The following is a 137,833-nucleotide window of genomic DNA, read 5'->3' on the forward strand; positions in this document are numbered from 1 at the left end:
GTGGGGGAAGGAGGCGGATGTGAGAAGGCAGATCTATGAAAAAGACTTCCAAATTCTTACAAGGAAGTAGATCATTGTGGCCTTTCCCAGAGAGGCAGGATCACATGCTGATGTTTGCAGTGACATTGCCTGAAGTGACACTGGGACATTTGGGCCCTATACCCTATCACAAACTCATCTTACCTGAATTGCCATACATGTCCTTTTCTCTTCTTCATCCATGAGGGATGCTCAGGGTGATCCAGGTCCCATTTTAGAGCTTTAAAATTTAACTGTTTAGCTGCAATAGAATGAACTCCCAAAGCCCCCAACCAATTCTCTCATTCTGTGATTCTTTCTCTTCTGCTTGGTCTTCCATTTTTCTTATTTTACTTTCTTCTAATATTGACCTTGCAATATGAAGGTGTAAATACTGGAAATCCAATCAGAAGAGCCGTCGGAAGAGTATATGCTGTTCAGTAGGGTAATTTGTCTAGTCATTGCTTGTCGGTTCCCATACTGTGACTTCCTGAAGGTCAAAGTCAACCATACAGGAAGTTGGCTATAAGAGCAAGTTACAAGAAGTGTGAGTTCAGAATGGGAAGAAAGGTGTCTCTTTTCTTTGTGATGAGTAATTATTGTTTAAGGCACAATGAAAAACTGGGCATTTAGTTTCTTCTTTCCTCTGAGTTCTCCCAAATATTTCCCTTTTTAAAAAAACTAAACATTTTAGACTATTATTGTCTCATGAAACAAAATGAACTTGTTGGGCTGTATCCAGTATTTTCTTTTTCTTTCTTTCTTTCTTTCTTTCTTTCTTTCTTTTTTTTTTTCTTTCTTTCTTTTGTTGTTGTTGAGAGAAAGAAAGAGTACATGAGTGTGGAGAAGGAGCAGAGGGAGAGAGAGAATCTTAAGCCAGCTTCACCATCAGCATGGGGCCTGACATGAGACTAGATCTCACGACCCTGAGATCATGACCCAAGCAAAAAATCAAGAATTGGACATTTAACTAACTGAGCCACCCAAATGCCCCTGATATTTTGAAAATAATAAAGTATCTCAGGAGTAAGGATACATTCTTTCATATACACACACAGGAAATAAGTATGTACTGGACAGTGCCCTGGAATGCATTTATCTATCTACCATAGATTGAGCTAACTTGCTTTTTTTTTCTTTTTTTTTTTTTTAAAGATTCAAGAGTCTATATCAAAACACATAGTCAGAGAACTGCAGGGGCCAGGCAGATAACATAAATTTTACTCAGGCCATGTACCAATCAGAACAACACAGGAGATATGGTATATAACTAGAAATTAATGCCCTTTGTAAAGGCATGAGCAATTTAGTATTTTTAAAAAAGAAAATCCATTGTACAGGCCTAAGAGAACACATTGGCATAGCATTCCCTTATTTCAAGGGTCTGCTTAGATGCCACCCCCTTAAGGAAACCTTTCACAAATTCGATGAGGATCGCCTGTTATCTGATATTCTAGCACCATATACTTTCCATTGAATCACATATCACAATTTTATCTAATTTTCTCAGTGTCTGTTTGATGATTGACTATCTGTAAAATCAGTGTCTGTGTCTGCTTAGGTCACTTCTGAGGCCACACACAGTTCCTCACATGATGCCTGGCACATAATAGGCATATAATGAATAGGATACATAAATAAACCCTTTTGGAGGGATAGTAAGGACTACAAGTTCAGTAGTGGGTAGTGAAAACATTCTTCTCAGAAATAATGTCACTGCTTATTAATTTATCTGGCAGGTCATACGGAACACCTACTGGGTTTTCAGTCCTGTACTGTATATTGAAGACAGAAAATACACTGCCCTCCTGGCAACTCACAGTCCAATTATTCAGTGTTTTTTATAGTTGATTTTCCACATTTCAGTATTGCTGAATAAGATGATCAAAGTTCATTATAAAAGAAAGAAAAATATTTTCCAAATATTTTGTAGAATGTAGCACCTAGCTTACTCTCACCCTGCTTATCTTCTTTATGCGCACTAATGGTCCTTATGACGTTATTTTTCATTAGGATAACTCTTGGCCAATCTAATGGATTCATGGAGAAAATAAAAGCAACACATTCAGAACCATGCTTCTGGAGTACTTGAAAATTCAAAAGAAAAGAAAGGACTAATATGAAAATATTAGTTTATTTGCATTAAGTGAAATAGGCTCTGAATCCCTTTTACTATTAGTAAATTCACTTGGAAAGGAGGCAGTAAACATCTTGTCCAATTAGAAGATTCAGTTGTCTTCTGGAAGAGGAAAAAGGTAAAAGCAGAAATGGAAAATGGAAGTTTATGACTGCCAAGAATAACCAGAACATGAGTCTGAATGAGTCTTTGGCTATTACAGAAGTAAGGAAAGGTGAGGAAAAAGCATTTTTCAATGGTCCAAGTGATCATTTTTCCTTGCCCTTAGGAAAAGAGTATGATGGTAGAAATAATTTGGGGCCTTAATCCCAATTCTTTCTCATTTTTTCTGTGACTTTGGACAAGTTACTTAAATAATGTTAGCTTTCTGCTTTGCAAGATGGAAATGTTAATAGCTATTTTATAGTGAAGATTATAGTTACTGTATTTTAAATATGTAACACATGCACAGACCATAGTGTTACACAAATTGGAGCTCTAATTATTATTCTGTGGTGTCCACAAGAATACCATAATTTCAACTTATTTTAATGATAAACCAACTCAATTCAGAAAAGGAGTTATAAGAGATATTCTTACTTTGGTTTTTTATAAAACCTTTGGAGATTTTTGAACAATCATATAATGAGAAGTTATGTACTTGATTGGGAGGGCCGTCTGATAATATCAATGAAAAATGTTTCTAAAAACCACATACGAAGCCTCAAAAATTTTTAAAAATTGGTTATACAGTACATGCCCCCCCAACTATAACAGGATAAAATTAGAAATCAAAACACAAAGAGGAACTTGGGAAAGTCATAAAGATGTGGATGTTAAAGAGCATACTCCTAAATAACTAATGAATCAATGAAGAATCACAAAGATTAGTAGAAAATACACTGAGTGAATAAAAATAAAGACATTATAACTTAAAAATTTATGGGATGCAGCTAAAGAAGTAGTTGGAGGGAAATTTTTAGCTGTAAATACCTATATTTAAAGAGAATAAATACCTACATCAATAACCTAAACACCCACCTTAAGACACTGGAAGAAGAAGAGCAAGCTAAACCCAAAACCAGCGTATGGAAGGAAATAAGAATTAGAATGGAAATCAATGACACCAAGAATATACATACAATAGAGAAAATCAACAAACTAAAAAGGTGGTTCTTTGAAAAGATCAATGAAGTTGACATAGCTAGACTGACCAAGGGAAACAGAACACTTTAGGAACTCAGATTACAATCCAAATACCCAACAAATGATGAAAAGATAAGTACACTCAAGTATATCCATACAAAAGAGTAGTATCCAGCCATAAAAAGCAATGAAGTAATAATGCATGCAGCCATGTGGATGGACCTTGAAGACATTATGCCAAGTGAAAGATTCTAGATACAAAAGACCACAAGTTGTATAATTCCATTTATACGAAGTGTCCAGAATAGACAATTTCATAGAAACAGAGGTAGATGAATGGGTCTCTACTTCTGAAAATGATGAGAGGGTTGAGGAGTGAAGGTCAAAGATAGGAGATTTGTATTTAGGGTTTTGAAAGTGTTCTAAAATTGATTGTGGTAATGACTGCACTATGTACTAAAGCCACTGATTTGTGTACTTTAAGTGAGTGAATTTTATAGTAAATGAATTAAATTTCAATGAACATGTTACCAAAAATTTGTGTTTAAACCCTCCTTTATCCTTCTCCTTTAAATTTTTGATGTCTATTCTAGAAAAACACATACATTCTCCATCAGTTAAGTACAGAATATTAATAAAAAATTTTCTAAATCTATCAATGGGAAATTTAAGTAATTTATAACAAATTTATACTATGGAATACCACACTTACATTGAAAAGAAAGAGGTAGATAATTTTCTGTATTAACACAGTTGTATCTTCCACACATTGTTGAGGCCCATTCATGAAAAACTGTTTTCATTTATCATGTATGTAGGTAAATACACAGAGAAAGGATTTATGAGTGTGTGTCAAACAATTAACAGTGTTTTCTTCAGGAATGAGATCAGTAGGTAGATGGGAACTAGAACGGGGAAGTTGGATGGGGGAGCTTGCACATTTTATTGGATAAACTTTTGTCTTGTTTCCATCTTTCCAATGACGAAGTGTTTCTGTAACACCAATATAACATAAAAACAGAAAGCTACATAAAGTAGATGGGACCCAAACCAAATCCCAATGCATTTTATACCATCACATTGTGGCTGAGCGGAATAAACTGAGGTATTGGTGCAGGACTCACATGTTGCAGGCTACTCTTTTTAGAGCAGAGTTTTATTCTATGTGATATTTATTTTGGTAGAACAAGGAAGATGTCATACTTTGACAAGAATTCTATCTGGTGCATGTTCATGCCTGTGTGCTTATTGTTCTCTCTGTCTAGAATCCTCTTCCTGCAAATATCCACATCTAGTCCTCCCCACTCCTTTAGACCTTTGCTCAGATATTTTTTCTCAGCCATTCTTACCTGCCCATCCCACCTGAACTTTCATACTCGCCCTCCCATTAGCCCATTCCACTTCCTGCTCTGTTTTTCTCCTTAGCAGCTTCAACTATCAGGTTGCCTGTAGCATCCACTTACTTGTCTAATGTCCATCTCGTCTCACTACAAATTAAGTTTATGAAGGTAAGAACATTTGTCAAATGTTTCATGGCTGTAACTCAAGATCTAGAATGATATCTGGCATGTAATACGTGTTCACTGAATTTTTCATGATGCAGCAGAAGAACGATTTAATAATGGCATTTGAATCAAGGAGATGGCGATTATGAGTGCTACTGGCACAGCTGGAATGGAAAAGGGTTGCCTTTATGAACACTCAGCAAACCTTGCCCATTGAGTGAAATGATTTAAAAACTAGACCTGGGTGGCAACAAGACAGTTTCCAGATTGTCTGCAGTTGGCCAAGACTCTTGGCTCTCATTCATGCCCTACTCATCACTGAGACTCATAAAGAGGAGAAACATGAGAGCAGAGATGACATTTCCCTATCTCTCCACTTCTAGTCAAGCTGAACCAATCACAGAATCACACAACAAAATCTGTACTTTAATTGGGAAGGAGGTTTCAGGGATTTCTAAGCTTAACTTCCGCTCACCAGGGCATTGTAGTCCCCACCTAAGTTTGGAGTTGCAATTGACATAGCTCTATTTCTTTAGTAATCTGACTTTTCCATCTTATCTGTGAATGTGTCCTTCTTAGTGAGTCCTTATTTAATTACACTATTTCTTTCTCCCTATTTCTGTATATGTATGAACATGAAAATGCTTCCTTCAGTTTACAAACCAACCAACCAAGATAAACAATACAAACAAAACAAGATACGGGTGCAGTGATGGGGTAAGTTCTTCGATCTCTCTCTCTGCATGTGAACATAGGAAGCTCAAAGGCAGAAAGTATTAAGCTGTGTGTATAGTGCAGAGGCAATTTTGCAAGACCACAGAGAAGAAAGAGGAGATTAAAGAGGATTAGCAGCAAAAACACCTAAAGGAAGAGCACCCATAGGTGGGATAGGAGATATTCATAATTGATTTGGAAAAACTAATTTTTTTCTCCATAAATCCACAAGGATTTCATAAGAACAGGAACGACATAAACCGTGAGGCACCATGTATTCTTAGAGGTTTCTTTGAGATCTTTCCAAGTGCACTGAATTTAGATATTCCAAAAAGGGTGAATGATAAATCTATCTTGTCATTGTTTAAAATTCCCCTAGGGGACTCTGAATTCTCTTAGAAAGACAAGCCATTCTTATATTTGAGAGAGCCCTAAATTCTTCACATTTCATTGACATCTCTCTTATTTCCTTTTAGCTGTAATGCCTCTTCTGTAGTGTTTGGAGTAAAGAGAAAGACTGCCTTTCTTGGGGAAATGGAAGCATCATCTTGTGCCTCCGAGCTCTGGGGTGGGTTGGCTCATGGCTTCACTCAGTGTGTTTTATACTGAGGTAGAAAACACGGTGTTCTGTAAGCATTTCTAAGCACTATTATGAAGTACTAAGGCTGTTCTGCCAATCAGATCCCAGATGAGCCGCATACTCCCCACCTTGTCACAACAGAGTGCTTGTGGCTCGCAGGTCTACCATTAAAATGACAGAGCAGTGCTCCTAAAGGGGTTGGGTGAAGGAGCAGGGGCCCTGTGAGTCCCCTTTGTGTTCATTCTAACAGACAGCTTGTGGAAGTGAGGCTGTTCAGGGTCTGGGTGAGTGGGTGGGCTGCTCTGTCCTCTGTCTGAATAGCTCAGAAGGAGTCTGGAGCTGCGCGCATCTGAGTGGGTGTGCAGGTGGGGCCGATCAAGAATCTGGGGTTAGAGTAGGAGCAGTAATTTCAAAAACTCCTCAGTCAGCTGTGTGGAACCCAGTGTCTCATTCAGTGCAAATGGCATGAGCCAAACCGCCAGACCAAGTTTGGGGAGCTTAACTGTTGCTTGGGCTGTTTTTTATCCTTTGGGTTTTGTACAAATTTGAAAACCACAAACAAGAAATCAGTAATTTTTTCTTTCATACCCTGTCTCCGTTCCCAGTTTCAGTAGATTCCACTCTATCAGTCGAATGAAGAAAGTGTGCTGTTCATATCTCGTATTTCCATAAGCACATCTTTTTTACTCGTAGTACAAAGTAGTAATTATTCCAGTGAAACAGTGATGAAATATTAATGATGATGAAATTAGGAGATTGACACTGCTGATGGCAATACAAAGATTTTTTTTTTTTCTATCACGGAAGTGGTTTGTGGCGTACTCCTTGTCCCAGGCCTCAGGGATAATTAAAATTCTTTGACTACACAAGTGTCTCATGAAGTGTGTTAATGAGATTGTTTTCTGATATGCAAAAATGTCCTGACATGGTTTTCAAACGCCTGCTGCACATCCCCAACCAATTATCTTACAAAATGCAACTCTTTCTCTTTGTCTATCCTGCTGAATAGACAGCATTCAACCTGACTGCCTAATTCTGACTTCATTTTCGGGTCTGATCCTATAGTAATGTTGTGAGGCATTTACTTAGCAACGGGGGTCAGTGTTTGTTTTAAATACGATATCCCTTCTTCCGCCTCTTTGGAAACATGTTTCAATTAAGCAGCGTGCCTTCCGTTTCTTCAGAAGAGTGAGCATGCGTTTGCATACACACACTGGCTTGTTTGCTCTTCCTCCCTGTGGTGATTCTGATGAGGTGAGGTTTTGTGCTGGCAGAAATCTGAAGCGTGGACCAACTGTGCTGCACTTTTATTAATGCAGGATGGAAAATATCATTTCTGCCTCCTCAAGCTTTGTATTGATCATTGCTACATACAAATCATTGCTAGGGATGCTCTAAGAAGGTGCCACACACTGGGTGGCTTCAATAGCGGAAGTTTGTATCACAGTTGTGGAGGCTTCCAAGTCCGAGATCAACCTGTTGGCAGGGCTGGTTCTTTCGGAGGGCTGGGGAAGAGAATCTGTTCCATTGCCCTCTCCCAGCTTCTGGGGGTTAGCTGACACTTGCGTTCCTTGGCTTGCGGCAGGTCTGCCTTCCTCATCACATGACATTCTTCCCGTGTGTGTGTGTGTGTGTGTGTGTGTGTGTGTGTTCGCGCACGCGCGCGCGCGCGCGCACATGCCTGTGTCCAGATTTCCCCTTTTCGTAAGGACATCAGTCCTATTGGATTAGGAACCGCCCTCCTCCAGGATGATCTCATTTTAATTTAACTAATTATATCTGTCACGACCCCATTTCCAAATAAGGTGCTATTCTCAGATACCCGGAATGAAGATTTCCGCATATGCCTTTGGGGGAGAGCACAATTCAACCCATAGCAAGCTTTAAGTAACCGACCATTTAATTCCATGAAGATACATTGAATTGTAAGTTCAAAATAACAAAGCAGAGAAGTTGGTGTTTTGAGATTAGCATGACATTTGCTTTTCATCTTCTAGTAACTCCCCGCAAAGGACCCTTGGGTGTCTTCCTTTGCCAAGCATTAGGAAGAAGGGTCACAACCAGCAGCAAAGGGGGTGCTGTCCACAGAAATTTGGTGTATCCTCTTCCAGTATAAGATAAAAAAAGACTTCATTACCATGTTCTTTTCACTCCAGTCACTGCTTCTTTCACTGCTTCTGTTCATTTTGGTAGACATATGAGACTTGCTTCATTAGAGGAGCATAGCCTTCATTGTGGTCTGACCCCGTTCAGTCACAAGATATCTGTTAAACGCGCCTACAAACCTTTCACGGTCTGTGGATTCATGTAGTGCAGTAAGTTAACGGTTTAAAACTCAGTGCTCATAAGCTATCTTCTCAACCCTGAAGAATATTGTCACAGGATACTGAGTTGGAATATTTGTAGCAGGGTCATAGTAAGTGTCCTATATTTTAATGGAAAATAGAAAGATTTTCATGCTTGCTGCCTTTTTTTTTTTTTTCTGTTCATTGGACAAAAACAGATGTATGCTTATAGGTCAGGGCATAATTAAATCAAGTTTCCTCATTTTCTTCAATATTAGATCATGATGAGAAACTATTCTGGGGGCACCTGGGTGGCTCAGTCAGTTAATTGTCAGCCTTCGGCTCAGGTCATGATCTCAGGGTCCTGGGATTGAGTCCCATGTTATGCTCCCTGCTCAGTGGGGAGTCTGCTTCTCTCTCTCCCTCTGACCCTCGCCCCTGCTCATGCTCTCTCTTTCTCCCAAATAAATAAAATCTTTAAAAAAAAAGAAAAGAAAATATTCTGCTATCCGTTCACTTTACAAACAGTGGAGTTCTAGCAGTCTCCTTTAAAGTCCACAGCAGCATATATAAATGATGCCTTTTGATCCTGATCCCAACACACCTACCTCATGAAACATCTTTTTAAGATGAACATGTTAATTTATTTATTTATATTTTTTATATTTTATTTTTAAATTGAGTTTTTAATTCCAGTTAGTTAACATACAACATTATATTAGTTTCAGGTATACAATATAGTGATTCAACAATTCCATATATCACCCAGTGCTCATGATGACAAGTGCCACTTTAATCCCAGCCCTATTTCACTCATTCCCCCCTCCCACCTCCCCTCCAGTACCCATTAGTGCTCTGTTATTGAGAGTGTTTCTTGGTTTCTCTCTCTTTCTTTATGTGTTCATTTACTTTGTTTCTTATATCCCACATGTGAATAAAATCCTGAGGTATTTGTCTTTCTCTCACTTGTTTCTCTTAACATAATACTCTCTAGCGCCATTCATGTTGTTGCAAATGGCAAGATTTCACTTTTTTTTTTTTATCATTGAATAATATCCCACTGTGTGTAGGGGTGTATGTGTGTATGGGGGCATGTGTGTGTGTGTGTGTGTGTGTGTGTGTCTGTCTGTGTCTGTATCTGAACACACACCCCATCTTCCTTACCCATTCATCACTTGATGGACGCTTGGGCTGTTTCCATAATTTGATGGTTGTAGATAATGCTGCTATAAACATTGAGATGCAGCTATCCTTTTGAATTAGTATTTCTATAATTTTGGGGTAAATACCCAGTAGTGCAATTGCTGGGTCATAAGGTTGGTCTATTTTTAGCTTTTTGGAGGAGTGCCCATACTGTTTTCCATAGTAGCTGTTTTCCATAATTTGCTTCCCCACCAACAATGCACAGCGTTGCTTTTTCTCTGCAGCCTCACCAACACCAGTTATTTCTTGGTATTGATTTTAGCCATTCTGACAGGTGTGAGATGATGTCTCATAGTTTTTATTTGCATTTCACTGATGATCAGTGATGTTGAGCATCTTTTTATGTGTCTGATGGACATCTGTATGCCTTCTCTGGGGAAATGTCTGTTCATGTCTTCTGCCCATTTTTAAATTGGATTATTCATTGTTGAGGTGTTGAGTTTTATCAGCTCTTTATATATTTTGGATACTAACCCTTTATCAGATATGTCATTTGCATATACCTTCTATCATTCTGTAGGTTACCATTTAGTTTTATTGATTGTTTCCTTTATTGTGAAGAAGCTTTTCATTTTGATATGGTCCCAACAATTTATTTTTTCCTTTGTTTCCTGTGTCTCTGGAGACATATGTAGAAAAATGTTGCTACAGCCCCTCATGAATCATTTTTAACTATTTGTTAATGCTTTTTAAAATGTCCTCTTTTGATAACATGCCTTTTTAATATTGGCATAATAGTATGTTGATTAGTTTTTCTTCATATATTTTCCATATAAGCTGAGAAATGATTCAGCGATCTTAGCCAAATGTGAAGCAAAATGTTTGCTAGCAACTATAGAAGCTTGTACACATTTTGTGGTATGACATTACTAGTATATTATTATCACTGCTTTAACTTCTAAACTGCAGAACTGACTCTGTTTCCTGGAATCACTAGATTCCAGAGGTTTATGGATCATGCTTCAAGAAACAGTGCTACCTTGATGGGGAACCAATAAAGCTATTTTAAGAATTATGTTAAAAACATTAAAGGAAAGGGCACCTGGGTGGCTCAGTGGGTTAAAGCCTCTGCCTTTGGCTCAGGTCATGATCCAGGGTCCTGGGATCAAGCCCCACATTGGGCTCTCTGCTCAGCAGGGAGCCTGGTTCCTCTTCTCTCTCTCTCTGCCTGCCTCTCTGCCTACTTGTGATCTCTACCTGTCAAATAAATAAATAAAATCTTTAAAAGAAAAAAAAAAAAAAGGAAGTGACATCAAGAGCAACTCAAATCCTGTGACCAAGTGGCCACCCTCATCCCCAAAAGGAATCAAGCGATTGAGAATCAAGTGCACTCAGGTCAGTGACACTAGCCTTTCCTTGCTAGGGGTCCTCTCAGAGCCTTTGTTTATTCTACTGTTACAAGTCACCCGCATTGAACCTCTGGGGCAGGGATTTGCATGTTTGACAGTGCAACAGCCTAAAGGTCTGTGCTCTCCCAAAATGCATATGTTGAAACCCGGTCCTCAGTAACGATGGTGTTTGTAGATGCAGTCTTTGAGGAGTGATTAGATCATGAAGGGGCACAGTGCCCTTATAAAACGAGTTTCCAAAAAGCTTCCTGCCTCCTTTTTGCCACATGAGGACAGGGCATGAAGATGGTGTAGAAAAAGGAAACGGACTCTCACCAATATCAAATCTGCTGGAGCCTTGAGTTTAGACTTCTCAGCCTCCAGAACTATTGGAAATAAATTTTCATTGTTGATAAACCATGAAGTCTGTGGTATTTTGTTTGCCTGGACTAAGATATAGAGTGAACAGTTTGAGTGGAGTAGATTATTACTTTTATACGCCACACAAGTTTCTGCCTATGCTTCTCTCTGTGTCCCATTTCCTAGCACAGAGTGTAATGCTCGCCACATTAATACAGTACTGACTCTATAGGCTACTTGTTTCTCAGCGTGCTTTCACACTTATTATTTCATTTGGATGTGGCTAATGTGTCTTAATGTCCAAGCAAAGAACATTTCCCCCTCAGTTGGAAAGAGGTTTTTGAAACTACTATTCAGTCATAAAACCTCCTCCCCTTTGAAAAGAAGCATTTATATAGTTGATGGTCTCTGCAATAGTAGGGGGGAAAATGAGAGCTTTCTACCATTTTACCTGTTTCTGAAACTTAGTTTTTGCCAAAAGAAAAGATGTGAAAATTTGTAAAAATTTATTGGGATGAAAACAAAGTTTAGGTCATTAAGAAAGGAAGACATAGAACTCTCCAAACAGAGGTGCAGCTCAGAAATCTTTACTCATCCACGTATTCAGATTTGCTGCCATGGCAGCATGTTCCTCAGCACTGTGGAAGCGTTGAAGTATTGTACTCTACTGAAAACACAAATTCCTCTAGTTCAGGCATGTAGCTTAAGAGTCTTACGTCATTGCTGCTGCAAGCAGCTAAATCTTTAATTATATTGATGATCTCTGCAAGACTTGGACTTTAAGAATGTGGAGTCATTCTCAAGGACACCTATATTTATGTTCCAAATACCCAGTTTCTGGAAGTGGGCTAGGTTTTCTTTTTCTCTATGGGTATTATAATGATGGATAGGAGCTGCCTCGTTTTTCCCTTCCTTCCTCCCTTTCCTTCCTTCTTTCTTTATTTTTTCCTTTATTTCTCCCATCTTCACCCTCTCCTTCCTTTATTGTTTCCAAAGTTGTTTAGCACCTGCCATGCAACAAGTTCAATGCTCCCCTGCACAGATGATGAGATAAATATATCACTTTCCCTCTCCTAAAGATGCTTATAAACTAATGAAGAGACAGATACTTCATCCGTGTGTTATCAACTCAGGAAGAGTCTTTTCTTGCCAGTCTCTTCTTTCACGTGTCATTAATATATTCCTGCTTCTTTAAAGGAGGTTTGAACAGCTGTGAAACTCCATCCCATCTCACATCCTCCGGGCAAAAAGCAATGAGTTCTAATTGGCATATGATACAGCTAGTGAACATAAAATATAATTAAGGTATTCCTCATCTTAATTTGAGCCCCAAATTGGGGTGTGGTTTCTCTATATTCATGCAAACTTGAGTTTCAGTGCTTCCTATTCCATAAATAATGTGACTTTAATCACCTGAATCCCTTCCCCAAGCACATAAAATATAACATGGTTCAAAAATGTATGGTTGAAATATCAGGAATAGTAAAAAATATGCCCACATGCCAGGTAATCTGGGAAGCAGGGCATAATCCCAGTAGGCACAGGTGAGGTTCTTCTTGTTGGTTAATCCTGGATGGGTGTGTGTGAGAGAGATCGGGATTAGTATGAAGTACCTAAGTACTTTAATTTTAAGTACCTAAGAGCTTTAATTTTAAGATGCTCAGGAGAACAGAATAAAGTCTGCAAGCCCATGAGGGCAGAGCTGGAAACCTAGAAGGTCTATACCTTAGTAAAATACAGGACTGAGTACTCACTTCGGCAGTACATATACTAAAACTGGAATGATACGGAGAAGATTAGCATGGCCCCGGCGCAAGGATGACAGGCAAATTCGTGAAGTGTTCCATTAACAAAAACGAAAAAACAAGATTGAATGAACTGTGACCAGTGACGCAGGAAGTCAACAGGAAGTTTATCTATCTCTGCCCAAATTCCTGGAGAGTTGTACTTTGGGTCTTCCATGCACAATTGTGGGGTTTAAATTTCTACTACTTCAAAGTCCTCAAGGTTTAGGAGTCCCCAAACTGAGAAATTAACATCATTGTGCTCCTGTACCAATGATAATTCTGGGGTTCTTCTTACACGTGGAGACAACACCACTCCACAGCATATGTGTCCATGACTCCCATAGATGAAGTATCTCTCACACTCAGCTCTTTCACAAGAAAATAATGCAGAGTGTGGGAGGAATGAAAGACACAAACAGGTCACATTAGAAGATAATCATAAAAACATAAAATTTAAAAAAAAAGAAGATAATCTTTTCATATGATAGCACATTTTAAAAGACAATATAAACTAATTGTGTTCAAATAAAGTTATAAAAATAATCAATTATAAAAATACACAATAAACAACAAAAAAAGATTAAAGCAAATGAAATATGACTTTTAAAATTAAGCAATAAACTTGTGAAACATATTAGAAACAGCTGAAGTAAAAAAAATACTGAACCAGAACATAGGTCTGAAGAAATGAAGACAAGATGTAAGTGAGAAAGGTAAAGAAATGAAAACCCCGAAAGGAAGATTCAGTGTCATGAGGGAATTAATGAGAAGATCTAATATATGTCCACTGAGTTTAAGATGATAAAGAAAAAGAATGATGAAGAGTCAAATAGTAAAATAAAGATGGGTGAGAATTTTACAAATGGTGAAAAACGTATCTTTAGGTCCAACAACAAAATGTTTCAAGTAAAATAAATAAAGAAAAAAACTACTGGCAAGATTTGTCATGGCAACAGTAGAGGCCAGGGTACAACTGAATAATATTTTCTTGTTGCCGAGAAAAAATAACTGTCAACCAAGAATTATAAACTGAACTATCAATCAGAGGTGGAAGTATAGTAAGGACAATTTTAGACACACAAGAAGGCACAGAGGCACTACCACCCACATATTCTCACTAAAGCAGTTATTCAAGGATTTACCTCAGAAGAAAATCGAACCCAGAAGGAAGAAGAGGATTTCCAAAAGCAATAGTGGGCAAAACAATTGGCAAACATAGGATAAACCTAAACACATGTTAATAATATGAAAAATGAAAATAATTATGAAGAATGTATTCATAAAAATCAAGTTGGACTAAAATTTTGAGAAAAGTGACATATAAGAAAGGAGTGGGTAATCATAGTTACCATTCTAAACTTTACCAGTTTCTAAACCAGTAACATTTGGAAATGTGGTAAAATTTTTTATACACTTGTACTTTGTTCAGACGGGCATGCATTTTTTTAAATAAATGGAGAGGCCATAAAACCATAAAGATTAAATGTATAATTTCCTAACTGAAAGGAAAAAAAGAATTATGGAAACTAGTCATTCCAATGCTTGTTTTGGAAGAAGAAAAAAAAAGAAAAATATGTGAGAGAGAAGTCATAAAGTGATAAATACGAAAACTGTCAGCAATAGACTAACTTTAAATGAGCTATCTCATCAGTTGAAAGACAAGGATCACTAGTTTGGATTTAAAAAACAAAACCCAGCTATTTGATCTTTACGAAAGTTCCTCATTGTCTTATTCTGGGTATCTTAGTCTGTTTGGGCTGCCATAGCAAAATATCAAGCTGGGTGGCTTAAACAACAGATATTTATTCGCTCACAATTCTGGAAGCTAGAAGACCAAGATTAAGAAGCTGCCAGGGTCAGTTTTTGGTGAGACCTCCTATCCTGGTTCGTAGGTGTTTGCCTTCTTACTATGTCTTCACTTGGCTTTTCCTCAGAGCGTGCACAAATAGAGAAAAAGAGGAAGGCATAGAAACAGAGACACAGACAGAGCTCTCTGTTGTCTCTTCTTATGAAAACACTAATCCTACCAGATTACTGACCCACTCTTGTGACCTCACTCAACTCTAGTTACTTCCCGAGAGGCCCTGTCTCCAAATACATCTATACTGGGGGTTGGGGCTTCAACATATGAATTTAGGGGCATGGAGCATAAATTCATTTTTATGCTCTTTCAGAAAGCAAAACATGAGGCAAAAACTCCAGTGCCAACCCTTTATTTGGTGAGTGCTAACACATAACAGGAAAACGAGAGGGGAAAAAAGGACATAAAAAACTGTTTAAAAACAACAACAACAAAGTTGGAGAACCCATGATACCTGATGTTGAAATTTGCTATAATGTTATAGTAATCAAGGCAACGAGGTGTTGGTGAAAGAAAAGAGAAACAGATGAGTAATACAGAGTAAAGACACACACACAAATACAGCCAGCTGATCTTTGACCCAGGAGAGAAGGCAATCCGGTGGAGAAAGGGTAGTCTTCTCAAGCAGTGATGCTGGATGGCAACAACTGGATGTCCATTTGCACGAGAAGGGACCTAGATACAGATCTTAAACATTCCCCAAAATTTAACTCTAAATGGGTCATGTAGCTCAATGTAACATGAAAAACTATAAAGACTGTAGAAGACATTATGAGAGAACAATCTGTGAACTTAGGATTGCAGATGAGCTTTTAGCTACAAGGCTAGAAACAAGACCCAGGAAAGAAACAAAAACTGATTAAGTAGAACTTTACTGTTATTTAAAAGCTGCTATGTGAAAGACACTGTTGAAAAATGCAAAGACAAGTCATAGACTAGAAGAAGTATTTGCAAGACACATACCTGGTGAAGGATTTATATTGCTCTGTGTTCTCCAGAAAAATAGAACCAAGAGGATATGTGTGTGTATATATGTTTATATATGCTATTAGTATATATAGGATATTTATTTTTATTCTATTATGTATAATATTAAATCTTTTAATAGTGATATATATTAGGAACAATGTAAAATAGAACCATTTATAAAATAGAATCAATAGGAAGCGTGCATGTATATATATACACACACACACACATTATAAGGACTTGACTCATAGGATGATAAAGCCTGAGAAGTTGAGAGAAGTCCCAGGATCTTCAGTCAGCAAGTTGGAGACCCACGATTGCTGATGATTTGTTTCCAGTCTGAGTCTGAATGCTGGAAGATCAGGAAAGTCAGTGGTGTAAGTTCCAGTCCAAGTTTGAATCTGAAGGTGGAAGACTGATGTCCTTCCTGGAAGACAGGTTGAGAGTCTTCCTCTCCTGGTGGGATGGCCTTTTGTTTTAGCAAGCTTTCACCTGAAAGGATGCAGCCCACCCACATTAGCATGAGCAATCTGCTTTACTGGATCTCCCAGTTCAAATGGTAACCTCATGCAAAAACAGTCTCACAGATGCATTCAAATATATGTTTGGCCAAATATCTTGGCATCCCATAGCTCAATCAAAGTGACATAAAATTAACTATTACAGACTTGTGTCCAAAACATACAAGGAATTCTTAAAGCTCAACAATAAGAAAATAGATCGTCCATATTAAAAATCTAAATCTCCAATTAAAGATCTGAACAGACACCTCATTAAAGGAGATATACAGATACGCACATATAAAGAGACATGTTATTACCTGTCATTAAAGAATTGTAAATTAAAACAATAATAGATACTAATACACACCTATAAGAATAACTAAAATAATACTTTTCTAAAAAACACCGGCAATACTAATTGCTAGAGAGGATACAGAACAGCAAGAACTCTCATTCATTGCTAGTAGAATTGCAAAATGGGCAGCCACTTTGGAAGACTGGCTGGCAGATTCTTGCAAAACTAAAAATAGTTTTACCGTACAATCCAGCTCTTGTGCTCCTCAGTATTTATCCAACAGATTTGAAACTTAAGTCCACACAAAACCTTCTCATGAATGTTTATAGTAACTTTATTCATAACCCCCAAGACTAGAAGTAACAAATACATCCTTTAAATGGTGAATACATAACTGTGGTATATCCATATAATGGGATATTATTGAAACCATGAAAAGAACTGCGAAGAGCAGCCTTAAAAGCATACTGCCAAGTGAAGGAAGCCAGTGTGAAAAGTCTACATACTGTAGGATTCCAATTATATGCTGAAATAGGCAAAAGTAAACAGTAAATGATCAATGATGCTGCTTCTGGAACAGAAAAAGGTATTAGAAATCTCAATAAACTATGAATTTCAGTCAGCAATAGTGTCTTGGTATTGGCTCATTAATTGTAACAGATTTACTGTAGTAATATAAGGTATTAACTAGAAGGGAAACTGGCATGGGATATATGGGAATTCTCTGCACTACATAATTTTTCCATAAACCTAAATCATTCTAACACAAAATGTGTATTTATTTATTGTTAAGGAGGGTGGCAAAAAAGTAATAGAAAGAAAAGCAATGCCGTGTGTTACTGCACTGGCCACCTCTTACCAGCAAACTCAGAGAAATAACAAATTAAGTTGCCATATTCACTTAGAAGACGGGTTTCCTCTAGAACGGTGTAAGGGATAACTTGCACCTTTGAATAGTTAATGGGAAAGGAAAATAGGGAGAATTTATCAATTGATAAGGAATATATAACTATTCCGAATCTATATTTACATAATAACACAGCCTCCAGATAGGTAAAGTTAAAACTTAAGAATTATAAGAAAAGGGGCGCCTGGGTGGCTCAGTGGGTTAAGCCGCTGCCTTCGGCTCAGGTCATGATCTCAGGGTCCTGGGATCAAGTCCCACACAAGCCTGCTTCCTCCTCTCTCTCTCTGCCTGCCTCTCTGCCTACTTGTGATCTCTGTCTGTCAAATAAATAAATAAAATCTTTAAAAAAAAAGAATTATAAGAAAAAAACTTACAAATCTCCATTATATTTTAATTAAAATATATCTCACTAAAGAACTGATCTCATGTTGAAATAGAATTCTGTATCTCAACCACAAAATAAATCTCTATCCAATAAAAACTTAACAGATATCTGCAGCAGTAATTAAGGAATAAATATTTTATGCTTGCATAGAGGATTTATTAAAATTTTCTTATGTGTTAGGACATAAAACAATTGTTCAGAAATATTGAAAAGTTGATATTATATAGCATACCTTTTCTAACTGCAATACTATGGGCTTAGTTCAAGTTTCCTAGCAGCACAGCTTAAGACCAGAATTGGTTAGAGATAGTTTATTTTTCTTTAGGCCATGAGTACTAGCAAGGGGGTGAGGAAGGAGAGTGGATAGTTAGAGATTAATCCCAAAGAGCAACTCTGGTAAGTGATGTAAGCATGTCTCAAAATTATTCCATCTAAAAGGAGAGGGCCCTGAGGTGTATAGGTACAAACTCTTATTAATCATTAACTAGTGGTTGTTGCTGGTAATTCCCCAGCACTTTCAACCTGCCTGTATGTGGACAGAACAGTCTTCTGTGATTTCAGAATAGCTCTCTGGTTCAAAGCAGCTAATGGCATTCAAAATTTACTTGGAGCACAATGGAATAATAGTGTCTAAGGAAGGGACACCTGGGTGGCTTTGTTGGTTAAAACCATCTGACTTCGGCTCAGGTTATGATCCTAGGGCCCTGGGATCGAGCTGGCTGAGGGCTCTCTGCTCAGTGGGGAGTCTACTTCTCCCCCTGCCTGCCACTCCCCCCAACTTGTGCTCTCTTTCACACACACTTTCTCTCTCTCAAATAAATAAAATCTTTAAAAAACCTTTTTTTTGTTGTTGTTGTTTAAAAACAATCTGCAGCCCCAGCATACCCCTAACTGACAATAGCTGAAGTGAATGTCGATCCCAACAAAAAAGGTAAGATGACACAAATTTCAATGATGGAAATAAAAGAAAGTCTGGAAGTCAAATATAAGAGAGACTAAAAAATTCATAGGTAGTCACCCTTAATTCTGTATAATGGAGCAATGAGCATCACACTCACCTTCCCACTGTAAATACCTATCAAACAAAATATATAAATAAGCTCTTCTCTTGGGCAACAGGCAGCACAGAGCTCTGACTCTCAGGTGAAGGGCTGAATATGAGGGGACAAGGTGAGCTTCACATTTGCCCAGTTCTCTGCCTGAGGACCCTTTCCAAAGTGTGGTATCAGGAAGCAGGGACCTATCAGACAACAATGCTAGGTAGGCTTGCAAAAATTCAGATGTTGGAATTTGGGCATAGAGAGGCAGTTGGGATTTGTGTAAACATGGCCCCAGGAGGAGAGAGTTGTGCAGAGAAAGAACCGCAGAAATCTTCAGAAGCATTAACTGGACTGTTTCGCAAGCATTCAGCTGTGCATGCACAAAGCAAAACTCTGGGATGACAGTCAACAAGACAGGCTTCCAAGAGTGACACAGTACTGGGCAAGGAGAAGTGGAGAGACCTCAAGAACAACTCAGCCACTCAAATGAAACAAACTCCAGAAATACCATGCCTGAGGAGCAGAGCTACTCTGCCTCCATAGTGAGGGTCATTTTAGACTCATCCTTAACATCTAAAATCAAGCTTCTACAGGATAAAGCTCATGTAGTATAATATTCTACCCTCCTTAATGAAGACAATATAAGCCAAACTCTCAACAGTTTAGTATCCGTAAAGTTGTGCATACAATAAAAATTACTAGACATGTAAAGAAGCGGGAAAACATGACCCAAAGTAGGAAAGGAAACAGTCAGTGAAAACAGTTGAAGATGAGACAGATGTTGGAATTAACACAGAAAGATGTTAAAACAGTGAAAAAAATAAGTCTATTCAAAGGCTTAAAAGAAAGGCTGGCCAGAATGAGAACGTGGGTGGGCATGCTCAGTAGGAAAACAGAAACTACATAAAAAGAGCCACACACGAATTCTAAAACTAAAATAATACAATATTAAAAAAAATTTTTTTTAAGCCCCTACATGGGCTTAAAAGTAGATTGGGTTTTTAGAGTACAGATCCTGTATCTCTTTGGTTAGGTTTATTCCTAGGTATTAATGGGTTTTGGTGCAATTAAAAATTAGGATCGGTTCCTTCATTTCTCTTTATTCTGTTTCATTGTTAGTGTATAGAAATGCAACTGATTTCTGTGCGATGATTTTGTATCCTGCCATGTTGCTGAATTCCTCTGAGTTCTAGCAATTTGGGGGTTTCCACATAAAATATCATGTCATCTGTGAAGAGTGAGAGTTTGACTTCTTCTTTTCCAATCTGAATGCCTTTTATTTCTTTCTGTTGTCTATTGCTGAGGCTAGGACTTCTAATACTGTGTTGAACAAGAGTGGTGAGAGTGGACATCTCTGTCATGTTCCTGACTTTGTGGGAAAAGCTCTGTTTTCCCCATTGAGAATGATACTCACTTTGGGCTTTTCATATATGGCTTTTATGATATTGAGGTTTGTTTCCTCAATCCCTACACTGTGGAGAGTTTTAATCAAGAAAGGAGGCTGTATTTTATCAAATGCTTTTTCTGCATCAATTGAGAGGATCATATGATTGTTGTCCTTTCTTTTGTTAATGTAATATATCACATTGATTGATTGATTTGCAGATAATGAACCACCCTTGTAGCCCAGGAATAAATCCTACCAGGTCATGGTAAATAATCCTTTTAATGTACTATTGGATCCTATTAACTAGTATCTTGGTGAGAGTTCTTGCATCCATGTTCATCAGGGATATTGGTCTGTAATACTTTTTGGTGGGGTCTTTGTCTGGTTTGAGGATCAAGAGAATGCAGTATGGAGTTCCCTCAAGAAGCTAAAAATAGAGCTATCTTATGACCCAGGAGTTACACTACTGGGTATTTACCCCAAAGATAAAAATGTAGTGATCTGAAAGGGCACCTGCATCCCAATATTTATAGCAGGAATATGCACTGTAGCCAGACTATGGAAAGAGCCAATATGTCCATCAACAGATGAATGGATGAAGAAGATGGTGTGTGTGTATATACACACACACACACAATGAAATATTATTCAGCCATCAGAAAAGATAAAATCTTACCATTTACATCAACATACATGGAACTAGAGGGTATTATGCCGAGTGAAATAAGTCAATCAGGGAAAGAAGATTATACAGTTTCACTCATCTGAGGTATATAAGAAACCTCTCAGAGGATCATAGCGGAAAGGACGGAAAACAGAATGGGAAGAAATCAGAGAGTGAGATAAATCATGAGAGACTCTTAACTAGGGTAAAGAAACTGAGAGTTACTAGAGGGGAGGTGGGTGGGCATGGGTAACTGGGTGACAGGCATTAAGGAAGGCACGTGATATGGTGAGCACTGGGTGTTATATGCAACTGAAGAATTACTGAACTCTACCTCTGGAACTAATGATGTTCTATATGTTACCTAACTGAGCTTAAATAAAAATAAATAGATGAGGAACTGCAGAAGAATATTAGTGAATCTGAAAATAGGTCAATAGAAACTATCCAAATTTAGACACATAAAGAAAAAAAAAGTGAAAATAACAAATATGGTCTTAGTGTCCTATGGTACAGGAAGTAAACATATGTATCAAGGAAAGGAGAGAGAGATTGGGGCAGGAAAAAAAAAGAAGAAGAAATAATGACTAAAAATTTTCCAAATTTGGTGATAATCATAACCTGCATTTTTTTAAGTTTTTTTTTTTAATATTTTATTTATTTATTTGACAGAGAGATCACAAGTAGGCAGAGAGGCAGGCAGAGAGAGAAGATAAGCAGGCCCGCTGCAGAGCAGAGAGCCCGATGCGGGGCGCGATCCCAGGACCCTGGGATCATGACCTGAGCCGAAAGCAGAGGCTTTAACCCACTGAGCCATCCAGGTGCCCCATAACCTGCATTTTTAAAAGATTTTAAAAACCCAGAGACTTCTGGGTGGCTTAGTCAGTTAAGCATCTGCCATTGGCTCAGGTCATGATTCCAAGGTTTTGGAATCAAGCCCTGCATGGGGCTCCCTGCTCAGTGCTTCTCTCTCTGCCACTTCACCCGCTCTCCCTCTCGCAAATAAATAAATAAAATTGTAAAACGAACTAACAACAACAAAACAAAAACTTTTAAAAAAAGGTTAGAAATTGCCAGCAGAATGAACACAAAGACAACCACACCTAGGCACATCATGATCAAATGGCTAAAAATAAATAGAAAAATCTTAAAGGCAGCCAGAGAAAAGCATTTAGGGATAAATGCTCTTTAAAAACCTACTAGTATCTTATTAGAAACAATGTAGCCGGAAGGTGACAGAAGGACATTTTAAAGTGCTAAAATGGGGAAAAAACCCAAAGTGCTTTACCTTGCAGCTTTCTCCCTCTCTTAAAACACAGCTCCAGCATTTTCACTGGTGGTTTTCTCTATGATATCTTCAAACATTCAAAATATTTTTCCAACTTTTCTAGTTCTTCTTTCAAATTACCAAGTGTACCCCACCCCTGTCAAGCCCATCCCCATCCTTGAATAAAATAAACCTTCTTTCACACACACGTGCTCAAATAGCAAATCCAAAAACTGAAGACTCTTAAGGTCAATTTAGACTCTGAATTTAGTAGAACTTGAGTATTATTATAATTGTGATAATAAGGAAAAATGAAATAATGTCCCAGGTATCCATCTATCCAGGAGCAACTGACAAGCATGAGCAAGTAACAGCCTAAGTAGAAAGTACTTCCTGGTGATGACTAATAAATAGATGGGAAGCACCCTCAACTCTTAGGAAGGTACCTGGAAGTACCTTTTGTCCCTAAAATACTAAGAGTCCTGAAAGCCAGGTGAAATGCTGAAGGACCATAAGTGGAAAATAAGAGACCCATGAAGTTCTACCAGATGTACATTGCTTCCAGTTCCAAAACCTCCCTTCCAGCCTGTACTAGCTGGGTGTAGTCACGTGACTGAACTCTAGCCACATGACCGTGAACCAAAATGATATGTAAAGAGTTTGAAACCTGCCCTTAAACAAATGAATAGGACCTTTCTTTGATGAAGGCAGTAAAGTGGAGTAGCTGTTTTAAAGGACACAGTGGAAGCTAGAGGTTGAGATTGGCAGAGGAAAACATCAGCAGTATGGTCCCTGACAACCATCACAGCTACAGAGACTATTCTAGGAAAGGGAAATTCACTCTATCCTATGTAAGCCATTGGTATCTTGGGGGCTTTGTTCCAGAAGCTAAGCTGGTTAACTAACTCATATACAATCCAAATCGCCCACACTTCTCTACTATGACCACACATGCACTGGTGAAAGAAATAGATAAGAATGAGTATAAAACAAAAACAGAGATAAGGAACAAGACACCATTACAAAGTATCTTTTAGAGTCAGTACCCATTAGACTTTTTTTTTTTTTTTTTAGAAAAGGTGGGAGCGGGGCAAAGGAAGAGAGAGAATCTTAAGCAACCTCCATGCCCAGTTAGAGTCTGGTGTGAGACTCCTCACAGCCCTCAAATCATGACCTGAGCTGAAATCAAGAGTTGGACGCTTAACCAACTGAAGCACCCAGGCTCCCCTAGACCTATTTCTTACTGAATGTCACTTCACACTAACGCTGTCAGCGTCTTAACCCTGTGGCCTGCCTCTGTTCAGTGCTTATTTTCATTGTTAGTATAATTACTTCCGGTTTAATGGCTAAGAACACTGGAAACCTTTTAAGTGTTTTTTCTTTTTTTTTTTTTTTTTTGTACTTTTTTTTCAGTCTATGGTAAAATGAAGGGACTAGAATCTCTTTTTTCCCAAGAAACTGGGTATTATGACTTTGTTTTGGATCAGTATAATGGTATTTTTTTTCCTCTTTTTTACCCTTCAGCTATTTTTTACTATTAATCAGAAAAATCATTGCAGTGATTTTTTTCCCCCTTGGCGGGGGTGAGGGGGAAACAAGGAATCCTTTCTGCAGCACATTATCTGTAATTTTCTGTGTGATCCTGAGTCTGAATAAGGGTTTCTGCAACCACAGTATGTAAAGCCTCTAGTCTGTCATTGGCTCTTGTCTCTCATTTTTCATTTTATCCAGATTGCCCAAAAGATAATGATTTTTTTTTTTTTTTTTTTTTTTTTTGTTTTCTGTGGCCCCGGGTTATTTCTGTTAGTTGGCTGATGAGTGGAGGATATAAAAAATACTCTCCAATTAAAATCTGGCTGAAGTCCCCAATAGGCAAAAGAATCAAAAGGTCAGCCTCAATGTGAAGAGCATATTGTCACGAACGATGCTTTCTTTCTAGTCTCATGCACTCTCCTCCAGTGTTAGTCACCCAGAAATTGTCCAAATCTCAGGAGAATTGAAATACTTGTAAAATTCATCTCACTTGAGGTAACATGTCCACCAAATGTATGAAGTTTTCCAGCCTAGAACATTCCTACAAAATGATCCTTCCCTGTAAACTATTTTTAAGCCAAGAACTATATTATTCTTGTAAAAATTTTTAAAAGAAACTCTCAGAAAATTGCAAAAATACTCATGCTTAAAAGCTACTGCTTTTAATGTCCATGAGTCCTTTTTTAATCTTTGCTGAAGGACATCTAAACATCCTCAATTAAAATACTGTTCCGTTACTCAAATGGCTTTATAATTGTAGAGAAACCACTCAAAAATGTACATGTATTTGCTTTTCCAGGGAAGAACATGAGCGTTTGAGAATATAAAATGCTAAGTTAAGGGACTTGTGGTGAAGGGAAGCTGCACTCGGGCTTCGTGTCTTACTAATAATTCTCATTTCATTCCCAGCCAGCACCACTGGATCTCGGATTAAAGAATCGAGGCCTTGTTCTGTCATAAGTACAGGCTTCAATGTTTAAGGATGCTCTCTTCTATTTTTCACATTATCTTTTGCTTCTTTTCATTCAATGATGCTACAGTTTATTGGAGTTTAGTATAAAATCCCAACAGTGTTTCATCTTTTCCTGATGAAAGACTAGTTGTGAGAAAAATCACCTCCTCAGGTTGGAGCTGCGCTGTCAGTGCCTTTAGAACATTCATGTTTTCATTGCTGAAATGGAGACAAATGTTGTGGCAAAAAATACCCTTTTTCCTTCACTTGCTGGCAGAAAATTACAAAGGCAGCTTTGAATGGAGACAAAGCTTGGAAAAGGAAAAAGAACATTAATTCTTAGTCAAAAGTAACACTTCACAAGAAATAAACACACCCCCTTAAGGTTTAATTAATCATTTTTGTGGACTTTAATTATCATCTCTGTCCTAATAGAGAATGGGAGAGCACATGTGTTTATAGTCCTATACATTTTCTTTTATTGTCCACAAAATATTGAAAACACAACCAAGACCAGAAGGGCCCTCTTGTGAATTAGGAAGGACACATTTGCCACAGAGCTGTCCATGGAAAGAACATTAGAGTCTCTGAAATAACCCTAGTGTCTTTAAAATCAATCAAGTAATCAGTGGGAATTTACTACGTGCCTTGAGCCACGCTCATCTCTGTAGAGGAAAACACATAATCCTTTGTTCATGAAGGAAACGAGGAGGAAATATGGCACACATTAAAAATAAGAGAATAATGACAAGTCAAAGAGTCAAAGAATTGTGTACCCAGAGAGCATTGTTTTGACCCAACTTACTTTTCTTGAATTAGACTTTGGAGTGTTACCATCAGTCTGCTTTGAAGGTTTTCTAAGAACTTGAAAGACGTTCACTACAGTATTAGTTGTAAAGTGGTTGAAAACATCATTTGTCTTAAACAAATAAGCTGCCAATTATTGAAATAACAAACAAGGAGATGTTGTAAGATTCAGATGAAAATGCCACAGGAGTGAGAGCAAAGCAAGGATACTCAGAAGAGTATCTTCTTGGAGGAGGGGGGACTTGAGCTGTCCCTTGAGAAATTAGGGAAGTTGTGAATATCAAAATGGCACCTGAGAAGTCAGGACTGGAAATGTGGTCATTCATGCATTAATTCCACAAAGATGTATTAACACAGGTGTCCCATACACCAAGCACTGAAATGATCACTACAAAAAACAAACAAACAAACAAACAACAAAAAAGACCCAAAACAGGCAGAGTTTTTATTCTCAGGGAGCTTACATTCTAGTAGAGAAAGAGCAAGATAAGACCATGAAATCGATAATTGGCCAAATAAATTGTCTATTTCTGCTTCTCCTGCATTTCCTGATGATAACATCAGGTAGAGCCAGGTACATTTATAGCTCAGAAAAGCTATAATTATTAGGGCAGGAAGAGAAAAAAATAAACAGTAAAATTTGTTATTTTCTTTTTCATTCCTTGCATGTCAGGAAAATCAGAAGAAAGGCCGTGAGGGCAGGAGAGGATATAGGAGCTCATGACACATATAACACACATACACACACACACACACACACACACAGAGTCAGAGAGAAGGAAAACAAAACAATATAGATGAGGTGTATCTCTGCTGAAAAGACAAGTTGAGATCATAAGGTTGTACCTTGGACGAGGTCAGTCAGGGAATCAGTGGGTCGGGTGGAGGTGGGGGAGTCAAGTAGACAGGAAACTGTTAAGAAAAAGAGAATGCCAGTAACTAGTAGTGGTCAGAAACAGGGACCACATGGAAGGTGATCCGGTTGTCCATACACTTTTGGCCTTTGGGCTGGGAACACATGTTGGTTCTGCAGGGGAGGTGGCTATTCTTGGCATGGTGACCAAAGGGCATTCCATGGGCTGCTTCTAGTGTGTGTCCTGCCATGATCATTCAACTGAAGGATGTCTGCCTCTCGTTTGAGAATTTACAGAGCCTCTGTGAACTGCTCAGTATGCTTTTAATTTCCTGCCACATTCAAAAGGTGTGAGCTCTGTAACCCTGGGAGAGGTGTGGTGATACAGAAGGGAAGATCCCATCTCTGCTTCTTGGGTTAACTGAATAGTAGAAAAACCCATCCTTGTCACATACATGTGCATCTGCACCCACATGTGTGAACAGACGTGTATGCATGTACATAGGACTATAAAAGGGGCTGGTCAATTCAGATAAAGTTTAACCATGAGAATTTTAAAAATTTAATCCATAAATCCTGGAAATGTAGACAGGATAGAGAATGCCGATCCCAGTGTTTCCCAGACTTACCTGGGAAACTTACTCTTCTGGGGCAGTTGTTAAAAATGCCATTTCCAAGGTACCTGTCCTGCAGATGCTGAGGATTTGTCCCAGACCTGACAATCTGGGTTTTTTAGCAAGTCCTCTATGATTCTTGTATTAGGAAGGCTTGGGAAACACTGCTTCCTCCAGTGCGGCCATGATGTTGCCCATCCCTCCCCAACCCTGTCTAACATCAGCCATCAGCAGGAACCGTACCAGTTAACCTTGGAGGTCCTTCCCACAGAGCCTGCAATACAGCTCCAGGTTTCTGTGCAACAGTGTTTCAGGAAGTCACTACCAATCTCTCAGAGTCACCGTATGAGAGAGGACAGAACCAATTCATCATCCCAGTGTAATGCATGGGTGATAGACACTTGATGTGAAATCTCATAAGCCATGCCTTGTGCTATGGGAAAAGACACTCTCTTGCTGTGGTGACTCTAGTTGTCAAGGTCTGGCGGCCCTCTGAAGCCTACTTTTGGACACCGATTCCCTGATGCAAATGTTGGTACTAATCAAGCCTAAGCTATGATGTAATTGAGGCTACAGAGAGTTTTGCATTATGCTTGACTACAGGCAGTAATAGGGAGCATGTTGATAAAAGGGGGTGGGGGGCTCCACCTAACTGCTGTGTGTAAACCACATTGTCTGGGAAAGGGGCTAATTAACTAGCTTGGGAGTCCTCTGATTCAAGTGGATAATTAGCTAGTACCCTTCTGCATTTAAGCTGCTGTGGTTTTTACTTCTCTTTCCAGAGTGTTTCCATACAAGAAGGCGCTGCTTTTCCAGCTAGTTAACAAACTGATACGGCTCAGCTTGAAGTCAAACAGTCCTACCTTGCAGTCCCTCCCATTCAACTGCTTTGCATCTGTGAGTCCTGGGCACATGTCTTAACCTTTCTCATCTCTGTTTCCTTTCTGCAAAGTGGGGATAAAGATACTACCCAACTCATTGGCCATTTGTTAGGAGAGAACCAGATAATGAATATAGAGCACCTCGCCTTGTGCCTGGCAGGTCATATTGTCTCTGTGGAAATTTCTATCATTATTCCCAGTCAGAAAATTCGTCCTTGCTGTCAAAAGCTGCCCAATGATCCAGTGATTATATGTGCATGCGAGTGTGTGTGTGTGTGTGTGTGTGTGTGTCCCTCCCCAGGCTTCTGTGTGCTTTTGTTCCTAATACCAGCTTTGTTACTTTTTTTGAGGGACTCCCTGGGATATCTGGAGTCTCTTCTTTGGGATTTTCAGAGATCTGGACGTGCTTGGGGTTTTCTATCTTCCTAAACCATCCTTAACCAGTGGTCCAGCCCCCGTGCCCCCATAGGAGAAAAACTTGGAGGTTTAAGACATATCATACTCTCAAGTGACCCCTTACAGGATGAACTTGAAGCAACCAGGAGACTTTGCCTAGAGTCACACTCCTGCTGGGCTCTTTCCCCTTCCCTACTCTGCTTCCTGCATTCCCTTACAAGTTTCTCTCGCATATCTTTCATAAATCACCTGCACACAAATCCTCAACTCAGGGTCTGCCTCTGGGGAATCCAACCTAAGACATTACATAAAGTGTTTTTAGGAACAAACTGTCCCTGCAAAGTAGGAAATCTTTATTAATTTAGTATGCCCCTCCACAGCTTATAAAGACTAAGGCTATGGGGGTAAGTTATAGGTTGTGTGTGTTCTATCAGACACCCGATAGGAGCCAGAGATGCAGTAGTAAAATAAGAATACGGGAATAGCTCTTTTTGTGGTTAATAAATGACTGCGTGCAACACAGGCAGAAGAAAATGGGAAGATGATAGGGGCCTTTTTGAAGTAGAAAAATAAATCTCTATCAAGTGCAACTTCAATTTGCTGATACAAAGCACACTTGAGAGCACTGTTTTCTTGGTAAATGGGGATTAAAAAAACTTGGCCTTTACCCAGGTAATGAAAAGAAATGCATATTTTTCTTAGGTGTGCCTAAAGAATTTTTTAAAACCCTTTGAAAAGCTGAGCTATATAAACATGAGAGGAAAGGCCAAAGAAATTTCGGCTTTGTAATTGTGAAGACTGCATGCAAAGGAGAACAAGGATATTTGCAAGCTGTCAGAAAAGACCTGGGTGTGTGTGGGTGTGATTGTAAATCTGAATGTTTACAGGGGATTATGGCCATGTTAAAGGACTTTATTTTTGATAGCAAAAGAGAAACAGGGAATTTCTTCAGTGTGAAGACATTTCACAAAAGACCACAGAAGATTTCAGAGGGAAAAGTCATGAACTACATCAGAATCATCCTTATTCCCACTACATGTGTTGATACATAGAAAGGTATATATACAATTGTTTAAATGAAGTTTCCAAATGTAACCACTCTCTTAGGCATAGCTGAAATTACTCATGTTAACCCTTGCATTAGAAAATAAATTCTTCTGGATTAAAATACTTCTTTATATGTCCTAAAGACTTGGACACTGTCCAAATTTTAGCTAGCCTGTAAATTATTCTATGGGAATAAAACTTTCTGGATGGCCATTTCTGCTCCTAAAACCATGTCAAGTTTGATTTGATTCTAGCCACCTTGTGAAATGAAGAAATCTTGACTATACAGCTGGCATCCTATGACCTTGAAGATTTATATTCTTCTGTAGATTTTGTCCCATACAAGTGTTCTTGGGGTTAGACAGACTAAAGAACAGATAAACTTGTTTTCTTATATAATTTTGTTTCCTAATGCTGTAAGATATAGAAATAATCTTGAAACTTGGAAGAGGGGGAAAAAACATGGAGGAGAAAAAAACAAATATCCACAAAACTTGTGGGTACAGATCTCTATTGGAGTTGCCAAACAAAACAAAACAGAACAACCCTAGAGAATTAGATTCTGGGTTTACACTTTGGGTTCTGTAGTTCAGAGGTCAGGAATAAGCAGTGGGGTCCTTATTCCTTGTAGAGTAAAAGTCCTTTTCCAGTCAGATCTGATTACTTTTATTTCATAGCAGGAAGATTCTCTGGAATAGCTAATGGAACAGTAACAGAATTGAACAGACTCCATTATCCTTTTTATAATATCTCTGTCTTATTCTCTTTAATCTTTTTTTTTTTTTTTTGAGTGAGGGAATGAGAAACTCTTTAGAGTAAAAATAAATGCTTTTGCTTTATTGAACAGACAAAGAAACTGAGATCCAGAAAAGTGAAGTTGTTTATCTGAGTTACAACTCAAGACTCCTGGTTCTCAGACCTATCTCTTCCTCCCAACCAACACAACTACTTTCCAGGACTTTGATATCATGTCTCTCCCCACACCCCCCTCCCCGCCCCCGGTCAATATGTCACCAGTGGTTTTGATGCATATTTGATTTGTTTCCAGTTTGGGGCTATGAATACATCTGTGTAAGCCTTTATATGACATATGCTTTCATTTATCTTCTAACTACTTAGGGGTGGAATGATACATGTTTAACTTTTTAAGAAATGTTCATATATTCCCTTCCCAACTGGCTGCACATTTACGTTCCCAAGAGCACTGCATGAGAGCTCCCAACTTCTCCCATTTCTCACCAACACTTGGTCTGGTGTTTTAAGCATCTTAATAGGTGTGTCATAGTATCTCGTTGTGGTTTAAATTTGCATTTCTCTTATAACTAATGATGCTAAACACTTTTTTGTGTGCTTATCTGCCATGTATATATCTTCTCTGTAGTATCTGTTCAGATTTTTTGGTCAATTTTTACAAAACCAGACAACTTGTTCTCTTATTATTGAGTTTTGAGAATTCTTTATATAATCTAGATATGAATCCCTTATCAAATATATGATTTGAAAGATTTTTCTTCCAATCTCTTATTTTTATTTTCCTGAGAGTATCTATCAAAAAGCTCAAATTTGTACATTTCCTAAAGTTTTATTTATCAGTATGATGGGTCACACTTTTGGTGTCACAGCTAAGCAATCTTCGACCAACTGAAGGTCACGAGTATTTCCTCCTTGCTTTCTTCTATAAGAGGTCTTTTTTATTATTTAGTTTTACATTTAGCCTATGATTGATTCTGAGTTTTTTATATAAAACAAAATATTCAAATTTTATTCATAACATACGGATATGCAGTTTTCCCATCACCACTTGTTGAAAAGATATCCTTTCTCCATTGAATTACCTTTGTACCTTTGAGGAGAAGTATTTTTCGTGGGAGGCCACGATAAGGCTTGAGACGAGGACCAAACCAGGCCTCCTTTCAAGGCAGAATAGCCGAACAAAAGGCTTAGGTCGAGTAGCATTAAGAAAGGGTCTGTGCTACGTGTTGTGCGCTCGCCTAAGTGACTTCCCACACGTTTGCTAGTCAGATAGAGACGATTTGGCGGGGGTCAGAGAGAAGTATAATTGCTGTCCTTGCACGGGCCATAGACTACACCACTGTAAGACTGTGCTGTGCTTACACAAATTATGTCTTGAGCGGCCTTGAAGTCAGTACATCTGGCTCTAGAAGGTCTGCTATTGGTGCTTGGGAAATAGATAATGGGAAAGCTTGAAGGGTTTTCTGTGCATGTTACAAACTCTTTAGTAATCAGCTAGAAATAGATACTTTCTAATGATTGTTTCTCTTAGCTGTATAATGCCTCACAGCCTTGAATAAATTTGGCACTATTGGACATCCTCCTTGGTGCTCCTCCTGCCCCCATCTCGTTGTCTCTTAATTTCTTTTCACCATCCTCTTACCCTCTCAACCCTGGTCAGTTTGTCACTCCAGCCGCGACACTCAGTCAGACAGACTCTGGATTTTGGCTCAGGTCAGGATCTCAGAGTTCTGGGATCGAGCCCTGCTTCTGGCTCTGTGCTGGGTGTGACCTCCCCCAACCCTGTGTACTCTCTCTATATATACATAAAAAAGCACACAGTTATCCATGTATGTGTGGGTCTATTTCTGGATTCTATGCTGTTACATTGATATATTTGTCTTTCTCTGTGCCACCCAGTCTTGTTTAATGAAGTTTGTATTTTTTTTTTTAAGATCTACTTATATGAGATAGAGACCACATGTGAGGGGGTAAGGGTAGACAGAGAGGTAAAGGGAGAGAGAATCTGAAGCAGACTCCCTGCTGAGCATGGAGCCTGACATGGGGCTCAGTCTCATGAGCCTGAGATCATGACCTGAGTCGAAACCAAGAGTCAGTCCCTCAACTGACCAAGCCACCTAGGCTTCACTTGATTAATGAAGTTTTATGATGAATCTGAAAATAAGTGGTGTTATTCTCCAACTTTGTTTTGTTTTGTTTTGTTTTGTTTTTAGAATTGTTTTGACAATTGTAGTAGGTCTCTTATATATCCATAAGAATTTTAAAAGCAGCTTGCCAATCTAGGAAAAAAAAAAAAAAAGCCTGAAAATATTTGGGTCTTACTTTTTTGTCCAGTCTGACACTTACTGCCTCAATATAATTAGAATATTAAGAACATCTCCATTAAATGTGATTACTGATGTAGCTAGGTATAATTCTGTCATCAGAATTTGAATTTATACCTTTCATTCTTTGTTCTCTTTTTTCTCTTTTCTCTTTCACCCTCCCTTTTTTTCTGCTCAACTGAGTATTTTTTTATGATTCCATTTTATTTACTTTTTTTATTTATTAGCCCCACCTCTTCGTTTTGTTAATTTAGTGGTTGCTTTGAGGTTTGGAGTGTGCATTGTTAACTTACCATGGTCTATCTTTAAGGGATATTGTGCAGCTTCATACATATTTTAAGAAGGCTACAATACTATACTTCAAACTCCCCCTACTTAGCCTTGGTAGTATTGGTGAGTTTTAATATCTTTTTTCTGTTATAAACCCAGTTCTACATTACTATTTTTTGTCTCAAAAGTCAGTTAGCTATTGAAGTTATTTAAATCACAAATAAATAATCTTATATACTCACTCATGTTGCTCCCACTTTGGCACTCTTCAGTCCTTTGTGTAGGTGCATATTTCCATTGTGTTGTCATTTTCCTTCTGCCTAGAGAACTTCTTTTCATGTAATTTTGCTGCTGATGAAATCTCTCAGCTTTTTATGTCTGAAAAAACTTTTCTGCCTTTATGTTAGTTTGAAAGATATTTTTCCGAAGCATAAAGTTTTAGCTTAACACTTTTTTTTCTTTGACATGTTGGTCACTATATTTTTGCATTGTTTCTTACTTTAAAAAAAATCTGCTATATTTCTTGTCTTTATTCCTTTATATGTAGCACATCCATTTCCTCTGGTTACTTTTAAGATTTTCTCTTCATCACTGTTTTTGAGCAATTTTATTACGGTGTGCCCTAGTGTAGTCTTTTTTTTTTTCTTTTCATTTTGTGTGTGTGTACTGGGTTTTGTGTAACTTCTTATATATATGGGTTTATAGTTTTTATTAAATTTGGAGGGAAATTCTGCCATTATATTGTTAAATATTTATCTATCATCCCCTCTTTTGGAATTTTACTTATACACGAATTAGGCCAATTGGAGTTGTTCCACAGGTCACTGGTATTCTTTTCACTTTTTTGGATTATTTTATCTTTGTATTGAGTTTTGAACAGTATCCATTACTATGTCTTTAATCCACTCTTCTTTTCTTCTGCCATGTCTAATCTGAAGTTTATGCCATTCAGTTTATTTTTTTCATTTTGAACATTTTAGTTTGATCTTCAAAAATTTTATCTGGGTATTTTTTATATTTCTGTTCTCAACTTAATCTTTTGAACATGTGGAATATAATTCTAGTAAGCATTTGAAAGTGCTTGTCTGCTATTTCTTTTTTCTTTAATTTTTTATTTCTTTTCAGCGTAACAGTATTCATTGTTTTTGCACCACACCCAGTGTTCCATGCAATCCGTGCCCTCTCTAATACCCACCACCTGGTTCCCCCAACTTCTCACCCCCCGCCCCTTCAAAACCCTCAGATTGTTTTTCAGAGTGCATAGTCTCTCATGGTTCACCTCCCCTTCCATTTTCCCTCAACTCCCTTCTCCTTTCCTTGTCTGCTAATTCTAACATTTCTGTCAGTTATGGGTCAGTTTTTTTTTAATTTTTTTATTTTTTTATTTTTTATAAACATATATTTTTATCCCCAGGGGTACAGGTCTGTGAATCGCCAGGTTTACACACTTCACAGCACTCACCAAAGCACATACCCTCCCCAATGTCCATAACCCCACCCCCCTTCTCCCAACCCCCCTCCCCCAGCAACCCTCAGTTTGTTTTGTGAGATTAAGGTCACTTATGGTTTGTCTCTCTTCCAATCCCATCTTGTTTCACTGATTCTTCTCCTACCCACTTAAGCCCCCATGTTGCATCACCACTTCCTCATATCAGGGAGATCATATGATAGTTGTCTTTCTCTGAATGACTGATTTCACTAAGCATGATACACTCTAGTTCCATCCATGTTGTCGCAAATGGCAAGATTTCATTTCTTTTGATGGCTGCATAGTATTCCATTGTGTATATACACCACATCTTCTTGATCCATTCATCTGTTGATGGACATCTAGATTCTTTCTATAATTTGGCTATTGTGGACATTGCTGCTATAAACATTCGGGTGCACGTGCCCCTTTGGATCACATTGTTTGTATCTTTAGGGTAAATACCCAGTAGTGCAATTGCCGGGTCATAGGGCAGTTCTATTTTCAACATTTTGAGGAACCTCCATGCTGTTTTCCAGAGTGGCTGCACCAGCTTGCAATCCCACCAACAGTGTAGGAGGGTTCCCCTTTCTCCCCATCTGCGCCAGCATCTGTCATTTCCTGACTTGTTGATTTTAGCCATTCTGACTGGTGTGAGGTGATATCGCATTGTGGTTTTGATTTGTATTTCCCTGATGCCAAGTTATATGGAGCACTTTTTCATGTGTCTGTTGGCCATCTGGATGTCTTCTTTGCAGAAATGTCTGTTCATGTCCTCTGCCCATTTCTTGATTGGATTATTTGTTCTTTGGGTGTTGAGTTTGCTAAGTTCTTTATAGATTTTTGGACACTAGTCCTTTATCTGATATGTCGTTTGCAAATATCTTCTCCCATTCTGTCAGTTGTCTTTGATTTTGTTAACTGTTTCCTTTGCTGTGCAAAAGCTTTTGATCTTGATGAAATCCCAATAGTTCATTTTTGTCCTTGCTTCCCTTGCCTTTGGCGATGTTCCTAGGTTGATATTGCTGCGGCTGAGGTCCAAGAGGTTGCTGCCCGTGTTCTCAAGGATTTTGATGGATTCCTTTCGCACATTGAGGTCCTTCATCCACTTTGAGTCTATTTTTGTGTGTGGTGTAAGGAAATGGTCCAATTTCATTTTTCTGCATGTGGCTGTCCATTTTTCCCAACACCATTTATTGAAGAGGCTGTCTTTTTTCCATTGGACATTCTTTCCTGCTTTGTCGAAGATTAGTTGACCATAGAGTTGAGGGTCTATTTCTGGGCTCTCTATTCTGTTCCATTGATCTATGGGTCTGTTTTTGTGCCAGTACCATGCTGTCTTGAAGATGACAGCTTTGTAATAGAGCTTGAAGTCCGGAATTGTGATGCCACCAACTTTGGCTTTCTTTTTCAATATCCCTTTGGCTATTAGAGGTCTTTTCTGGTTCCATATAAATTTTAGAATTATTTGTTCCATTTCTTTGAAAAAGATGGATGGTACTTTGATAGGAATTGCATTAAGTGTGTAGATTGCTTTAGGTAGTATAGTCATTGTCACAATATTTATTCTTCCAATCCAGGAGCATGGAACATTTTTCCATTTTTTTTGTGTCTTCCTCAATTTCTTTCATTACTACTTTATAGTTTTCTGAGTATAGATTCTGTGCCTCTTTGGTTAGGTTTATTCCTAGGTATCTTATGGTTTTGGGTGCAATTGTAAATGGGATTGACTCCTTAATTTCTCTTTCTTCTGTCTTGCTGTTGGTGTAGAGAAATGCAACTGATTTCTGTGCATTGATTTTATATCCTGACACTTTAATGAATTCCTGTACAAGTTCTAGCAGTTTTGGAGTGGAGTCTTTTGGGTTTTCCACATATAGTATCATATCATCTGCGAAGAGTGATAATTTGACTTCTTCTTTGCCGATTTGGCTGCCTTTAATTTCCTTTTGTTGTCTGATTGCTGAGGCTAGGACTTCTAGTCCTATGTTGAATAGCAGTGGTGATAATGGACATCCCTGCCGTGTTCCTGACCTTAGCAGAAAAGCTTTCAGTTTTTCTCCATTGAGAATGATATTGCAGTGGGTTTCTCATAGATGGCTTTGATGATATTGAGGTATGTGCTCTCTATCCCTACACTTCGAAGAGTTTTGATCAGGAAGGGATGCTGTACTTTGTCAAATGCTTTTTCAGCATCTATTGAGAGTATCATATGGTTCTTGTTCTTTCTTTTATTGATGTGTTGTATCACATTGACTGATTTGCAGATGTTGAACCAACCTTGCAGCCCTGGAATAAATCCCACTTGGTCGTGGTGAATAATCCTTTTAATGTACTGTTGAATCCTTTGGCTAGTATTTTGGTGAGAATTTTCGCATCTGTGTTCATCAAGGATATTGGTCTATAGCTCTCTTTTTTGATGGGATCTTTGTCTGGTTTTGGGATCAAGGTGATGCTGGCCTCATAAAATGAGTTTAGAAGTTTTCCTTCCATTTCTATTTTTTGGAACAGTTTTAGGAGAATAGGAATTAGTTCTTCTTTAAATGTTTGGTAGAATTCCCCCGGGAAGCCGTCTGGCCCTGGGCTTTTGTTTGTTTGGAGAGTTTTAATGACTGTTTCAATCTCCTTACTGGTTATGGGTCTGTTCAGGCTTTCTATTTCTTCCTGGTTCAGTTGTGGTAGTTTATATGTTTCTAGGAATGCATCCATTTCTTCCAGATTGTCAAATTTGTTGGCGTAGAGTTGCTCATAGTATGTTCTTATAATAGTTTGTATTTCTTTGGTGTTCGTTGTGATCTCTCCTCTTTCATTCATGATTTTATTTATTTGGGTCATTTCTCTTTTCTTTTTGATAAGTCTGGCCAGGGGTTTATCAATTTTATTAATTCTTTCAAAGAACCAGCTCCTAGTTTCGTTGATTTGTTCTATTGTTTTTTTGGTTTCTATTTCATTGATTTCTGCTCTGATCTTTATGATTTCTCTTCTCCTACTGGGCTTAGGGTTTCCTTCTTGTTCTTTCTCCAGCTCCTTTAGGTGTAGGGTTAGGTTGTGTACCTGAGACCTTTTTTATTTCTTGAGAAAGGCTTGTACCGCTATATATTTTCCTCTCAGGACTGCCTTTGTTGTGTCCCACAGATTTTGAGCCGTTGTATTTTCATTATCATTTGTTTCCATGATTTTTTTCAATTCTTCTTTAATTTCCCGGTTGACCCATTCATTCTTTAGAAGGATGTTGTTTAGTCTCCATGTATTTGGGTTCTTTCCAAACTTCCTCTTGTGGTTGAGTTCTAGCTTCAGAGCATTGTGGTCTGATAATATGCAGGGAATGATCCCAATCTTTTGATACCGGTTGAGTCCTGATTTAGGACCGAGGATGTTATCTATTCTGGAGAATGTTCCATGTGCACTAGAGAAGAATGTATATTCTGTTGCTTTGGGATGAAATGTTCTGAATATATCTGTGATGTCCATCTGTTCCAGTGTGTCGTTTAAGGCCTTTATTTCCTTGTTGATCTTTTGCTTGGATGATCTGTCCATTTCAGTGAGGGGAGTGTTAAAGTCCCCTACTATTATTGTATTATTGTTGATGTGTTTCTTTGATTTTGTTATTAATTCGTTTATAAAGTTGGCTGCTCCCACATTGGGGGCATAGATATTTAAAATTGTTAGATCTTCTTATTGGACAGACCCTTTGAGTATGATATAGTGTCCTTCCTCATCTCTTATTATAGTCCTTGGCTTAAAATCTAATTGATCTGATATAAGGATTGCCACTCCTGCTTTCTTGTGATGTCCATTAGCATGGTAAATTCTTTTCCACCCCCTCACTTTAAATCTGGAGGTTTCTTCGGGCTTAAAATGAGTTTCTTGGAGTCAACATAAAGATGGGTTTTGTTTTTTTATCCATTCTGATACCCTGTGTCTTTTGACTGGGGCATTTAGCCCATTAACATTCAGGGTAACTATTGAGAGATATGAATTTAGTGCCATTGTATTGCCTGTAAGGTGACTGTTACTGTATATTGTCTCTATTCCTTTCTGATCTACCACTTGTAGGCTTTATCTTTGCTTAGAGGACCCCTTTCAATATTTTCTGTAGAGGTGGTTTGGTGTTTGCAAATTCTTTCAGTTTTTGTTTGTCCTGGAAGCTTTTAATATCTCCTTCTATTTTCAATGATAGCCTAGCTGGATATAGTATTCTTGGCTGCATGTTTTTCTCGTTTAGTGCTCTGAAAATATCATGCCAGCTCTTTCTGGCCTGCCAGGTCTCTGTGGATAAGTCAGCTGCCAATCTAATATTTTTACCATTGTAGGTTATAGACTTCTTTTCCCGGGCTGCTTTCAGGATTTTCTCTTTGTCACTAAGACTTGTAAATTTTACTATTAGGTGATGGGGTATGGGCCTATTCTTATTGATTTTGAGGGGCATTCTCTGAACCTCCTGAATTTTGATGCTCGTTTCCTTTGCCATATTGGGGAAATTCTCCCCAATAATTCTCTCCAGTATTCCTTCTTCTCCCCTCTCTCTTTCTTCTTCTTCTGGAATCCCAATTATTCTAATATTGTTTCACCTATCTCTTGAATTCTCCCCTCATGGTCCAGTAGCTTTTTGTCCCTCTTTTGCTCAGCTTCTTTATTCTCTGTCATTTGGTCTTCTATATCGCTAATTCTTTCTTCTGCCTCATTTATCCTAGCAGTGAGAGCCTCCATTTTTTATTGTACCTCATTAATAGCTTTTTTGATTTCAACTTGGTTAGATTATAGTTCTTTTATTTCTCCAGAAAGGGCTTTTATCTCTCCCGAGAGGGTTTCTCTAATATCTTCCATGCCTTTTTCGAGCCTGGCTAGAACCTTGAGAATTGTCATTCTGAACTCTAGATCTGACATATTACCAATGTCTGTATTGATTAGGTCCCTAGCCTTCGGTACTGCCTCTTGTTCTTTTTTTTGTGGTGAATTTTTCCGCCTTGTCATTTTGTCCAGATAAGAGTATATGAAGGAGCAAGTAAAATACTAAAAGGGTGGCAACAACCCCAGGAAAATATGCTTTAACCAAATCAGAAGAGATCCCAAATCGTGAGGTCAGGGGGAGAAAGGGGATAAAAAGAGGTTCAAAAAGAAAGAAAGGAAAAAAAAAGAATTAAAAAAAGAAAACGAATAAAGAAAAGTTAAAAAAAGAAAAATATATATCTATATATATTAGATAAACTAGTTTAAAAAACGTTAAAAAGGAAAAGGGTAAAAGTTAAATAAAATTTTAGCAAAAGAAGAGAAAAAAAATGAAAAAGACAAAAATTACCTTAACTGGAAGTCTAAAAACTCACAGGGAGAAAGCCATGAGTTCCATGCTTTGCTTTCTCCTCCTCTGGAATTCTGCTGCTCTCCTTGGTATTGAACCTGCACTCCTTGGTAGGTGAACTTGGTCTTGGCTGGATTTCTTGTTGATCTTCTGGGGGAGGGGTCTGGTGTAGTGATCCTCAATTGTCTTTGCCCCAGGCGGAATTGCACCGCCCTTACCAGGGGCCCCGGGCTGAGTAATCCGCTCAGGATTGCTTTCAGGAGCTTTTGTTCCCTGAGTGCTTTCTGTAGAGTTCCAGAGGATGGGAATACAAATGGCGGCCTCCTGGTCTCCGGCCCGGAGGAGCCGAGAGCCCGGGGTCCCACTGCTCAGTGAGCCCTCAGAGAACAGCACCCAGTAACTCCTGTCTGCCTGACCTCCGGCCGTGCTCCGAGCTCACCAAGCCTGTGGCCTGTTCAAGGTAACCCCGAGCTGCGAGCTCACTGTCGGCTCTGTCTCTGTAGCCAGCTTTCTCGTTCCAATACCCGCAAGCTCTGTGACACTCAGACACCCCCAATCCTTCTGTGACCCTGCGGGACCTGAGGCCACGGTGACCCCACGTGGGCTTCACCCCGGTTTAGCCTCTGGAGCGATGACCCTCAGCGGAACAGACTTTTAAAAGTCCCGGTTTTGTACTCCGTTGCTCCGCCGCTTGCCGGGAGCCGGCCCCTCCCCCCAGGGTCTATCTTCCTGTCGCTTTGGATTCACTTCTCCACCAGTCCTACCTATCAGAAAGTGGTTGTTTTTCTGTTTCTAGAATTGCTGTTGTTCTTCTCTTCAATCTGCCGATGGATTTGCAGGTGTTTGCAATCTTTAGATAAGCTATCTAGCTGATCTCCTGCTAGCTGAAGTATTCTCAGCCTGCTACTTCTCTGCCATCTTTACTCCTCCCTAGTTATGGGTCAGTTTTGATTGAGCTCTTTCTTCTCATATTTACCTTCCTATTTTGTACCTGGTAATTTCTTATTGAATGTTAAGGATTGTGAGCTTTACCTTTACCTTTGTGTAGGTGTTGGATATTTTAGTATTTTTATAAATATTCTTGCATTTTACTCTGGGATACAGTAAGCTATTTGGAAACCTTTTGATCTGTTCAGGTCTGTCTTTTAAGATTTGTCATGTAGTACCAAGCCATGTTTAGTTTAGAGGTAATTATTCTCTACTACTGAGACAAGACCTTTGTTACTACTTTCCTAGTACCATGGGGACTTGCAAAGATTTCCCCTCTAGCTGTTGAGAATAGCAGTTCCCGACTCTATGTGAGCCATGAGTACCATTCTCTCTAATCCTTGTGGGTGATTCTTTTCCTAGTCTCCATTACTTTTATCACACAGGTGCGCTGATTAATGTTCTGCTGAACTTGAAGGTAGAGACTGTGCCATTCTCTGGAGTTTGCTTTCTGTGTGACTCTTTCTTCTCCCTAGTCTGTTTTACGAACTCCAGCTGCATTGGTATCCCTAGGCATTCAGCTCTGTCTCTTCAACTCAGGGATTCTGCTGGACCATCTGTGGTTTTTCCTCTCTGCTTTGTTATCAGGAAACTTTCTCAAGGTAGTAAACTGAAGCAACCAGAAGTCTCACTTCTTTGTTTCCCATATCCTGGGGTTCCTGTCCTTGGTTATCTAATATACTGTAGCTTGGAAACCAATGCTTCTTCATATATATTGTCTACTTTATTTGTGTGAGGCCAGAGGGAAAACCTTGTCCCCAAAAGGACATTTTTAAGTGGAAAAATGGAAGTCTTAACATAGTATTTAATCAAGACTTAGCTCCATTTTCCAGATACAAAAATTAAGGCTCAGAGGGAGTAGATAACTTAATATCACAAATCTGGTAAGAGTTGTAGCCAGGATTTAGAGTCAGCTTATCTGAACTCAGAGGCTTTGGGTTTCTTTTCTGATTTACATTATCTTAATGCTTGGATATTTAAAATCTAGGCATGATATAGAAATCGTAATGAAGACTTAACTGCAACATATTTTTAACCAGAGAACCTCATACTGTAACCACAGCAGCTAACAGAGCATTTACTGTAGACCTTTGGGTGACTTTTCAATACTGAATCCCCTGCAGAGGTTCACGACTTTAATTTTCATATGTATTACTCTACAATGCATGATACCCTTTCCTAACTGACCTTTTAAAAATAAATAATCCACTATGCCTGTATAAAGATCATTGTTCTGTCATATCATTTCACACTTCTCTTTGCCTTCCAAATGTACAAAGAGTGAATGTGACCAGAGGAAATTGACCATCTGCAACATAACACACGGCTCCTTTTTCTACAGTGACTGGGAGATCATAGCTCTTACTCCAGATTTCAGAGAAAACAATGCTTCCATGCAGACCTCCAGAATCATGTGCACAAGCATATTTGTTGCAAATAATCTTGGCCCCTTAGCCTCTGCCAGCAAAGGCAAAAGTGAAGTTTCACCAAAGAAGTCACCTCTTTCTAACCCTCGGGTTTTATTGTTTTACAGAAATTTATGAAAGTTCATATTTTCCCTGAAAATCCTAGCATTGTTTTTAACTCACGTTTTTATAAGTTTGGACACCATTAGACGTCTTTCTCATAGATATGTTATATAACATATATAACCTGTTAATTACATAGCTGAATTAAAAGAAGTGAGTTCACTCACTCACTGATTGAGTGAACCAGTGGCCTTTCTCCTTTTGATTGTTCTACTCAGTAGGCTTTAGTATCTTTGAGCAATGAGCAAGACTTAGGAGAAGTACAAGTAGGGAACATGCGAGTGTAGAGATGGTATAGAACTAACAGAGCTATGAACTGTCAACATATTTATGAGGTTACTGGAGATGTTGCCTCTTCTTAAAAGGCAGCTTTGAAGGTATTCCTTATTTATACGAAAATAACTGAATATGTATTGTGAGCTACTTAGAGGAGAAATTGAAACTCAGTTCGGAAAATAACTGAATTAGTCTTCTTTCTTGCTATGTGACTTCTCAAACATCTTAATTTTTATATAAAAGGGTTTTGGAGGCTTGCTGTTTGGGGAACCTGCCTTTAAATCTATTTAATCTCATTGACAAGCTGAGAAATTTCTTCTTAGTTCGATTTCTTTGTGTGTTCTTTTATTTTATACATTGTCATCAGTTTGAAAGACACTGTGCTGTTCTTGGATGCACTGATCAGAAAGATTCATTTAAATAGTTTCCTAGAAAAGAAATACATGTACCTATTAGACTTGCAGGCACAGAGGTGATAAATAACTCAGCTGGAATTCACTGGAGTAGATCCAATGGCTCCCATGAACACTAGGATTCGTCTGTTAGAGCAATGGCCTGCTGCATATGACTTGGGATAGTTCTGTGTGCTGAATTAATTCCAGGGACTTGAATACATAGGTCAACAAACCACAGAAGCTCTTCTGGGTCTAAAAATAATCATCATATCTTTCATTTGCATATGGTATTATAAATTTGGAAAGCAAGCCCACATTCCTAAAGGAGTTTAGAATCCAGCCAGGGAAACAAAAGGCAAATATATAGAGCATTTAAGTGTAAACTGTATGATGTGGATTATATTAGCAAGGAGATATTAGAAGAAACATCTGTTTTGCCTAGAGTAGTTGAAGAAAGCTTTATGTAGGAGACAAAAGTTGCTAGGTAAACAGAGAGGTAGGGAGAGAAGTTCTTACAAATGATGAAAAACAGCACAGGCAAAAACAGTTGGAAATACAAGTAGAATACATGAAAGAAAGAGAGCCCTGGAAAATAAAGGTGCTATCAGATGATGAATAGTCTGGAAGTCCAAATAGAAGAATTTATAACTTAATGCCAAAGATAACAGGATGTCATTGCAGATTTTTGAGTATATGACAACTATAAGTACACCTTCCTGAAGATTAGCCTGGCCTGATGTGCAAGGTAGGTGAGGGAGAAGATGGAACAAGAGAGACCAGCTTGAGCCTAATGGGGTTGCTCAAGTTAGGAGGACTCTATTGGGTATCTGAGAAAGGACAGAAGAGATGGAAAAGAATAGTCAGTGTTCTGAAGGAAGAAATAAGGAAGCTTGAAGGTCTCACCTTTCTGTGCTCTCTGTCACTGCAATGGGAGATTTCAGACAGAGAGTGGAGGACAGAAGTGTGGACCTCCCCAGTTCTCACACTGCCTTACAGTGATGTTCGGCTACTCTACCTCTTTGAATGTCAGCTCTGTGATGAACTGAACTTTCTTTAAGAGGGGATAGAGTATTGTATGGTCTTTAAACACTTGAGGCTTAGAACAGTGTCCCCCCCCCCATTCTGAGAATAGAATGAATGTGTTAAAAGGTAAGAATCTAGAAACAATAATGGCAAAATGAAAGAAAAAGAAATTTACAGGAAGGAAAGGAAGGGAATTGGGAGTCAGGAACTATAAAGGAAAAGAGAAAAAAAGAGAGGACAACAAGTAGACTGCCCAGCTCCTGAGGGTTTGAATTGCCTTGGCTAAGATCCCATCCCCAAGTAACATCTCTGGTCTACCAGAAGAATGATAGATTTCTAAAGCTTAGAAACCTCCCCTCTCCTTTTGATTCTTGAGAAAACTAATGCTGAAAGAAGTCAAGTAGCTTACTCAAAATGAGATGGCTAATGAAACAGACAGGATGAGAACACTGGTCTATAACTCCTGCTTCATGTCTGCATTCCAGCCTCACACTTCCTTTCCTGGAAAGGATTTAAAGATTTATCCCACTGTGTTAAGGCTTTCCCACTTTACACAACTACTTCTGGGTCACCCAATTAGGCTGTCTTGTTCCATCTGTCTTCCAGCTGTGAAGGATCCAGGACATATCAACTATGTAAGAAAAAGTGCATAATGAGAGAAAAATATTTTTAAGGAATGAAGAAAAAAGAATGAGAAATAAGAAAGTAAAAAGAAAAGCATTTGTTGTTAAAAAACAACAACATTGACACTCTCATATTTTCTGGTTTTGAAACTTATTACAAAGCTACAGGAATCAAAACAGTGTGGTACTGGTACAAAGACAGACATATAGATCAATGGACTAGAACAGAGAGACCAGAAATAAACCCCCCTCTACCTGGTCACATGATGTTGGTTTGACAAGAGTGTTAAGACCATTGAATAGGGTAAGTATAGTCTCTTCTTCAACAAAGCTTTAGGGAAATTGGATATCCACATGCAAAAGAGTGAAGTTGTACCTTATCTTATACCATATAGAAAAATCAACTCAAAATGGATCAAAGACCTACATGTAAGACCAAAATAAAAAACTCTTAGAAGAAAACATAAGGTAAAGCTTAATAATATTGGATTTGGCAAGGATTTCTTGGATATGACATCAAAAGCACAAGCAACAAAAGAAAAAAAGGACAAATTGGACTACATTAAAATTAAAACCTTCTGTGCATCAAAGGACATAATTAACAGCAAAAAAGCAACCTAGAGACTGCGAAATATTTGCAAATCATGAAAATGATAAAAAGTTAATACCCAGATTATAGAAAGAACTCCTTAACAACAACAACAACAACAACACCTGATTAGAAAATGATCAAAGGAGTTGAATAGGCGTTTCTGTGAGGACTTATGTCTAGTAAACACATGCAAAGATATTTATGACTAATCGTAAGAGAAATGCAAGTCAAAACAACCATGAGATACCACCTCATACTTACTGGCTTTTATATATAAAAACAAAAACAAATTAAAAAAAAAAAAAGAAAGAAAATAACATGCATTGTTGAGGATGTGGAGAAATTAGAACTCTGTGCAGCACTAGTAGGACTGTAAAGTGGGGCAGCTGCTATGATAAATAAATTAATTAAAAATTGAATTACCACATGATACAGCAATTCTGCTTCCGGTATATATCCAAAATAATTAAAAGCAGGGTCTTGAAGATAAATGTGTCCACCTATGTTCTTAGTAGTACTATTCACTACAGGCAAGAGGCAGAAGCACCTGAAGTGCCCATTGACAGATAAGTGGATAAACAAAATGTGGCATATATTAACAATGGAGTATTATTCAGCATTAAAAAGTAAGAAAATTTGGCACCTGCTACAACATGGGTAAACCTTGAGGACATTGTGCTAAGTGAACAATAAGCCAATTACAGAAAGAGAAATACTGCCTCATTCCACTTGTACAAAGTACCTAGTGTAGTCAGAGTCATAGAAAGAGAACATAGAATAGTAGTTTCCAGGGGCTGGAAAGTGGGGAAATTGTGAAGTTGTTATTTAATGGGTATATTTTAGTTTTGCAAGATAAAGAAATTCTGGAAATTGGTTGTACAAAGATGTGAATATACTTACCACTTCTGAACTGTTCAATTAGAAATGCTAAGATGGTAAACTCTGTTATGAGTTTTATGACAATTAAAAGTAAAAATAAGAAAAAAACATTGAATTCTATCATCTATTCATATCTTTTGCACCCTACTCCAGAGATGTTTATATAATTAATGTACTTGAGAAAATTTAAATTAACACATTTATTTGATACAAACATAGATTTAACCTATTCACAAGTAGACAAACATATGGCTCATTTGCATACAGATATAAACAACTACCTCATTTTTATATTATTTTCCAAATTATTTTTAATTAAAATATTTAAATTGGTTTTAAGGTAAAAAGTTTAAATATGTATGCAGGAATAATGGGATTTCAATAATCATTACTAACTCACATATATTATTATTTAAATATAAATATACTTTTAAATTATTTATAATTTATAATTATAATATAAAATATTCTATAATCATTTAAATATAAATATCAAAAAGTACATAAGCACAAGAGTTTAAACAATATGAATATTTTATGAAGTAATGAACTAAAAATAGGATTAAGATTATTTATAGGCAGGAATAGTTACTGAAGAGTTGAAGTAATTTTCTAGATAATTTAGTTAAGAACCACTGCTGTTGAAAATGATTCTTTGGACTGAATAGTCCATATTCTACAGTGATAAAATCCAGTGGATAATTATCTAATTTTCTCTTCTTCTTAACTCTGTAGCTAAATATAGAGTTTAAACTTCTCATGTTAAGCAAATGGATTTGAGTATTGCAGTTTTTTAATTATTCTTATTACAATAAGCAACTTCCTCACCAAAGTTAGAAGATTTATTTCTCTTTCTCTTTCTTTCTCTTTTTTTTTTTTTTTTGTTTTTTTTTTGTTTTTTTTTGTTTTTAAGGGAATATCTTTTCCCCTTTGAATCAGGATTCTTGACTTTTTTTGTCAAATACAATTTGATGGTATATTCTTTTTTATTTTTATTTTATTTTAATTCTAGTACAGTTAACATACAGTGGTATATTCATTTCAGGTGTACAAGAGAGTGATTCTCCAATTCCATATATTACTCAGTGCTCATCATGGTAAGTATACCCTTTAATCTTCTTTACCTATTTTACCCATCCCCCCACCTATCTTCCCTCTGATAACTATCTGTTCTCTATAGTAAGTCTGTTTTTTTGGTTTGTCTTTTTTATTTCCTTTGTTCATTTTTTTATTTCTTAAATTTCACATATGGGTGAAATCATTTATTTGTCTTTCTCTGTCTTACTTGTTTTGCCTAGCATTATACTCTCTAGAGCCATCCATATTATTGCAAATGGCAATATTTTATTCTTTTAATGGCTGAATTATATATATATATATATAGAAAGAAATTGTCATGTATATACATGACAATTTCTTTGTCCATTCATCTATCACTCCATACTTAGGCTGCTTCCATGATTTGGCTATTGTAAATAAACCTGGCAAACGTTTCTTTATAGTCCTTCCTGGTGAATAAGGATTCTGTCATGTGCCAAGGGAAAGGTCACTTTTCTCAAGAGGCTGGGATATAATTCAGCTACTCTATTACCATTGTGTGCATGAAACAGAAGCTGCCCCATAAGATTTCCCCCGTGATCTAGCCGCACCTCATCAGTGGTGTCCTTTCAACTCAAGATATAAAGAAGAAAAGAAAATTTACATTTTCAGGGGTGGTTATTCTCTAGTGCCTCTTGGAAAGAGTATGGAAGGCACTGTATAACATGGTGCTAGCCTTTGCCTATGTGAAAAGTGAACCTGGATTCATTTGCCCAAAATATAGAAGGCATTTGCCAGAGTCACAGTATCACAAAAGGAATAAGGTTTTCATTTTCAAAGAACTTACAGTCTATAGATAAAGGAAGCACAAAAAGATTACACACACACACACTGTCATATATACATATTCTTTAACATATATGATCTCTATATATTTATTTATCATTTCCATATAGACAAACATTACAAATAAAAATTAATATGTATATTCACACACATGTACACACCCACTTTCAAGATGGATATTGTATTATTGTCAACCTTCACAAGTTAATAATTTCATTTAAAATTTGAACAGTGTTCTTTTTTTAAAATATGATAAGATGTGTCTAAATTTATCTGAAAATAAAAAGAAACATTCAAGAAAATTTAAAACTTTTTCAAAAGCATTGAAATTTAAGTGGAGACATGATTGTATTAGGTGCTTAGAATTAAATTTGCATTTTATTTTTTCATTTTATGAAATGAAATGCTTCCCATATTAATGTCAGACACCAAGCCATGGGTCCAGGAAGCTCATAAAACACCGACAGGATAAATGCCAAAGAGCTCCATCTAGGCAGCTCATATTCAAACTGTAGAAAATCAAAGATAGATAGGAAAAATCTCTGAAGAAACACCTTACCTGGGACACCTGGGTGGCTCAGTTGGTTAGGCAGCTGCCTTCGGCTCAGGTCATGATCCCATCATCCTGGGATCGAGTCCCACATCGTGCTCCTTGCTGGGCTGGGAGCCAGCTTCTTCCTCTGCCTCTGCTTGCCATTCTGTCTGCCTGTGCTCGCTCGCTCTCCCTCTCTCTCTCTCTGATAAAAAAAAGAAAAGAAAAGAAAAGAAAAGAAACACCTTACCTATAAAGGAACAAAGAATCTTATCTGATTTCTACTCAGAATCCCTTTAAGCAAGAGTGGAATAAAAATACTTTGTGTTGGGAGGGAAAAAAATCACCAACTTAGAATTCTGTATCCTGAGAAATTACCTTCCAAAGTGAAAAAGAAGTATTTTCTTAGACAAATAAAAATTAAGCCATGTAATGGGAGCTCCTACTCCACACAGCAGGGACTGAAGCTTCCTGTGATAGCTTCTCTTCCTTTTTAAAAAAAAATTTAAAAATTTAATTTAATTAACATTTAGTGTATTACTAGTATCAGGAGTAGAATTTAGTGATTCATCAGTTACGTATAACACCCAGTGCTCATTATATCAAGTGTCCCCCTTAATGCCCCTCACCCTATTACCCCCATCTCCCCACCCATTTCCCCTTCGGCAACTCTCAGTTTGCTCCGTAGAGTTAAGAGTCTCTTATGGTCTGCCTCCATCACTGGCTGTTTTCATCTTTTTTTTTTTTTTTCCTTTCCTTCCCCTATGATCCTGTGTTTTGTTTCAAATTCCACATAGGAGTGAAATCATATGGTATTTTTCTATCTCTGATATTTTTACTTAGCATAACATCCTCTAGTTCCATTCACATTGTTGCAAATAGTAAGATTTCTTTTTTTTTTTTTCCGATGGCTGAGAAATATTCCATTCTACATGTATACTGCATCTCCTTCATTCATCAGTCGATGGACATTTTAGCTCTTTGCATAGTTTGGTTATTGTTGATAATGATGCTGCAATTATTCGGGTGGATGTGCCCCTTCAAATCACTATGTTTGTATCCTTTGGTTAAATACCTGGTAGTGCAGTTGCTTGGTCCTAGGCTTCTCTTCTGCTTATGTCTTCACTAACTCAAGGATAATACAAGTGTACCTAGAATACCTTCCCTGGAAGGGGAAGCAACCCATTTGACTAAAAGTCTCATGAAAGGGAAATGAAATGTTAAATTATGGCAGTATTCAAAGGTTATGGCCACTGAATTTGTTTTATTGTTTAGAGTTGTGTAGTAGAAAGCACACACACAAAATCTCTTTGATATGATGGCTTTTGTCACATTATGATGGAAAGCCCTTATACAGAACCAGGAAATTGTTTGGGGGATCAAATACAACTGCCCTAAGCAGGGCCATGCTTTCTTGCTATTCCCTGTTTACTGATAACCTTAACTGATCTCCTTCCTCCATCTTCTTTAAGTATACAGTGAATAGCACTGTTAGTCTTCCTACTTTCAGCCAAAATCTTCAATCAGCCATGTGCATTTCACTTTGAACAATCAGACAAGGTGTACATTCATTCACAGCAAAAACTAACTGAGCGATCCTCCAGTGCTTATATTGAACCGTAGGACATCATGATTTGTTTCCACTTTACAGGCGAACTCTTGGGGAAAGGACAGAAGTCTTCCCACGGGCCCTTGAAATCACAGCTCAGCGGGGCCTGGTCTTGACAATCAATGCTTAGGTGCCTGTAAGGCAATGAATGCTCTCTCTATGTCAGAACAAATTTCTCTCAAGAAGTTCCGTTTCTGAAAAGGACAAGTGTTGTGGCCCATCAGCACTATTCGCCCTCTGTAGAACTGAATCACTCACAAGAGTTTTCCTGACCAACAGGTCAAGAACCTGACCTTAAGTTTACACTGGAGGGGAAGACAGCATCCCCAAGCACCTTATCTCTGTCTCTAAAGAACTGCAAGGTGAATGTCAGCTGTCTCAAAGCTGTCTCTTTGATAGCTGTGGGCAAAGGGAAAAACTTGCATTCCCCAGTGACCCTCACACTGGTGTTTATAGTCATGGAATCTGGGCTTGCACCCCAGAGGGAGTTTGTTGGAGTTTGCTGGAGTGGTGTTGTTTTATTTGTGTTATTTTGCTTTGCTGTAAATCATGTTCTTTAAGAGAAAAATGTAATCAGTAAGGAAAGGATGGGATTCATCATCATGAGGCTCTAATGAGGATAACGGTAAGAAGGAAGGTGTTGATGACAGCTAACCCTGCCTTGCATTCACAGGATAGCAGGTGTTTGTTCTCTGTGCTTTACATGTTACAGTCAGAAGGGTTCTCAACACACTCATGGGGTAGATGATATTAGCATCTCTAATTCACCAATGAGGAAACTGAAGTAGATAAGTTCACAATACTGAACCGTGGTACTTAGCTAGATGTTATCTATATAAAAATTCGTTTCTCACCCGTATCACATACCAAAATCAAGTCTAAGTCATTTAAGCAGTTAAATGTACAACATGAAAGACATGCGTACAGGTAGAAGAAATTACAAACATATCCAAAGAACTATATTTAAATTCCAAGTGTCTAAAAGCATATATAATAGGAAACAAAATATTTCTCTGAAAACCAAAAATATTCTTAATGATTAATGCCCTCAATACGTATTTTTCTTAAACTTCAATAAGAAAAAAAGCAGTACCCTGAAAGATAAATGGTCAAAGAATAGGAACAGACAATTCACAAAAGAAAAAAAATCAGTGGTACTAGTACTATATGAGAAAGAATAATAATGCTATTATTTAGTTATTACTTTGGGTCAAGAACTGTGCTCAGTACTTTCATTATCTTATTAAGTCTTTAAAGATATTTATTTATTTATTTATTTGGCAGAGAGAGAGAGAGAGAGAGATCACAGGTAGGCAGAGAGGCAGGCAGAGAGAGAGAGAGAGAGAGGAGGAAGCAGGCTCGCCGCCTAGCAGAGAGCCCAATGTGGGGCTCGATCCCAGGATCCCAGGATCATGACTTGAGCTGAAGGCAGAGGCTTTAGCCCATTGAGTCACCCAGGCACCCCATATCTTATTAAATCTTAATACGACTGTGTATCATGCATGTCCAAGATCCCAAAGCCAGTAAATAGTGAGACTGGCTGGGAATTCAAGTCTGACCAACTCCAAACTCATTATTTAGCCATAAAGCTATACTTCCTTCAGTGATGCATGGCAGCAGCTCAGGCCCGTCCACTGGAGTCCACTGATATGTCTCTTCCAGCTGCCTGTTTAGTCATGTCATGTTGATAGCTTGAATATTTGTACTATAGCCACAAATATGCTACAAAAGCAACCCCCCCATAAAATATTTCCCAGCACATGACTTACTGTCTCCCTAAAACAACAAGAACATAGAAACTTTATGAATCATGTTCCAAGACCCGAACATAGGAAGTTTATCAAGGCAAAAGTCATACTGCCAAACTGTTTTCCCAAATGTCAAACTTATTACTCAAAGATGGGAACTAAAATAAGAGTTAGAATACCATTTTTGTCTACAAATTAACAAATATTAAGAGAGAACAATGGTAAATCAAATTGAGATGCCAAAGGCATGTACATTAGTTCAACCTGTCTGGAAAACCATGTGGTACTACGTATCAAGATTCTTTAAGAACTTCCCCTGTTTTAATTTCATAATCTCACTACTGGAAACCTGGAGGAAATGCTCAGTGCTATATACAGTGACCTGTGTGTAAGGGTGTTCATTTCACCACTGCTTAGAGTAAAAACTTGAAAACTATTTAAATAACCAACCAACTACTTACATAACCAAAACGACTTAAATAATCAAGCAGCAGTTCAGCACTGTATGAAACAATCATGTGATGAAATGTAATACAGCTTTAAAAAATGATTTTTAGGGTGCCTGGGCTCAGTGGGTTAAGCCTCTGCCTTCGGCTCAGATCATGGTCTCAGGGTCCTGGGATTGAGGCCCGCTTCGGGCTCTCTGCTTAGCAGGGAGCCTGCTTCCCCCCCTGCCCGCCTGCCTCTCTGCCTACTTGTGATCTTTCTCTCTGTCAAACAAATAAATAAAATCTTTTAAAAAAATGATCTTTAAGTTCCAAAACATTATAAACTATGTACCAAATGATCCATATACTACTCAAAATACATGTTTTCTCTCTATAAACAACATAAACATTATTCACATCATAGGGGTTTTTTTTTTGTACATCAGTAAAGTTTTGCATGTTTCTTCATGGAAGTCCTACATATATTTGATATATGTCTGTGTCTGTATATGTATTGGGTGTACATATTGTGCATATATTACATCTAATGTGACAGTGAGATATTTTTGCATATATATACTGAAATATATTTTCAAAACAATGAACAAATGGAAATATATATCATGCTTACAGAATTGAAAACTGAATGTTATAAAACTATTATTTCTTCACAAGTCAATGTATAAGTTTAATGAAATATAAAAAGAAATCTAAAATGCAATTCCAGTAGGATTTTTAATTTTTGTACTTGATTAAATGATTCTACAGTTTTCATCTGTAAAATTATGTGAGATGATGAATAATTTTCTTATTTAATAGGAGTTTTATTTTCTGGTTTTTATGTAATGAGTGTATATCACTACTACATCAGCAAAATACTTAATAATAACATAATTATAATATAAATGCTTAAGGCATATTAATAAGCACATAATGAAGTTTTTAGAATAGGTATAGTCTTTCCTATATGTGGACCTTGAAATGAAGAACATATAAGAAGAATAAAGCAAGTGCCACAGATCTCAAAGGGAGAGATCTTTTCTATCGGGGACCTGGGGAGTTAGGAAAGTCACTATTATCCGTATCTGAGGTGACCATTTGAAAAACACACTATACTCAGGACTTAAATCTGTTCACTTGAAGTTGAGATGGTGAGTCTTCTGCCCTCTGGGGGTCCCCTGTTATCACTCATTATTTGAAATCATTGGAAACACCCTAAATTCATTGAGGCTTAGCAGCTCCCTCTCTTCCACAAATTATTTTCTAGGTGTCTAGCTTTGTACTTTCTGAGAGAAAGTGCTGCTTTTAGCTTTGAGAGGGTTAAAAATAAAATGCCTAATAATAAATCATGAAAGTGGTTCCAGATCATGACAGCAGTGACAGTGACCTTAGGATTCCTGTCTAGATTAGTTTATTTTCCTCTAGAATAAACACTGAAACCAAATGCAAGTTTTGCAATAAAGGCAACCTTGTGTACAGGAAATAGCATGGAATTTGAAGCCCAAAGACCTGGTTTGAGTCACATCTCCCCCTGAACCTAATGGAATGATGTGAAGTAAGCCAGCAAACTCTACATTTTTTTTTCACATCATTCACTGATTCATTCAATCAACCAGTAAATATTGCTGCCCTACCGTGTACCAAGCACTGTCTTAGCACTAGAAATCAGGAGAGAGAAAAAGCCCATGACTATGTAGATCCTACATTTTAGCTGCAGACACAGGCAACACCAATCAAAATCACCAAATCAAGATTCATAGAACTATAAGATAATTAAAATTCCTTGCAGAAAATTTAGGGTAGGGTGATAGAATGTGTAAGGATGGAAGGGAGTGGATGAGAAGAATTGCTTGATGAGATTGTCAGAGAAAGCCTTTCTAAGGTGGTAATATTCAAGCAAAAACTGTACCCAGGGAGTTGGCCCTGAAGAGTACCTTGAGATAGAAGTACAGTTGCAAAGGTGCAGGGCTGAGGAAGGAACATCAAGAACACTGGTGTAGCTAGAGTGGTCAGCAAAGAGAGAAGGTGGTAGGAGAGGAGGTCAAAGTGACTGACCACCAGAGCAGTCATGAGTATGAACCAGTGTGTGAGGGTGGCCACAGGGCACAATGACCTGCATTATAACGGTTAGGGGATAGCAAGGAAATGGAGTCCTGGTGTCTTTGTCTTTGTCTGTCCTACCTGCTTTGACCAAGGCGTAGAAGTTCTTTGTTGGGACAGAAGGAAATTTGGCAGCTGAGATTTTTCTTTAGAGGCCTTGCCAGCACCAGGCCTTTGGGGCATCAGTAGAGGCTACGGTGTATTTCATACAAGGTGTTCGTTTTCTGTGCAGACCTCATCCGGGTCAGCAGCTGGCCAGGACCAACAGCTGGTCTCTTCATGCAGGAGGCACTACTACCCTTCAGACATGAGATGTCATGTAGAGGAACAAATATCTGAATGCATTAGACTTTGCTAGGAAAGCTTTCATCATGCATGGAATGGTATAAAGAAAATGTCCGTGAGGACAGCTTCATTTCATTTCTAAATTTATGTGATTGTATATGGGCAATGCTTATCATTTAACCTTTATCACGCCCTTTTGATCTGGGCTCAATTACACATCACATATCCGATGTAATCTCCCATCTGCTTAACATTTAGAGAGGTATGATCACTAGAGAATGATGTGGGAAACCAGTTTCAATCATAATCACCCTTTCCCACAGTCTAAAAGGGAGTCAGAGTCACTTGATTTAGCATTTGACAGCATAATGCAGGGCTGTCAGACTTGCCTCTCTTCCCAGACTATCACCTCCTTTCTGCTACTCTGCTATTAGTCTTGACCTTGTTGCTCTTTCTTTTGTCATTGCTACTCTGCCTACCTCTTCCTGCTGTCCCAGCTCACGCTGTACTTTTCTGGGGCCAATTCTCTGCCCAGAAGTGTGGGAAGGGGAGGGAGAGGCTGCTATGCTCAGCCCGCAGGGTACAGCTGTCTCAGTGTCTTGAGGTGGAAATACCTGCCTGTCCACAGGATCCCCAGGCACCGTGGTCTAAGAGCATAGAGTCTTTCCGAAGTCTTGGGCTCGAGAGTGCGTGTGAAGCCTACGCAAGTTCAAGTGGACTTGAAAGCTTTTCAACTATGCTTTCCTGTTGTTAATCTGCACATTCATCTGCACATCTGGCTTGGAAAATCTCAAGCCACAAGATCAGCTCTGTTTAGGGTGACTGGTTTGCCACTGCAATAAAGCCAAGTACAAACATGGAAGAAGAGGCTCTGAGAGGCAGCTCCCTTTTCTACTCGCTTCTCTCTGGACAGTTCTTCATTACGGGGATATGCTGATTTTCAGTCACATAGCTAATGTTCAAAGTGGTACCTCATTAAAGTGGGAGATGAAATGTTAGTCACAATCCCTAGACACTCTGAACGCACACCCTGACTACTAACTGTAACCGAACGTCTGAACGTAAAAGAAAGGCAGCGTCGCCATTAGCCCCTCATCCAGGCAAAACCTTTGGTGAGGAACCAGCAATTAAGACTGCCGATTCATCTTCCAGGTCCCACTAATCTTCCCAGGAAAGAAATGGACAGCTCTCATACTCTGGGCCACTAGGCATTGGTTGCCAATTGGGAACATCATCAGAAAACTTTCTTAAAATGGTCATTGGGTAAGTAATTTGGATATTGCTTTCAGCTACATCTGTTCTTCATACTGAGAGTCAATGTGTTGGTTTCCAAAGGGCTGGCCCTTCAACCTACCATATCTTGTTTTAATCATGAACATAATCAGATTTGTTTGGACTTTGGAAAATTACACTTGCTGAACCCAAAATGTTTTTATGCAGGTAGAATCTGATAAAACAATTTTTAGAGGTAGAATAAAAGTCCCAGAGAAGGGCAGTTTTATAATAAGGCCACATGCTTCCTGGAGGATAGGAGTAGAAGTATAAGAGTCCAGCTTCTAGGCTGTCCGTGTAGACCTCCCCGTGTGCTCACTGATTGATTATGTAAATCCTCCCTCAAGGATTTTGTTTTTTTAATAGCAACAGCTTGTGGCTACTTTCTTCTCTCACTCTTATTCTGCCACCTTGTTATTGTTTTTGTTTTTGTTTTTTTATTTGACAGAGAGAGATCACAAGTAGGCAGAGAGGCAGGCAGAGAGAGAGGAGGAAGCAGGCTCCCTGCTGAGCAGAGAGCCCGATGCGGGGCTCGATCCCAGAACCCTGGGATCATGACCCGAGCCGAAGGCAGAGGCTTAACCCACTGAGCCACCCAGGCGCCCCTTGTTATTGTTTTCCTGCAGTTTCAGTCCCCAGCCCTCCAGTGAGGCCACCAAGAGGCTAAGCTTTGACTTTACAGGAGTAGAGACCTCCAACCCTCATCCTTTTAGCCATTTTCCCTTGTTCCATTCATCCCAACAAATATTTACCAATAGCCAGCTGATTGTAGCAGTGGGACTAACAAAGGTAAATTAGTTTGCCCCTGCTTTAGTGGATCTTAGAGTCTAGCAGGAGAGACAAACGCTTAGGTAATTTTAATAATTTTAGTGTAGCAGGTGAAGTGCTGTGCTAGAAATCCACCGTTTTTGACATGGGAGCACAGAGAATAGATGTCCATAGGTCAGCCCGGAAGTTTAGAGAAGACTTCCTGTGAGAGATTATGACAAAATCAGATCTTGAGGGATAAGCAATACTGAAAGAAGTGGGAAAGGTATAGATAGAGGGATGAGTATAAGCCATGACAGAAAGTCATAAAACAGCATAGGGCCTGCAGGGAATCTCAAATAGTTAATATTAAGTCAAGAAGCAACAAGTAATGAAGTTAGAGAGGTTGATAGGCAGGTGTCAGACACCTGCAGAGCCTTACAGGCCAGGCAGAACCTGAATTCTGTAGGTGATGTATAGTCCTTGAATGTAGTTAAGTGGTGAACCATATGATCAGATTTAAATGTTAGATAATTTTTAAATGCCTTGAGATATGGCTTCCAAGGGGGTAATACTGAGGACTGGGAGATGAGTTATGAGGTTCAGTAATAGAGATGATGTCTAGGCAGGGAGACAGAGGATGAAACTGAGGAATTGTGGACATGGTGATTGATTAATTGATTCGGTGTTGGGGAGTTAAGAAGGAAGGATAACTTGAAAGCAACTTGGGTTTCTATCCCTAGCAGGATAGATAATAGAGCTCTCAATTGGATTAGGCCCTATAAATGAATGAGCGTGTTTGGAGGTACATTTGCCCTATAAGAGGCAATGGAATGCAAAGCACCCAAGCTACCAATTCATGGAGACTATATCCAATCGTGATTTGCAAGTCCGGTGTTAGAGATTTCAAGGGTAGGATTTTTAAGGCACAGAAGCAGTTCTCCCTAGGAGTTTGCTAAGCTTTCTAAAAAGAAAAAAGCAAAGTGAAAATATGCAGAGACAAATCTCTGATTTGGAGACGTTGTGTGTGCTGTTCTCCCCATGGCTCCCCACTCGCCCCCCTCTACCCCTTGACCTCCTTTAGTCACCATGTCATCAGAGATGGGTTTCCTGTATGTTCCAAGTTCCATTGACAGTACTATGAGAATTTATTCTTAAAACACCCCTCTACCAGGTTGTCAGGGTGGCTCAGTCGGTTTAAGTGCCCAGCTCCTGGTTTCAGCTCAGGTTGTGATCTCAGGGTCATGAGATTGAGTCCCAAGTCAGGTTCCACCCTCAACGGGGAGTCAGCTTGAGGATTCTCTCTCCCTCTTCCTTTACCCCTACCACCGCTCATGCTCTCTGTCTGTCTCTCTCTCTCTAAAATAAATATATCTCTAAGGGAAAAAAAACCACCCCTCTCCCATTTCGAATTTTCCCCATATGGTGTCATGGAAAACTGGTCAGAATGTAATTTCCTTTCCACCTTGTTGTAACATCCATTATTTTAAATCTTTCTGTGGTTCTGTCATTAACAATATATATAGTTATATACATATATATATATATATATATATAGAGAGAGAGAGAGAGAACTAGAGAGAGAGTGAGAACTAGAACTCACAAAATTTTGATGCTACAGTGAAAAGCAGTTGCATTTGCTTGTTTACAAAGAAAGCTCACTAGCGATAACCTTCTGTCCCTTTTGGCTTCTCTTTCTTCATAACTTCAGTTTTTCTTTGAAGATTAGGTAATTCTGTTTGAAACACCAGAAAAGCATGCTTGACTAAGAAGTGTTAAGGTTTATTGCCAAAGGTGTGATTAGGCAGGTGGATGAACTACAGTAGTTTGATTTAAATCAAACTGCCCTTTGGACAAGCACTAGGGAATGAAAATACAATATGAGCCATAAGACATAATCCTCAATTTCCAGTAGTCACTATAAAAAGTAAAAAGAAAGAGGAATTAATTTTAAGAGTATGTTTTATTTAACCCAATATATCCTAAATGTCATCATTTCTACATTTAATCAGTACATATATATTAATAAGGCTGTTTTTTCATGCAAAATGTTCAGAATCTGGTGTGTGTTTTCCACTTCCAGTAAATCTCAATTCAGATACTAAGTTTTCATCAGAAATCTGTGATCTGTACTTAGACTTCATAAAATTAAATTTGAAAAAGCATATTCATGTACCCACATGATTCCAAACATACTTACAATCTCCTAATTGTACTCTGTGTTTTAAGTGTTCATGGCCACCTGTGGCTGCTGTGTGGGAGAGAGCACACAGTAGACCTTTTACCCTTCTTCTCATCCCAGCATTCAGGGTGCTGTACATGAACTTAAGGTAACTGAATATTTCTGGAAGATATTTATGTAAGTTTGCAAATCACTTAAGCCTTTGAGATCTCACCTGGTAGCTCTGGATAACAGAGCTCTCAGAATGGCACTGTTAGGCTCCTGAGGATCTTTACAGGAAGGAGTAAAGGTCAGGAGCTGGTGAAATAGAATATAAAAGCATTGGATCAAGACAGGATCTGGTAAGTGTTCTGTAAAATAAATTTGTGTCCATTTTAAAACATTAATTGTATTAGGAAATTTTTTTTGTAATTTGAAAGTTGCCTTGAAAGGAAGTTTCAGACTTTAGAGTAGGTTTTCTGTTACTGCTTGTCTGGTGGGTTGGTCAGTTGCTTGTTTTGCCTTGGGTCCAAATATATGATATTAGAAATTTCACCATTTACTCTTTGTACTAAAAAAAAAAAAGAAAAAAGAAAAAGAAAAATTGCTCCAGTGTGAGCCTAGTTACCCCCCAGAAAGTAAGAATTCTTAGTGTGGTGAATCCAGCCTAAGATTCAAGCTCATTACCTCCCTACCAATGCAACACACACACACACACACACACACACACACGTATATTCACATATACACTTAAGGACATGTGTGGCTTCAGAGTAGAAAGCTTCCCTAACAAAGGACAGTAGAAGTGTTGGAACCACATGGAAAGCTACATCAAACCTTAGCAGTCAGAAGGCTTGTTTCTTTGCTATCAGATATTTTTTCGTTCTGGCAGGGGTGGAGGAGTGAGAGGTAGAGAAGCACAGAGTCCTTCCTTCCTTCTCCCTCTTACTCCATGGACTTCAGTGGGATGAGCATGGCAAGAGTCTGGCCTGGACAACCTCTCTGCAGTGTGATCCCACTTGTGGGGTCTGCAGTGGAAAGGAAGGAAGAGGGAGATGATGGGCGGGATAATTCCAGGCTCCTCCAGGAACCTCCTGGTCCAACCTTCTTCCTCTTCCATCTTTTCTGCTCCAGGTTCTCCTTTTGGTGATTATGTAGCAGACCTCTTGCCTTAGGAGTCTTCTGACACATTCCAGGAAACACAGGCCATTCATTTGTTTGATTTTTTGAGATGTTTTAGACTTACTCCAGTCTGCTGTCTTCTGTCTTATACCTGCTCCTCTAACTCATCATTTTCTATTTATTTATCTTTTTAAGTTTGAGCTCGCATTTCATTTAACCTTAATGTTTAGACAGAAAACTCTCACAACATTTCATCTTTTTGTCTGAGGTTTTCCCGGCTTTCAACATCAGTCAATTAAACTTAGTAACATTTATGAAACACCTGCTCTGTGCTAGGGACCTTGTTGGGTGCTTTGGTGTCAAACATACAATCAAACAACAGTCAGATGGAGGGGAAGCAAACTAGAAAATGCTAGACTTTCTTTCATGCACAAAAAATCAGGGTGGTGTGAACACTTAAACCAGATATTCCTAGGGGACAAATTGGTAACAGAATATGCATAAATTTTTCTTTGCTCTCAAAGGTTGCTCTGGTGATCTGGTTATTTGCATTCTGATCCTGTGACATACTAACTGAATATTTTATGAGGCCAAAGCAAAAAATGAACAGAAATCACAAAAATACCTTACCAGCTCTTTGCCGTAGATCTCTGACCACTTTATCCTATAGTAACAACTTGGATCAAGGCTTCATTTTTTAGCGTTTTATTAAATAAATTCACTAAGTTATCTTTACCCCATTAGAAACATGGCCCCTAAGATTTACTATATCTTACTCATAGAGAATTGTTTTTCCTTTAAATACCTACAAACATGGGGCGCCTGGGTGGCTCAGTGGGTTAAGCCGCTGCCTTCGGCTCAGGTCACCATCTCAGGGTCCTGGGATGGAGTCCCGCATTGGGCTCTCTGCTCAGCAGGGAGCCTGCTTCCTCCTCTCTCTCTCTCTGCCTGCCTCTCTGCCTACTTGTGATCTCTCTCTGTCAAATAAATAAATAAAATCTTTTAAAAAATAATAAAATAAATAAATACCTACAAACAACCAGGGTGGGGGGAAAACAAAACCCACTGAAAATGTAATAATAAACAGGATTTCACATTAAATTGGAGATTGTTTGGGATGTGTAGGCTGGGAAGGGGTAGTGGCAGGCTGGAGGTGGAGGAGGGATAGGAGAGAAGATGAAAGAGGTGAGGCGCTTTCCTGGCTGCAGAACCAAACCTGAGAGAAGAAACAAGAGTCCAAGAGGGGTCTCCATCCATTTAACCAAACCTCATGCCATCATCCCTGCCACTTGTCTCTAAATTTCCCTCTCTAAAATATCCCTGTCTTCTTCTGGTGTGAGACTTCAGTGAGAAGGTTATTTTTACCCTCTTCATTTTATCCTCCGTGAGTGACTCAAAGAAGAGTTGTCAGTGATTTGAAAGGGACACACGCTCCATGACCATGTAAGTGGCTTCTGGGCACCTAACCCACAATGCTTTCCTGATAAGAAGTTATCAGTGGTAGCTAGCAAGGCAATCAAAAAAGTCAAATAAAAGGAAGAAAGTGTTGGAGGCAGTTTGGGGACTGGAAATGACTTCTGAGAAGTAAAGGTATGAAAAAGAAGGGAAGTTTTGGTGATGGGGAACAGACATAGATCGGATTTTACCAGGACATGGTTTGCCACTGAGTGAAACGTAAAGCCAATGAGAAATAAAGGATGTACTAGAGAACCGTGATGGTCTGTGGTGCCCTTAAAGGTGACATCCATTCCAAAATAGGGAGCCCAGGTCCTAGCGAGGGTTTTCCCGAGCTGTGTCCTCCTGGAAAATTACTTAGCCCTCTGAACGTCAGTCTCTCCATCCATAAAATAAGAACATCAGCTGATCATCTTTTAGGTTTCCTCAACTCTAGATATCTCTTCTTACTTTTTACGTTGCTAAAAACCTTAAGAGGAATGGTTAGAAAACTGTTTGCTAAAATTTAAAGGCTTGCATTTTCACCAATGATCCTGTCTATGGTAGAGGAGGGCAAAAGGGAGGGGAATCTGTATTGCATTTGCTTGCTGATACAAGAAACATGATGGGAAATATTGGCCATTTACCTCTCGCAGTCTTTAAAAAGAGTAACAGTATTGCCCTATGTTTCTAGTCCTATGTTAACTCCAAAAATTCTTTGTCTTATTTGATATATATAATAATTAGGAGAAATGGGCAGGAAATTGCAAATCAGTTACTTCGTTTGATATTTATGGCAATTAGGAGGAATGGGCAGAAAAGTTCCTATATTTACCAGTGACATTGAACTCAGAGAGTTCAAATAATTTTTTCAGGGCTGGCTATTGACAAGGGCTGGAATTAGATTTCAGGTCTCCAGAACCCTGGAGCTGGGTACTTGCCTGGACTTTTTGCATAATCTTTTCAGAAGTGACCAGAAACACGGGGGTGCTACCTGAGTTGCCACAACCCTAAATGATGTCGAAAGAAGGACTCAGCTTCTCAGATCAAACTACACTTTTCTTTGGTCAATTTGTAACTGTTTCTTAGCCAGGAGCCTCCCAACTAGGGTGCAGACAACCTAGGCACCCATAAATGATAATTAGGGTGCAGATGGGGAAATAGTAAGAAGAATTCTATTACATTTATTTTGTGTCATTCTTATAATTAATTTTAGTATGTTTCATAAGGTATTTATTAGCACAAAGCATCCTCCTAAATAGCACCTAATAGGACTGATAAATGGGGCTCTATGTTTTACTGATTAAATCCATGATCAAAATGTTTGGAAACTAGGTTTTAAAAAATGGAAGGAAGGATGTAGAAAAGGAAGGAAGCCATATGGCCTTTCTTAGGGGTCGCTGTTTTTCTCATTCCTTATGATGCCCCGGGGCAGAGAGTAGAAAGGGGTATGGAAAGGAGCAGGTTCAATCAGAACCTTGAAGAAAATCCAGAAAAGTAGACTAACAAATGGAACTGCTCTGGCCGAACTGGGGCAGCTGGTCACATGCTCCCCACCAGCACAAAGGTCTCTGTTTCTCTCTCACACACTGCAGCCCTTTGTCCATCAGAATCCACAATTCCGTTCAGCTGTTCTTACTGCACTTCCCTCCTGTCTTTCTAGTCTATTAGGCAGTAACTGTAAAGCATAACTTCACCAGCCTTTAAAAGAAAAAGTTGAAAGGGAGAAAAATATGTCCAGATCAATGAACCTACAGGTCCTTTCTCATGAGAAAATAAAGTCTAACCTACCCAGAGAAGATGACTTGGGAATTTTTATATTATTCATCACTTACAAAGTAGCTGCCAACTGATTTTTTTTGTTTTCTCCAAAACTCCTCACACTATGCTGGGAAGTGTAGAAAATAAGAAAGGACTCCTCTGAGGAGGAAGAAGATTGTTGACTTTCACCTTTGGGCTCCAGGAAGTCAGTGTACCCAGGATTATTGAATTATTATTAATATTATTATTCAAAGATTTATTTATTTGAGAGAGAGAGAGAGTGTGAGAGGAAGAGCACAAGCAGGGGTAGCTGCAGAGGGGTAGGTAGAAGCAGAATCCCTGCTGAGCAGAAAGCCCAACATGGGGCTTGATCCCAGGTACCGAGATCATGACCTGAGCCAAAGGGAGCTGAGCCACCTAGGTACCCCAAATTATTATTAACCTGGGAGATAAAAGGAATGGTGCATTATGTTAAATAAATAAATGAGCTTTTTTACTATAATGCGAAGCAAGAGATCATCTCTTAGGGCCCATATTTGAGACCGTTTCAAGGAAAAAGAGCCATAGAAGAAATAAATGGTGCCTTTACATGTTAAAAAAAAAAAAAAAATAGAGCAGCAAAGGAGCCCACCTGAGGATTAAGATCACAAGTGTGCCCATGTCACAAAGCTGCTTTCTGTTCCCTTAATTGTCTGTAGACACTTAAGATACCAGATCGTTGTTACCGTATTTTCTCGCCAGCAGGGACCACAGACATTGCCTCACGACAGCTTAGCAGGTATGACAGGCTTGCAGGGAAGGAATCTGGAGGTTTCTGAGTATGAGCTTTCTGTGTTTAAAGTGTGTAGCCCTTACTCTGAGGGGCTGGGGGAGGCAGAGTCTTTCATTTCTTGTTCTGTTTCTGTCCCTCAATTCCTTGGGCAGACTCAATTTCATTTTATAGAGAAAATCCACTAATGAGAGAATTGTGAGGACATTCACTCCTCATCCGCCGTGTTCTTTATGCTGCACATAGTACTGTAGTCACTGTGTGCCTGCGGTAGTCTAAGTGCTGCCGAGATTAAAATGAAGAAAACATGACCCCTCAGATGGGATGCAGTCTGATTAAAGAGATAACACAGCTACTCAAATTAGCAATATAAAACCACATATGAACCAAGACACAAATAAGCGGTAATTTCAATAAGTACTATTACGTTCCTTGAGGACAAGAGAAGGCGCCCTCATCTTGCAAATAAATAAAGGAACAAATGGAGTCCTCACAGCTGCGCTCTGATATCCTCTCCTGCTGTCCTTTGTTCTGGCCGCCATCTTTGGCTCCAGGGCCTGGACCCCACTGGCACAGAAATGAGAAGAGTGGGCTAGAGTTCGCAGCTTAAGAGTGTGAAGCAGTGGCTTCTGTGTCTCTCTTCCCAGCTTACAGCATGCAACAGAGCATTCATTAGTGCACCCTACCGAATCACAGAGGGAGGGACTGAGGGCTCAGGGAACAGTGACAAACACAGAAGCTGGTGAAATGCATTGGCAAAGGGAACCAAATACTGACTGTCACAAAGGATCATTAGTTTAGTGTCTGTTATTTAAATAAAAATAAGGTCAGTTAGCAAACAACCTGTGCCTAAGCTGAGTACGACTAATGCTGTTTTTCTTCCGTAGTGAAATCAACTGTCTTAATTAGAGTGGTGTAGAATTAACTATTTAGAATCATTCTCTTCCAAGTTCTTCCGGTAGGGACATTTGAAAGAACTAACTCAAACAGTCCCTGTGGTGGCCATACATTCCAACTAAAATATCAAATGCATAGTGTAAAAAAAACCCATTTTTTCCTATTCTTAGAATTCATATGTATATGATCTTTCAGAAGTGTAAAGGTTTTATACAGAAAAAACTAAAAACGCCAAAGCTTTTTAAACTCTACACTATCTGAAAATCTGAGACACGGGAGGATTATTCCTACCATGCCGTGGATTTTTAAATTACTGTTGCGTAAATCAACAAGAATTCTGAGAACTTGAAAAATAGTGAGAAGTAGTCAAGGGATTGTTGTTATGTTATATTGTTTGGCTCTGATTGTATTCATTCCTGAGAGTTCATTATTACCTCCCCCACTTTTTTCTTTTTGCTGGATTCAACTATAGATTGCTTTTTTGTTCTTTTTAAATGTTTATCTTCAAATTCTTAGTTCAAAAACTTAACTATAAAATGTCATCAGAGGGCACCTGGGTAGCTCAGTTGGTGAAGTGACTGCCTTTGGTTCAGGTCATGTTCCTAGAGTCCCAGGATCTAGTCCTGTATTGGGAATCCCTGCTCAGCAGGGAGTCTGCTTCTCCCCCTGATCCTCCCCCCTCGTGTGCTCTCTCATTCTCTCTCTCTTAAATAAAATCTTTAAAAAACAAATAAAATAAGAAAATAAAATATCATCAGTCTGAATTTATTAAATATCTTTACCCTTCTCCAAAATCAAGCAAGAAACTTGTCTACTAAACAACTTCTATTTTCTCAATTTTCCTTACTGTTTTATCATTAGTAGCAGTTACCAAAATCTTTTTAACAGTCAACAGTTAACTATATTAACTGTTCCAGTCCATATAGCTCTGTGACAAATTTCTCTAAAACTTAGTGGCATAAAGAACCAAATGTGAGTATTATGCTCACAGATGTTCTGGATCAGGAATTGGAGCAGGGCAAATTAGAGACAGTGTGTCATTGTTTCACACTTTTTAAGGCCTCCTTTGGAATCTGGCTGTTGGATGGGGGCCTCAGTTTCTCTCTGTTTTCCTTTCCATGTGGCTTCTTGGTATAGGCTATTTTGGGCTTCCCCATATCATGGTAGCTGGATTCCCAGGGCAAGTCCCCAAGAAAGAAACAACCCTGCAGAAGCCCTATCATACCTCAGAAGTCACACAGTGCCCCTTCTCTTTTTCCCTCCTCATTAAGGTGGCCACAAGATCTCCTCAGGTTCAAGGGCAGGAACATAGACTCAGTCTCTTGGTGGAGGCATGGCAAGGTTCTCCAACAGCAAGGACGGTTGCAGCAGGCAACTAAGTGTTGCCGTGACCATGCTTGTCAGATGCAATCTGTCACACTAACATATTGTGAGAATTTACACAGGTGTCCTTATTCTTTACATTTCATGTCTTTATTTTGGGCTTCTTTTTGTGTGTATGATGCACATCGATTAGTGGTTTATCAGAACACCTATGATATTTGCTCAAATGTTTTATACTTTATATCTTACTCTTGAAGCAGAGATTCACTGATTATAAAATTTACATCGGCAGTTATTTTTATTAGTGCTTTGAAAATATCCTATTGCTTTTTTTCCCCTTTATAGTATTTTTTATTGTGGTAAAATACACTTAACGTAAAATATAATGTGTTCACTGTGTTTAAGTGTACAGTTCACTGGTATTAAGTACATTCATATTGTTGTGTGACCATCACCACCATCCAGCTCCAGAATACGAAACTGTACCCATTAAATAATAACTTCCTATTACCTCTCTGGCAGCCCCTGACAATCACCATTCTACTTTCTGTCTTTATGATTTTAACTACTAGAGGTATTTGTTCTTTTTTCACTGGCTTATTTCACTTAGCGTAATGTCCTCAAGATTCATCCATGTTGTAGCATGTATCAGAATTTCCTTCCTTTTTAAGACTAATATTCCATTGTATGTGTTTAGCGCATTGTGTTTATCCATTGATGGATGCTTGGATTATATCCACATTTTCAATATTGTAAATAATGCTGCTATGAACATAGATGTAGAAATATCTCTTTGAGACCCTGCTTTCAATATTTTTAAAATTATATTTATTTTTAATTTTGGGGTTTTTTTTTAGACAGAGAAAGAGAGAGCACTGTGAGCGTATGGGGGCAGGAAGGAGCAGAAGAAGAGGCAGAGAATCTCAAGGAGACGCCCTGTTCTGTGTGGAGCCCAGTATAGGACAGGCCTCTATCCCACAACCCTGAGATCATGACCTGAGCCAAAATCAAGAGTCGGTCACTTAACTGACCGAGCCACCCAAACGCCCCATCAATTTTCTGAATATAACTTAGAAGTAGAATTGCTAGACCATATGGCACATTTTTTTCAGGAACTGACATACTCTTTTCTACAGAGGCTATACCAGTTACATCCCCACACAGTGGGAACACTCCCCCTGGAAATTGGCAAGCCTTTCACAGACTCCAGGTTTCCAAAATAGTTGAATATATGTATTCTGCCAGCACTGTTGGTCTCTATATGGAAAGAAAGACTTATCCTGCTTCTGAATCCACAGTCTTCCTGGAATCCATATATCCCATTGCTTTTTAACATCTATTGTTGCTGATAGAAATCCACTTTTATTCTGATTGTCATCTATCTTCTTGATCTGGTAATTTATACTTTTTTTCCTTTTTATACTTGACATTAAATATCAAGTCAATTTCTGGGTCTGGATTTTTGTGGCTCATTTATTTATTTATCTCAGTTCTGTGTGTACACTTTAAATCTGAAAAAGCAAGTATTCCTTTAATTCTGGATAATATCTTCTGCCATTTCCCCTTGGAATGTTGTTCCTCTCTCATCTTCTCTCTACTCCCTTTTCCTGGGGCCTCTGATAGATACACTGCAGCTTCCATGTCTCTCAGCCACTTTTACATTTTTCAGTCTGTTTCTTCTCTCTGTACTATGCTATGGATCAATTCCTTAGGACTGTGCTTTAATTTACTAATTCTCTGTTTGACTGTTTCTGTTTAGTATTTTAGGGAATAGGTGTTCTCCCTTTCTTTGAGCTCCTTCGTACACTAAATTTAAGCTAATATTCAGATGGGCATACTGTCTTTGTCCTTAGATAAACCGATCTCCAAATGGCTGACTTTGTTGGCATCTGGAGTCCTCTTATGTGTGGAATAACTCTTTAGAAGCTCATCTCAAGCAACAGTATTTTTTTTTTCTTCTTCCCTTTTGGCAACCCTCCAGCATTGATTACTGGCTTCATGGTTGCCACCACTCTTTTCCTCAGGACCCAGAATTCTGATTCAGGCTGCTCTTGGATATTCAGGGCATCTTATGCTGGAAAATACTGAAAATAATTACACCTGCATTCCCCAAGCTGGTAAACAGCTGAGTGCCATTGCTGGCATGGAGGCTGTCTTTCTCCATCCTGTCTACCCACACACATGGCATATTAGAAGCTGTAGCCAAAGATAATGGTAGCAAATAGTTTTATTTTGGCCTCCTTTACGGGGAGGCCAATTCATCCCAGCATCTGATTTTAGAAAGTAGGCTGGGCTTCAGTTTTGTTTCCCTTAACCTTACATGAGATGGTTTTAATTCCCATTGTTCCACAAGTTTCAAAATGCCAGCTTCCAGACTTAGAGCCTGCAAGATCCACAGACCAAGCCTCTCAACTTCAGCTCACGTTTTTCTCTATTTAATGGATGCCCCTCTTCTGTACTGTGAAAAGGTCTAGCATATTTTTCTAGTTTAAAATCATACCTATGTGTTTTGAATTTTTTTCTCTTTTGTAAAAATCCAACCTTGTTACATGTATGAAAGATCCGGGGTGTTTAAAATTGTAAATTTACAATACTATCCTAACTGGAAATACGAATTTCTCTGTGATGCCCTGTTTTATCTCATTAAGTAATACCAAAGATAATACAAGTAAGTATTGGAGCAGAGGAGAAAGGATGAAGGTCATGCAAGTTGTGTAAAGCCCAACATCTCATTTATTTATTCTGTTATAATAGCTCAAGGAGAGAAGAATTGCATGGCATTCTTTACATTAATTGGGGTATTATATAATTTGTTTTGCGTACATGTACAAATGCCCTGGAGGGCCCAATGATATGATGAGAGTCCGTGTCTAGCTGGTTCTTCCTCTGGGAACACACACTTTGGTATTAGGCACTTGCCTATATTGCAAATGGTTTTCATCTTTATACTGTACTTGGGATTTCTATTTCTAAGCCCTTCCTATTATAAACTATATGAACAGAATAGGAAAAATGGCAGAGAATGAGTATATTCTTTAGGTACTGACAGGCTAATTTTTCTCAGTGTAAGAAATACTGAATATTCCGATTTTTCTCTCTCTTTCTTTTAAACTCAGTGGAAAGCCAGTACTATTCTTTCTTTCTTTTTTTTTTTTTTTCTTTTTTGCTCAGTATGAAAATCAGGTCCTCTTTTTTTTTCTATTTCTAAGCAATATATGAATGGGGTTTTAATAAATCAAATAATGAAAAAGCTTGTAGATTAAAAGTAAGTGTCTCTCCCACCCCAACCAGCTTTTTCTCTCTTAAAAAGCCACATTTTTTTTCCACATAAATAACTGTACGGCATCCTCATTTCTACGCCTTGCTTTTCCACTTCTTCATCATATATTTGGAGATTTTTTTCAGTATCAATATACATAGATTCACTTTTTTTTATAGCTGCAGAGTATTCTGTTTTAGGAATGTACGATAATTTATTTAATCTGTCCCTTATTTATAAGATTATAGGCTAAAAAAAAAGATTATAGGCTATTTCTAGACTTTTGCTACTATAAATCATTATGCAGTGAATATTCTTGTAGATACAGTTTTGCTCACATATACTAATTTATTGAGAAATGCTGTGCCAAACTGCTCTCCACTGAGGTTACATTGAAATAAATCTTTAAAAACAAATGCACTATTTTCCTAAACTGAAAACACTTAAAATTTAGCACTGTTGTTTCAGTCTGCAAACAATTCTATATCCATTCTCTTCAAGTTTGCAGCTGACCATATTTTTATGTGAGCGCAATTTATGATTGTTAGTTAAATACTTTGCGAACAACTTATTTTATTAAAAAACAACTTACTTTATTAAAAAAATAAAATATTGTTCAAGCTTGCACATTTTGATGACAAATTGGGGGGAAATGCTCAGAATTAGGATAAGTCCTCGGAATGTATTTGCCTTATCCTTTGGGACTTTGGCCAGTCCCTGGTCTCATCAACCATTTTTATGTTTATATATTTTAGAACTTTCAGTATATTCTGCAGACAGGAGAGTTGCTTGACAATGTTTTCCTCTTTGGGAAGGCTCAGAATGGCTGCTTCACCCACACCCCTTTTTGGAGTTTCCTCTTTCCACACCATCCCTGTTATCCTGGCCTCAGCTATTTTCATGGAGGCTGAACACTAACCTTAAGCCTACAATGATGTGAGACAGTGGCCTTTGAAGACTCTTGAATCAGCAGCTTCATCAACAGCAGTGTCCTCATCAGTTCTCACTCAGGGAGGTCAAATGGAGGACTCCCAAAAGGCATCATCAAGAGTAGCAGGAACTCTAGAAACAAAGAAGGTAGATAAGTTTCTGAGCACCGGAGGGATGAGTTGAGGCTGAGGGGGAGCCCAGTCATAGGGCCACTGGGGCTCTGACATCTGAATAACTCTTCAGTCTCTGTTGGCCTAGCTGGGCAGCTCAAGTTTTTTTTTTTTTTCCTGTCATCTTTAATGTACTCAGTAAATAGAGTAACTTCAGCATAACTTAAACTCCATGGAAATAACTGACTCAGTATTCTTAGCAAACCATAAAACAGAAGCACATTTAGTCATTCACCAAACAGCAGTTGAAAGCCTGGGATGTGCAAGGTCCTGGGGCACAGTGATCAAGACAGGACAAGATCTCCGCTGTCATAGAACTTAGAGTTCTGTGAAAAGGGCAGAAAAAAATGAATAAGAAATACAGTGGAGAGGGGTAAGTGCAACGCAAAGTAGTGGATGGTGATGGGATAGCACCCTGGTGACTACTTTGGTATTGAGGGATCAGGTAAATCTCCCTGAAGAAGTTACCCCTAAGCTGAGACCCAAATGACAAGAGCAATCCATTTGAGAGCTAAGGGAAGAGAAACCAGCTAACAGAAAAGCCCTGAGGTAATAATGTGTATATTGGAGGAACAGAATGACAGTTCAGTAAGGGAGAAGCTTGTGTCACAAAAGTTAGAAAGGCAGGCTGAGACTAGGTTGTATAGGGCTTTGCATGCCCCAGTGTATTCTATCTAGAGTTCTGTTTAGAATATTTCAAGGATATTCTAACTTGATAAAAAGCCATAAATATTATAACCAAGGGCAGATATGATATGATACATGGTTTTAAAAGCTCACCCAGTCGTGCATTGCTGGAGGGGGGGTGGTAGTAGTGAAGGCAGCTAACACAGTAGTCTGGTGCAAAACAATGGCATCGGAGGGTGAGGCGGTTGCAGTGCGCGTGGAGAAGCATTTAGAATCTGGGAGGTGCTTCCCAGTGAGAATCCTTAAGACCTACTGATGGATTAGCTGAGAGGGATGAGTCATGAATGAAAAAAATCAGGAGAAAAAACACATTAACCTCTAAATTTTCCTGAGCACTTTAAATGAAAGAATGTCATTTTCCTTTTCATTTCATCACCAAGTTCCTCTGAGAACCCGGTAGGCAATGAACCCACCATTGTTAAGCAGTATTTTCCTAATCTTGGCTTTCTGAGTCACAAAGAAAGATTCAAATATGTTGAGTATGGGGGCACTTGGGTGGCTCAGTCAGTTAAACCACTGCCTTCAGCCCAGGTCATGATCCCAGGGTTGCCCCACATCAGGTTTCTTGCTCAGTAGGGAGGCTGCTGCATCCTCTCCTCCCCACTCGAGCTCTCTCTTGTTATCTCTACCTCTCTCTCTCAAATGAATAAATAAAATTTTTAAAAAAATATGTTGAGGGACGCCTGGGTGACTCAGTTGGTTAAGCAGCTGCCTTCGGCTCAGGTCATGATCCCAGCATCCTGGGATCGAGTCCCACATCCGGCTCCTTGCTCGGCAGGGAGCCTGCTTCTCCCTCTGCCTCTGTGTGCCAGTGCTCACTCTCTCTCTCTTTATCTGACAAATAAATAAAATCTTAAAATATATATATATATATATATATATATATATATAGAGAGAGAGAGAGAGAGAGAGAGTATATTTCAGTTTAGAAAGTACTTTATTACCTGTCAGATATCTGGAAATTTCTATTCCATGTAACCTATATCCCATGGAGTCTGAAATGATAGAGGTTGTAACTAGTGAAACAGGAGTTGGTTCCTGAAGGTCTAGGGCAAATCTAGGGGCATTTCCATAACTAGGAGAACATGAGTTCCTCTCTTCCATTGTACTATACTGGCTTAGTTTTGTGTTACCTCCTCTCCTACATCCTCTGAGGACAATATGAGACAAGGCCCAAGTGCATCTGTTCACCACATTTACATGTATTTGGTAGTGTTGAATGAGTAAGTGAGCAAGCAAATGAATGAATTAGTGAATGAATGAATGAATTCTGAGTACCTGTCCCTTAGCTGGCTCTTTCCTTGAATAATAGAAGTTGTCTAACCTCACCCCATCTTCTTGGTTAGTCTAAGACTGGCTCTTTGCCATAAATAGTTTTTCAGGCTGTTGGTTGTATATCTGGGTTTGTGTATATTTCATCCCTATTCTGACCATCCCTTTTATTTAACTACACTACTTTTTTCTGCCTATATTATCATGGATGGCTATGTAAGATGGACATCCCCATAGGATATTCGAAAATTCTATGTTAAGATAGGAGGAAGGTTTATTCTCAGTAACTTTTCAGGTTCTATCTTCACTGATATATTGGGATGGGGAATGTACCAGTCTATACAAGGTACAAGGCTCCACAAAATGTCCTTTCAGCTTCAGAGTTGATCAGAAGCCATTATGTTCTATTTGGGGACCTAGATATCATATTTTAAAATAGCTTCCCACAGAGCAATTCAGAGGAGAGTACAATGTATCATTTAAGTACTAAATATTGACTATTTCTATAATGAAAAAGTACAGAGAGTTCCCTTTATGTTTATCTTTGTATTGCAAATTGCCACAACCTGGTCAAAAAATTCTCTCTATAATAGAGCTTGAAGTCCGGGATTGTGATGCCACCAACGTTGGCTTTCTTTTTCAATATCCCTTTAGCTATTCGAGGTCTTTTCTTGTTCCATATAAATTTTAGAATTATTTGTTCCATTTCTTTGAAAAAGATGGATGGTACTTTGATAGGAATTGCATTAAATGTGTAGATTGCTTTAGGTAGCATAGACATTTTCACAATATTTATTCTTCCAATCCAGGAACATGGAACATTTTTCCATTTCTTTGTGTCTTCCTCAATTTCTTTCATGAGTACTTTATAGTTTTCTGAGTATAGATTCTGTGTCTCTTTGGTTAGGTTTATTCCTAGGTATCTTATAGTTTTGGGTGCAATTGTAAATGGGATTGACTCCTTAATTTCCCTTTCTTCTGTCTTGCTGTTGGTGTAGAGAAATGCAACTGATTTCTGTGCATTGATTTTATATCCTGACACTTTACTGAATTCCTGTATAAGTTCTAGCAGTTTTGGAGTGGAGTCTTTTGGGTTTTCCACATATAGTATCATATCATCTGCAAAGAGTGATAATTTGACTTCTTCTTTGCCGATTTGGCTGCCTTTAATTTCCTTTTGTTGTCTGATTGCTGAGGCTAGGTCCTCTAGTACTATGTTGAATAGCAGTGGTGATAATGGACATCCCTGCCGTGTTCCTGACCTTAGCGGAAAAGCTTTCATTTTTTCTCCATTGAGAATGATATTTGCGGTGGGTTTTTCATAGATGGCTTTGATGATATTGAGGTATGTGCTCTCTATCCCTACACTTTGAAGAGTTTTGATCAGGAAGGGATGCTGTACTTTGTCAAATGCTTTTTCAGCATCTATTGAGAGTATCATATGGTTCTTGTTCTTACTTTTATTGATGTGCTGTATCACATTGACTGATTTGCGGATGTTGAACCAACCTTGCAGCAAAGCTGTCATCATCAAGACAACATGGTACTGGCACAAAAACAGACCCATAGATCAATGGAACAGAATAGAGAGCCCAGAAATAGACTCTCAACTCTATGGTCAACTAATCTTCGACAAAGCAGGAAAGAATGTCCAATGGAAAAAAGACAGCCTCTTCAATAAATGGTGCTTGGAAAATTGGACAGCCACATGCAGAAAAATGAAATTGGACCATTTCCTTACACCACACACGAAAATAGACTCAAAATGGATGAAGGACCTCAATGTGCGAAAGGAATCCATCAAAATCCTTGAGGAGAACACAGGCAGCAACCTCTTCGACCTCAGCCGCAGCAACATCTTCCTAGGAACAATGCAAAAGGCAAGGGAAGCAAGGGCAAAAATGAACTATTGGATTTCATCAAGATCAAAAGCTTTTGCACAGCAAAGGAAACAGTTAACAAAATCAAAAGACAACTGACAGAATGGGAGAAGATATTTGCAAACGACATATCAGATAAAGGACTAGTGTCCAGAATCTATAAAGAACTTAGCAAACTCAACACCCAAAGAACAAATAATCCAATCAAGAAATGGGCAGAGGACATGAACAGACATTTCTGCAAAGAAGACATCCAGATGGCCAACAGACACATGAAAAAGTGCTCCATATCACTCGGCATCAGGGAAATACAAATCAAAACCACAATGCGATATCACCTCACACCAGTCAGAATGGCTAAAATCAACAAGTCAGGAAATGACAGATGCTGGCGAGGATGCGGAGAAAGGGGAACCCTCCTACACTGTTGGTGGGAATGCAAGCTGGTGCAACCTCTCTGGAAAACAGCATAGAGGTTCCTCAAAATGTTGAAAATAGAACTGCCCTATGACCCAGCAACTGCACTATTGGGTATTTACCCTAAAGATACAAACGTAGTGATCCAAAGGGGCACGTGTACTTGAATGTTTATAGCAGCAATGTCCACAATAGCCAAACTATGGAAAGAACCTAGATGTCCATCTACAGATGAATGGATCAAGAAGATGTGGTATATATACACAATGGAATACTATGCAGCCATCAAAAGAAATGAAATCTTGCCATTTGCGACAACATGGATGGAACTAGAGCGTATCATGCTTAGCGAAATAAGTCAAGCAGAGAAAGACAACTATCATATGATCTCCCTGATATGAGGAAGTGGTGTTGCAACATGGGGGCTTAAGTGGGTACGAGAAGAATAAATGAAAGAAGATGGGATTGGGAGGGAGACAAACCATAAGTGACTCTTAATCTCACAAAACAAACTGAGGGTTGCTGGGGGGAGGGGGTTTGGGAGAAGGGGGGTGGTATTATGGACATTGGGGAGGGTATGTGCTTTGGTGAGTGCTGTGAAGTGTGTAAACCTGATGATTCACAGACCTGTACCCCTGGGGATAAAAATATATGTTTATAAAAAATAAAAAATTATATTAAAAAAAATTCTCTCTGTGGTAGAAGGATATCTGCCAATAAATGAGTCTGTTGAAAGGCCCACACCAAACCCAGCACCGCAGGCCAACCCTGACCACAGCTAAGTGGTGTGAAGAGGGCTGACAGCCGCACGGTCACCACCCAGGCTGGAGAGGAAGGCAGCGTGAAGTGTTAATGGAAAAATCCAACTTCCTTCTCTTCCAGTGAGGATGAGCAAAACCAAAATGGAACTTTCCCTCGTAAGTTTTAAAAGACAACTCTCATTTTGGATGGAAATATTGACTAGGGGTTTGCACTTCTGTGTCTTTTTACATATTTCTTTCTGTAGAAGAAATGTCTCTTGACAAGCTCATGTTTGCTTGGTAATAATTATTTGTCATTTTATGTGAGGAGTTCAGTTAGTTCCTGTGTAGGTTTCCTACAGTTTCCCTAACAGTAAACCCTACACCAAGTGCCTTAAGCAACAGCTATCTGTTGTCTCACAGTTCTGGAGGTTAGAAATCTAATAGTAAGGTATATTGTAGTGTTAGTTCCTTCTGAGAACTGAGAGAGAAAATCTATGTCTTGCTCTTGCCAGCTTTTGGTGGTTTGCTGGCAATCTTGGACATTGCCCGGATTCTAGATGTAGCACCCTAATCTCTGCCTTCGTCTTCACATGTCATTTCCTTCTGTGCTTGTCTCTGTGTCTGAATTTGACCTATAATAAAGACATAGTCAGATTTGGGCCCTTATGACCTCGTCTTATCTAATGATATCTGCAGTGATCCTACTTCCAAATAAGGTCACATTCAGTGCTGGGGGTTAAGACTGCGACATAAGAATTCTGGGGAGACATAATTCAGACCATAACAGTCATCAACTATTGTGCTGCACCATTCTGAAGAATGGTGTGGTGCATAAATAATGAATCTTGGAACACTGAAAAAAAAAAAAAATCAAAACTTTGATGCTAGGAATTAATGTACTTCTGAGGACAATTCCAAGGGGGCTGGTCCCCAAATGCTCGTAACAGTGACCCACACAGAGAAAATGAGGGAGGGAAAAATAGATTTAATTGTACAAACTATCTTGTATTTGTCTGAAAAAAATGTACACACATAAAAAAAATTCAAATTCTAAACAAATCTCCATTTTCTAGGACCAAATAGGACCAAGTAGGACCAAATAATTCCAAAGAGAAATGTAGGAAAAACAAACAAACAAACAAACAAAGCCAGAATGAAGTAGGTTGTAACCAGCTGGGAAAAGCTTTTGGAGATTATGGAGAACTAAGACATCTCTCATGTCTACCAGCTTTAACTTGATGTAACACAAACATGATAAATTGATAGAGGAGATTGAAAGAATAACTAAAGCAAAAAGGAAAAGCCCATGTGGGAAGGCATATTAAGAGGTATTACCTTGATTTTAACTCAAGGAATGGTTTCTACTAGATTCATACTAGATATCCTTAGTGGCCGTAGAGTGTTTGCCCATTAATAGAGCTAACTGTTGGACTACTCTGTCAAGATGGGGATTGCAGGTTTGATTCTACCAGGTCAGCAACAGAAAAAAGAGTAATAAAATTTGACCACTAGGCCACATTGTAATCTTCATGGACACTTGTACCTTTGTCTTTGTAAGAGCCTCCCTCCAAAATAAAAGCAAAAATCAAAAATTATATTTCATGACTATGTTGGTATAAAGATTAACATGTTACTAGCACATATTAAAACAGGATTTTTTTTTTTACCTCAGAAATCATTTTTTTTTTACCTCAGAAATCATTTTTTTTTCCTCATTTCAAAAGCAATTAAAACATTTCTGTGGTTCCTAAAAGCATTTTCAGCCCTAGTCACTGTGCCCACTGTAACTAAGAGACAAGTCCATCCTGCCTAAAAAAACAGCAAGATGGGCTTTGGACCTCAATCCAGGTGTATGATGTACATGGTGGCAGAAAAATGAAGGATGTGGGTGGCTTCTCATAACCTCATGCATGAGGCGGGCAGTGAAGACAAAGGTGTAGTCCACTTCCTGCTTGGGAGGCAAAGTAGCCCCTCCCACTAGTAAGTGAGGTCGGGGGAGCAGTGTACTCCTCCCAACTCCATTAGCGTAGGAGTGAGGCCACTCCTCCCAACTCCATTAGCGTAGGAGTGAGGCCCGTTCCCATCCACTTCTGTAGGCCTCAGGATTAGTCTTCATTCCTCCTGTTCTGCTATCCCATTCTTACCTTCTCCATCTGTGAATGAGACAAGCAGCAGAGACAGCCCGGCAGGTCAGGTGGCTATCAGTAGCAGGGACAGTGAGAAACGAAGGTTCTCTTGGAATCTTTCAAAAGGGCATCCTGGGGGGAGAATAGAAGGTGAAAGGGAAGATGAATCCCATTTGTGAAGATTAATCTGTTCTAATCCCTTTGCTATATGTACATTTTACATTTGCTGTCATGTTTAATTCTAAGGACAATACTGCCCTGCCTGGCAGCATCCTCATGGCCTCCTGTACAGAGGAAGGAAAGAGGCTGTTAAGGGCCAGAGTCTAGATTTGAGGTTAGTTTTTCTAAGCTCTCATACCTAGATGTGGTATTTTGCTGTCTAAATTTTAAGTGACAGATCAGTTCAAGAAAATTTATAATGGAGGTCAGATAGTGCAAGGAAAAGGAAACATGTTTTTAAAATCCATCCATATCCTTGAGGAGAACATAGGCAGTAAACTCTTCAGCATCGGCCACAGGAACTTCTTTCAAAACACGTCTCCAAAGACAAGAGAAACAAAAGTGAAAATGAACTTGTGGGACTTCATCAAGATAAAACTTATGCATTGCAAAGGCAGCAGACAACAAAACAAGGAGACAACCCATGGAAACTTTGCAAATGACACTACAGATAAAGGGCTGGTATCCAAGATCAATAAAGAACTTCTTAAACTCAACACCCCAAAAAACAAATAACCACGTAAAAAAAAAAAAAGGTCAGAAGACGTGAACAGACACTTCTTCAACGAAGACATACAGATGGCTAACAGACACATGAAAAAATATTCAACATCATTAGCCATCAAGGAAAGTCAAGTCAAACCACATTGAGATAACACCTTACACCAGATAGAATGGCAAACATTGATAAGACAAGAAACAAGAAATGTTAAAGAGACTGTGGAGAAAGGGAAGAATGATCTTACACAGTTGGTGGGAATGCAAGTTGGTGCAGCCACTTCGGAAAACAGTGTGGAGGCTCTTCAAAAAATTAAAATAGAGCTCCCTGATGACCTGGCAATTAGACTATTGGGTATTTACCCCGAAGATACAGAAGTAGTGAAAAAAAGGACGATATGTACCCCAATGTTCATAGCAGCAATGGCCACAGTCACCAAATTGTGGAAAAAGCTGAGGTGCCCTTCAACAGATGAACCTTCAACACCTGGTAGAAATTCAGCTAAAGAAGATGTGGTCCATATATACAAGGGAATGTTACATAGCCATCAGAAAGGATGAATACCCAACTGTTATATCAGCATGTATGGGACTGGCGGGGATTTGCTAAGCGAAATAAGTCAAGCAGAGAAAGTCAATTATCATATGGTTTCACTTATTTGTGGAGCACAAGGAATAGCATGGAGGACATAAGAGGAAGGAAGGGAAGAAATGAAGGGGAGAATATCAGAGGAGGAGGCAAATCATGAGAGACTCTAGACTCTGGGAAACTAACTGAGGGTTTCAGAGGAGAGGGGGGTGGGGTGAGCCTGGTGATGGGTATTGAGGAGAGCACATATTGCATGGAGCACTGTGTGTTATATAGAAACAATGATTCATGGAACATTACATCAAAAACTAATGATGTACTGTATGGTGACTGACATAATTTTAAAAATTATTTAAAAAGGAAAAAGATAAACTCCCATGCACAAGAGGGTGACTTTTGCAGATTGACTCAGAAGATTCAAGTATTACTCTGTGTATCTCTACAGGTTCATTCATTTTACCCACAATTACCAACAGCTTCTTTGTGACATGCCATTGACACCTAGTAGAAATTCAGCAGTGCCTGTGGGTCTGATGATTGTCCTAAGTTATTCTGCACTAATAGCTGGATGAAGAAAAAGCCCTAGTTTCCACTGCTGGACTGTGATCCTCTTTAAATTTTTATTTAAATACCAATACCTTTGCTTCAGAAAACCTGCTCTGATATTTAACACAGCCTTAAAATACCAAATACTTAAATATATTGCCTGGCTGTATGAACTCAATTAAGATCTCCTTGAGTGCATCACTTTTTTTGTTAATAAATGGAAAAAAAAAAAAAGGCCTCAGAAATCCTCTTTTCTCCAATATCCTATTTGTCTGTTATTTATCCCTCAAAACACTGGGTGCTAGAGAGACCTGCATTGATACTGTGATTAACTGGCTACTAAGCACAGAGTTACTGCGTGTAATTTGGTCAATTTTTCATTATTTGGTTTTCTTTATAAATAGCTTTAGTACTTTTTTCTTTTTTTTTTCTTTTCAGCGTAACAGTATTCATTGTTTTTGCACCACACCCAGTGCTCCATGCAATACATGCCCTTTTAAAGACTTCCTTCCAAGCTCTTTTTCTTTCTTTCAACACCGTTAAATTAAATAATTTGCCTTGGTGTAAGATGTGGGTTGCTGATGCCCATTCCTCTCAACCCCTCCCCCTTTTTCTTATCATAAAATACAATTTCCTTATTCTAGTTTAAGGTGAAAGTGCCCTTAAGAGCTCTGTAAAGTATTTCATTTTCCTTAAAAGTGAGGTAGTTCAAGATATGCAGATACTTGCCAGCATAGGTCTCAACAGGAAAGAATTTTAAAATTAATCCGTGAGGGACTCCTGGATGGCTCAGTTAGTTAAGCGTCTGCCTTCTGCTCAGGTCATGTTGCAGGGTCCTGGGATTGAGCCCCGCATCTGGCTGTCTGCTCGATGGGTAACCTGTTTCTCCCTCTCTCTGCTACCCACCTTGTTTGTGCGCTTTTTCTGACAAATAAATAAATAAAATCTTTTTTAAAAATTAACCTGTGAAATAATCCCCAGATGTGAAAAATACCATACAGAAGGGAAAGAATTGTCTCAACATTGTACAGGTGTGTTCTCTTCAACCTGACCTTCAGAGACCATCCCGTGACTCAGATGCCTTCTTCCCCTCACTTCTATAACCTGACTTGCCACAGTTGCTCATTTGAAGTTGAGCAACTGTGGCAGAGTTGCCCAACTCAGGCAGAGCTCATTAGACACTCTGAAAGTGTTAGACATCCACTCTGACATTATCCCTTGGTTGCTTTCAACTTATCAGCCAAAGTCAGTTGTACAAATAACTCTGCAAGTATAGTAAACTGCCATGTGGTGTTTCATATCTTTTTGACTTAGAAGATTTTCTTTAGCATAAATAACAGATTTAGTCTTTTCTCTAAAATTACATATTACATATATAGTATAGCATAATATAAAATTGTGGTGTAATAATTTATACTAAAAACTACATATTTGGTCTTCATCCTGTTTCTGGTGCAGAGCTCCTAAAACCCTTGGGCCTGCCTAAGCAATAACAATATAGTAGTGCATCTTTGAAAGTTGGCGGGAGAGTAGATCTTAAAAATTCCCATCACAGAGAACTTTGGAACTATATGATGAGATGGATGTCAACAAAACTTACTATAGTAATCACTTCCCTACTCACTATCTGTGTGTGTGTGTGTATTATGAATCATTGTGTTATGCACCTTAAACTAGTACAGTATTATATGTCAATGATATTTCAATAAAACTGGAAAGAAATTTTTAGGAAGAGCAATGGGAGCATCATTTGTTATAATATTTGGTTTCTTGTTCTTAGTGCCTGAAATAGCTACAAGGAATAAAGGTGAAAGGAATGTCTTATTACTCATCACAAACCCCTTTCCACCACATTTGAGTTTGTATTGGAGAAGTGACTTGGAAAGCCCCCAAGGATGGCACTGATTGTTGGGGGAGCCAACCACGATGAGAGAGTTGGAACTTTAAAGCCCATCCCTCAACCTCTGGGGAGATGTGAGAGGTTGAAGCTTGACTCAATCAAATAATGGCCAGCAATATAACACCCATGCCTATGTAATGAAGCCTTCATAAAAACCCAGAAGGATGGGGTTAGGAGAGCTTGTGGGTTGGTGAACATGTGGAGGTGCTGGCAGAGTGGGGCACCAAGGGAGGGCATGGAAGTTCCACACCCCTTTCTATATACTTTGCCTTATGCATCTCTTCCATAAGGTGTTCCCGAGTTCATTCTTTTATAATAGTGTATATGTGATAGGAACATAAATAGATATTCACTTAGATCTATAGATATTTTCAATTACTATGCAAATCTAACTTTGGTTTCTATTTTGGACGAGCCCTAGCTTGCCTGGGCTCTCTTGGGATGCAGGCTAGGTTGGACCAAAACTGACTGCCCAGGCCTCCACAGGGCCAGGTAATCCATTAGAATTATAATCACAGGGGCGCCTGGGTGGCTCAGTGGGTTAAAGCCTCTTCCTTCGGCCAGGTCATGATCTCAGGGTCCTGGGATTGAACCCTGCATTGGGCTCTCTGCTCGGCAGGGATCCTGCTTCCTCCTCTCTCTCTCTCTCTCTCTCTCTCTCTCTGCCTGCCTCCCTGCCTACTTGTGACTCTGATCTTTGTCAAATAAATAGTCTTTAAAAAAAAAAGGAATTATAATCATAGATGAAGGTTATGAATATAGTATTAGTGGATATATACTTGGCTAGTAATTTTCATCCTATTTAATGTCATAACTCAACCTACTTTGGTTTGACTTTTGGACGCTGTCTTAACTCCTCCACTTTACCCAATATAATATGTGATAGACCCTCTTTTAATTCAAATGAATTAAAACTGTTTCCTGAGAATTTCATGAATTCTCATTAAGAATCCATTTAATTTCTTCAAATCTTAGAATGTTAGTGTCAACTTTGTATTTATCCATGATGCATGAGCGTCTGAAAACTTAGTTCACAGGCTAAGATAGCAAACTTTCCCAATAGTTGGTTAGAAACTGATCAGCAGGAAGTCAGGGTTGCATGCTGGATTTGTCCCACTCCTCACTCTGTCAAGCCCACTTGGTTGCTTCTCTGTGCCACCCTTCCCAGCTAACTCCCTTCAGGTTTTCTAACTCCCTTGAAAGGAAGTGTGTATTGTTCCAGGTCTCAGGTATGAGGATCACTTAGTCCCAGCATCCTAGTGGATCACCTACATTAACCAATCCCTTCAAGTTCCTCACTTATATTTCCCCTTTCTTTTTAAAATGAGTACCTAATCAAATACGGTTGACTCTTGAACAATGCAGGGATTAGGGGCACAGACTCCTACCCACCATTCAGCCAAAACTTTTGACTCCCCCAAAACTTAACTACTAATAGACTGCTGTTGGCCTTTGGAAGCACTTTCAATGATGTTGAGTCCATTAACACATATTTTAAATGTTATGTGTATTATATACTATATTCTTCAAATAAAGCAAGGTAGAGAAAAGCAAATGTTATTAAGAATCAGAAGAGAAAATACATTTACCACAAGTGCAGTGTATTGATGAAAAAAAAAATTCACATGTAAATGGTCCTGCACGGCTCAAACCTGTGTTGTTAAAGAGTTGACTGTAATCATTCATTATTGTATGGTATGTAGATTTCTTGAAAGTATGTGTGTTTTGAATGTAGATGAACATTTATAAAGAAACTTTTTAAAATCAGGCGAATTTGGAGGATATGAGAGAAAACACCTGTGCTAACTGAATTGGGAAACCTTGAAACTAAGAGAGTCATCTGCCTGCAGCAAAAGATAGATTGAATTTTTCCCCAAAGCAATGATTTTTATGAAAAGCAGACCTTTCAGAAAATGATGGGAGCTGTAGGTATGTTTCACTTGTCTCCCCGTTTCCATGTAGGCCTGGACATACAGACTTATCTTTTTTCATGAGTAAATTAATAGATATTTAAACACTCTAGGTTGATTCCCTTCAGATTGTTTAACTTAGCCCATTTATAGGTGCTAAGTCATTATTTCATTGCATTCTTTTAGTGTTTTGAGAGTTTTTGGTTGTTGTTTTTAATGAAAGACACAGAAGGCTTGAGCCTCTCTAGAAGAGAGGAGGACTCCTTTCCCTGGGATAATATGTGGGGGCATGAGTTTAAATATTCGCTTCTCTCTCAGTGTCACAGTTTGAGAATATGTTTGCTCTGACCGTAATAGGATGGCACCCCCAACTGTGATCCCCTCTACCCCGTGAGGACCAAAGTGTAGCTAATGAGAATCAAACTAATGAAAAACAGGATTTTGGTGTTGCTGGAATATGGAGAAAAAATGTGGAGTCTAAAAAGAATATTTCTCCCAGCCAAGACAGCATTGAAGAAACTCGTTATTTTCCATCTGCCTATTTCTTATTCTCAGGGTGAAGTGAAAGCAAAGTTTTAAGACTTTTTCTCCACTGCAAAATAAATAGACTTCAGAAAATGCCCATCTAGAGAGTAAAGCAATTAAGAACTTTCTAGCTGTGAGGATCCAGCCCCAGCTTGACTTACAGCAACGATTTCATTGCTTTGCATCAAGATGTGCTTGCGAATCAACCTGCTCTGATCAGCCAACATGCTGAGGGGCATGACATGTTAATAAATAAATAAATTTTCAAGCTGTCGTAAAATGGCCTTTGTAATTATAAACATGGGAAACTTTCTGAGATGCAAGTGGATGGTAAGTGGCTCAGTAACACAAGGTCTGAGCAGTTGGTGTGCTTTGAGATTGGAAGACCTCCGGAAAATTAAATCGACCAAAAGACCATCGCCATTTGTTTCAGAGGCTTGACGTCTCTTGAAATCTTTTTCAGCTCGCTAGTTTGGAAATACGGAGAGGTTTGAACTCATTTTATGCAAGAAGCGTTTGTAGGCTACTGTCTAATATCATGGCAACTTAAGCAATTTTTTGAGCCAAAACCACTCTTTAGAAAGCTTAACTGCTACTTTAAAAAGACATGTGAAAGGTATTTATACCTGTCTTAATGTATGGTACCCAGGAAATTAGTAATTGCTAATTAGTTTATTTAAATTCATTAGATGTTTACTCAGTGGCTCTATGAGCCTAGTCTCAGGCTATGTACTTTAAAAAAATTCACATTACATATGTTGCCTTATCTATGCTTCCTGGGAAGCAAGATTATGGACATAGTTTTATATGAAAACACTTGTTTTCAAAGCACCAGATAGGGATGACTGGGTGGCTCAGTCGGATAAGTGTCTGCCTTAGGCTCAAGTCCTGAGTCCTGGGATCGAGTCCCGCATCAGCCTCCTTGTTCAGCGGGAAGCCTGCTTTTCCCTCTGCCTGCCACTCCCCCTGCTTGTGCATGCACTCTCTCTCTTTCTCTCTCTCTCTGTAAAATCGATAAATAAAATCTCAAAATATATGTATATTTTAAGAAATTAAAATAAAAAATAAAAGCACTAGGCAGCCTGCATTAAAGTCCCAAATTGATTTTCATCAAGTTCTGAAATGTGATGTAGACAAAGCAATAGAGATAGTTAGCAGCTGACAGGTTTGTGTTACAAGAAAGTATTTAAGTAGGCAGTATAGATGGTTTAAGAATATTTATAGGCCCAGAAAAGATTGCTAGAACTTAGGTAGCTATAGACAGTTGGAACAGAAATACATAGTTTATAGCAAAGAAGAACCACCAGTGAATTTATAAATTATATCCCTGCTTACATTTTACAAATCATGCATGGATCACGCATTCGTCATTGGTGAGGTTAACAAATCACTTAGTATCTCTCAATGATTTATAAATAGTAGACTATGCCTTCCTGGATATGTATATTATCTTCGAGGTTGGCTCACTCACTAAGCAGCTGTTTTTCTCACCACGGGCTGTTAACACATGTAGGTGACATTACCTGCTAGATCACGATGTGAGCTCTCTGGATGCTTGGGCAGGATCAGCTATGTGATTTGTGAAGCCCAGTGCAAAATGAAAGTGGGGTCTTCCTGTTCAAAAATTATCACCAAGAATTTCAGGGTAGTGATAGCAGAGCACTAAACTAAGCCCGAGACCTTCTTACTAAAAGGCCCTATGTGTGTGCATGAGTCCCACACCCGTGAAGCCAGACCTGTCCATGGGGACAGGCAGATGAGTGTGTGTTTCAGGCAGAGCTTTCCAGTATTGGCACATTCCAGGGATGTGCTGATCATGGGTGAGACACCAGTTAATGGTCGTGAATCCTGACATAGATATATCGAGTTACAACATGTATATAATAACTTTGTATAATATTTATCTGACATTATAGTCACACCGATATGTATCTAAATAAATATGTAAAAGAGAGTTCTGGAAAATTTTGGTATGATAGCCTTGGGCAAATTTACTAGAAGAAGATCAATTGTTGCTATCTATAAATGATACTATCCATCATGTTACGCATCGTTCAACAAATATTCTCTTGGCACCTACTCTGTGCCAGATGATCTCTGTGGTGTAAGGATACAACAGAGAACAAAATAAACATAATAGCTGCTCTCAGAGAGCTTTTATATTATTGAATTTCTGAAATTTTGACTAGTTTGCTCAAGCTTTACTTTGTATTTTTGCTTTCATGTTGAAACCCCTGGCTTTCTGGCTTTATTAAGACCAGAAGTTATTCTTGTCACTATTTAGAACTGAGTAGAACCAGGACTCCCTGGTTTAAAAGAATGCACGGAAAGTCTGCCCTTGAGAGGTTTCCAAGCTGAGGACACTCCTAGGAGCACTTCCCATGAGGCCAAAAGGCTCATTTACTTTCAGCAATTCATGGGAAAGAAGACAGTCCCCTTATCTTTGGTCAGAGGCTGCTTACCAGAATCCTGAGTGACAAAGGATTACCCTGAAAGTCAACAGCATCCATCTTCTGGAAATCCAACAGCATCCATCTTCCAGAAATCCACAATCCTTGCTTTTCACCCTTTCAAAGAATCTACTGGTCTGGTTTGGCCTTTCTGTGCCACATTCCATTCCAGAACCCCAGCTAAAATGTTCTCAAGGGCCGACCAGAGGTTCCTCCTCCTTTCTCTGTGTTGGTACAACTTGACCGCTGCTTGACATCAAGGTCAACTGGAAATTGGGAACAGTTATGTAACTGCATTGTAAATTGAATTAGTGCTGTACACGAGCCCAGACCAAGTAACCGGGGCAGCTCCAGGCTGCAGCGTGTCCCCGGGGAGACGGCATGGGAGGAACTGCTTGCCTTTGCTGGGGAACGGGGTAGAAGAACACAACCCATCTCTCGCCAGCCCCTTCAAAGCCTGGCCAGGCTGCTGCCCTGTCCCATTGGGGGAAGACAGAGGCATGAAGTGGGAGACGGTGTCAGTGTGGCAGGCAGGCACTGAGAGACTGCAGCATACATAGGATACATGTACTTAAAATGAGAAAACGGAATTATTTTTCATATCAGAAAAGACATCCCCCAAAGAAAAGAAATAAGGTTTCCTCATATGGAGGAATAAAGCCCCTGGCAATCTTCTGTGCATGGGAGGATGGGCAAGAGAGCATAGGCAGGACCATCCTCCTCCTACCAGGGATTGGTTCTGGAGAGAATGTGTGCCCACAAGTCTTAAAGGCTAGGGCTGAAACATCTTTTAATACCTTTGATGACCTGGGACATTCTCCCCCAAAGTAAGATGTCATATGACACAGAGGGGAAAATAGTGTGCGGGTTTTCTTTACAGGCAAATGAATATAGAAATAACTTTTATTTTATTTTTTTAAGATTTATTTATTTATTTTTGGAGAGTGGCGAAGGGGCAATGGGAGAGGGAGAGAGTCCTCAAGCAGACTTCCTGCTGAGCACAGAGCCTGATGCTGGGCTCCATGCCAGGACCCTGAGATCACGACCGGAGCCAAAATGAAGATTCAGATGCTAAACCCAGTGAGCCACCCAGGTGCCCCTACAGAGGTACCTTGTGAAAAAGAAGAAAAGAAAAAGTGGTACCATGAACTTCATGGCACAATTAGACACATCAACCTGATTAATTACTACTCTATCAATGATCTGCCATGACCTTGGTATATGCTAACATGGCCATCCTTAGAAGAAGGTGAGGAGAGGCAGAATAACGGAAAGCTGAGAGCTTGGCCCGAGTAGTCCACTAATGGGACCTGACCACAGACCTCGTACTAAGTGCTTAATGTGTGGACAGGTTCTTAAACCCCATCTAAGCTCCATCTTCCTCATCTGTAAAAGGGAATCCTGACAGTACCAAACTCAAAGGGCCTTCATGAAATTATATAAAGTCTAATGAGTTAGTATTTGAAAATTAGTAGCATGAAGACTTGCTAATACTAACAACAATAGCTTATAGTTATTGGATGTGCTAAGTGGTTTACAGGTATTAACCCATTTATTTTTCATAATAATCCTGTAAAAGACAGAAGTTTAGTAAATTTCCCCAGGTTGTATGCTATCTGGTAAGTGGTCGAGCCAGGAGGTAAAGGCAGCCAGTGGCTTTAGTTTTCGGGTTCTAAGGTTGAATGAATGAAGGCATTTGGGCTCGTGAAGGGGCAGAAGGGGCAAGGTGAGAACAGAAGAAGATAAGGTCCCAGGATACGTTTACTTCCCATAACTCTACAAATTGTAAGTGTGAGACTCAATTAAAATGACCCCGAAATGGGTGAACATTAATTATATGAGCCAGTCTCCTTGACTGGTTATTCTTCTTTGAGTCCATTATAGGTTCATGACTCCCTTGGATCCATCTTTAGCTCCTTCTGTTCTCTGTCTGTACGTTTTGCCTGAGTGAGCCTTGAAACCATCACGTTTCTACCTTCAAGATATTTCCATCTGCCTACTTGCTACCTTGGCTCATCTTCTCTCCTCACGTGAGCCCTTTCCTCGTGCTCATCCCTCCGACAAAGGCCTGGATATCTTTGTAACCACCCAACAGAGCCTAACCAAGTTTCCTACCAATAATGGAGGAACATCACCATTTTTGCTGATCTTCAGCAGCCCTGAAATATTTTGGTCGTGTGGCAGGTGGGAAATGGGGTTTCACTTCTTTAACTGGCATCTTCCTGATTCCTAACAAGGTCAGAACCTGTCTTTCAGTTAGGTACATTTCCTTCTGCATGGACCCCCTGTCCTTCAGATCTCCAGAGTGTTAGTCTTAGTTTTAGGAGAAATTTTTGGTATAATAGGGTACTAAAGATATTATTTCAGAAATAATATCTACTGGTAATACCTACTGGTGATCTCTCTTTCTCTGTCAAATTAAGATAATTGTGTAACAAAAACATTTTCCAGTATATTTTAAAATTTGCTTATATCTTTTCCCACAGCATATCTTAAAATTTTATGTATCCAAATAAGTGCTTCTCTTAATGAATCAGCCTTTTTACCTCTTCCAAACTTGTTTCCAATTCATGACTATACAAGCACAACCTCCCCAATTTTCTGGTCATATTTTTATTGTTTTATTTGCACTTACTTATTTATTATTTATTTTTAAGTAGGCCCCATGCCCAGCATGGAGCTCAGTATGGACCTTGAACTCAAGACCCTGAGATTGAGAACTGAGCTGAGATCAAGAGTCAGATGCTTAACTAACTGAGCGACTCAGGGTCCCCTGATTTGTTTTATTTTTAAAATTTAGATACATGATCTGTCCAATTTTTATATGTAGTATATTGTAGTTATCCCATTTTTCCCTTCTAGGTATTTCAGCAGTATTCATTAAGTAAATGTGACTTTTGCATGAAGTAAAATATCATCTTGGCCCTATATTAAGTTTCCATGCATGCTTGGATCTATTTTCTCTTCCCTATTCAGACCCATTCTTCCACACCTCTTTGGGGGTTATTGTCATAGCTGTATATGTATAATGATATTCAGTTTTACTATCTGGCAGGGCCAGTACCCCAGAGGGATTTAGCTGCCCCTGTCTGTTTTCCACCAGAACCAGGGTCCTATAGACACACCCTCTGAGTGTATGCCGAAGTGGCAGCATTCTCTGTGTGAGCATGAGCAGACAATAGTATTCTTTTGCCTTATCCCTGGAATGGGACAAAATGACCAAAAAATAGAGAAATTTAAGAGGCCCTGTTGTATCGTAGTTCAGTGCCTGAACTCTGGATCCGATTGTCAGGTTTGCGTTCTCACACCAACACCCATTAGCTCTGTGCCTTGGACAAGACACAGCTCTTACCTAACCTCAATACCCCTTATTACAAAAAGGGAGTGCCTCAAAGTACTCAACTACCTGGGCTTGGAGTTAAGATTAGATGAGTTAGTACATGGGGCGGCTGGGTGGCTCAGTGGGTTAAGCCTCTGCCTTTGGCTCAGGTCATGGTCTCAGGGTCCTCGGATGGAGCCCTGGTCTGCTCTCTGCTCAACAGGGAACCTGCTTCCACCTCTGTCTCTGCCTGTCTCTCTGCCTACTGGTGATCTCTCTTTCTCTGTCAAATAAATAAATGAAATCTTAAAAAAAAAAAAAAAAAATGAGTTAGTCCATGGAAAAGCTCTCAGCACAGCACCTGGCCATTAGCAGGTGTGCCACCAGTGTTAAGTGTTACTGTTGACTATTCTGCCACTCACAACGCCTGGCACAGGGATACTGCAGGGAAACAGGCAAGGAAGCTGCTCCCGTGGCTCTTCCACAAATCAAGTAGGTCAACAAGAGAAGCACAGTTTGGGAAAGTGCTATGGAGAAAACAAATGGCAAGGTAATAGTGACCGAGAAAATGCCTCTCTGGGGAGGTGACAGTTCTGTGACTCCCCAAGGAGCCATCAATAGGACAGGAGTCCCCAGAGCAGGGAAAGGAGGGGCAAAGTTCCTGAAGGAGAAAGGAGCTCACTGTGTTGAGGAAACAAAGTGAGAGCTGGAGTGGTTTGAGAATAGTAACAGGGGTCTTGTCTAGGCTAGAGCCAGGCTTGCCTACTTCTGGTGAGTAGAGGAAGGCAACACGCATCTCACACAGCTCTGTTTTAATCCATTGGTTTACACTGGGCCTGAGGAGCATCCTGGAATTGAAGCCTGTTCGTTGTTGGGATTCAGGCATCAGGTGTGTTAAATAGATGGAGGTAGGCCCACCAAGAGAAGAAAATTTTATTTATTTGAGAAAGAGAGAGTGAGAGAGAGAGAACACGAGTAGTGGGGAGGGGTAGAAGCAGGAGAGGGAGAAGCAGTTACCCCACCAAGCCGGGACCCTAATGCAGGACTTGATCCCAGGACTCGGGGACCATCACCTGAGCCAAAGGCAGATGCTTAAACTACTGAACCACCCAAGTGCCTGGGAAGAAAATTTAAGAAAGTGAACCTAAACTGGAAATAAACCTGAGCACTGCAGAAAAAGGAAGGTTCCAGGTTAATGTTAAAGGACACCATAGGGGCACCTGGGTGGCTCAGTGGGTTAAGCTTCTGCCTTCCCCTTAGGCCATGATCTTGGGGTCCTGGGATGGAGTCCTGCATCAGGCTCTCTGCTCAGTGGGGAGCCTGCTTCCTCCTCCTCTCTCTCTCTGACTGCCTCTCTGCCTACTTGTGATCTCTCTCTGTCAAATAAATAAATAAAATCTTTAAAAATAAATAAATAAAGGACTCCATAAGTCATTTTGACCCAGACACACGTGTTGGGTTTGCTTACCTGAAAGGTAGATGTACCCCTGAAGACTTGGGGCATTAAATACCATGGCATATTGGGATCCAAACATCCCTCCTGGGGACCCTATCCCAGCACCAAGCTAAACTTGGTGAGTGTCGCCATCACACATTGTAAGAGCAGTGACAAGATCTCCAGCCCTGGGGCAGAGCCACACTCTTCCAGTTTCACCACATTGGGCACCACTGATTTGCAGCTCTATGGAAGCATCTGTCACAGTAAGAATAAAGTTCGAGAATAAAGTTTTAACTTCAGAGACTCCAGCACACTGGTTTGGCTGGCCAGCATTTGGAAGAAATGGTGAAGTCTGATTTAAGCACACATGAGCATATCCCCATGAATTCCTAGAAGTGTTTATAGAGGGGTCTGTTGGACTGGCCTTCTCAGTTAAGCAGGTGGAAATTTGGAACCACCGTACACATTTCAGGCAACTTAAATTTATCTATATTTCATAGTTGAACTGAGAATCATTATGAAATTATTTCATCTATGAAAAGATGAAAACTATCAGGCCATCCTGTTTTCCTTTAAAAACAAGGGATTTGTTCAATCTCATCTTCCGTTTGTCTCCCTACTGTCTTCCTAGGAAGTGATTATGAGAAAGAGAGGTTGACATTTTAAAAATAAACCAGAAGCATAATTAGTGTTTTATCTGAGTTACATAAGGATGACCTACCAGATACCCTATGGAATGGGTACTACTTTGCTTCCGATAGAAACCCACCCACTTCACTGCACTCCCACACTTGGTTTGTGATACGAAATCTAAAATGAATGTAACAGAGTGGCATGGCATGGAGACATATGTTATTACTAAAATTGTTTCTCAGGTATCAATGCCCTGTGTGAACCCTACAGATTTCAATGCTGAAGGAAAGTAGGAAAAGCCAGAGACATGTTAAATATTGCACTACCACCTGAGGCCTTTTCTTTTTTAAAATTTTCAACGGGGATCAAATGTATGTTTAGACCTTCACCAGACAACAGCTTTTCTCTTTCTCTGTAAGTTCCTGCCAATACTTCTAGCAATGAGACAGCAGGTCATTGCCAGGTTTGTGTGGGAAATCTGGGGGGAAGTGGGAAAGGGGAGGACAAGCCAAGTCTTATAAGGTGTGATTTAATTTTAAAAATGCTTATGCTGCTCTTTATAAGAATATCCATTTAACTGGATTTCTTTCTTGCTGACAAAAGAGGCAATTGTTGTGTATAAAATAAATCTGATTAAAACTCTTTCTCTGTTCCTTTCAAGGTAAAGGATGCAGAGCCCAGAATCAGAACACATTTGGATCCCTAGTGTGTGCAAATGATTGTTGATGGCCTGTCTGGTGCCAGGACCCACGGAAGGTTCTTGTACAGCCCTGTGAAAGTAGAGGTAATGGAAAGCTTTTCCTTAGGCATAAAAAGTTTATTTTCTTTCTCATTCTCTTTCACAGTGCTAGCTATTACTTTGTAATTTTCATGGCATTTTGTTGGCAGCCCAAAATGACAGAAATAATATCCCTTGCTTACAGTGTGCAGTTCGGATTCATTTTGTGTGGCTCAAGTCCCCACATATAATAAAGGCAGCAGCTGCTAGACCATACGCATAGGTCTCAGCTAGAGCAAGTTCCTTTAAGCAAGTTCTTAATCAGAAAGCAGAGCAAGTTCAGACCCCTTTCCTTTCCTCTCTCCCAGCAGGGTTTTTAGAACACAGCCAATAGCAAGGAATGAACACAGTTTTAGTAATGATCACTGACATTCTCTTCTCTTCAGCACCCAACTGAGTAAACAACCTCTTTCAGGCCAGTCAAGTACCATTTCCTATAATCCTATCTGCATGGTGTTATCTGGACAGTGGGAGATCAGGAGTCATAAATGCAGGGCAAAGTATGCAGCCTGAGATAACCAAGTGTTGGAGAATGGGTGCAGGCTCTCAGGGTGTGGGTCAGGTGTGAGGAGCTGCCGAGAGCCAGGGACCATTAAGTCAATGGTTGAGTCAAAGAAATCCAGGCAGGCCCACGGAGGTCCAGGTGTATGTGGACACGAGTGGTCAAATGAAGGGATGGACTTCAAACCAGGAGGCACAAATGGTAACAAAGAAGGTGCTGGATGTCTGAGTAGACAGTCACGAGTCAGGGGACCCGGGGTGGCCAGAAGAACACAACGAAGCCAATGTGAGAGCTGCTTGGCTTCGATATCAGATGCCACCTCTTAGCAGCCAAAGAACTTTGATGTGCTGCTTCTGTTAAGCAAAGGAAGGAGAGCCTTGTGCGGCTTGCCTAGAGCCTTCAGAGGCGGACAAGCAAATTAGATCGTGATGCCGAATATGGCCTTGCCTGGGAAAATGCCTTCCTGAAAGTATAAAGTGTGAGTTCATGCCCTCTTCACTTAAAGTAGTTAATGAGTAATGAAGTTATGGAAAAGCCTAAACCCTGCAGTCCCATGACTGCCTTTCAAAGTGGCCATATTTAATAGACCATAGCCCAGGTAAATGCAGTGACTTACCCCAGGAGACAGACCCAGGGACAGGACAGAAGGCTTCACACCCACTGTTTATCCCATTTGGCACAATTTAAGACTTGAGCCAGCTAGGTTAATCCTGTTAACTCAGAATCCTTTAGATCGTGTCTAAAGGGAGATCCATCTGCGGTCACGAGTTTTGGGTCTATCTGTGAAGGGCTCCCCTTGGTGGGGAGACAGGGTGGGAGATGCCAGTCTTCACCAATGCCCTCATTCCTACAAGCCGACGCACCTGGTAAGGCACTCACAGGCCTGGTATGAAGCCTGACCCCTGGAAGCCTGAGAGTCATGCTCAAGATGGCTTGAGCTCCAGATGTCATGTGTGTGCCAGTATTAGAGAAAGTGGTGGCAAGTGTCCCGGACACAATCTGTGCTATCTGGATGACTGATAGGAATAACAGATAAAGTCCCTTAATTGGGCACAGTGACTATGATTTTACAAGATAGGCATTTATAAGTAACGGAAGAGAGTAAGAGGTAGTTTGTGGGTGATTTTGAGTGATAAAATAATACTAATCATGATGCTCTGATGATGGTTCTAAGTAAGTCAATTAATTAGCATATAGTGTATTAATAGTTCCAGAGGTAGAGTTTAATGATTCATCTGTTGTACACAACACCCCGTGCTTATTCCATCAAGTGCCCTCCTTAATGCCCGTCACTCAAATACCGCATCCACACCCACCAAACAAACATCGGTTTGTTTCCTAGAGTTCAGGGTCTCTTCGGGTTTGTCTCCTTCTCTGATTTCATCTCATTTTATTTTAATTAGAAGAAGGAGGAGAAGATATGAAAGAGGAGACACACAGAATCTAACTTAGATTTGGTCAGCTAAACAAGCTGGAATTCATCTTTGGGGTAGGAAGGTATGTGGCTCCCCGGGGGCAGGGACCAGATCTTTGTTCTGACTTCATCCCCGGAGTCTGGCCTCGGACATGGCTCTGTAGAGATGTGCTATTAGCGTTACAGAACAGGATGAACTGGTGACTGTGACCCACGACCGTGCCAAGGAGGGTGTGCCATCAGTGCGAGTTGCATCTCACTGGCGGCAGAGTCTGTGGCGAGGACTTGAGATAAACTGCGGTCTGGACCCGGTCCATCCTTACCTCGCTCATTTTTTTGAGGCAAGCAGTTTTTGCCTCATTGATTTTCACTGCTCATCGGGTTCCATTAGCCTTTCATGAGTGACCGCTTCATTCCCTTCCCACATACTCTGTCTCCCAAATGACCTTTCTTCGTGTCATTAGCACGGACCGTGATTGTGGGGTATCAACGGAATGTGGCGTTTCCAGCAGGGCCTGCTGGCTGGCAAGTACCGCTCGGCTCTGTCACCCGGGTACTCACAGGGAGGAAACAGCAATTCTGATTACAAAGAACAAAGAGCCCTGGCGGTCACACTGACATTCGAGTTCTCGTCTCTTTCTCTCACTCTTTCATTCTCTCTCATGCACACACACTTTTAGGCTAGAATGCCCTTCTGTACCACTTTACAAAAAAACCCCAACCTGTTCTTTCTCCCGAATTCACTTTCCTGCTGGAATCCCTCTCGCCCCTTCCGCAAAACTTAAGGCCCAGGATCACCTGTGACCCCTTGCTTTGAGCTTCCCCACATCAGACCAGGCACCAGAAGCCAGCCAGGCTCTCCTGGAGAAATAGCGCAGGAGCCCTCCCTCTGTCTTTGGCCGTGGCCACCACTCCAGTGTGGCTCCTGTGATCCTTCACTGGGACCTTGCCCCCTACTTCTTTCCTGGGCTTCAGACTTTTCCATCTTTCCAACTCCTCCTCTCTGGGGACTGTGAGGGTACAGAGTGGAAAGGTTATGGGGGAATACAGACTCCGGTCATGATAGCAAACGTTTATTGAACTTTCTTTGTGCCAGGCACCAATATTGACATGACCTCATTTGATCCTCACAGATACCCAAAGGTAGGTGCTATAATTATCTCCATTTGACAGTAAGAGAGCTGATGCTAAGAAATTTTAAGTGACATATAGGTCCCAGCAGAACTGGGACCCAGCTCTTCTGTCTCTGAAATCCTTATGGTTTTTATTACAACCATCCATCTACCTTTCTAGTTGCTCAAGAGCAGGGCTTCAGAATCACCCGGAGGGCTCATGAGAACCACCTCAGCCCCATAAACCCCTTCTGATTCACTACACCTGGGATGAGGCAAGAGTTTGAGAATTTGCATTTCTAACAAGTTCCCAGGTGAAGCTGACCCAGGGACCACGCACGGAGCCAGAACTGAGGGTGGCATTTGTTTGGAGCCCTCGCTCCTTAGGCACAGCATGCACAGCTCAAAATTCACGTGTTCCCACTGGTTTCAAGTGCGGGGCTGTGTGTCTGTGGGTCACACACGTAATCTCAATACACCTCGCTTGCCTTTTCTATAAAATGGGAATGTTGGTGGATTCGAAATCATGTGTATAAAGCTCTGAGCTCTGTCACTGGCACAGAGAATTCAATAAATTACAGCTGTTTACAGGTATCTGTAATGATCCCTCTTATTTTATTTCTGCCTTTGATTTTCTCTCTCTCTTACTGCCTTAGACACTTTGCACTTATATTTCTCACATCTGAATGTTCTTCTCCAGATCTTTGCATACTGCACCCTCCCTACTCAGCTTTCCACTCGGATGGGCCACCTCATGCCCCCATGCACATGGGCATCGTTTATTTGAGGGGTACACTGATCCGATGTTTGGAATGATCATTAATCAATTCAGGTTCTTATCCTACAGGTTTCAGTTTGGGATTTTAAGATAATTATTCATTTTACTTTTTTAAAAGATTTTATTTGAGAGAGAGAAAGGAAGAACGCATGTGCGATAGCCCGGGAACGCAGGAGCAGGGGGAGGGGCAGACTGAGAAGCAGACTCCACCCTGAACAGGAAGCCCACTGGGGCTTGATTCTTGGACTCCAGAATCATGACCTGAGCTGAAGGCAGAGGTTTAACCAGCTGAGCCACCCAGGCGCCCCAGACAACGATTTATTTTCCTAAGTTTTCAAATACATTGGGATACACACATTGACTAGTATGATACTAACAGTTTCCATTTCTACCTATCTGTATAATAGCTGTTTCACTTCTCATTTTTTCTTTGCACCTTCTCTTATTTTTGTTATTCATTCTTTCGAGGTTTGCCTATTTAATTAGTCCTTGAAAACCCTCTTTCTGGTTCAGTCTTTGTTTTCTATTTATTTCCTTAGTTGATTTCATTTCTTTCTTCCTTCTCTCCCCTACCACCCTTTAAGTTGGATGCATAGATCCTTACTAGTGTTCTTCCATTTCTTTAAAGAGCCTTTACAGCTGTACATGTCCTCTGAATTTCACGTATCTTACACTCATGGTGGCTTGTTTCTCATGTGTCTTTCAATATATTTGAGCTATTTGAGCAACCTAAATCTGCTGGAATTCAGGAGGGCCTCAAATCAGACACAGCAGAGGATTTTCTCTGGTTTTGGCCAGGTGCCCAGGGCACTGACTATCCTGGGTTAATTTCTCGGTTTAGGGTTTCCCAACTTACGCAGGTGGTACACATTTAAACCTCAAATCCACACAAGGGCAGGGCTATGCTGCTGAATTCTCAGGACGGACCACTTTTTTTTTTTTTTTTTTTTTTTTTTTTTTTTTTTTTTTTTTTTTTGGCCTCCTCCTGGATTTAAAGCCAAGACAGAAATTCTTTCATCACCTCCTTCAGAAGGTAGGCGGAATGTTTCCTCTCCCATCCTTTCAGTGAGTGGGTAGCACTTCAGGGGCCCTGAGCTTGTGTGGTTTCTCAGTTCCCATGCTCTTCCTTGCAAAGGCTGCTCCGTCTTTGTCTCCTCTAACTCATGAAGCCATTAAAACGCCATATTGGTAGATGGCCTCAGGGAGGTTCAGTGCTCGTGTTATTGGAAATAATTGCTGGCTTTTTTATATTTGGTGTCTAGGGGTTTTCCTTACTGTGTTGCTAGTTTGGCTATGCATGCCTCAAGAGAAAAAAAATCTGTACCCTTTCAAAACCATGAATGTGTGTCGAGGTATAAAAAGAGGTTATTTTCAGGGCGCCTGGGTGGCTCAGTGGGTTAAGCAGCTGCCTTCGGCTCAGGTCATGATCTCAGGGTCCTGGGATCGAGTCCTGCATCGGGCTCTCTGCTCAGCAGGGGCCTGCTTCCTTCCCTTCCCCTCTCTCTGCCTGCCTCTCTACCTACTGTGATCTCTCTCTGTCAAATAAATAAATAAAATCTTAAAAAAAAAAAAAAAAAAGAGGTTATTTTCAGATTGGTTTACCTTATTATCCGAAATTGAGTTAACCTTACTCACTCTTTAGCACATACTGTCTTTTGTCTTCTCAGTGATACTTACCCATACCTTAATTTATGCTATTTATCCATATGTTTATTTTCTGTCCCTCCTCTCCCAGATAAAGATAAATGATTTCGTGACAGGGACTCTCTTATCTCCTGGTACATTTGATTATCTGGAATAGTTGCTGGCATAGAGAAGAGTCAGTAAGAATGTGTTGATTAACCTACAGATACATCGTGGAGTGTTCAAACACTGGACTGCAGCCTATGCAAACTTTTTAAATAACTGTATTAAAATTAATGGTATAAAAAGTATCTATGAATCATTAAGGTAGAAAAACAGATTACAAACCACCTGTATAATATGAATCCCATTATAAACTACTTGTGTACATTCCTTATGTGTGTGTGTGTGTGTGTTAAAACTATCTGGAAGGATACACAGACACAAACAGAAACAAATTATTTATTGCTGGTTAGCGGGCTTTTACATAATTTTTTTTTCTTTCTTAGTATTTTACACCAAGCACATCTGCTAGCATTTTTTTATGTTCAAAGGAAGGAGGGGGAAAAAAAAAAAAACTCATTTAAATGTGTGAGGTGTTTGTTTTTCCAGGCATATATTACTGATGAAACTTCATTTTGTCTTCCTCCTCAAGACTTCGCTTTAAATTACACGTATTTGTTTTGACTGTTCTTGAAAAGTAAGGCCCTTTCAGACTTCTTCCTTATTATCACTCCACTCAGTATAAGGGTGTTTCCTTAACAGTAATGTCTTTTAACTTCTCACTACGTGCACCACATTTATGTAAGAATCTGCTGATGCTCCAAATTAAGTCTGTTCTAGATTTGATACTTTTATCAACTTCAGTTCTGTTACCCTTGTTTTGTGGGAAGAAGAGATACCAGAATAGGTGGTATGCTGACCTCGTGAGGGGGGAGGGATGTCATAGATCCTTTTTCTCTTCCAGCACTCTGGTTTCATCCGCATACATTTTGACTCTATTTTTGTGCTAGTGATCATCTATCTTTGTTCCAAGAACAGCCAAAAATACTGTGAATTAATCCCCTTCTTTCTCAATTGGCTACAATTTACATCAGTGATAAAATGGGGAGCTGAGGACATAAGGTAAGAATCAGTTTCTTGCCCTTCAAGATCACAGAGATGTTTAAAAATATCACAACAATATGGTGTCACTAGTTTTATGTGTGAAATACTTTGGAATTCACAGAAAGTGCTTGTTGGAGGCATGAGGAGGAAGCTGTAATTTACCTACTAGTACTGTTGTTGCTGTTGTTGTCTTGCTGTAGCCTTACCCACCCACAGGGCTCTTACCACTTTGCCCTAGGCAGCATTCACATGGCACTTGCATCCACAAACACTGGCCATGTTTTGTGCTCTTCAGCTGTACCCTCTGCCTGGAATTTCCCTTCTTCTGTTTTCCAGGCAAATTGCTACTTACCCTTTACAATTTGGATCAGGCATCAACTCCTTCAGGAAACTCTTCCTAACAGCCTGTTCCCGGGCAGGTTGGTGTTATGTATCCATTCACTCATGCCACAAGCATTGACTGAGCACCTAGAGTGTACCAGTCACTGTGCCAGATGCACAGGGACAGTGATGAAAAGAAAGGTTGCATCCTGTCCTCAGGGTTCTTAGGTGCTACTGAGTGAGACTGGCAGTGAGTGAACAAAACACACAAACGAGTGAGTGAAACAGAGACAGTTGATGGTCGGTGGTGTGACCAAAAGAAGTCTGAGGTTCAGAGGGGACCTGAGACTGGAGATACAGGCAAGTATAGTCCTGCACAGAGCTGGGAGAGCATGTTATGGGAAGGGAGAAACCTATGTAAAGGCCTCTTCTTGCTCTTACAGTACCCAGTATTTGTCTCTAGTTTAACTTTTACCTGTTCTACTCCACATCTCTGCTTAGAGATCTCTCCTCTCAGACTGAACCCTGCATTCCCTAGGGAGAGAGAGAAGGTCCTTCATCTTCAAGTCTCTGCTGGTGAGGGCTTGACACATTGTCATGCTCAGTGAATGCTTGCTCAGTGAAGGACTAGGTGGATAAATGCATGGATGAAGGGAGAGGCAAAGAAGGAATGTGGAGGTTTTTTAGTGGCTTTACAGACAAAATGAACTTTCAGTTGTTTTGGGGGGAAGGAAAAGCATATTTTTCTTTCAGAATGGATACATTGAGGGAAGGCACCCCAGGCAGAGACAAAAGAATTGACAAAGGTAAAGGAAATAAAATATATACTGGGTAGAGGGTATAATACTGTTCTGGTAAAGAGGAAGTGGTAAAAGAGACAAAATTAGAGATAGACAAGAAGGTTGGCCCCATCAGGAGTGGGGCCATTTTGTTACTTGGTTTTCCTTTATGGCAGATACTGCTGAAACGACCGGGTGCATTGACAACTGTGTACACTGACATAACCCTTCCTGCTAAGCCCCCAACATCTTAGTGGCATAAGAGAATTGAAGTTCTTTTCTGGCTGATGAAATGCCGATATTTATTACATAGTCTCTCCAGAAGTGATCTGGGGACCCATTCTCCTCTCCTTGTGTGGCCCCTCTAATCCACACAAGTTCACAGTACTTTGCTTCCATTCCGCCAGAGGGGGAAGCAAGAGCCAGAGAATGGCATTGTGATGGGGTCAGCCCCGAATGTGGTCTGCAGCATCTCTGCCCATGGTCAGTTGGCAGTAACTCAGTCACAAGGTCACACCTCGGAAAGGTCACACACTAGGAAAATTCGCCTAGCCAGGTGCCCTGGAGAAAGAGGAAAGAGGCTTGATGAGTACTTAGCCTGACTCTCCCCCATTTGGCAGAGGCACAATGTGTTTATCCTGGACCCTTGCTTAAGATGGAAAGTTGGTCTCTGGCATGGAGCTGGCTCGGGATACATGGGGTATTAATCTTGTGAAGTATGGCTCACTTTCTCCTCCTTAGCCTACTGGCTAGGGAGAGTTACTCCACATTCGAGAAATCAGTTTAAAACACAGTTCCTTGTGGAGGATTTACAAATACTTAATTTTATATTGTCACTCCCACATTAAGCTACTTTTTTGCATAGGAACAAGTGGTTTCATTATCCACAAGGAATTGAAAGTATAAACTCTGAAGTACTGGCAATCTATATGATCCTTATTATAATAATAGGTAACAATACCAGTCATCCTTAAGTGTAAAGGCTTCTCTAACACACTTTCCCATGTAGGCAGAAATAAATAAAATCAGGTTATCATCCAATTATTCTGGGAGATAGATATATTCTGTTGTTATTTTAAAATTACTTTTAAACTACTTTAAAGAGGAGCTGTCATTCCTACTAGGCATCAGAGAACCATATAAGAGAGAACAGGTGAAAAGAAAATACCAGAAGGTGGTACTCTTCCCTAGACTCAGGCTTTTATCGCTTGGATGCCAAGTTTCCACTACGTGATAATTTTGATCATCTGATGTTGTGTCATGCTACCCATTCATGTAATGGAATTTCATAGCAAGGTAGAAAATGTTTCTCTTTATGCATGTCCATCTATGCCTCCGTTCCCCCCCTCCATACACTGCCTCTCTCTTCCACCCGTTCTTTCCACTGTAATCTCGCCTTCTAGTCACACTATTAAAAAAAGTAAATTGGTGGGGGGAAAATACATAATATAAGAAAATATGTTTGATTGTTAGCATGTGGCTGTTGCGTCTCAAGTCTGCCTTCAGTCCCCTTGAGAATATTCATCTCTCTGACTGGAAACTCCTCCTGGGCAGGTCTTTGTCATCGTAACAAATGTTGTAGGTATTTGGTGTGGTTCTTGACTGGAACCCGGTGACACTGGAAAGCAGATGAGTGGCAAACAGAAAAGAAAACATTAAAAGGTGAGAGTCTAGTATGCATAAATTGGCCTTGAAATCTAGACCTTGGAAAGGTAAATCTCTAAGAAAACAGGCTAGTTCTAAAATTAAGATGTTCTCCACTTAAAAATGAAATTCCTTCCCCAGTATAACATACAGTTTGGACCTATTTTTAATAAAAGAAAGAAATTCACATTAGTTAGATGTAGTTGTATATAAGTGTAGAGCAGTATTTAATATATAACAAAATGTTAACAGTGGTTTCATTTGTGTGATGAGTTAAGCCTATTTGCATTGTTTATGTTTTTCAATCCTTTCAAAAGAGTGTTTACAGGGAATATCTATTTTTGCAATCATAATTAAAAAAATAAATGTCATTTAAAAAATAAGGGAAAATAAAGAAATGCTGGAAGTCTGTTTCAGCTCTTCTTAGAACATGATCTGATCTCGTCTTTCTATACCAGGAGAAGCAGCACTAACTCTACCCAGTCAACAATGTGTCTACCTTCCTATACCCCTCTCTAACCCTTCCTTGGACAAGCATACTTTGGTTCTTCCTTGGAACTCTGATTCCCATATGCATCCTTTTGGAAGTGGGGTGTCTAGTCTAGGTTCTATCAGTAAAACCTAAATTATTGGGCCCTTTTCATTCATAATTGGCACATGTAATAATTGAACAGCTTTTTGATAGATCATAAATTCTAAAGGCCATTTCATTGATCATAAATTCTAAAGGCCATTTCATGCTTGGGAGAGCGTGTCTGCCTGGAAGTATACATCTACCCCAGGTCTGAAGGGGACAGGACTTATCAAAAGTAGTAGATCCACGTTGCTTCCTGGGTTGTTGCTTGAGTAACTGACTAGTTGGTGGTGTCATTCCTGAGATGGGGTACTCTGGACGAAGACGAGCTTTCATGTGGAGTGTTGGGGGTGGGGTTCTTAAGTCTATGTTTGTACCTAATGAACTTGAGATGTCTCTGGCAATTCGAGAGAGGATGTCAAGTAGGCAGATGGATATATGAGCTGAAGTATCTAGCCTAGATTTAAAAATTTGTGCTTCATTTGCAAATGGGGGACAACTTGAGGTTATTAACACAGATAATGTCTGAGGAGAAGAAAGTACTGAACAATTAGAGGAGTGCCTAGTACTCAGCCTAGAGAAATCCCAACACTTAACAACATTTTAGTAGATAATGAGCCTGCAGAGGAGGCAGAGGAGGCAAAGAAGAAGCATCCCAAGAAGTGGGAGGGAAGTCATGCAGATACCAGGTCTCAGAAGCCAGAAGAAGAAAATATATTAAGAAGTGTGTTGTCAAAAGTTCAAAAACTGCTGAAAGGTTGGTTAAGGAATAAAAAATATTATTTGGATCTAGAAAAAGTAGTCACTAATAAGCAGAGCAAAGGATGGAAAAAAAATTAGAAACAGATTGAAGAATAAATGGGAGTGGGGGAAAAAAGGAGTCCCTGAAACAAGCAGCTTTTTCCAGTGTCTTGTGAAAGGGAATGGGAGGGAGAGGGAAGAGAGGACTAGAGAGGAGGACTCTAGTAGGAGTGTTTGTTTGGGTGTTGCTTTCTGTGTTGTGGGAGACTCTAGATTGTGCCTTTAAAAATTGCTCAATATCTGGAAAGGGTATTCCTGAATGCACTTGCTGTAGCATGCTAAGCGGCAGCATTCATGTGTTTCTATGATATGTAAGTTCTCAAGTGGCAGAAGCTGACCTGGAGAGTCTAACCTGGTAGAGATACAAGGAATTGTTACCCACAGTGAACAGGCTACTAGTGTGAACCACGCTTATGGGTCTTTTGGACATGAGCCAGTATTTTACCAGACCCCTCAGTATTACCCTGATATATCTTTGTTTATTTGAAATAGGTAACCTTTTGAGTGCTTTTAGGACTGGCATGAATATCCTATAGTTCCTCCATTAATTGGTGGGTTAAATAGAGTGTGAACTGTTTGATTTACATGTGCTGGAGAATCATGATTTTTTCTTTCTGAGAATTTTACTTGAGTGATTGTGAGACCAATGAGAAGAGGAGAGCTGTGAGCAGACAAGCACCAGCTTTATGACGATGGAAGGAATATACTTAGAAAAAGGTAGGCAGTGGAGCCATGGAAAGGAGGGTAAGTATGCATAGCCCAGCTGAGAAAATCTGAGGTGCTAGGTGAACTTCCCAAACACAAAGCCACCATTACATATTTAGGCCCATCAGTTTGAAGCATACAAAATTTGCATTATGCACTCATTAGGAAATGTTGGACAATACTCGGGCACCTGGGTGGCGTAGTTGGTTAAGCATCTGCCTTCGGCATGGGTCATGATCTCAGGGTCCTGGGATCAAACCCCTCATCGGGCTCTCTGCTCAGAGGGGAGCCTGTTTCTTCCTCTCCCTCTGCCCCTACCTCCCTCCATGTGCGTGCTCTTTCTCTCAAATAAATAAATAAAATCTTTAAAAGGAAAAATAGAAATGTTGGGCAATACTTATTTTAACTGAATAAAGTAAAAGACCTTTATTCGAGCAAAGGCTTAGTAAAGTTAGGGCCCTTCAGATACATTTGAGAATGAGAATCCAAAGGCAATAGGTTGGTTTAACTAGCAGGGTCTTTATAATTTCCAAATTAATCTATTTCTTTCTGGGAAGAGTTCAACAACTTCATTGGAACATCATGACAGTTTAGGAGCCTCACCACCTCCTAATGACCCAGGACTAATGTAGGCCATGTTCCACACAGCCTAGGAATGAAGTGGTCATTATGGGAATAGAGCAGATGTGGTTAAAGGCAGCAGCACACCATACCCCAAGCTCCCAAAATAAACTTGCTTACATAACATGTAAAAACCTCCCAGTTACTCCCTCAGGTTCTCTTGGCAGAACAGCTGATTTCCACCAAGAGGAAATACTCCATTATCCAAGATAAGGAGCTGCACTCAACTAACATTTTTGTTGCTCCTATGATTCTCTTTATGAGCTTCCATCAGAAAGGGATTTTTTGGCACCTTCTGCTATACATAAATGCTAATTACGTGAATCCACTTGGTCAGCAGAAACAAAACTCACTGGCTTACCTGTTTTCTCTCTGAGGATCTGTTTCTCTTGTAAACCAGTTCCTTTTTTTTTTTTTTTCAATAAGGAAGCAAATTTATTATATTTTCCACTCTTCCTACAAACCCTTTCAGTGATGTTAAATTTTCTCTTTTTCTGCATGGAACTTCAAGCAAAGCCTGTAACTTTTCCAGTCATTGTCTGCTTTATAAAAGCCTCCTGTCACATGAATTTCTCCAGTGGATCCAAGAGAACCATTTCAGTAACCATTATGTTCAGGCAAAGTAATAATCAAACTCCAAACATCATTACAATTCAAAATTACTCCCCTCCCTTTTCTTGGGCCTACGGAAGGCAAAAAGAGGTGGGAGCTGTCTGGCACCTCTCCTTTGTGTTTTCCTCCTTCTCCCTCTTCTTCCTCCAAGCTAGGAGAAGAAGCAAGGGATTGAAAGAGTCTTCCTTCAGTCTACTCTGAAAATATGGTAAGCTATCCATGGATTCCATCCCACTTCCTAGGGAACATACCTCTCTTCTAGGCATTCTTCTCCCTCCAATATACTTCATGTTTCTCCAAATGACTATTGGATAGGAAATACATATGTTCTTTTAATTTGTCAACTCAAAACACTAGGGAGAAGCATGAGAATGAGCACGGCTGAAGATAGTCATACCTGGACAAGTAACAGAGGTTTCTTTCCTTTTTTTTTTTTTCATTTTTTTTTTATTTTTTATTAACATATAATGTATTATTAGCCCCAGGGGTACAGGTCTGTGAATAACCAGGTTTACACATTTCACAGCACTCACCATAGCACATACACTCCCCAATGTCTATAACCAAACCACCCTCTCCCTACCTCCCTCCTCCTGGCAACCCTCAATTTGTTTTGTGAGATTAAGAGTCTCGTGATTTTTCTCCCTCCCGATCCCATCTTGTTTCATTTTTTCCTTCCCTACCCCCAAACCCCCGATGTTGCCTCTCAAACTCTTCATATCAGGGAGAGCATATGATAATTGCCTTTCTCTGACTGACTTATTTCACTCAGCATAATACCCTCTAGTTCCATCCACATCATTGCAAATGGCAAGATTTCATTTCTTTTATGGCTGCATAGTATTCCGTTGTACCACATCTTCTTTACCCATTCAACTGTTGATGGACATCTATGTTCTTTCCATAGTTTGGCTATTGTGGACATTGCTGCTATAAACATTCAGGTGCACATGCCCCTTTGGATCACTACATTTGTATCTTTAGGGCAAATACCCAGTAGTGCAATTGCTGGGTCATAGGGTAGCTCTATTTTCAAACTTTTGAGGAACCTCCATACTGTTTTCCAGAGTGGTTGCATCAGCTTGCATTCCCACTGATAGTGTAGGAGGGTTCCCCTTTCTCCGCATCCTTGCCAACATATGTCATTTCCTGACTTGATAATTTTAGCCATTTTGACTGGTGTGAGGTGGTATCTCATTGTGGTTTTGATTTGTATTTCCCTGATGTCGAGTGATGTGGAGCATTTTTTCATGTGTCTGTTGGCTATCTGGATGTCTTCTTTGCAGAAATGTCTGTTCATGTCTTCTGCCCATTTCGTGATTGGATTATTTGTTCTTTGGATGTTGAGTTTAATAAGTTCCTTATAGATTTTGGATACTCGTTCTTTATCTGATATGTCATTTACAAATATTTTCTCCCATTCTCTTCAGTTGTCTTTTGGTTTTGTTGACTGTTTCCTTTGTTGTGCAAAAGCTTTTGATCCTGATGAAGTCTCAATAGTTCATTTTTGCCCTTGCTTCCCTTGCCTTTGGCAATGTTCCTAGGAAGAAGTTGCTGTGGCTGGAGTCGAAGAGGTTGCTGCCTGTGTTCTCCTCAAGAATTTTGATGGATTCCTTTATCACACTGAGGTCCTTCATCCATTTTGTGTCTATTTTCGTGTGTGGTGTAAGGAAATAGTACAGTTTCATTTTCTGCATGTGGCTGTCCAATTTTCCCAATTTCCATTTGTTGAAGAGACTGTCTTTTTGCCTTTTCCATTTTTTTCCTGCTTTGTCAAAAATTAGTTGGCCACAGAGTTGAGGGTCCATTTCTTGGCTCTCTATTCTGTTCCACTGAGCTACGTGTCTGTTTCTTATTTATTTATTTATTTATTTATTTATTTATTTGAGAGACAGTGAGAGAGAGCATGAGAGGCAAGAAGGTCAGAGGAAGAAGCAGACTCCCCATGGAGCTGGGAGCCTGATGCGGGACTCGATCCCGGGACTCCGGGACCGTGACCTGAGCCAAAGGCGGTTGCTTAACCAACTGAGCCACCCAGGTGCCCCTACGTGTCTGTTTCTGTGCCAGTACCATACTGTCTTGATGATTACAGCTTTGTAATAGAGCTTGAAGTCTAGAATTGTGATGACAGCAACACTGGTTTTCTTTTTCAACATTCCTCTCACTTTTGGGGATCTTTTCTGGTTCCATATAAATTTTAGGATTATTTGTTCTATTTCTTTGAAAGAAATGGATGGGATTTTGATAGGGATTGCATTAAACGTGTAGATTCCTTTAGGTAGCATAGACATTTTCACAATATTTGTTCTTCCAGTCCATGAGCATGGAATGTTTTTCCATTTTGTTGTGTCTTCCTCAGTTTCTTTCATGAGTACTTTATAGTTTTCTGAGTGTAGATTCTTTGCCTTTTTGGTTAGGTTTATTTCTAGGTATCTTATAGTTCTGGATGCAATTGTAAATGGGATCAACCCTTTAATTTCTCTTTCTTCTGTTTGGTTGTTGATGTATAGAAGTGCAACAGATTTCTGTGCATTGATTTTATATCCTGACACTTTACTGAATCCCTGTACAAGTTCTAGCAGATTTGGAGTGGAGTCTTTTGAGTTATCCACATATGGTATCATATCATCTGCAAAGAGTGATAGTTTGACTTCTTCTTTGCTGATTTGGATGCCTTTAATTTCTTTTTGTTGTCTGATTGTTGAGGCTAGGACTTCTAGTACTATGTTGAATAGCAGTGGTGATAATGGACATCCCTGCCGTGTTCCTGACCTTAGTGAAAAAGCTGTCAGTTTTTCTCCATTGAGAATGATATTCGCTGTGGGTTTTTCATAGATGGCTTTGATGATATTGAGGTATGTATCCTCTAACCCTACACTTTGAAGAGTTTTGATCAAGAAAGGATGCTATACTTTGTCAAATGCTTTCTCAGCATCTATTGACAGTATCATATGGTTCTTATTCTTTCTTTTATTAAGGTACTGTATCACATTAATTGATTTGCAGATGTTGAACCAAACTTGAAGCCCAGGAATAAATCCCTCTTGGTCGTGGTGAATAATCCTTTTAATGTACTATTGGATCCTATTGGCTAGTATTTTGGTGAGAATTTTCACATCTGTGTTCATCAAGGATATTGGCCTGTGATTATCTTTTTTGATGGGGTCTTTGTCTGGTTTTGGGATCAAAGTAATTCTGGCCTCATAAAATGAGTTTGGAGGTTTTCCTTTCATTTCTATTTTTTGAAACAGTTTCAGGAGAATAGGAATTAATTCTTCTTTAAATGTTTGGTAGAGGGTACCTGGGTGGCTCAGTGGGTTAGGGCTTTTGCCTGCAGCTCAGGTCGTGATCCCAAGGTCCTGGGACTGAGTCCCGCATCAGGCGCTCTGCTCAGTGGGGAACCTCCTTACCCCTGTCTCTCTGCCTGCCTCTTTGCCTACTTGTCATCTCTGTCTGTCAAATAAATAAATAAAATCTTTAAAAAATAAAGATAAGTTTGATAGAATTCCCCTGGGAAGCCTTCTGGCCCTGGGCTCTTGTTTTTTGGGAGATTTTTGATGACTGCTTCAATCTCCTTACTGGTTATGGGTCTGTTCAGGTTTTCTCTTTCTTCCTGGTTTATTTTTGGTAGTTTATAAATCTTTAGGAATGCATCCATTTCTTCCAGATTGTCAAACTTGCTGGCGTATAGTTGCTCATACTATGTTCTTATAATTGTTTTTCTTTGGTGTCGGTTGTGCTCTCTCCTCTTTCATTCATGATTTTATCTATTTTGGTTCTTTCTCTTTTCTTTTTGATAAGTCTGGCCAGGGGTTTATCAATCTTACTAATTCTTTCAAATAATCAGCTCCTAGTTTCGTTGATTTGTTCTATTGTTTTTTTCAGTTTCTTTTTCATTGATTTCTGCTCTGATCTTTATTTCTCTTCTCCTGCTGGGTTTAGGCTTTCTTTGCTGTTCTTTCTCCAGTTCCCTTGGGTGTAGGGTTAGGTTGTGTATTTGAAACATTTCTTGTTTCTTGAGAAAGGCTTGTATTGCTCTATATTTTCCTCTCAGGACTGCCTTTGCTGATTCCCACAGATTTTGAACTGTTGTGTTTTCACTATCATTTGTTTCCATTAATTTTTTCAATTATTCTTTAATTTCCTGGTTGAAGATGAATGGATAAAGAAGATGTGGTATATATAAACAATGGAATACTATGCAGCTTTCAAAAATGAAATCTTACCATTTGCAACAACATGGATAGAACTAGAGGGTGTTATGCTGAGCGAAATAAGTCTGTCAGGGAGAAATTTATCATATGATCTCCCTGATATGAGGAAGTTGAGAGGCAATGTGGGAGGTTTGGGGGGTAGGAAAGAAATAAATGAAACAAGAAGGGATTGGGAGGGAAACAAACCATAAGTGACCTTTAATCTCACAAAACAAACTGAGGGTTGCCAGGATGGGGGGGGGGGGTAGGGAGAGGGTGGTTGGGTTGTAGACATTGGGGTGTGTATGTGCTATGGTGAGTGCTGTGAAGTGTGTAAACCTGGTGATTCACAGACCTGTACCCCTGGAGCTAATAATACATTATATGTTAATAAAAAATAAAAATAAATAATTTCCTGATTGACCCATTCTTTTGTAGGATGCTTTTTAGTCTCTATGTATTTGGGTTCTTTCCAAATTTTTTCTTGTGATTGAGTTCTAGCTTCAGAGCATTGTGGTTTGAGTATATGCTGGGAATGATCCGAATCTTTTGATACTGGTTGAGACCTGATTTGTGACCCAGGATGTGATCTATTCTGGAGAATGTTCCATGTGCACTATAGAAGAATGTGTTTCTCTTGCTTTGGGATGGAATGTTCTGAATATATCTGTGATGTCCATCTGATCCAGTGTGTCATTTTTTTATTAATTTTTTAAATTTATTTTCAGTGTAACAGTATTCATTGTTTTTGTACCACACCCAGTGCTCCATGCAATCTGTGCCTTCTCCAATACCCACCACCTGGTTCCCCCAACCTCCCACCCTCGCTGCTTCAAACCCCTCAGATTGTTTTTCAGAGTCCATAGTCTCATGGTTCACCTCCCCTTCCAATTTCCCTCAACTCCCTTCTCCTCTCTAACTCCGCTTGTCCTCCATGCTATTTGTTATGCTCCACAAATAAATGAAACCATATGATAATTGACTCTCTCTGCTTGACTTATTTCACTCAGCATAATCTCTTCCAGTCCCGTCCATGTTGCTACAAAAGTTGGGTATTCATTCTTTCTGATGGAGGCATAATACTCCATAGTGTATATGGACCAAATCTTCCTTATCCATTCGTCCGTTGAAGGGCATCTTGGTTCTTTCCACAGTTTGGTGACCGTGGCCATTGCTGCTATAAACATTGGGTACAGATGGCCCTTCTTTTTACTACATCTGTATCTTTGGGGTAAATACCCAGTAGTGCAACTGCAGGGTCATAGGGAAGCTCTATTTTTAATTTCTTGAGGAATCTCCACACCATTCTCCAAAGTGGCTGCACCAACTTGCATTCCCACCAACACTGTAACTTGCATTCCCACCAACAGTGTAAGAGGGTTTCCCTTTCTCCACATCCCCTCCAACACATGTTGTTTCCTATCTTGCTAATTTTGGCCATTCTAACTGGTGTAAGGTGGTATCTCAATGTGGTTTTAATTTGAATCTCCCTGATGGCTAGTGATGATGAACATTTTTTCATGTGTCTGATAGCCATTTGTATGTCTTGATTGGAGAAGTGTCTGTTCATATCTTCTGCCCATTTTTTTATATGATTGTCTGTTCTGTGTGTGTTGAGTTTGAGGAGTTCTTTATAGATCCAGGATAGCAGCCTTTTGTCTGTACTGTCATTTGCAAATATCTTCTCCCATTCCATGGGTTGCCTCTTTGTTTTGTTGACTATCATTTAAGGCCTTTATTTCCTTGTTGATCTTTTGCTTGGATGATCTGTCCATTTCAGTGAGGGGAGTGTTAAAGTCCTCTACTATTACTGTATTATTGTCAATGTGTTTCTTTGATTTTGTTATTAATTGATTTATATAGTTGGCTGTTCCCATGTTAGGGGCATAGATATTTAACATTGTTAGATCTTTTTGTGGGACAGACCCTTTGAGTATGGTATAGTGTCCTTCATCCCTTATTACAATCTTTGGCTTAAAATCTAATTTATCTGATATAAGGATTGCCACCCCAGCTTTTTTTTTTTTTTTTTTTTATGTCCATTAGCATGGTAAATTGTTTCCTGCCCTCTCACTTTAAATCTGGAGGTGTCTTTGGGTCTAAAATGAGTTTCTTATAGACAGCATATTGATGGGTTTTGTTTTTTTATCCATTCTGATACCCTGTGTCTTTTGATTGGGGCATCTAGCCCATTTACATTCAAGGTAATTATTGAGAGATATGAATTTAGTACCATTGTATTTCCTGTAAGGTAACTGTTACTGTATATTGCCTCTGTTCCTTTCTGGTCCTCTACTTTTAGGCTCTCTCTTTGTCTAGAGGACACCTTTCAACATTTCCTGTACAGCTATTTGGTGTTTACAAATTCTTTTAGTTTTTGTTTGTTCTGGAAGCTTTTTATCTCTCCTTCTATTTTCAATTATAGCCTAGCTGGATATAGTATTCTTGGCTGCATGTTTTTCTCATTTAGTGCTCTGAATATATCATCCCAGTTCTTTCTGGCCTGCCAGGTCTCTGTGGATAAGTCTGCTGTCAGTCTAATATTTTCACCATTATATGTCACAGATTTTTGTCCCGGACTGCTTTCAGGATTTTCTCTTTATCACTAAGAATTGTAAGTTGTATTATTAGACAGCAAGGTCTGGACCTATTCTTATTGATTTTGGGGGGGTTTTCTGCAACTCCTGGATTTTGATGTATGATTCCTTTGCCATGTTAGGGAAATTCTCTACAATAATTCACTCCAATATACCTTCTGCTGCCCTCTCTCTTTCTTCTTCTCCTAGAATCCCAATTATTCTACTATTGTTTTGTCTTATGGTATCACTTAACTCTTGAATTCTCCCCTCCTGGTCCAGTAGTTGTTGGTCTCTCTTTTGCTCAGCTTCTTTATTCTCCATCATTTGGTCTTCTATATCACTAATTATCTATTCTGCCTCATTTATCCTAACAGTAAGAGCCTCCATTTTTAATTGCACCTCATTTAATAGCTTTCTTGATTTCAGCTAGGTTAGATTTAGTTCTTTTATTTCTCCAGAAAGGTCTTTTATTTCTCCAGACAGGGTTTCTCTAATATCTTCCATGCCCTTTTTGAGCCCAGCTAGCACCTTGAGAATCGTTATTCTGAACTAGATCTTACATATTACCAATGTCTGTATTGATTAGGTCCTTAGCCTTCAGTACTGCCTCTTGTTCTTTTTTTTTTTTTTTTTTTTTGTAGTGAGTTTTTCCGCCTTGTCATTTTATGCGGATAAGAATATATGAATGAGAGAAGAGGAGTCAAGATGGCGGAGAAGTAGCAGGCCGAGACTACTTCAGCTAGCCGGAGATCAGCTAGATAGCTTATCTAAAGATTGCAAACACCTGAAAATCCATCGGCAGATCGAAGAGAAGAAGAACAGAAATTCTGGAAACAGAAAAACAACCATTTTCTGAAAGGTAGGAACGGCGGAAAAGTGAATCCAAAGCGACGGGAAGATAGACCCCGGGGGGAGGGGCCGGCTCCCGGCAAGCGGCGGAGCAACCGCACAATAAATCAGGACTTTTAAAAGTCTGTTCCGCTGAGGGACATCGCTCCAGAGGCTAAACCGGGGCGAAGCCCACGCGGGGTCAGCGTGGCCTCAGGTCCCGCAGGGTCAGAGAAGGATCGGGGGTGTCTGAGTGTCGCAGAGCTTGCGGGTATTGGAACGGGAAAGCCGGCTACAGAGACAGAGCCGACAGTAAGCTCGCAGCTCGGGGTGACCTTGAACCGGTCGCAGGCTCGGTGAGCTCGGAGCGCGGCCGGAGGTCAGGCAGATGGGAGTAACTGGGCGCGGATCAATGAGCGCGCACTGAGGAGTGCGGCCCTGGGCTCTCGGCTCCTCCGGGCCGGAGACCAGGAGGCCGCCATTTGTATTCCCGTCCTCCCGAACTCTACGGAAAGCGCTCAGGGATCAAAAGCTCCTGAAAGCAAACCCAAGCGGATTACTCACCCCGGCCCCTGGTAAGGGCGGTGCAATTCCGCCTGGGGCAAAGACACTTGAGAATCACTACAACAGGCCCCTCCCCAAGAAGATCAACAAGAAATCCAGCCAAGACCAAGTTCACCTACCAAAGAGTGCGGTTTCAATACCAAGGAGAGCAGCAGAATTCTAGAGGAGGAGAAAGCAAAGCACGGAACTCATGGCTTTTTCCCTGTGATTTTTTTTAGTCTTGCGGTTAATTTAATTTTTTTCTTTTCATTTTTTGTTTTTTTTTCTCGCCTTTGGGTAAAATTTTTTTTAATTGTTACCTTTTTCTTTTTTAACGATTTTTTACTAGTTTATCTAATACATATATTTTTTCTTTTTTATATTATATTTATAAATATATATATTTATATATATATTTTTATATATGTTTTCTTTTTTTTTTTTAATTCTTTTCTTTTTTCTTTTTTTTTTTTCTTCCTTTTTGAACCTCTTTTTATCCACTTTCTCCCCCCTCACGATTTGGGATCTCTACTAATTTGGATAAAGCATATTTTCCTGGGGTTGTTGCCACCCTTTTAGTATTTTACTTGCCCCTTCATATACTCTTCTCTGGACAAAATGACAAGACGGAAAAATTCAACACAAAAAAAGAACAAGAGGCAGTACCGAAGGCTAGGGACCTAATCAATACAGACATTGGTAATATGTCAGATCTAGAGTTCAGAATGACAATTCTCAAGGTTCTAGCCGGGCTCGAAAAAGGCATGGAAGATATTAGAGAAACCCTCTCGAGAGATATAAAAGCCCTTTCTGGAGAAATAAAAGAACTAAAATCTAACCAAGTTGAAATCAAAAAAGCTATTAATGAGGTGCAATCAAAAATGGAGGCTCTCACTGCTAGGATAAATGAGGCAGAAGAAAGAATTAGCAATATAGAAGACCAAATGACAGAGAATAAAGAAGCTGAGAAAAAGAGGGATAAACAGATACTGGACCACGAGGGGAGAATTCGAGAGATAAGTGACACCATAAGTCAAAACAACATTAGAATAATTGGGATCCCAGAAGAAGAAGAAAGAGAGAGGGGAGCAGAAGGTATACTAGAGAGAATTATTGGGAAAATTTCCCCAATATGGCAAAGGGAACAAGCATCAAAATTCAGGAGGTTCAGAGAACGCCCCTCAAAATCAATAAGAATAGGCCCACACCCCGTCACCTAATAATAAAATTTACAAGTCTCACTGACAACGAGAAAATCATGAAAGCAGCCCGGGATGTTGCCTCCAAGAAGTCTGTAACATACAATGGTAATAATATTAGATTGGCAGCTGACTTATCCACAGAGACCTGGCAGGCCAGAAAGAGCTGGCATGATATTTTCAGAGCACTGAATGAGAAAAACATGCAGCCCAGAATACTATATCCAGCTAGGCTATCATTGAAAATAGAAGGAGAGATTAAAAGCTTTCAGGACAAACAACAACTGAAAGAATTTGCAAACACCAAACCAGCTCTACAAGAAATCTTGAAAGGGGTCCTCTAAGCAAAGAGAGAGCCTACAAGTGGTAGATCAGAAAGGAACAGAGACCATATACAGTAACGGTCACCTTACAGGCAATACAATGGCACTAAATTCATATCTCTCAATAGTTACCCTGAATGTTAATGGGCTAAATGCCCCTGTCAAAAGACACAGGGTATCAGAATGGATAAAAAAACAAAACCTATCTATATGTTGCCTCCAAGAAACTCATTTTAAGCCCAAAGACACCTCCAGATTTAAAGTGAGGGGGTGGAAAAGAATTTACCATGCTAATGGACATCAGAAGAAAGCAGGAGTGGCAATCCTTATATCAGATCAATTAGATTTTAAGCCAAAGACTATAATAAGAGATGAGGAAGGACACTATATCATACTCAAAGGGTCTGTCCAAAAAGAAAATCTAACAATTTTAAATATCTATGCCCCCAACGTGGGAGCAGCCAACTATATAAACCAATTAATAACAAAATCAAAGAAACACATCAACAATAATACAATAATAGTAGGGGACTTTAACACTCCCCTCACTGAAATGGACAGGTCATCCAAGCAAAAGATCAACAAGGAAATAAAGGCCTTAAATGACACACTGGACCAGATGGACATCACAGATATATTCAGAACATTTCATCCCAAAGCAACAGAATACACATTCTTCTCTAGTGCACATGGAACATTCTCCAGAATAGATCACATCCTCGGTCCTAAATCAGGATTCAACCGGTATCAAAAGATTGGGATCATTCCCTGCATATTTTCAGACCACAATGCTCTAAAGCTAGACCTCAACCACAAAAGGAAGTTTGAAAAGAACCAAAATACATGGAGACTAAACAGCATCCGTCTAAAGAATGAATGGGTCAACAGGGAAATTAAGGAAGAATTGAAAAAAATCATGGAAACAAATGATAATGAAAATACAACGGTTCAAAATCTGTGGGACACAACAAAGGCAGTCCTGAGAGGAAAATATATAGCGGTACAAGCCTTTCTCAAGAATCAAGAAAGGTCTCAGGTAAACAATCTAACCCTACACCTAAAGGAGCTGGAGAAAGAACAAGAAAGAAACCCTAAGCCCAGCAGGAGAAGAGAAATCATAAAGATCAGAGCAGAAATCAATGAAATAGAAACCAAAAAAACAATAGAACAAATCAACTAAAGTAGGAGCTGGTTCTTTGAAAGAATTAATAAAATTGATAAACCCCTGGCCAGACTTATCAAAAAGAAAAGAGAAATGACCCAAATAAATAAAATCATGAATGAAAGAGGAGAGATCACAACTAACACCAAAGAAATACAAACTATTATAAGAACATACTATGAGCAACTCTACGCCAATAAATTTGACAATCTGGAAGAAATGGATGCATTCCTAGAAACATATAAACTACCACAACTGAACCAGGAAGATATAGAAAGCCTGAACAGACCCATAACCAGTAAGGAGATTGAAACAGTCATTAAAAATCTCCAAACAAACAAAAGCCCAGGGCCAGACGGCTTCCCGGGGAATTCTACCAAACATTTAAAGAAGAACTAATTCCTATTCTCCTACAACTGTTCCAAAAAATAGAAATGGAAGGAAAACTTCCAAACTCATTTTATGAGGCCAGCATCACCTTGATCCCAAAACCAGACAAGGATCCCACCAAAAAAGAGAGCTATAGACCAATATCCTTGATGAACACAGATGCGAAAATACTCAACAAAATACTAGCCAATAGGATTCAACAGTACATTAAATAGATTATTCACCACGACCAAGTGGGATTTATTCCAGGGCTGCAAGGTTGGTTCAACATCCGCAAATCAGTCAATGTGATACAACACATCAATAAAAGTAAGAACAAGAACCATATGATACTCTCAATAGATGCTGAAAAAGCATTTGACAAAGTACAGCATCCCTTCCTGATCAAAACTCTTCAAAGTGTAGGGATAGAGGGCACATACCTCAATATCATCAAAGCCATCTATGAAAAACCCACCGCAAATATCATTCTCAATGGAGAAAAACTGAAAGCTTTTCCGCTAAGGTCAGGAACACGGCAGGGATGTCCATTATCACCACTGCTATTCAACATAGTACTAGAGGACCTAGCCTCAGCAATCAGACAACAAAAGGAAATTAAAGGCATCCAAATCGGCAAAGAAGAAGTCAAATTATCACTCTTCGCAGATGATATGATACTATATGTGGAAAACCCAAAAGACTCCACTCCAAAACTGCTAGAACTTATACAGGAATTCAGTAAAGTGTCAGGATATAAAATCAATGCACAGAAATCAGTTGCATTTCTCTACACCAACAGCAAGACAGAAGAAAGGGAAATTAAGGAGTCAATCCCATTTACTATTGCACCCAAAACCATAAGATACCTAGGAATAAACCTAACCAAAGAGACACAGAATCTATACTCAGAAAACTATAAAGTACTCATGAAAGAAATTGAGGAAGACACAAAGAAATGGAAAAATGTTCCATGCTCCTGGATTGGAAGAATAAATATTGTGAAAATGTCTATGCTACCTAAAGCAATCTACACATTTAATGCAATTCCTATCAAAGTACCATCCATCTTTTTCAAAGAAATGGAACAAATAATTCTAAAATTTATATGGAACAAGAAAAGACCTCGAATAGCTAAAGGGATATTGAAAAAGAAAGCCAACGTTGGTGGCATCACAATTCCGGACTTCAAGCTCTATTACAAAGCTGTCATCATCAAGACAGCATGGTACTGGCACAAAAACAGACCCATAGATCAATGGAACAGAATAGAGAGCCCAGAAATAGACCCTCAACTCTACAGTCAACTAATCTTCGACAAAGCAGGAAAGAATGTCCAATGGAAAAAAGACAGCCTCTTCAATAAATGGTGCTGGGAAAATTGGACAGCCACATGCAGAAAAATGAAATTGGACCATTTCCTTACACCACACACAAAAATAGACTCAAAATGGATGAAGGACCTCAATGTGCGAAAGGAATCCATTAAAATCCTTGAGGAGAACACAGGCAGCAACCTCTTCGACCTCAGTCGCAGCAACATCTTCCTAGGAACAATGCAAAAGGCAAGGGTAGCAAGGGCAAAAATGAACTATTGGGATTTCATCAAGATCAAAAGCTTTTGCACAGCAAAGGAAACAGTTAACAAAATCAAAAGACAACTGACAGAACGGGAGAAGATATTTGGAAACGACATATCAGATAAAGGACTAGTGTCCAGAATCTATAAAGAACTTAGCAAACTCAACACCCAAAGAACAAATAATCCAATCAAGAAATGGGCAGAGGACATGAACAGACATTTCTGCAAAGAAGACATCCAGATGGCCAACAGACACATGAAAAAGTGCTCCATATCACTCGGCATCAGGGAAATACAAATCAAAACCACAATGCGATATCACCTCACACCAGTCAGAATGGCTAAAATCAACAAGTCAGGAAATGACAGATGCTGGCGAGGATGCGGAGAAAGGGGAACCCTCCTACACTGTTGGTGGGAATGCAAGCTGGTGCAACCTCTCTGGAAAACAGCATGGAGATTCCTCAAAATGTTGAAAATAGAACTGCCCTATGACCCAGCAATTGCACTATTGGGTATTTACCCTAAAGATACAAACGTAGTGATCCAAAGGGGCACGTGTACTCGAATGTTTATAGCAGCAATGTCCACAATAGCCAAACTATGGAAAGAACCTAGATGTCCATCTACAGATGAATGGATCAAGAAGATGTGGTATATATACACAATGGAATACTATGCAGCCATCAAAAGAAATGAAATCTTGCCATTTGCGACAACATGGATGGAACTAGAGCGTATCATGCTTAGCGAAATAAGTCAAGCGGAGAAAGACAACTATCATATGATCTCCCTGATATGAGGAAGTGGTGATGCAACATGGGGGCTTAAGTGGGTACGAGAAGAATAAATGAAAGAAGATGGGATTGGGAGGGAGACAAACCATAAGTGACTCTTAATCTCACAAAACAAACTGAGGGTTGCTGGGGGGAGGGGGTTTGGGAGAAAGGGGTGGTATTATGGACATTAGGGAGGGTATGTGTTTTGGTGAGTGCTGTGAAGTGTGTAAACCTGGTGATTTTCAGACCTGTACCCCTGGGGATAAAAATATATGTTTATAAAAAATAAAAAATTATATTAAAAAAAAAGAATATATGAATGAGAGAATAAAATACTAAAAGGGTGGCAAAGACCCCAGAAAAATGTGTTTTAACCAAATCAGAAGAGACCCCAAATCATGGGGAGAAGAAAGGGGGTAAAAAGAAGTTAAAAAAAATTTTTTTAAAAAAATTTATATATATATGAAATTAGACTGGTGAATATAACAGAGCCACCCACTTGATTTTGGGTGTACTTTGGTCTCAGAAGAAGCTACCTCCCAAAATTTTAAAGAATGAAAAACATATATACACATAAAAATTAGGTAAACATGATGAAGGGATGGAATACTACTGTAAAGATGAAAATTTGAAAAAATTCTAATAAGGGATTTGATACAATAAATTGTTTGGGAAAAGAAAGAAAAAAGAAAGTGGAGAGAATTTGCTCAGGCTGGAGACTAGAACAAAGCCCTGTGCTAGATTTAGGGTATATTCTGATCTATTAGAAGAAGTTGTATCCCAAAATTTTTATAAGAAAAAACCCTATGTTTATACAAAAAATAAAGGTAGATTCAATGAAGGATAAAATATGACTTTAATAATGAAGGTTGAAAAGATTTTTATTTAAGAATGGTACTGTTAAGATAAACTAATGAATTAAACATTTAAAAAATATTAAGAGGAATGAGTAAAAGTTAAAAAAAAATTAGAATAAGAAAAAAAAAATCAAGGGACGCTTGGGTGGCTCAGTTTGTTAAACGCCTGCCTTTGGCTCAGGTCATGATCCCAGGTCCCGGGATCAAGTCCCACATCTGGCTCCTGGCTCAGCAAGGAGCATGCTTCTCCCTCCCACTGCCTGCTGCTTTCCCTGCTTGTACTCCCTCTCTGTTAAATGAATGAATAATACCTCTTAAAAAATAATAATAAAAGAAAAAATAAAATCAAAAAATTTAATTAACTTTGAAGACTAAAGAATCATGGGGAGAAATCCATGAACTCCATGCTTTGCTTTCCCCTCCTCTGGAATTCCACTGTTCTTGATCAGTGAGCTTGTTCTTGGATGGATGTTCTTGCTGATATCCTGGTGGAGGGGCCTGATGCAGTGATTCTCAAATGTCTTTGCCCGAGGTGGAATTGTACCACCCTTGCCAGGGGCTGGAGTAAGTCATCTGCTTGGATTCACTCTCTGGAGCTTTTGTTCCCTAAACACTTTCCGTAGATCTTTGGAGGATGGGAATGAAGATGGAGGCCTCCCAATATCCAGGCTGGAGGAGTCAAGAGCTGGGGCCCCACACTTCAGTGCGCCCTTGGAGAAAAGCGCTCAATCACTCCTGTTTCCCCAGTCTCTGGCCATGGTCTGAGTTTACCCAGCCTGTGACTGAGCATTTCTGTCTCTGGCACACAGGCCTGCCTGGAGTCTCCAAACCCAGCAGATTCCTGCCTCCAGAGAAGGAAGGTGAGTCTCCCCGGATCTGCCACTTGTGGGGTCCCTGCTCAAAGAGCAGTGGTATGACTGTGCTTCCAATCACAGTTTAAGGTAATCCTGAGCTGAGAGCTCACTCCTCGGCTCCGTCTCTGCAGCTGGCTTCCCTGCTCTAATATCTGCAAGCTCTGCTACACTCAGACACCCTTGATCCTTCTGTGACCCGCAGGACCTGAGACCAGCTGTCCCCGTGAGTGCTCCACCCCCGCTTAGCCTCTGGAGCAATGTCCCTCAGTGGAGCAGACTTTTAAAAGTTCTCAGTTTGCACTCTGTTGCTCCGCCACTTGCCAGGAGCATGCCCCTCCCACCATGGTCTATCTTCCCGTCGCTTTGGATTCACTTCTCCGCACATCTTACCTTTCAGAAAGTGGTCAATTTTCTGTTTCTAGAATTGCTCCTCTTTTCTTCGATCTCCTGTTGGGTTTGTAAGTGTTTGGAATGGTTTGATAAACTATCTAACTGATCTCCTGCTACCTGATGTCATCTCAGCCTGCTACTCCTCTGTCATCTTGACTCCAAAAAAAAAAAAAAAAAAAAAGAACCAGTTCCTTTTAAGAAGTCATTCTAACATTGCTTATTTGCGCTATGTTTTATTCAGGGTTGCCCACTTCTTGCTGTTATCTTTAAATTGTAAATTCTTTTGAGCCAGGGATCTGACTGTTCACAAATTTTGCCTATTGCCATGCTCTTTCTGACAGAAAGCAAAGTTGATATTTTTTGCTAACAAGAACAATAATGATGTTAAAGACAAGAAGTTACAAATGTACTTGGGGCACATTCTGATGTGGCCCAGGGCAGGAAGACTGCTCCTTATCGTGGCTAGTGACGTGCCAGTTTTGGAAGCAGCATCAGATAGAATTGATGGATCTTGGCTTTGTTAATGGTAGAAGACAGGCTCTTCCTGATTGTACACTTCTATGCATTGCAAATGACTAGTTAGCCTAGAAATGTGGTTACAGTGTTGGACTCATTTTTTTTTTTTAAGTGCTTTTTCATTGGCTTTTCTCTTTCTCTGTGTAGAATCCAGATTCTTTTAGCATACTTGAGCATTTGCTCTTAGGATTTGCAATAAACATAAGGAGGTCAGCTGTTGGATGGGTTCCTACATAGTACTAAGGAGAAAACCCCTGGTGAACAGCTCTTGCTGGAGCTGAAACCACATACGCATTACCTAGTACCTAGAGAGCAGTGAGAGCGGGGAAGGAATGCATTAGCGGGGACCAATATTCCTCCAAGGGTATGCTAAACCACAGGCAGGAAACAGGGAGCCTAAACATTTTATTTGTTGCAGAAGAAGTGGCTCTTATCAGTCCATCATCTTTTGCCAGGTGGAGCTCCAGTTACCTTTTATCCCTGGGGCAGTGTGTTGTGGGGGCAGGGAAGGAAGACCTGAGGAGATGGCTGGAGAGCTCCTTGGCCCAGGTCCCAAAGCCCCCTGGGTGATTATAACGTTAACCACCATTTGTGAATACTTGCTGAGTGCCAGTCCCCAAGTGGCATGCTCTCTGTACGCTAACATAATGCGTATAATACCCATGGTTACAGGATAGGTCTGATTTTTAAAACTAATGCATTGCTTTCTTCTGTCTCTACTGAACACATCAGCCATTCGTTTTTAAACTATTTCACTTCACTGCAAACTATTTAAATGCTTTTTCTCCCTCCTGTCCTAGAAGTACAGTCATTGGCTTTAAAGCAATGAGGAAGCGTTCTGGGTTCCTCTCACACAACTCACACGTAGCTCAGTGAGGGTAGTTTGTAAATCAGTCTGACAGGAGGCTGAAGACTGCGGTTCAGACCGTCTTCCACTCACAAGAGCTAACAAGCTGTGGAAGCTCCCCTTTCTGTACCTCCCCATATCCCAACACATGGACAGCTTTTTACAGACATGGCATACTGAGGCCCAGAGACGTTAAGTAACACACCTCACCTCACACAGCTGGCAGATGGTGGAGTGCACTGTGAATCCCAGGCCCGTCTGATGCCACAGCCTTGTCCTTAATAATGACGTTATGTTAGTCACATAGAAACTTAAGGTAGCCTTCCCTCATCCACCTTTTATGGAGCACACGTATCTCCTCCATAACGCACCCAGGACGGGTCATCTCTGTAACCCTGAGTAAGGGTGCAGGGCCCATTTAAATGAACCCAAAAGATGCTCAAAGTGATAATCTAAACATGCCTCCTTTTCTGGACAATTATATTTCAAGGGCTGGAAGAGAAGTAACGTTTATACAAAGTAAATACAGGATGGGATTAATTACAACACCGTTACTCATTTTGAAATGAAATAGGAGAATTCTAAAAATTAGCACTTGATTGGACAACTATATGCAGCAAGGGCAGGAGCTGAAAATCCCACCCCCAACCCAGCGGCCACTGCCCCCACCATCACCAGCGCTCCAGTTCTTTCTGTCTTCTGTCTTTGGAAGGGTTTCAAAACACAAGGGTGAGAACTGGTTTAGTGATCTCAGTATAGGCCCGTACCCTGTTGGCACTACTAGTATGCGGTCAGCCCAGCGTCCGTCAAGCTCCATATCATCTTCAGACTCCCATGTGCTTATCCATAAAATGGGAGTGACCGTACCAGCTTTTCAGAGTTGTATTAAATGAAACAAGTGCAGAGAGTCTAGCCCAACTCCTGACATAAACATTCGAAAGCCACCTTCCTATCCTTCTTTGAAACCCATCACCCTCAAACAGAAACCATCCTCTTGGCATCAGGGAGACTTCCACTTGGCACTGAGGCTTCTCGATCCTCTACTTACATTATCCTGAGGAGATGCAGTTAAGGAACCTTACTAGAGAATAGTTAGGGTTGGTTTCAAGCTCTTTTCCCTGCTCCCCTGTGTGGCTATTGAGGCTTTCTCTCTGGAGAGCTGGCCTCCCCCCGGTGGGGTTGTCTGGAAAGAGGACCTTATCATTTCTGTGATGACTTGTAAATGTGTACGAGTTGGGTGAACAAAGTAGCTCCTGGATGCTAGAAACGCCAGTCCTCTTTGGAGCCATTGCATACTGTTCAGGGTAGTTTTGTATGAGGCTTCCACTTTCTGATTCAGGGTAGGAGGGATCTGTTGGCCATTGTCAGGAGTGTGGAAGGGGGGTTTGCAAACATGGACCCACACCTCATTAGCAGGTGCCTCCAGCGGAAATTGTTTCCAGATGCTGTGGGCTCTCCTTACACTAATCGAAGTGGCAAAGGAAACCAAGTGTCCAGGAGGACCCCAGGCTGTGCTCCTATCTCATGGCTGATAGCACCTCTCTCTCTCTCTCTTTCTCTCTCTCTCTTTCTGCCTCTCCCCCCACCCCACCCCCTCAATCCCAAGGGATGACTCCGTGGGGTGGAGTTTCAGGGTTGGGGAGTTGCAAAAACAAAACAGAACAAACATATTATTATGATAATGGATGTGAAAGGAAGGAGGTGAGTTGTCAGGTGCCTTTGGGAGTCATTTGACAACACTGTTGCAAGTGATACTTAGAGAAAGCATTTCCTTTTTGCTCAAGAAACAGCCAGTCACCCAGGTGGCGACTGGGTAAGGTTTCTCAGCCAGCACCTTTTTGACCTGGTGAGGAAGCAAATAACAATGTAGGTCTCTTTGTGTCTTCCAGCAACCACCTAGCTCACTTTCTGATCTGACTGCCTCCTCTTTGTTCTTTTCCTTGGAGCACAGGGTCAGCACCCTTTGGATGCGCTGGTAAAAATCTCCTGTCCTTGAGATCCACAGCTGCAATCAATACACCTTTTAGAATACTCTTGCATGCATTTTTTTGCTTCTCAGCCTATTTGAAACTTGTAGAACGAACTGTGAAAACACAGCCCACAAATCCAAGAACGCTGGGAAACAAGGGATAGAGTCTGCCCTCAGCCAAGGCTGTTACTTTGTTGCTTGTGTTCCCAAAGTCCTCTTCCCTCTGTGCAGTGAGCCACAGCTCCAGGACAGCCTTGTGGAAGGAGCTAATGCTAGGATTGTCCCTACCTTCATTTTATCCATCAAGTGGGAAGAGAGGAAGTAGAATGCTCACGTTACTGGAGTCTCTGCTTGAACTCGGGTTTTGAACCCATAGTCCTCCCAGCAAGAGAGGGGGCTTACACTTCTAAGCTTTTACCTCTAAACCCAACCACTTTTCCTTGCAGTGGGCTCTTTCCCTAAATGTATCTGCCTACATTCACTCTCTCTTATTCATACATCTGCTTATTAATCTGACTTTAGAAGGGATGTGAGGCAAAAGGAGAAAATATTCAAATCATAAGTCATTATGTCCTCACCAGATGGAAAATAATAAACATTTAGAAGGTCTTTTTTTTTTTTTTTTTTGGATGAGCTAGAAGAATGTCCCTATGGGGCTTGAATGGCAAGAAAAGGAAAATATTCCTCTTTAAATGGGTACTTCCTCTACTTGAAGTTGGCAAGAAGTGCTTCAATAACAGGTTGTACAGAAAGTTACTTCAAAGACCTGGATTTGGCATATTATATAGTCTTGCCACACACTGTATCCAAAAATGATTTAACTTCCCCCATCCGAGATGTGTACAAATGGCACACGCACAAGTAACCACACATGCGCACAGTGTATGAATTCCCACATTCCGACGGCTCATTCCAGCCAGAGAGTTTTTGTTTTCAGAGCTAAAAAGAAAGGATGGAGTTTGTAGAAGGATATGTGTGAAAATGCCAAAGGAAGAATGAGAATCAGATGCTGCTCAAGACAGGAACTTACGTGCTTTGCTGAGTTGTTCTGTGCCCTTCCACACTGTCATCCGAGGTAACTAGGGAAATGGCCATGGGATCCTGCAGACTTGGAGAGGATAGGGTATGGTGAAGAGTCCTTGGGAATGGTAACAAAGTAGCTAAATATTCAGAAGGAAAGGCATTTTCGGCTCTTCTTGGGGGCTTGGCATTTAGGCCCCACATGTTTTTCTAGATCATTGTTTCTCTACTTTCAGCTGGTGGGATTCTTAGGAAAGAAAGACACCATTCCCAGCACAACAAATTCCCAGCTAGCATGACTGAGCCTAGGAAGAAAACGTATTTTTTTCAGCTTAGTGCATTAACAGACTCACAAAAAAGATTTACTGGGCACACAGAGTGGTGGAAAGGTACTATTCTGCATCGCAGTTTTTATTTTGATAAATCCCTGGTGTGAATTCCTGCGTTCAGAGCCAGCTTCTCCTCAAGAAAATTAACATTCTCTCTTGTTCTCATCATAGCGCAGTTTGAACAAAATGCAAAGGAAACTCAGCTACCTTTTCTGGAAATTGCTGTGCATGGGCTGAAGGGGATTTACTGATAAGATAACTGTGGGCCTTAGGAATTTTCTGTTGATACTGACTTGGCAGTTTTTCTATATGCCACTGCTTAGGAGCCTCCATTTCGGATGACATTTAGAAAAGCTATTAATGACCAGTGGGAAATCAGAATCCTGCCTCAGGCATTCATCAGAAGCACAGCTGAGGAATGGTCTGTATGCTAGAACATTTCTCTGCCTTCCTGTAACTCTTGATTTGAAGGCTAAATATTTTAACTTGGAACCTGTATAGAGCATGTGAGCTATTGTCCTTTTTCATCTGAAGGATCATTAGGGTTATTCAAGGGAAAGACGGAGATTTGAATCATAGTATAGAATAGGAAATGTGGTAATTAGCTAGAGAAATAGGTTAGTCATATAGGCATCCAGCACTCCCCATTTTTTTTCCTGAGAAATGGCAGTGCTGACAGGTGTTAAGTCATGTCATAATATGCATGGCAGTAATCTCTGCTTGACAGAGACTAAAGCAAGAATCACTATTTAGTTAAATGGAGGAAAACAGAACTGAAAACAAGTGATACTACACAGAAGTCTCTCCTCTCCTGTCGTCCCCAGATCCCAGTACCACATATTGACAAGACTAGGTCTGGTCAATAAAGTACTCCTGTTTTGTGATTTCTGAGGGACGTATTGGGTTTGCAATATATCTTCTCTTCAAATTATTTCAAACTCCTTTTGGAATTGTCTTTACCCACCATTATTTTCATGAATACTGGCAGAGTCCTAAAAAGAACCATTATCTTTCTTCCTTTGCAAACAGTCCCTTTTTTATAGTTGCTGGCATTCAAGATCAGAATTGAGCACACTGGGAAGTTTGACAATAGAAACAACATTAGTAGACAACTGAGGGGAAACATCAATCATGAATATTGGGCCAGACACTAAAATTTGGTTTAAAAAGAGCAATATTAACAGTTAAAGTTTTCAGTAATGCTTCTTTGACATTGAGCTCCAGCTTAAATGAATCTTTAGAGGTCCCTTGTGGTCTTGAGTTGCTTTATTGTCCTGGTTTTACAGATGAGAGCTTAGCTTCAGAGAAGTTAAGTGACTCACTCAAGAAGCTGGAGAGAAGAGTTGGTTTCCCGTACAGAAGCATTTCTTACGACGTTAGCTTTCTGCCACTGGGTTTAACCATTTCTAAAATCTATCCTGGGTTTTCTTTGGCATGATTCTTTTCACTAACAATTCCAGTTGTCTGGGAGTTGAAAGACAACAGGTCCAACCAACACAGAGTTTTCGGTGGAATTTGATTACACGTATATACAGATCATATTACCTCCAAATGAGTAGAACTAGAAGTACTTCATGTTGCTATAGGACAGAAGGTACTATAATTGCCACGCACTTTTATTTGCAAGATGCCATCAAATGTAGAACATTACTGATTAAACAACTCTTCAGGGAGAAAAAAACATTTTACATCAGATGTACATATCACTAAGATGCATTCTGTTGTGAGAAATGAGAAAATAAGAAGCTAATATGTGTTCTATGAAGGAAGTAAGAAATTATCATTATGTTTCCTTACTAAAATATGTATTCTTTTCAATGTATATCATTTTCAGAACAGAGAATCTGTAATCTATAGCACAAAATTGATAATCTTGGTAACGTTATTGCATTTCTGGAAAAACACACACACACAAAACTTTGAAATGGAAGGAATGAAATACAGCAGGTGCCTTGTCTGGTATTTAGAGCTCCTCAGAAGAAGTACACTCCCTGCCTCTAAGAATGAGAAAGCAGAACTTAAAGTTTCTCACCTTTCAGCACACAGTCAGAGACATTATGATTTCTTCCAAGTCAAAAAGTTCATTGTTTTATTAAAATGAAGAAGGGAATAAAAATCCTCCAGTTGACATAACTGATCAGTTGAAAAAAAAAAAAAAAAAAAACCTCACTGGAATCACGACTCTTATCCCCAGAAATACTAGTCACTGGTCAAATGGAATGGGGCTGGGAGAGAGCAGATGACAGTGACTGAGTCACTTTCTTCAGAACCATTATTTTTAAATTGTTTTACATAACCAGCAGGCTGTTTTGCTTAGGAACACCTTAAGAATTTTAAGGGTTTGCCCAGAGTGGACAGAAGTCCTCATCAGTCACTAGGGATCACTGCTGCGGTAGGTTCATTTTAACCTTGAAAAGAGCAGGATTTTATTAATGTAAATTGCTGGTAGTCTTTGTCAAATCACTCACAAACTCAACAAAGTGAGTGAAAATAATAATAATAAATAGAGGCAATAGAAGGCCACCAGGTTGCTGAGAGGCGCGAGCATTCTGGGTATAAATCTGGGAAAGAACTCTGTGTACCAGCCACCTAAAAGGCTTTGGCTTGTTAAGCAGGCTTGCCCGTGAGCCTTTGATGAGAAAAGTACCTGGGCCTTCCCCAACCCCACCCTGAAGCCTCTGTGGGTTGAGACCCCTGAAGGGACAAGTTCTCCCTTCTATATTGAGATGGTAACTCTGACCTCACAAGCCCTGGCTTCATATTGGCCATATTTCTTAGAGGGAAAAAAACCAGAGTCATTTGTTGCTAGTTTGGTGCTTAATAGTATGCTGAAAACATCCAGACACTTGTTCACTACCAGGGAAGCCTGTTGTGGGGTAGATGGGGAGAGAAATGAAGAGGGAAAAAAAGTGGACAATTTTGCACTATCCCATCAGGTATGTGATCTGTAACTCCACGCCAGGGGCCCTCACCCCAGGGCACTGGAAGTATGTTCTAATTACCTAATGCAGAAGACCCTGCCATTGTCCTTGGCTTCTGTGTCTGAAAGTCCCAGGTGCAAGCCAGGGAGCCATGTGGTAGCAAGAGTGCCTCCTGGAACTAGCAGAAGGTATTATGGAAATGAAGGTAATTTGGGCCTGACAACTCAAGTTACAGGAAACCGAAACAAAAGTCAAATCAAATGTTACTGTTGTCTCACTGCTACTGAGTACACCCAAGCACAGGGAAAGCTGGAATTCTCACTAGCCAAAAAAGAAAAAGAAAGAAAAACATGATCCCATCAGAATGAACCTGATGTTCCCATGGTAAAAAAAAAAAAAAAAAAAGAAAAAAAAAGAAAAAGGGGAAAAAAAAAAGCCTTTTGTTTGGTTTGGTTTTGCAGGCTTTGGGCAAAATCTGTTAAAAAGAGAGACCTTGGGCGTATTTGTTCAAAGTGCTGCTAGCCAGAGAAATCTTGTTCAAGACAGATCAGTAGTTTCTGGCTTAAAAAGTCTGGAAAAAAAAAAAAGTCCAGATTTTAGCAGAGCTTCAAAGCAAAAGCATGATTTGCAATCCAGGCTGACAGGGGAATGTAGAAGTTTGTCTTATGGTGATTCATTTCTTGCTCACGGGGAAATCTGAACAATTTTCTTCATCTTCTCAGGCCTGTATGTGTTACTTTTTTTTTTTTTCCTGGCAAATTACCTGCAGTGGCTTATCAAGGGGGTGTGCAGGAGGTGAGAGGAACGGAGTCCTGAGCTCATCCCCCATTTCTGTCATGATGCTTAGGGATGTTGGCTACTGACTGACTGTTGCTGAGCCTCAGTTTCATCACAGATCAAATGAGGAATCTGAACACATGATATTTAAGCTGCTTTGCTGTTCCAAAAGCCCGGTTCTTTGATTTATTAACTCTTACTTCAGTTGTCTCCTTACTGACCTCTTTATCCTCTGGTGTAGACTCGGTCTAGCTGTACTCTCCTCCTCAGCAATATGCTCCACATTCTCCTTCCTGTCTTCCCGGGGACGATTTCTCTGGACTTGAATAGCTTCCACAGCTTTTCTCTGCACTTGGCCACAGTGACATCTCTGGGGTAGACAGTGGTGTTGGAGAAAAGGCCCAAATAAAACCTCGAGTAGTTCTGAGGTAGGAGAAGCACTCAGGGCATCCATCTCTACCTTCAGCAAATTGAAGCCCCTAATGTTGTGTGTGGCTCTCTGTGAGGGGAGGGAGCCCTGGGTCACAGAGAGCCCACCTGGCCCAGCTATTCAGCCGTCTGTGGGCCAGTGCCCTTGCTCAAGCAACATCCCCTGTTTGCAGCTCAGCACCTCTTTCAGCTGGAGAAAAGGATTGGGTCACTTAGTGGAGCCCACTCCAAGCTCCATGGTAAATGCTTCTGAGATTGTCCCATCTTTAGGGCCATGCTCACACCTAGCAATTCAGACAGCATTTCATATTTAGGCAGGAGTCTTCATTTCTTCCTTTAATGGAGTGCAAAGAATCCTCTTCTTGTGAAAGCTATCTTAGAGGTGTCCGGCTTTGTTTAAAAAATAGTTAACCTGTGTTTAAATCTTAGTCTCAAGGAGAGCTGCTAACATCCATTTTGGACATCAGGCCCCCTCTTCCATTAGCGGATTAGAAATAAACAGTTTAATGAGTAACATCAGGCTAACACTATACTTTGTAGAATTCAGGCTCATAGTGACTCACCAACATGTGCAGATTTGACTGAGTTTTAATAAAAGAGATTCTGAGGAGGAAAAAAATAATAGTGTTTTGGGGTGGTGAGAATTAGCCAGATTGAATCACTCAAAATCTGAATGGGGAAAAATGATTTTTCAATATTTATTTTCTTATCCTAGAAACAATAATAAATATTATTGAGTATCTCCTCTGTGAGACACTGTTCTGAATATTTCTTTCATATACATCTCATTGATCTAACAATGACTGTGTTAGGATAGGTGACTAGAAAAGTGCCAAGAGGGAAGACTCCCCAACCCTATTCTAATAGACAGATGAATGCTCTGGAGCTTTCTGGAATACTCCCATGTCTGCCGGGGTTTAGAACCCCACAGGCCTCTCGTACCCAGGCCATGCGATACGTGAGTGAGGACAGCCAAGTGTGAGGTGCAGAGAACAATGGAGACTGGACCACCGGAGAGCACATTCTAGTTGATTGTCAGTTTGATGAAATGGAATTATGTTTTATTTGATCTTGTGATGTTTTCTTCCATAAAATCCGGAAATCTCAAAATGTTTGTAAAGTGCCTGAGGCCAAACAGTCCATGTGAGAGACAGATGTACTTTCCTGGTCCCAGTTCATGACCTTTGCTCTCTGTTGTTTATTTGCACATGTTACACACTACTGTCTTGTCACAGGTAATCTCCTACTATGTATACAGGAAGTCTCTAGCTTTGGAATACGGGACGTATTACAGATGATCATTCAGAATGGCCACTCTCAACAGGGACTTGTTTCCCTGTGCAACTCCTTGGTGGTAGACCTCCAAAATATGCGTACTCATTTCTAAAGCAGTTTTATTGAAGCATAATTTACTATCAGTTTCGTTCATTACACATTTACAGTTAAATAACTCTATTATTTTTTTTTTGAGCCCAACATGAGATCAAGCCCTGAGCTGAAATCAGGAGTTGGATGTTTAACCAACTGAGCTACCCAGGTGCCCCATAATTCAATAATTTTTTAGTATGTGTATAAAGAGTTGTGCAACAGACCCTCCAAGCCAGCTTTAGAACATTTCTGTTAACCCACAAAGTTCCCTCTTGCCCATTTTCGGTCATTCCCAGCTCACATCCCCTACTTTATTGACTCTTTATCTATAGATTTGCATTTTTCTAGAAACTTAATTGAAATGGAATAATACAGGGGCACCTGGGTGGTCATTCGGTTAAGCATCCTGATCTTGACTTCAGCTCAGGTCATGATCTCACGATCCTGCGATCTGTCCCCACCTCGGGCTCTATGCTCAGGGAGGAGTCCGCTTGAGATTCTCTTTCTCCCTCTCCCTCTGTACCACCCCCTGCTCATGCAATCAATCAATCAATCAATCAATTCTTTAAAATGGAATAATACAATCTGAAGCCTTTGAGTCTGCTTTCTTTACCTTTCATAATTCTTTGAGGTTCATTAGTGTTCTAGTATGTATCGATAGTTCATTTCCTTTTGCCAATGGATAGCATTACATTGTTTCTATATTTTGTTCACCAGTTTGGGTTGCTTCTGGTTTGTGTTACTATAATAAAGCCTGGATAAGCATTTATGTGAGATTTTTAGGTGGATATTACCTGTTATTTCTTATAGGTAGTTGCTTGGGGGGTGGAATTGCTGGATTGTATTATAAGTACACCTTAAATTCTGTGAAACTGTCTAATCTTTCTAAGTTGGTATAGCAATTTATATTCCCACCAGGAATGTGTAAGGAAGGGTTTCTCTTTCTCCATATCCTCTCCAATGATTGGTAATGTCAGTTTTTGTTTTTATTTTTGTTTTTTTCAGTTATATCCAGTCTGGTGTGTATACATCTATCTCTAGCTGGAGTTTTATTTGCATTTCTGTACTAACTAATGATGTGATCATGTTTTTATGTTCTGTTTATCCATTCATAAGTGTTTGGTGAAATATCTTTAAATCTTTTGGCTCTCTTATTATCAGGCTGTCTACTATGGAATACTGAAAGTGTTTTTAAGTTCTGGAGACAGATAATTTATCAGATATCTGATGTACACATATGTTTTTCAAGTGTGCTCCTTTTTAAAAAATTTCTTAGTGATGTTTTATGAAAAGCAAAAGATTTTAATTTCAAAGAAGTCAAATTAATGATTTTTCTTCTTTAAGATCTTGTTTTTGGCATCACATCAGTACCCACAATAACAGATTTTCTCTTATATTTTCTTCTCAAGTTTTATAGTTTCTGTTTTTCATTTAAGACTGTGATCCATTTAGAGTCAATTTTTGTGAGGTGAGGATCTAAGTTCCTTTTTCTTCTTCTTTTTCTTCTTCTTCTTCTTCTTCTTCTTCTTCTTCTTCTTCTTCTTCTTCTTCTCCTCCTCCTTCTCTCTCTCTCTCTCTCTCTCTCTTTTTCCCACATATAGATATGCAATGCTCCTATAACTACTGTTGAAGAGGTTGAAGGGGTGCCTAGGTACGTTCAGTCAGTTAAGTGTGTGACTCTTGATTTCAGCTCAGGTCATGATCTCAGTGCCTTGAGATAGAGCTCACCTTCCTGCTGTACATCCAACCTAATGCCCAGCCCCACATTGAGCCCTGCTTTGGGCTTCATGCTTAGTGTAGAGTCTGCTTGTCCCTCTCCCTCCCTGTTTGTGCTTTCTCTCCCTTTCAAATAAATAAATAAAATCTTAAAAAAAAAAAAAAAAGAAAAAGAAAAAATTGTCCATTACCCATTAAATCACTTTGGGCCCTTTTAGTGAAAATAAACTGACCATAAATATAAGGCTTTATTTCTAAACTTTAAGTTGTGTTCCTTTGATCTATATGTCTGTCCTTACTCCAATACTATACTGTCATGGTTGGTATGATTAACCTTATAAAAAGTTTCCAAATCAGGAAGTAAAAGTCATCTTAATTTGTTTATGCTCTGTTTTATTTTCAAATTTGTTTGGCCATCCTAAGTCCTTTACAATTCCATATAAATTTTAGGAGCTTCTTGCCAATTTCTAAAATGAATGAATGAATAAATCAATGAATAAAGTTTGATAAGGATTTCTTTGAAGTTAAAGCTTTGGGAAGAATTGCCATCTTAATATTGAGTCTTCTAGTATATTAACATTAAATGTCTATCCATTTACTTTTAAAATGTTCTCACACTGTCTAGAATCTCCATTATATGGTTGATTAGAAGTGGTTGGAGCAGACATCCTTGCATTGTTCATCGTCTTAGGCAGAAAGCATTAATTATTTTACCATTAAGCCTGATACTAGTCATAAGGAGTTTTGTTTTGTTTTGTTTTTTTATGATGTCTTTTTTATCAAGTTGAAGTTTCTTTTTAGTTTGTGGAGAGTTTTTAGTCATGAATGGGTTTTTGATTGAATCAAGTGCCTTTTCTGCCTGACTTAAGAGATAATGTGGTTTCCTCTCTTATTAATATAATGTATTACATTACATGGTTTTAAAATATGAAACCAAATTTGTATTATTGAGGTAAATCTATTAGGTGATGGTATAAAACCTTTTTATATGTTTTAGCATTTGGTTTGTTAATATTTTGCTAAGGATTTTTACACTTATGATCATCAAGGATGTTGCCATGTAGTATCCTTACTTTCTGAAAGTCTGAGGAGGATTTGTATTATTTCTTAATTTGTGTTTCTTCACTTCATAAAATTTGCCAGTGAAGACATTGAGGCCTAAATTTTTCACTGTGGGAGGATATCTTATTAATACAATTTCTTGACTTCATATAGTTCTATTCAGATTTTCTATTCCTTCTTGAGTCATTTTTAATTATTTAGGTCTTTCTATGAAGTTGTTCATTTAATGTATATTGTCTAATTTGGGATCATGTTTTTCATAATACTTATTTATATTCATTTTTATTTCTTTTGGTTAGCATTATAGTTTCCTCTTATATTACTGATTTTGATGATATATGTATTCTCTCATAATTTTTTAGTGAATCTAGCTAATGGTTTGTCAGTTGATTTTCATTTTTAAAAGCAATTTTTGGTTTAATTGATTTTTCTCTACTGCTTTCTATTTTCTGTTTCTTTGATTTCTGTTCAGATCTTTCCTATTTCCTTCCTTCTGCTTGCTATGAGTTTAATTTATTCTTCTACTACTAGTTTCTAAAGGTGAAAGTTTAGATTATTGATCTGAGACTGTTCTTTTTTTTTCTTACTCTGTGATTTTAAACTATAAATTTATCTCTAAGTGCTGCTTAGTTGCATCCCATAAATTCTGATATGTGTTTTTCAATTTCACTCAGTTCAAGCTTGTGATTTCTCCTTACCCAATGAGTTGTTTAGAAATGTGTTAGTTACCAAATATTTGAGCATTTCCCAAAGTTCTTTTGTTGTTGATAGCTAATTTAATTCTACTTGGGTTGGAATACGTAGTTTGAATGATTTCAACCCTCCTAAATTCATTAAGACTCCTTTTAGGGCACCTGGGTGGCTCAGTGGGTTAAGCTGCCTTCGGCTCGGGTCATGATCTCAGGGTCCTGGGATCGAGCCCCACATCAGGCTCTCTGCTCAGCGGGGAGCCTGCTTCCCTCTCCCTCTCTGCCTGCCTGTCTACTTGTGATGTCTCTTGGTCAAATAAATAAATAAAATCTTAAAAAAAAAAAAAAAAGACTCCTTTTAGTGCCTAACATATAGCTTATTCTTTTATGTAGTCTATTTAAGCATGTTCTGTGCATGCTTGAAAAGAAAATATATTCTTTTGTTGGATAGAGTATCTTCTAAATGTCAATTAACCATGTTGGCTAATAGCCTTGTCCAAGACTTCTATATTCTTACTAATTTTGTGTCTAGTTTTTCTATCAGTTATTGAGATATATTTTTTAAAGATATTATTTATTTGTCAAGAGAGAGACACAGTAAGAGAGGGAACACAAGCTGAGAGAGTGGGAGAAGGAGAAGCAGGCATCCTGCCAAGCAGGGAGCCGATACAAGGCTTGATCCCAGGACCCTAGGATTATGACCTGAGCCAAAGGCAGGCATTTAATGACTGAGCCACCCAGGTGCCCCTGTTTCAGTTGATATTAATGTAGTTACTGTCTTATGGTCACTATTTGCATAATATTTTTTTTTCATCCATTTATTTTCACACTATCTTTCTGAATCTAAGGTGTCCAGCATGTGATTGGATCTTACTTTTTTTCAGTTTGATAATCAGTTTCTTTTGATAGTACTATTTAGTCTATTCACATTTAATGTAATTATTGATCAAATTGGATTTACATCAGCAATTCTTCTAGATATTTTTAATATTGTCGTATTTTCTTGTTTCTCTGTTGCTCCTTAACTATCCTCCCTTGTGTTAAGCAAATACTTAGTAAAGTATCATTTACATTCCTCTGTTGACTTGTAACCATGTGTTTTTAAAAGTTACTTCTTAGTGGTTGTTCTAGGGACTCAAATGTGTTGCTTAACTTATCACAATTTATGTCTGGTTAATTATGACTTGATTGCAGTTAAGTATAATAGTCTTGCCCCAGGATAACACAATTCTACCTCCCGTTTTGTGTTATCATATTTATTATAAATTCAGCAGTATGGTGACATAATTATTGCTTTCTATAATTTTATATTCTTAAGTTAAAAAAATATATTTGCAGTCTTTTACATTTTAACACATTCTTACCATTCCCAGTACTCTCCATTTTTCCCCTGTGAATTTAAGTTACCCTCTAGTATCATATTCATTAAGCCTGAAGAAGTTTCTCTAGAATTTCTTGGAAAGCAGATCTGCTAGCAACACATTATCTCAGTCTTCATTTATTTAGAAATGTGGTATGTTTTGTTGTTTTTTTATTGTTTTGTGGTTTGGGGTTTTTTTTTTTTTTTTTTTTTTTTGGCCTTCATTTTTGAAGGATAGTTTTGTTGGACATAAAATTCATGATTGACAGTTTTTTCCTTTCATCATTCAAAATAGATCATTCCACAGTTTTCCAATTTAATGAGAGGACAGGTATTAATCATAATGTTATTCCCTTGTATGTTAAGAACTGTTTTTCTCTTGTCATTTAATTTTTTCTTCTTGTCTTTCAGCAGTTCAACTATGATATGTCTAGGTGTTTTTTTGTGCTTGTCCTATGTGGAGTTTGATGACCTTGGATCTGTAGATTAGTGTTTTCATTAAATATTTTTTCTATTTTCATTTCTCTTACTTGGATTCCTTCTACACATGTCAGTAGGCTTGATGTCTCACAGGTATCTGATGTTCTGTTCATTATTCTTTAATATTTTTTCTCTACTTTCTTCAGATTAAATGATTTCTGTTGTTCTTGAAGTTTACAGATCTGTTCTTCTACAGTCTTAAATCTGCTATCATCTTCCCTAATGCACTTTAAGTTACACTTTTCACTTTGAGAATTCTCATCTTTTACACTTCCTGTATGTCTGTTAAGATCCCCCATTTCTCTTTATTTTGGCTCAGTTTTACATTTACAGATAAGTTGCAGGGATGGTACACAGTTCCTATATACCCTATACACCCATCTTTAACATATTGCATTTATCACAACTGAGCCAATATTGATGCATCATTATTTACTGAAGTTTATACTTCTCTGTTCTAGGCCTTATCCAGGAAATCACATTATCTTAAATTTTCGTATCACCTTATACTGTTACAGACCATGATAGACTCTCAACCTTTTTGTGTTTTAGTTGACCTTGACTATAGTAAAGGTTATTATTGAAATTTTGTAGATCGTCCTTTAAGAGGAATTTGTCCTTATATTTTTCTCATGGTCAGACTGAAATTATGGGCTTTTTGGAGAAGGATCATAGAGTAAAGTGTTATTCTTATCTCATCAACCTAAGGGTCCATAGAGTATTAATATCCTGTATTACTGATTATAATAATTTTTATCATTGGCTTTGACAATGTGTGGTTTCTCCTGTGAAAAGTTACTCTTTTCCAACTTTATGTGCTATACTCTTCAGAAGTAAATGACTATGCACATCCTACACTTATATTGTGGGAAGTTAATTTCCACCTCCTTGCAGTGAGAACATCTACATAAATTATTTGAAACACCTCTATGTGAGAAATTTGTTTATTCTGTCCTGTTTTTTAATTTAATAATTTACTATGTGTATATATGGAGATAGATACTTTATATTTGGGGCTATAATCCAATAACTGTATTATTGAACAGAGCTCTGTATTCCTGAACAGAAATGATATCGAACAGAAACCTGGTCCAGTGATTAAAGAAATGAAGAATAGCAGGAAGAGTGTAATGTTCTAAAAATGTATCTAAAAGGATGTTTTAAAAAACATTTATGTCATTATATACCACTAATTTTTTGAAGACTATTGACTACATTTCTTTAATGTCAATTTTGTAACATATATGGAAATAAAATATATGACAGAGAAGACAAAGGATGGTTGAATTGTAGTTGGAAGTACATTGTAGAAAGGTGCTTGTGCTTTTTGTGGAGTAACTTAACATTTCTGAAGGTGGACTCTGATAAGTTAAAGATACATAATGAAATCTCTATAGTTGCCACTAAAAAAGTCAATACAAGGAGGCCGAGGAAGTGATCAGTAGAAGAGATAAAATGAAATGCTTACAATATATTGTTTACCCCCCAACATTGCATTTCAAATGGAATGGCTAACCTAAATTTTGAAGAGGAAGTGGAGTAACTGGAGTTCTTCTACATGGCCAATTGGAGTATAAAACGTACAACCACCATGGAAAACTGTTGACAAAGTCTTCAAAAGGTAAATGAAAACCTGTGTATGACCCAGCAATTCCAGTCCTAGTTATTCAGCCCTCAACCCCCCAAAAGGAAAATATACATTAATGAAAGGTCTTGTTTAAGAAGACTTTTATCAGCTTTATTCATACAGCAAAAAACCTGGAACTAGCCTAAGTATCCTATCAAAAGAGGTTGGATAAATATGTTAAGGTATGTTCACTTAGTGGAATACTAAAACAAAAGAACAAACTACTAACGAACACAAGATCATGAATGGTGCTCATAAAAACACAATGTGAAGTAAAGTAAATCAGGTAC

At 39.4% G+C, this 137,833-nt stretch overlaps 2 long non-coding RNA genes and 1 other non-coding gene across 5 annotated transcripts; 2 read left to right on the forward strand and 1 right to left on the reverse strand.

Moving 5' to 3' along the window:
• Positions 1-13,001: 13,001 nt before the first annotated feature.
• Positions 13,002-13,108, forward strand: LOC131832818 (U6 spliceosomal RNA). The gene has a single exon (XR_009354181.1). It is a non-coding gene; the product is annotated as a U6 spliceosomal RNA (small nuclear RNA).
• A 2,904-nt stretch (positions 13,109-16,012) lies between these two features.
• LOC131832306 (uncharacterized) lies at positions 16,013-86,221 on the reverse strand. Of its 3 annotated transcripts, none has more exons than XR_009353987.1 (5): positions 86,027-86,221; positions 77,396-77,509; positions 70,072-70,214; positions 48,265-48,442; positions 16,013-16,364 (listed from the first exon to the last, which is right to left on the reverse strand). It is a non-coding gene; the product is annotated as an uncharacterized LOC131832306 (long non-coding RNA). The 3 variants fall into 3 exon arrangements; XR_009353986.1 differs by lacking the exon at positions 16,013-16,364 and adding an exon at positions 39,426-42,737; XR_009353988.1 differs by lacking the exons at positions 16,013-16,364; positions 48,265-48,442 and adding an exon at positions 58,823-58,905.
• On the forward strand, positions 39,912-67,352 carry LOC131832307 (uncharacterized). The gene is made up of 4 exons (XR_009353989.1): positions 39,912-39,977; positions 46,867-46,918; positions 55,560-55,670; positions 66,751-67,352. It is a non-coding gene; the product is annotated as an uncharacterized LOC131832307 (long non-coding RNA).
• Positions 86,222-137,833: the final 51,612 nt, after the last annotated feature.

Source organism: Mustela lutreola, chromosome 5, assembly GCF_030435805.1.
Source record: "Mustela lutreola isolate mMusLut2 chromosome 5, mMusLut2.pri, whole genome shotgun sequence".
Classification (NCBI taxonomy): Eukaryota; Metazoa; Chordata; class Mammalia; order Carnivora; family Mustelidae; genus Mustela; species Mustela lutreola.